The sequence below is a fragment of the Paramisgurnus dabryanus genome, chromosome 13, assembly GCF_030506205.2.
Source record: "Paramisgurnus dabryanus chromosome 13, PD_genome_1.1, whole genome shotgun sequence".
Taxonomy (NCBI): Eukaryota; Metazoa; Chordata; class Actinopteri; order Cypriniformes; family Cobitidae; genus Paramisgurnus; species Paramisgurnus dabryanus.
The window spans coordinates 36,915,166-37,059,344 of record NC_133349.1 but is presented as its reverse complement, the minus strand read 5'-3'; the positions used below and the strand labels follow the sequence as shown (position 1 = coordinate 37,059,344).

At 37.5% G+C, this 144,179-nt stretch overlaps 5 protein-coding genes, 1 long non-coding RNA gene and 1 other non-coding gene across 9 annotated transcripts; 3 read left to right on the top strand and 4 right to left on the bottom strand.

Moving 5' to 3' along the window:
• Positions 1-40,384: 40,384 nt before the first annotated feature.
• LOC141279947 (uncharacterized) lies at positions 40,385-42,703 on the bottom strand. The gene is made up of 4 exons (XR_012334756.1): positions 42,410-42,703; positions 40,910-40,966; positions 40,707-40,770; positions 40,385-40,420 (listed from the first exon to the last, which is right to left on the bottom strand). It is a non-coding gene; the product is annotated as an uncharacterized lncRNA (long non-coding RNA).
• Positions 42,704-59,935: 17,232 nt separating this feature from the next.
• prdm1a (PR domain containing 1a, with ZNF domain) lies at positions 59,936-69,536 on the top strand. 2 transcript variants are annotated; one of them, XM_065243069.1, is made up of 7 exons: positions 59,936-60,074; positions 61,503-61,754; positions 63,317-63,436; positions 64,442-64,694; positions 66,445-67,361; positions 67,451-67,579; positions 67,671-69,536. In XM_065243069.1, exons 1-7 carry the CDS (start codon positions 60,048-60,050, stop codon positions 68,247-68,249), a joined length of 2,277 nt encoding a protein of 758 aa, XP_065099141.1. In that variant the 5' UTR covers positions 59,936-60,047; the 3' UTR covers positions 68,250-69,536. The 2 variants fall into 2 exon arrangements, with proteins under 2 accessions (XP_065099141.1, XP_065099140.1); XM_065243068.1 differs by having other exon boundaries at positions 66,442-67,361.
• Positions 69,537-75,249: 5,713 nt separating this feature from the next.
• Positions 75,250-115,189, bottom strand: atg5 (ATG5 autophagy related 5 homolog (S. cerevisiae)). Of its 2 annotated transcripts, none has more exons than XM_065274297.2 (9): positions 115,118-115,189; positions 114,676-114,745; positions 114,441-114,597; positions 114,228-114,355; positions 112,699-112,777; positions 111,784-111,946; positions 109,190-109,284; positions 104,348-104,465; positions 75,250-76,556 (listed from the first exon to the last, which is right to left on the bottom strand). In XM_065274297.2, exons 3-9 carry the CDS (start codon positions 114,546-114,548, stop codon positions 76,420-76,422), a joined length of 828 nt encoding a protein of 275 aa, XP_065130369.1. In that variant the 5' UTR covers positions 114,549-114,597; positions 114,676-114,745; positions 115,118-115,189; the 3' UTR covers positions 75,250-76,419. The 2 variants fall into 2 exon arrangements, with proteins under 2 accessions (XP_065130369.1, XP_065130368.1); XM_065274296.2 differs by having other exon boundaries at positions 115,079-115,181.
• A 307-nt stretch (positions 115,190-115,496) lies between these two features.
• med18 (mediator of RNA polymerase II transcription, subunit 18 homolog (yeast)) lies at positions 115,497-116,975 on the top strand. Its single transcript, XM_065243085.2, has 2 exons — positions 115,497-115,800; positions 116,050-116,975. The coding sequence occupies exons 1-2, from the start codon at positions 115,728-115,730 to the stop codon at positions 116,601-116,603; spliced, it is 627 nt and encodes a 208-aa protein (XP_065099157.1). The 5' UTR covers positions 115,497-115,727; the 3' UTR covers positions 116,604-116,975.
• A 1,734-nt stretch (positions 116,976-118,709) lies between these two features.
• On the bottom strand, positions 118,710-128,719 carry sri (sorcin). The gene is made up of 8 exons (XM_065274299.2): positions 128,564-128,719; positions 126,544-126,615; positions 123,152-123,221; positions 122,920-122,963; positions 122,505-122,652; positions 121,552-121,665; positions 121,404-121,462; positions 118,710-120,427 (listed from the first exon to the last, which is right to left on the bottom strand). The coding sequence occupies exons 1-8, from the start codon at positions 128,600-128,602 to the stop codon at positions 120,401-120,403; spliced, it is 573 nt and encodes a 190-aa protein (XP_065130371.1). The 5' UTR covers positions 128,603-128,719; the 3' UTR covers positions 118,710-120,400.
• Positions 128,720-132,875: 4,156 nt separating this feature from the next.
• Positions 132,876-139,692, top strand: LOC135760345 (protein lin-28 homolog A-like). The gene is made up of 4 exons (XM_065274308.2): positions 132,876-132,885; positions 133,826-134,004; positions 135,234-135,418; positions 138,173-139,692. The coding sequence occupies exons 1-4, from the start codon at positions 132,876-132,878 to the stop codon at positions 138,351-138,353; spliced, it is 555 nt and encodes a 184-aa protein (XP_065130380.1). The 3' UTR covers positions 138,354-139,692.
• A 1,022-nt stretch (positions 139,693-140,714) lies between these two features.
• On the bottom strand, positions 140,715-140,786 carry trnag-ucc (transfer RNA glycine (anticodon UCC)). Its single transcript has one exon. It is a non-coding gene; the product is annotated as a tRNA-Gly (tRNA).
• Positions 140,787-144,179: the final 3,393 nt, after the last annotated feature.

The following is a 144,179-nucleotide window of genomic DNA, read 5'->3' as shown; positions in this document are numbered from 1 at the left end:
TAGCCGCTTTCAGCGTCGGTCAGCTGCAGAGATTTGAATGCTGTTCGTCTAGGCTTCTTCAACTTCATGCGGCGCTGAAAGAACCGACAGGTGGATGATATCAAAGCATCACGAGAGCAAAAGGAGAAACCATACAGAGGAGTCTGCTTATCATTCGGTCTCGCATAAAGTCGAACTTACCTTAAATCTTTATTTATAGCTGTCAGTAGTGATTGTCGGACTAGCGCACGTGGATTAAGCAGTTATGGAGGCCCCCTCCAAGCTTGAGGCCCTAGGCATTTGCCTACTCTGCCTATAGGTAGCGCCGGCCCTGACTGAGATGGGTTTCTTCTTACTTGCTCATGTCCTTGAACTCCAGTAAACTTAACAACAATGGCGAATGCAAATGCACACGCATCGGTATAATGGCTGTCCAGTTTCACTCCTGCTTCTCAGGGGTATAAGCACACACAAACAATACTTACAATTTCTGTACATCTTGGCCAGATTAAAGCACTTCTTAGAAAAACAAAATTAAATCACAAAACTGTAAACCGTGCATTATATTCAGTACCTTGACAATATGTGTACAGTATCAAAAAGCCATCTTAAATAAAGAAAAAACAAGGCAGGGAAGCTACTTCATTTCCATGATATAGGTTTAGTGACCATACTGATCTAGGTCAGTAAATACAACTAACCTCTAAACCTGTTAACCAATAGTAATAGTTATGCTTGCTTTTAAAATACAACTTATGAGACAATAATTAGAAAGAGTTATTACTGAACAGAAAATTCTACTAATTTTCCACTAGGTGGTGACAACAACTGGGTCTGACAGAGAAACTGTAAATTCTGCTTGCCAGTAAATGTGGCTCATAGGATGCAGATTTACAGTAAAACTTTGTTTTTATGTAGTAGGTCATGTTGTTTTATAGTCACTGCTCTGTCTGATAGGTATTCAGTGTGACTAATTTACATGTGTATGCATTTGCATGTTTACTTATAGATCTAAATCAGAACATAATATAGATACTGTATTTGTCAATTTTATGTAGCTAATTATATTTATGTGTCACACCCTAATCTCAACAAACATTTCACACATTTGGCTTGCTTTTGAGTAAGATCACACATTTTATCAGTAGTAGAGATACTATAACTAGAGATTACACCATGGCTCGGGTTTGGATCCCACTTCTTCCAAGACTTTATGGCGTTTTTCCATTGCATAGTACCCCACGGTTTGGGTCAGGTTGGGTCAGCTCACCTCACTTTGGCATGGTTAGTTTTTCCATCGAGTTTAGTAACTCTTCGGAGTGGGAGGGATTATAGACGTGTTGTTATATTTGCGTTGCCTTCTGCTGTGACATTATGCAAGTGAGAGTGTTGTTGTACATTCCCATATATTCATTTATTTCTCAGTCCGCCACAAAATTAAAATTGACCACCACAAATAGATGTTTGCACATCCCGTTTATCACTACCTCTGTCTCACATGACAGTTTCTGTTCAAACACCCGTGGCGTCAGTCGACACGCTCCGCTGAGCCTCATTTAAGTTGCATTTAAGCATATATGCGGACATGTCCGCCACAAATGTGCTGCCATCACTACAAGTGAGTTGGGAGACTAATGATGGTTAATGTCACTTTAAATCTAACAGACTTAATATCTTAAAGATATTTTAATATTTCTTACATTTGTTCTACTGTGTTTTCTACACTACATGTGTTTTCTGTTAAGCTGCTTTGCAACAATGTAAATGAGCACTATATAAATACATTTGAATTGAACTGAAATATGTACACACACATTTTTTGCAGTTGGAAAAAACACTGTCATTCTCCAGTTCTGCTCTTCAAAAAACAATAAGTGCTCTCCAAATGTGTGAGAAAGTGGAGCCTGGACATGTATCAACAACTCCAGCTGGAAGGAACGAATGGCAAGGAAAAGGGAGAGAGAAACAAATAGAGAGAGGAAGAGGTCATCTGTTTCCTCTCTCTGTTACACACCTGTACAGGGCAAGCACATGTGAAGCATTTTCTGTTGCCTACTTTCCGGTGCACTTGGGAAGTTTGGATTTTTCTATTGCTGAACATCTGAATTCAATTTCATCCTCTACTTACTGTCACAAAATGAACAAAGTAAAAGTTTAGTTATTTTGTGCACAGGTGTGTTATACTACTTGCAATACTTGTCTCCCCAAGAGATGGTTGTCCAAATGCCATGAGAATCAACATTTAACTTTTTCATTATGTCATGTGATTATGATTACAGTGTAAATATCAATTCCCGCAGTCACTAAATGTACTTGCCATTAAACATGTGTAATTCAGTTTCATTTACAGGAAAAACTGCAATAGACAGTCGGATCCAAACTGTATTGGATTTGTATTCTGATCTCGTATTCTTTCGTATTTACTGTGTTATCTCCACTGCTTGTTATACAATATAAAAGCGAATAGAAATAAAAAACGATTTGAGTAAAATTTAATTGAACACTGGAACCCTTTAAAGGGCCAAAGTCCCTCTCCATGCTGTGGTGAGTTCATGTCCCATACACCAGAGAATGGAGAGGCAGGAGGAAAAAAGAAGGAAGGCCGCTTCCTGATGTGTTTATATTTCTCACACACTTTTCTTCCTGTCCTAGCTGTATTTAGACTTCCTTTTACAGCCTCTATTCTGAGACTATTTTTGCCATGACAACATGCACTTCCACTTGTGTTTGTGAGTGAAAGACTCAGGAGAATTAATATAACAATCACCTGCTTTATTACATTCTTAAACACTCATTTTCACACTCGGGTTGAATTTGCTTGTATGATATCTGTATTGCCAATGGTTTTAGAAAACAGAAGTGCAATATATGTAAAAAAGCAACACAAATAACTCAGTCTGTTAGGTTTCTCTCTTCAACTTCAACAAGATGAGATGAGTTTTCTTCCTGCCCATTAGCACATCTGTGATTGTCACTCTTGATTCATGCATCTCTTTTCCTGTCTATTACATTCAGTCTGAACCATCAGCACCAATCTTTCTCATCACTGCAGTTCTGCAAAAAGACAGCACTGAATTTAAAGGTGAACAAATCTGACAGGCAGATTTGACAGAACATATGTTACATTTCTAAATGATTTACTAATAAAAAAAAAATCATTTTAAAAATTAAAAATTATTAAAAGTTAATTTTAATAGAAGCAAACCTAATGAAAATCAAATAATAACAAATCTTTATAAAATTGTTGAACAGTGGGATTGTTGGTGGAAAATTTACATATTTTATTTAATCCCAAAATGCTAAATAACACTTATTAAACAGTCTAGTTTACCCATTTTTTTCCGCTCAGTTGTAACATACTGCATATCAAAATCTAAACACTAAACTTAATCCAAACGTCAAGTTAAAGGCTTAAAACTAACATGAAGTAAAGCTCATCGGGTTTCCTGATTGAGGATCGTCTGGACAGATATTTTATGTTCATCATTTTCTGCATCGTTTAATATTCTTTATTTTAAAGACATTTGTGGCAAGCCCTAACAAATAAATGCAAGCCACATTATTTGTGACCTGCTGAAATGTATTTATCACTCGATTCTTTCAAGCTCTGTTGGAGGGGCCGTGACTGTTCAGTTTCCCCTTCCACCCAACAGCTTCTCAGCCACTAAACAGACACTAATTACTGTCCTACATGTTTGTGTGTCTGCAGGATCTTCAGACGACAAAACAAAAAACCACAACAAGCATTTTCCAGTTTTTATAAAGCTCTGGGTTTATTTATAGGCTTGTTTATTAGTCACTAAGAGAGAAAGCAGCAGAAACAGGCAGCACTTTAAAATGTTGTTTGTGTAAAAAAAAATCATGTTAGATTCTTGTTTTTGATGTAATTTGTAAAACAACAAATCTTCTGATGTTTTATGTAAATGTTTGACATGTAGCATTGCTGCAGTTTCTTAAATCTTCGCTACATCATTTTTTCACACCTTTTTTCTTATTATAACTTGGCTAATAATCCTTAGTTAAATACAACTTGAACCTCAACAACGGCCAATTTTATACTCCTCTGGGTGAAAGGATAAATAAAACATAATGGGGTGGTGTCCCAGACAGTGTGTAAATTAATCAGGGACTAGTCCGTAGTTATACTGGGGGACATTTAAGTAGTTTTTACAAACTACAAGAAATCATTACTGGTGTGCATCTTGAGAAATAACAACAGCAATAGTATATGTTAAGATATGTCAGTGCAAGCTGATGTCAGTTAGGACAACTCACATGAGCATTTTAGTCTTGGACTAGACTCAAGCTCTGTTCGGGAAACCAGCGTTATGTGTTTAGGATAAATAAAACACATGCTTTGTAATATTGCCAAGACAAAGGAGTTTACAGTTTTATGTAAAAAAATGTTTCAAACTTCATTTCCACAACAGAATAAACCATGATTTGAAATGTAATGAAATTGACATGTTCATGACTGTTAAGAAGGACTTCGGGATAGGCTATTTTTTGTAGAGAATTGTTTGTTTCTCTTTTGACTGCAAAAAGCGTGTAGTAAAAGAGAATAAAAAGTGGCCTCAGTTTGACATTCCTTAAATGTATTAATCTTGTGTTTACATGTTTTAATGTTCCCGGAAACACTGCTCATTATTACTCACGCCGGACCCTGTGTGGCTCCTTTCCCTCTAAATGAACAAACATGTGACCACAAACACGAGTGTAGACAAAACATTGATGAGCTGGACAACATCAGTGTTTATGCTGTCATTACATTAATGACATTCTGGAACTGTTTTCTGATGATGCTGAAAACAGATAATTGATCAGCCTTACATTCCTTGTGCTGCATGTTATTATTTGTTTCTGTGAGACCCAGACTACAGCCAGTCTATGACTGTAGTCATCGGTTGGGCAGCGCGAGGATGGACATGGGGCAAAATCGGTGCTGGGGTAAACTTCATAACCGAAACTGGGTCTGTCAGGCTCAGGTATTTTCAGGAACCCGAAGAGGAGGACATGGAGACAAAACAAGAACAATTTGCTGTTACATATCCAAAAGAAAAAAATCACCAATGCCAAGTTCAGTAAGACAACTGCTATATTTTTTGTTCATGTATACTCCAGTGTTTGCTGTCTTCCTTGTCTATTTTTGTTCATGTCTACCTTCTGTTGGTCAGTTTCATGTTTGTCGAGTTCGTGTCAAGTACTTTTTGGATATGTTTTAAATTAATAAAACTGCCCATGGGTCCGACAGTGGATTAGGGTGACAGTAATTAATTTAAGGTAATTTCTGTAATACTCTTATTTTCAAGAATCACATTGGAATTAGATCATTAAAAAGAGGAAAAAAACGGGAAAATATCAAAACCTGGTCACATCCTTTACATTTTGTATTCATAAATTTGTATTCAAAAAAGCAGATGCCTGCATCCAAAGCAAGAGACAAATAAAGATGAGAGGGAAAATGAAAGTTCCAGGTAGATCAAGCACGTTTGTATAATTAGTTGAGCTGTAGTCAACTAATAACCAGCATATATGCCTCTTTTGGCATGATTTTTTGTGTTTGAAATGCACAAACAATCATGTGATATGTGAACTGCTAATAATAATTGCACAATGTTAGTAGTTTTGCACAATAATGTCAGTGTTTAACCAAAATACGAATGGGAATTTCCTCAGTAAACTCGTCACAGACTATACACATGCATAAAGACACAAAGCCTTTCCCACGCTCATTGTGTAAAAATGTCACTCTATTAGTTCCTGTAAGTACATTATTATTTATTTCCTTTGCCTGCACTGGTCGGACATTGAATTTGGACGTTGAATTAACACAATCACACACAGCTGTATGAAATGGTGGATTGTACAATCATTACCCAACAAAGAATCCAAAAATGACTCTCAGACAGTTGCAACATAATCCTATAGTCCCCAATGGTCTAACATATCTTTACACCATGAATAACATTAAACTGGAAAAGGTAAAAAATGTCTTAAACCAGTTTCATGCAAACAGTGGAAATAGTTTGCCAAACATGCTGCCCATATTCACAGTTGCTGGGTGTGTATTTGCTTAAGCATTACGGAGAGACACATCATACTGCGTTTACTCTCTAAGTGTTGTAAGTACTATTTAAAAAGTTTTGAGAGAGTTTGTGAGGGTGAGTTTAAAAGACAGAGGTAAACGGGAATTTCGAAATAGTGACATTTTCACAATAATAGTAGTAAACCAGACTTTTACGTATGCACTTTTGCTTGTGTTTAATTGCTACAGGTTTTTGGAAATATAAACTAATCCTGTTAGCCTAAATTTGTTTAACCATCTTCATTGTACAGGCCCCTAGTCTTTGTAATTTTTTCTATTACACTGCACTTATTGGTCTTAGGTGTTAAATTTTTCATGATTAGGGAAGAGCGGGGTAAGTTGTCACACTTTTCACACTGTTTAACAGCTGAAGCAGCTTATCAAGGTGTGCATGGATGCTTGATAATTACAGACACCCGACCTAGGGTTTAGAAATGCACAGTGTGAAACTACAGACTATAAAAACCCAGAGTTATTGTCACAGGAGTGACGATCTTTTTAGGCGGAACCAAAAATTGGGAAAGTTTGGTTCCGCCCGGATGTTTCCGCCCGGACCGGTAAGAGAGAGAGAGAGAAAGAGCCAGCGTGAGCACTGAGATACCGAACTGTGAAGAGAGCCATACCTACCCAAAGCTGCAGTCAGCGCAGAGGTGAGAGAACCATTGGAGACCGATTCATTGTGCCTTTATGTCCCAGCAGTCATCTGTGGAGAGAGTGAGAGAAAGAGCCAGCGTGAACGCTGAGATATCGGACTGTGAAGAGAGAGCCATACTTACCCTAAGCTGTAGTCAGCGCAGAGTCCTCTGTGGAGAGAGAGACAGAGTCAGCGTGACCGCAGAGATATCAAGCCGTTCAGGAAAGCCCAACGTACCCGAAGCTGTAGTCAGCGACGAGGTGAGAGAAGCTATTGGAAACCGATTCACAGTGCCTTTGTGTCCCCAGTAGTTATCTGTGGAGGAGTAGAGAGAACCCGTGTACGTGTTAAAGGAACAGTAAGGAAGGAAAACCTATACCTACCAAGAGCCGCAGTCGGTGAAGAGGTGAGAGAATCCTCGGAGGTCGATCCACCGTGTCCTCGTGTCCCGGCGGTAGCCTGTGGAGAAAGAGAGAACAGGGAAGGAGAGTGAGTCGACAAACAAGGAGCTGTGTGAGATAGGCGGTGGACCGCCTCAAGCTAGCTACAGGTACACGGATGAGAGAAAGTCTATATCAACACTGATTTGATTTATTCTGCCTCCAGGAAGGAAGAGGAGCGCGCCACGGGCAGAGGGAACCAGAGGCGGGAGCCCGTTCCCCGACGCAACCTCCACCCCCCCTGTCACTCACTTGCTCGTGGCCCCTTGGAGGACAGATCCAGACATTAGTTTTAATTTCCCTTTCCCCAAATCCCCAGAATCTTTTAAATATTTAAACGAATAAAGAATATTTTTTATACTTACCTGTTCCTCGTTGTTGTTTGGTCATTGGGTGGGTTTTGGGGACCTCCTCGAGGTGGGAATTGAGAAGGGGCGTGGCTTAACCACTAGTAGCCAGCCCCTGGCTTGTGACATTATCTCTTTACCCCTGGTTGAAATGTGAAACAGATAACCCAGGATTCTGTTAACCCAGAGTTTAGAATAAGGGTGTACTCACACTATCCAAACCAAATCGCCCTCGGGCGTGTTTGACCCCCAAAGCCTGGTTCGTTTGACTAGTGTGATCGCTCTGTACCGCGCCCGGGCGCGGATTGGTTTGGATAGTGTGAGTTAAACCTTAATCGCGCCCTGGCCATGTTGCAGAGTTGGGCTGGAGTGCTGTTCACTTGGGCTCAGGCGTGAAAGGTTGTTGTGTGAGCGCAATCGCACCTGAGCGTGATTCAAAAGGTGAAGATGTCAATTGCGCGACCTTTTGATGCGCACAGCAGGGTTACGTGAATGTCCGAGCTGCACACGTAACACATCAATATGATGACATGTGAGAGGGCTGTCTGTAATCGCGCAGCAAACGACTCTGGATAAAAAACACAGACTAAACATTTGATGGGTTCCAGTGTTAAGAGAGCGCTTTACTTCCTGCTTTTTTAAAAACAATCGCATCTTAATGACGAAAGCGCGCCCGGGCTCGGATCGATAAAAGTACAGTATTTGGTTTGGATAATGTGACTGCGCCCTAACCTAGAGTTTAGAATACCTCAGATGTTAACTATCATGTACTAATCATAACTAATCATGTTCAAGTCAAATCTTTAGTTCTTAATTTCTTTAATTTAAACTGCATCTGGATTTTAACACTCACCCTTAGTGGACTGCACAAAAAACACCTTCACTACATTACACAATACAGTACAGAGCTCCAGCCAATGCATTTACATAAGAAAGGGTAAAGAGGGATGGGCGCATTGTCACAGTGAGTAACCGAGACCTTTAATTTACAGGTGTAATACTCACGAGAAAGAGACATTGAAGATCACCATAATGACAGGAGAGACCGGCTAACAGACTGCTACGAGAACAAGAATTCACAGATTGGTATGTGTCAGGCGAGACTCTGTGACACTACAACGTCGATATGCACTGAATCGCCATACTAATTTACACTCATAAATGTGCTTTTAGAGAAACCGCCCCAGGATGTGTTGCATTAGCCAGATAAAGCAAATTCATCGGTGCTATCTCTAGAAAATAGTTCTCATCACATTTTATTTGCCTTTGAAATTCAAGAAGCAATTTTTGACTGATGGTAGAATGTCCAGAGGGCTGTTTGAGAGTGACTGGGTGCATTTAAGAGCATTTGAATTCACTTAATTACAGGGCCAAACAAAATGTCAACATCTTCACGGAAGAATAGTTAGTCCGGCTGAACATTTGACATTTGTCTAGACATGTGATTCCCCACCGCACAGGAAGTGCACCTGATAAACAACAACATCCCTTGTTCACAGCACGTTGGCAAATGTGTGGACAATATCCGAGTGGAAAAACGTACATGTTCTGAGCAGTAGACTAGAAGGACATGTGGAACATGTGGAAAACCTGAGACTGTAGCTTTTGAAACCATTCATTCTCCTGTACTGGAAACTTGACTTTGGTCATGTGGTAGTGGAAATAAAATACAGGATATTAGATGTAGATAATATAAACATATAGACAATATTAAAGTTTATATAAATTATAGCCTCTTTTGTAAACAGATCTTAGAAAATTCATTTCTTTTTTTATTGCACAGAAAATAAGGGGAATTTTGTGTCATGACATAAGTCAGTTATAGATTCAGGAGTATATGATTACCAATATTTTTATTTAGGATTTTAGGGTTATTGTTAGTTAATGATAATTACAATAATAACTTGGCAAGGCTTTAGTATTGGGAATTTGGGAATATAACAATTTGATAATAAATGAATTAACCAAATCTCTTAATGAATACTATTGTCATCTTTATTTAAATAATACAGAATATGCTTCAAAATGAATAGCAATGATGTTGTCAGAAGCGTGAAAGAAGACATCAGGCAAACACATACTGTACACACACACACACACACACACTGCTGGCTCGCACATGATAAAACCACTATATAAGAAAAGCCTCAGATAGTGGTTTAACACTGTCATGCCCTGTTTGTGATTTCAGACTCATCATCAGTGTCTGAAGCGTGTGATTCGGCCTGTAAGATGAGGGATATAGGGTGAAGTAAATGATATTTTGTCTCAGTGCATCCTTTGATTGTGGGGTCTTTGATGTATGGACGGAAGTGTTTTGGACACAGAAGCGGGGGGACAGTGTGTGACAACACTGGCAATTTAGACTACAGGTGTGCCCAGTGCGCTCAGGAAAGACGGCAACATCAAAAACAGCGCTTCCTCCTAGGATGAAAGAGGGCTTAATTCTAATTGTACAGCCAAGAGAAGACAAAACAAAACAAAGAAAGGGCAACTTTCTAGTGGCTGTTTTATACAGCTTGTCCCAAAAACCACAACAGACGTTTACAGAAACTATGGTTCTAAGCTAAAGAGATCTGGGTCACCTGTAGTGTACATTATTTAATGTATGTATTATTGGCGAAAGTAAATGGTGTTATTTGTATTGGTAATATTTGTGCCACTATTATTGTTTATATCCTTTTAAGTGTACCCTAAAAAAATTAACTATGGTTATTTTGTAGTAAAAGTGTAGTAAACATGTTTTTTTTACTGACAGAGTGAAAAAATAAAATAATTCAACAAAGAAAAGTGAAAAGTTTTTATGGTACAAATAATTTGTAGAGTTTAAATGTTTTTTGTAGGTTCACTGTAAAAAATAATATGCTTGTTTTACTTAAAATTTTAAGCAGTTGCATAAATTGCTTAAAATTCCATTTAATAATTGCTTAAAAAATGGATGCAAAAGTGATGCACTATATTTTAAAGTAAATCCAGCCTTTATTTTCTTCAGTGTAGTATAGCATTCCCTTTCAATGAAAATTGATGAAATTTACAGTAGCATGCTTCCCCGGCCTGTCCTGGTGGGGTTGCAAAATACAGACCAATTTGACATTGTCAAACTAATACATTAGCTCATATCTGCTGTTTGATTTAATGGATCAAAATTCCTTTGATAACTTTGAGTCTGTACGTCTGCCATTTTGTAGTGATGTCCGAAACCTGAGTGACCAGCTTCATTTCCGTAATTATATTACTGCATATATTACTATAATTTCCGTATTACAGTAGATTAGTGTCTCTTCATGGCTGGATGTCAAAGTGGTGCCCTCAGCATACCGTAGGGTTTATAGACAATTGGAATCATTTCCGGGGAAGACCTGACCTGCTAAAGAGAGATGGCCTCCATCCGTCTCCGGAAGGAAGTGCTATTCTCTCTAGAAATCTGACCAATAGTCTTACTTTTGATATTGTCTGACTATCCAGGGCCCAGGTCAGGAAACAGACAGATCGGCTCACCCATCAGTCTGTTAGCTGCCTTGACATGTCAAGATCACATATATCCCAGCACATAGAGCCTTTTTTACCAGAGTACCAACACATCTCGACTGTGTCTGTTCCTCGAACAAATAAATACAGAGCACCATTTACCTCGTCTCGTACAAATCTTATTAACATTAAATTAGAACACAATACATTAACAGATGAAACTCAAATGTTAAAATTCGGCCTTCATAACATTAGATCGCTTACCAATAAAGAACCTATTATCAATGAAATAATTACTGACCAAAACTTAGATGCACTCTGTTTAACAGAAACCTGGCTTAAAGCAGACGATTACATCAGTTTAAACGAATCCACCCCACAAGACTATTATTATAAACACGTTCCTCGTCTAAAAGGGAGAGGGGGTGTTGTAGCTACAATACACAACAAAGTTTTTAAAGTAAACCATAAATCCGAACTAAAATTTATTTCGTTTGAAATAATACTGTTAAATATGGAAATAACTGATCGTAACAACAAACAGCTTTCATTCATATAAGCTACCATATATAGGCCTTCGGGCCACCACACAGATTTTCTTAAAGAAATAGCAGACTTCCTATCTGAGCTTACAGTCACTGTAGATAAAGCTCTTATCGTTGGTGATTTTAATATCCATGTGGATAACCCAAAAGATGCATTAGGACGTGCGTTTATGGATGTTCTAAATTCTCTCGGTATTAAACAAAATGTGTCAGGGCCCACGCTAGGGATGGGACGGATAGAAAATTTAAGAGAGTGTTCAACACTACAAACAGACTATAAAAACTGCCAGATCTACCTATCTCAGTACGCTAATGAAAGAAAATCATACAACCTGTTTCCTCTTTAGCACAGTTGCGAAACTGACTAGAAACAAAGAACAAACAGAAGCCAATAGTAAACTCCAACACAATAGTAACGACTTCATGAACTTCTTTACTAACAAAATTACGGTTATTAGGGAAAACATAGAAACTACGCAAGCAGCCACCACTCTACCCAATAGTACATTTACCACTAGATTACCATACAAACATCTTGAGTCATTTAAACCTAGTACAATAGACGAGCTCTCTAAATTAGTAACGTCATCCAAATCATCGTCCTGTATATTAGACCCCGTTCCCACAAAATTACTAAAAGAGGTATTTCATGCAGTGTTAGACACAGTACTAAATATCTTTAACTCATCACTAGAATTAGGATATGTCCAACAGCTTTCAAACTAGCAGTTATTACACCTCTTATTAAAAAAACAAACCTTGACCAGGGAGATCTTAATAACTTTAGACCAATCTCAAATCTCCATTTTCTTTCTAAAATATTACAAAAAGTAGTGGCAAGCCAGCTACACACATTCATAGCGAATAATAATACATATGAAAAGTTCCAATCAGGATTCAGGCCCCAGCATAGCACAGAGACAGCGCTGCTTAGAGTTACAAATTACCTCCTTTTATCATCCGATCGTGGTGAAATCTCAATCCTTATATTACTAGACCTTAGTGCAGCCTTTGACACAATAGATCACAGAATCTTACTCAGTAGACTAGAAAACTATGTTGGCATCAGTGGTCAGGTGTTAGCCTGGTTTCGATCGTATCTAACCAATCGATATCACTTTGTTTATGTAAATGAGGAAGAGTCTTATCACTCCCCAGTTAAATACGGCATACCTCAGGGATCAGTTTTAGGCCCTATCCTATTCTCGTTATATATGTTACCTCAAGGAGACATTATCAGGAAACATAACATACGTTTTCACTGCTATGTGAATGATACCAAGCTTTACATCTCGTCACATCCTAGCAAAACCCACCAGTTTGTAAGCTAATAGACTACAAGTTGCCCATAGATGGCTGCACGGTGGTGCCATCTTCCACGGTTAAGAATTTAGGCGTAATGTTCGACAGCAATCTATCTTTCGATAGTCATATCTCCAAAGTCTGCCACACAGCATTCTTCCATCTTAAAAATTTCTCAAATATGCCATATGCTGTCTGCATCAGATGCAGAAAAGCTTATCCATGCTTTTATGACCTCTAGAATAGACTATTGTAACTTGTTACTCGGGGGATGCCATCCATGCAAATCAGGTAAACAAGCTACAGCTGGTTCAAAACGCCAAATCTTTCAAATCTTCAAATCTTTACACTGGCTACCAGTTAAATATCGCATACAATTTAAAATATTACTAATCACCTACAAAGCCTTAAATGGCCTAGCGCCCTTGTATATTAAAGAATTACTATCAGAATACAATCCACCACGTAAACTGCGATCACAAAATTCTGGTCACTTAATTATCCCTAGAATATCAAAAGTGTCTAAAGGTGGTAGATCCTTTTCCTACTTAGCCCCTAAGCTCTGGAATGATTTACCAAATAGTGTTTGAGTATCAGACACAGTCGATCAATTTAAATCTAAACTTAAGACATTCCTCTTTAACAAAGCATTCACGTAAAATGTCCAGTAAATGTAATTATCCCGCAGTAGTTCGTTTTTCTAGAACAAAGCACTCACATACCTCATATGGGTAATATACTCATGCCGCAATAGGTAGCCTGTCTGGAACTGAGCAAATTTTAAACCACAATACTGTATGACACTTACATTACATGCGAACGGCTCCTATGCTAATAGAATTCTGTTTTTCTCTCCCTGTCTCGACCCCGAGGACAATGAGACAAACAGACCCAGTTCCTGTTGCTGTGAAGGTCATCACACCTCTGATCTACTGGCTGTCCTTCAATGTGATGCCCAGCCGATTCACGACCAACAACCACTGACTGAACCAGTTTAATCTGCTTCCCGCTTCCAATCCCTACCGTGTTTATATATATAAATATATATTAATTGCTCCCAAGGGTTTTTGTCCTTCCAGGAGTTTTTCCCACCGGGTTTTCTCCTAGGGGGTTTTTAAGTCCCCAGGACAGACAGCCAACTTTGGCTTAACTTAGGCACTTTACTGTACGTTACATTACTAATACGCTCGCTTGTACGGTTTAACCTTAGCCACTGTATTCTACTTCTTATATTATCTATTGATTTTCTGTGTTCTCCCCTACATCTACTCATGTAAAGCTGCTTTGCAACAATTAACACTTGTGAAAAGTGCTATATAAAAAAAATTGAATTGAATTGAATAAAGTCAACTTTAGAGTTTCACAGCACAATCCATACACAGGTGGTATAATACAGGTGGGTAAAATATGAACAAAGTCAAATGTCTGGTTATAACCCAGATAGCAGACGGACTCGGCCAGAATGTGGCCTCATGATGGCACTGCCGGCAACGGCATGCAACATGTCAGCCAAGTATGGGCCAGGTGTGGCAATGATTGCACTGGATCCATGATGGCAGATAACATTTGGGCCAGTTGTGGGTGGGAGGTATGTGGCCCAGTTCAATGTAGTGATTCTGGCCCAGATCAGTCTAGTGATTGTAACCCACATTTTAAATACTGTGATTTATAATAAATAATTATAAGAATTGAAGGATTTCTTAATCTTGATGTTAATTTAACTTTATTAAATAAAATTTTAGTTTTGTATTAAAACTAATATATTTGGACAATAATGTTTGTCTACATTTCAATCACATAAACATGCCTTCAGATCATGGATCAAGATAATTTTGTTGAAATGACCCTGAACTTCCAGAAGTTTTTGTTTCTGAATTTAAAAGTTTTGATAACGTTGCTTTGAGAAGCACCATGAATCGTTTCTATTTAAACTTGCTTTTGCGCGATTTTCATTGTAGAAGGACTTCAATGACTAAGTAAAACTATCATTGTGTACAATCAAATGTTAGATACTGCAGAAATATACAATATGTTTCACTGTGCTTTTGCCTGCCGAAGTGTTAAAAAAGATAAAAATCTTTGTATCGGTTAACCTTCGCGTTACGTTAAGGACGTGCAGTTTATTTATGAAGTGCAACAAGAACGTACACGCGGATGACATCAAAGTACTGCGAGAGCGACTCGAAAGATCATGGACAGCATTCTGATTTCAAAACACTCTCGCAGTATTTTAACGTCATCCGTTTGTCAGTTCCTGCTTTACGTCGAACACCTTGTCAAAAATGATTGAGATGGCCAATCAAATCAAATAAGGCGAGTGCCACTGGCCAATCACATAACAGAAGACGAGCTTTCCTGTTAACGCAAGCCGAGCGCCGGCCAATCAAAGTAACCAATAGGCGGGGTTACCGCAACGAGCAGCAGTTACACCGTGTCAATCAATCATAACGGACACACAGATTTCAAAGGCAGCAGGATGAAAGATAACCAGTAAGTAACTTAAATATTTAAACATTTTCAATCATAAAAATGTTTTTGTTTAAATGTCTAACAAACGTATTCACCTTATTTTCGACAACATGGGCAGCGCCATTGCGCTCATTTTGTCAACATACTTCCGGCTGCATATGATGAGCAGCTGAGGCAGTGGCTGAAGGCGATGCGTTAAACTTAATAGCTCACTCAAGCGCCTTTATGTTTGTTTTTTACCAATTTTAACGGATGGGAAGCCGACTGAGGAACATCCTAATCCCAAGTAATGGTTCGACTACGATGTTCCGGTAACTTGAAGCCACGCCGGGTGTTGAAAAGGTGGTCAGTTTCAGGTAAGCTATCTTTGCTAAATGTTCTCTTTTGCCTAACGTTAGATTTGTGATGTCCGTTCTACGAATAAACTTAAGATCAGTAACGTTAGTTTATAAAATGCAATTATTTTGAATGATTTTCATTGCCCACCTATATTTTTATATTTAAGATAAGACAACAATATATTATAGTACATTACATTCTTACAGTAGCTCACGTGATTCATACAAGTTATCGAGATTTCAGATGCTAGGAGGTCAGTTCATTTCTCATTCAGATATTGATAATGACTTATTAAACGACATATTATTTAACACTGAACTTAGAGGTTGTGTGTATAACGTTACTGTCTCTTTTTAATGCATCTCTCTCTCACACACTGTTCTTTTTAAGTATGGATGTCATTTATATATTAATTCTCATGATGCAAGTTTCTTTTAAATAATAACATAAAAATGTTTATGGTTATATTATCTTCATAGATGCATTGATACGTGTCAGTGATTTATATTGATTTGACTTAATTTTCTTGGTAAATAATAATGGGGATATTACTAATATAATATATTTTAAGTACATGCTTAGAACATATCTCATTTACACATTTGCTTTGTATCTAAATGAAAAGTACGTCTTTAAGGTCTAAGCTATGTTTCATTTTATTTAGACATTCAGCGCAGACACTTTCATCCAAAGCAACTTGAGGAAGAAAACAGAAGCAGTTCATCCTAAAAGGTTCATCTTCTAATTCTCTATCTAACTGTTTGTTTAAAAGTATATCATTATGCTTTTAATTACTTTATTATATGGCTTTTGCTTTATAGCAATTATTGATTTGCATCTGTTTTCTTTTATATAACAGTGGGCTGCTGTACTGTTTACATCTATGGAAAGAGGAGCTGAGTAGAAAAGAAACGCTGGAAAGCAGTACTTCTTGTTGAGGACAATCCTGAATAGGAACACTTTCTCATACACATAGATTATTAGTAGTGTTTGATTATCTGGAACTTGTATATTTGCGTGAAGCTGGCTGTAGAGTTGGTTTCACATACACATTAAGTTTCTAATTAACTAACTTTTAAGTTCAGTTTGGTTTAAACTTGTATTTACCCATGGTAATTCATTTACATTTCAATTCATGCTAATATATTAATTTCAATGAAAACTTCTGTATTTGTGTATAGCTGGTAATTTGGGCAAACTACGTTTCACACACAAATGTAACTGTCACAAAGTTTGTGTGATTTATTTATTAATATAATTTGGGCAAGATTAGGCTGAGTTATGGCTCAGTTTTGGAAGTTCTGGTTAAATGCTGGTTTTAATATGGTTAACCTATGGCTGAGAACTGGCACCGATGTTAGAACCTGTTCTGGCCCAGGTTTGGGTAGATTATGGGCTATTATCTGGCAGAGACATGGGCCAGTTGTGGGCCACTGTAGGGCCGTCATTTTTCGTTGTATGTGGGCCAAGAAAAAACTGGTTGTGTGGGCTGGAACAAAACTGCTATCTGGGAATCCTATTCTAGGTTGTTGTTACCCAACTATGGGTTGAAACAACCCAAGAGTTTTTAGAGTTTATGCATTAACAGCCATGATTTGCATATAAAGAGCATGCAGTGTGAAAAGTCTTGCAATTCATGCGCCAAATTCCAATTTTGCGTGCAAATGATACACCGGTCTTTCTTGTTCACTTAATATGGGGCATCTTTTCCTGTCGTTCTTTTTTTGTTATTGGTTTCTCTTTATTTCTGTGTTTTACTATTGTGGCTTGTGTTTGGGCTTATGACAACTGCTTATGACAAAATGACATCCTAACCCAAACCTCAATTCTAACCCCAAGTCCAAGCGACCATGGTTTAAAAATAGACAAAAACATGAAGAAACCTATATATTAAATGACATCCTATATTAAATCTTAAATCTAACCCCAAACCCAAGCAACAATGGTTTAAAAAATAAACAGAAAAAATGGAGAAACATGAAACACAAAAAGATGCACCATATCAAGTGAACTGAAAGGACTGGCATATCATATGCACATGAAATTGGAATTTGGCATATGTATTGCACGACTTTTAACACTGCATGCTATTTATACGCATTTCATAAGAATTGGTTGGCATTAAATACTCTGCACATGTGAGATCAGGTTGGTAAAACTGATACAATGCAGGCTGAGCAAAAAATGTAAACCCTACATCAACCAGAAATTACATAGCCCAAAAAAAACACACATTAATAGATGAGTTTTACAGTTTCCAAAAACAACACATTAAGGGACAAAAAAAAGAGTGTACTGTTGTTGACTACAATGAAGTGGGAAAAACTGCTTAAAGCAGCCCCCCACCCCCTCAAGTCAACTGACCCTTTATCAGATCCATGATGCCTCTCTGACTCACAGCTCATAGCTGGAAATAGTATTAGAGAATGGAACCAAATAGTCCAGTAACATGTTTTGGGACTATACAGCTTTTTCATATTAGAATCCTGGATAGATTGACACACCAAAGAACCGTTAAAACAAAGAAAAAGTCGTCTGAGATCCATTATGCTTTGCTTGTACTTCTTGCAAATTACAATTTTATAACTATGAGACTGTTGTGCAGCTAAGCAATACAGAAATATAGCCCACTTGACCAGTTTCATAGTTTGTTGCTGCCATGTTCAAATATTAAGAGTCCCTAGTACATTGCTAAAAACAATGTTATTTGGTGTATTTGGTGTAACGCAATATGTTCGTGTGGGTTATGCTTCAAAAAACACACAAATTATGTTTTAATCAGGCAGGATAAGGGATTTATAGAAAATGTTAGTGTATCTGCTGCATTTTGTTGTAATGACACATTTGTTAATAAAGTTTTATGACATTAGGAGCATACACGGTCAGCGTTATTGGGTGTTTTTTTATATTACTGGATCAAATGTTGGTTTACAGTTTAAAACGTTTTCTGAACTGTTTTAAAATACATTCCATTAGCATTGTTAAGGCATTACTGTACGAATAAAAACAATACAAACAGTACTGTATAACATAACATAATAGGGTTTTTTTTAATCCCCAGGAGAATCAGCCAACATTGGCTTAATTTAGCACTTTACTGTATACGTTACACTAATACTACGCTCGCTTGTACGGTTTATTCTTAGCCGCTGTATTCTGTATACAATTAACAATTGTGAAAAGCGCTATTTAAATAAAATTGAATTGAATTGAATAAAAAAGCAAATTATTTTATGCACCTAGGATACTTAAAGCCTGATTATTTATTTTATTTATTTATTTGAGAAAGCCAGCAAACTGTTATTACTGTTATGTAGGCCCATAAAACAATTATGAATTCGGCACAGAGATTCAAGAACATCACAATCACACAATCAAGATTATAACAACTTGTACACACAGATAGCCTGAGATTATTTTCTGGCAGTGTCAGAAATTCAGCATAATCCTACAATTTACGCCTACTGAGTAGGCAATGAGAAGCCAACATGAAATGACAAATTGTTTAAAGCAATGTGTTGCTTAAACTCAGAGGTGGGGACAAGTCACACATGGTCAAGTCCAAGCAAGTCTCAAGTCTTAAACCATCAAGTACATTTTTTCGATAGGTCTAAAATTAGCATTAGGCAAAGCAATCGAATCAAATGAATTATAACACTGTCTTTATTTATTATCTTTATTTATTTCTTTATTTTTTTTAGAGCTACAGAACTGATTTGATTTTGTTTGATTAACATAGTTTACCCAAAAATGAAAGCTCTGTCATGTTGTTACTCACCTTCATGTTGTTACAAACCCTCATAAATGTCATTGCTCTGATGAACACAAAGGAAGATATTTTAAGAAATGTTTGTAACCAAACCGTTCGTGGACCCCATTTACTTCCATAGTATTCTTTTTTCCTACTATGTAAGTGAATGGGGTCCACAAACAGTTTGGTTACATTTCTCAAAATATCTTCATTTGTGTTCCTCACAACAATTAAATTTTTACAGGTTTGTAACAACATAAGGGTGCAGGGCTGGACTGGTACAAAAATTCGGCCCTGGCATTTTGGCCCAAACCGGCCCACACTACATACAATGCAAAAAATGATTTTCTAGAAAAAATGTTCTTAGTATTTCTGTCTTGTTTTCAGTAAAAATATCTAAAAATTCTTAAATTAAGATGCTTTTTCTTGATGAACAAAATGACCCATGAAGTTTTAGACCAAAAATATCAAATTTAAGTCATTTTGTGCAAAAAACAAGCAAAAAAATCTGCCAATTAATAGCAGCTAGAAAAGAGTGGGAGTTGATTTTTAACATTATCTGTCAAGTGTGTTGTTATATACAATAAACATAGATTTTTCTGTAAGCAGATCTCCTGGATTGTTTGATTTTGCTTGAAGAGAAATTATATGTTTTGATACAGACAATCGACGAAAAATCTACGAATCAGATACACTCTCGTAGTCACAGAGCAAAGAGTGCAATTATTTTATTGCAGCTTTATCAACATAATTTTGTGTTTTTGACTCAGTTTTATCAAGGGGTATCTATCTACACTTGTGTTTTGAAACCAGTTCTGCTTACCGCAGGCACTACACTCTCACTTCTCTCTCGTCTCTCTCCCTCTCCTCACTGACACTTTGCATGCTGGTGCTGCCAGTGCCACCACCACCATCATCATCATCACCAGGGACACAAGATGAAGGTCTTGCTGCCGCAGAAAACATTTGTGTTATTTTAACACATTTTGCAGCGTCTGCCTGAAGCGCCTGCTTCTTTTTGTTGCGCAGTTTTTCTGCACCTCCCTTGCGTTTTTTCTCCATCTCTCTCTCTCTTTTTTGACACGTGAACTGAACGACGATGCACGCTCGCTTGCACAGAGACCAAAGCGGTTATTGGGCCAGCTTAATGTCATTCAAAATAAAATAACCAATGGGCTGCTGCTTAAATTTGAGTGGGCTGGTCTGTTTAGAAAAAAAGACGCTAACTGGGCTGCTCAGACAAAGATAGTATCGGCCCAAAAAGTACGTCGGTCCACCGGGAAACTGCCCGGTGTGCCAGATGGCCAGTCCGCCCCTGTGAGGGTGAGTAAATAATGACAGAATTTTCATTTTGGGTGAACTATCCCTTTAATGACACAGACTTGAGTAGGTTATTGAGGTTACTGTCTCTTTAAAACAGATTGGTTTCTGCCTCTAATCTATACAGTACATACATTTAAGAAATAAACAAATGTTTTTATTAGAAAAAGAATACTGTATGGATATCATTTTGTTTGTATGTGCCCTGTCAAGAACAGAAAGATTTTATGTTCGTTTGTTTTTTTTAACGTGTCTCTCTTGTGTGTGCGCACTATTGAGGGCACTTAAACGTGCACGCACACACATATGGAGGAACAAATGCATCATAACAGTCTCTCCACATAAAAACCTTGTTGTTTTTCAGTGCTCTGTTCACCAAATGTATTTTAATGGACTACATTGTGAGAGACAGTAGCGCAACTCTCACTATAGTCTACACATCAAGAGTTCTGATCTAGGGATGATGATCTGATCACGAGCTGGACCAGACACATGTGCGTCTGCGCTAAGTTAGCTACTCACTTTAGCGACTCACTGTTTAAATTTGCGTATCAATCGGCGAATCGAATTACATGCGAGCCGAACCATGGGTGGTGACCACAGATCAACTGCAAGCGCATTTTCCACACGCAGTCCACACAAACACTTGAAAATGTCCACATTTAATAAAGACATTAACCAACATGTAATATAGAGCAGGAAAGATTAACGTTAATTTATTGCGTAATCGTTATAGAGTAAACTGACTATAAAGAGATGATTTTCTTACCTTATGGTTCTTGACGTTGTGGTTGTCCTGTCGGATATTCTTGCATTGCATATTTTGCATCTGGCAAATCTTTTTTTATTGGCATGGTCCAGATCAAAGTCTTTTTAGCCAAACGAGACTATTTGTGGAGCTCGACTAACATTACTGTCTGCCATGTTTGGTGCGGATTGATTTGTGCAGCGTTAAAGGCACAGACGCTGATTAGTGGTGCTGACGTCACAATAATATTTTTTATTTTAATGAATTTTATTGCTGTTTGTTTATTATTTATAAGTTCAAGTCATTTTCGAGTCTTCCCCTTCAAGTCAAGTCAAGTCACAAGTAAGTTGTTCTCAAGTCAAAGTCAAGTCATTTTCATACTTTAATCAAGCAAGTCCTGAAAATTTACCAGAAAATTCACCTCTGCTAAAACTTAAATATGTAAACTTTATCTGAAGACCCCGCTGAGCTAAACACTGCACAGATTTTAGTGCTATTGTGATCAGGCTGGCAGATCGCAGGCAGATGATACTGAAGTAGTGCGAGAGCTATCTGAAATCATGTAGAGCAGTCCACTCTCCTAGAAGATTAATTTAATCTGCCTGTCGGTCTGTGCAATGCTGCATTAAGTCTGTTTTCACACCACTAGTCAAAAACTGGTTCCAAGGTTGTCAGATTAGTTGTCAAGTTATTTCATGCCTTGTTGTAAGACATTAGTAGTAAAAAGGATTAAGTTAACTGTGATCTAAAGTTTATTTTTATAATCGCTTGTGTTAATAAATAGCTGTCTACATCATCCATGTCTTCAGGGGACACAACTTTTACTGTTTACTGAACTTTCTCTGTGATTTACTGTACCATGATTGTGGAGGTAATTGATTATATTTAAAAGCTTGCCCAAGATTTACAAATCATTCAAAAGGTAATCAACAAATCAAATTATGTGTGTGTTTAAACTGTAGGATAAGGGATAATTCTGAGAGAAAACACAGCCCACCACAGGTCAGGATAACAGGGTTGCTACATCAGTTAAAAGGCAAGTGTGGCTTTCTCAGCTACCAACCAGCCTTTAATCAAAGGTTTTTCTTTCATTTTTGTTCCCCGCCACCCTACTAATACACCCACAAACTTTTTCAACACTATATTTCCTCTAAATTTCTTTCAGTACCTGCGCCCTACCTTCTTAAACTGTTGCTGGGTGGTCTCAGCTCAGATTTTTGCCAGCAAGTTTCTGGGGGTAGTTATAGGACTTCCTCTTCTGCCTCTTTGCTTCCTGTGGCATTAGGCTTCAAAAGGCCTCACAACACCCACACACAAGATGCACACAAGGGATGTTTCCTCGCCAATGTTTAGGGTTAACCGCTACTCTTTGGTGCAACCCTTCCCTTGCGAATCTGTGGGCAACAACTCCAACAGCAGTCAAAGGACAGTTGCTAACCAACCACACATCTGGCCTCTGTGTCTAATTCTAATATTTTTAATTCGGTGTCCCTTTCTGATGTTTAATTTCCCGACAAACACAAAACAACAATTCCTCTTACAATATTGTTGACCATCTGCAGGAAAGCCTTAATGAGACCTTATACTTTCTCCTAGACTAAATGTGTAGCAGCCTGTGACAAAGTAAGGGGAGGCAATAAGCATTTGTGTGCTGCTTATGCACGCTGAAAGCCTCACGTTTTTGCCACCTGCCGCACCACGTGCTTTTGCAGGAGCGCTCTTTGTGGCTGAAGTTGATAAAGGTCAACATTGAGCAGAAAAGCTTTTGATGTCATTCGTGTTTTTCCATTGTCCAATCAAATTAGGGGAGAGGCGGGCATTCCGTTATGGTGACAGAAGTTTACAGTGGCTTGGAATAACCAGAGACTGCACCATCTCCTGCGTGTTTGTGCACCTCTCACCCTTGATCAAGCTAATATAACAGTTAACAGCAAACTAAAGTTTCAAGAGCGCTTACGCTTCAATATTTGATTGACAGGACAGTTGCCTCGATAGTTGCCTAGCCTCTGTGTGATCGGCTCTAATACATTGGAAAGTTCCTCCAAAATCAATTATTAATTGCTACTAATATCAGCATGTTTGGAAGTGTTGTATTAAATTGTTTCTTTTTTGAATTTTCCACCCCCAAAAATGATTTAAATATCGCCTGTATTAACTAGACTCTTAAATGCAGCTCACTGAGTCATAATTTTCTAAGAAAAAACTTCTGCTTTTCTCCAAACTGAGGGAAGCATTGAGGGCCTTGTGGGAAAAATCATTTATAGAGAGAGGCTATTTGAGGACCTAAAGTGATGGTGATGTCATAAGACATGCGAATGGTTCCTTTTTTTCACACGCACAAGGCTTATTTCTTGAAGGTGAAGACGTAAATTCTCAACACTGTTATCCCAACATTCTGTGTCAAGCCTTGTGAGTCTGTAAATGTGTGTCTGACATAAGAAGTTCCCCTTCATTGCTTCATTCACACTACAATAGTCATGTCCTAGGCCTTTAAACATCGCAGAAACAGTGTCAACCCTTATTCGATTATGTAGGTTTCAATTATATGTGAAGTGAAAGTGTGAGAAAGTGGATTCTTGGCTTTGGACAGGCATTACAATCCAGAAAAGTAATTGCATTTGTGGTTTGATTTGCGGAAGTGAAAGTCATTGTTTGTCACTGGAGGTTTGACGAGGAAATGCTTTTCTGCTGATTTCAGATGTTTAGATCTGAATTAGACTTCCCACAAAAGACCTTAACTCAGCTGCATCTATCTATCTATCTATCTATCTATCTATCTATCTATCTATCTATCTATCTATCTATCTATCTATCTATCTATCTACTTAGGATAGTGTTATAGAATTACTTGTTGAGCTTTGAATTTCCTTTATTGGTTTCTCACTTCTAATTAAGCTTTGGGTCCTGAAGATGGCCAGTGAAACAGATATGGATGTGTAATAAGCTTTACACTGTCACCTTCTCAGTTTTCAAGCCACTTGTTCAATCAATGAAAACCTGCCCTCCATGTCAGCTGAGAAGACAATATGGATGTATATGGCTGAGTTCCAATAAACCCCTTTTTCTCACGTTTTGTTAGATTTATACTAATACAGACTTACAGTAAGGTTAGTCCCAGATTAAAATGAATTTTTGAGCTGTATGAAAACAACTTATCCTAAAATATGTCAGTGTCATTGTTGTCTCAAGATGCACACCAATAATGTTTTTTTTTCTAAGAAATTTGTATAAAAGTGCCTTAAATATCCTAATTTAATTAAGGCATGGTCCTGGCTTACAGTAAGTTAAGTCTTGTCTGTAAAATAAGAAATGATTGAATGAACATAATTCAAAACACGTTCTATGAACATGCTGTCTTACATAATTACCCACTAAACTAAAGCTTATCATGTTTTAGGGATATTTACGTAGTATTGCTATCAAAGAAGAAAATGCTAAGAAAATGATTTTATCTACTTGACCTGCTTTAAATTTATTCTGACTCGTAGATACAGGGCAAGTAACTAAAGATGTCCGTTTTGGCAGCCAACACCTCACACCATCACACGTACCTTACATAAAATATTTAAGCTTCTCGTTTACACATAATAATGCCTAAATCGCTTTCTCATTAATAGAGTCAAGGTGAAAACAGAGAGGGAGAGAAAAAGAGGGAGAGAGTGAGAGAGAGAGAGAGAGAGAGAGAGAGAGAGAGAGAGAGAGCTGCCCAAGCACTATTGGTAAGTTGAGGATTTAGATTGTGCCCCTGCCCCACACCTCTTATTTTTCAAATAAACTCTAATTTAGTATAAAATAAAATAAATAATGTTAAGAATTAACATAAGTATGAAGTGAACAAATTATTATTATACAGTTTTTCTCAGTTGCTTTGGAGCATTTCTCAAATCGTTCTTAAAATTTGCAAAATAATGCATGCATTTCTCAGAACAATTTGTACAAACTTCATGGATTTCCTGCAAAAGCCTGTAACTCACTCAAAATCCTAAATTTATCGGTCAAAAATAAATTTTTATGTCTGTGAACATGTAAGTCCCATTAAAAAGGCAAGTTATTGTTCATGAACAAGACAGTCAAAATGTAAATCTATGTCAGTATTTTTTGATTTGAACTTTATGGCTACAATTTTGATAATGATGATTGTAAATGAACATGGCTGCACTTGTTTAATTTCAATTGCAATAGATTAGACATAATTCACGTTACCCCTTTACTTATTTCTGTAAGAAAGTTACACACATTGTAGGATTGAATAAATCATATTTTACAGTAAAAATACTAAATATCAACTAGAAAGGTTCACTGTGTAATGTAAAAAAACGTAAATTTTTCTTATGTTGGACATCCTGATGTTCCAGGCTGTCAGGCAGATTCTCGTGCACATCACAACAAATATATTTCCTTGCGACATAGCAAATATTCACTCATGATGTCCTATATCAGCAAATTCTGCATTTATCAATAAAGTTTAATTTACAAGTCTGAAAAAAAACAGATTGTGACAAAAAAGTAAACTATTCTGCATGTCATGATTTTATACAATGAATTGATATCTTAATGTTTTGAGGTGGGGCAACTTTCCAGTCTCTCTGATAAAGCCAACATGAAAGTGACTTAAACTGCAAATCATCGACTGGCCGCAGAGGCTGGCTCCAAAAGGACAACGGAAGTCAATTCCCATAGATCCCCATGTTAAAATGCTCAACTTTACAGCAGAAAATAATATGTTTACAGCCTGGTACCAAAAGTATTTTTGGTCTAAATAGATCATTTTGCCCTTCATGACAACTGAGGGGGGGTGATTTTTTGTAACTCACCCGTTTAAATGATATTAAGCCTTAAAGTTTTGCACAGTTGAGAGTGGCCACTTAAATGACAAGTGAAATGCTGTCACTACAGTCGCGCTAGGCGGGCATGGTTTCAGCAAGCAGCCACCTTAGCTTCATCCACGGCTGCCTCTTTAACCTTTTCGGTTATCCGTAAGTGATGCGGGGTGATGAGCTGCCAAGATGTCGATGGCAGGGTCCGCCAACTATTGGCTACAAAAAACTCTTCACAAACCTATTGGTGAAGTCATGGACACTACGTCCGAATTTTTTTCAGTCTATGGAATTTGCTTATATGTTGTGACTTGAAGATGTGGAGGTTGAACAAAGTGTTTTGAAAAATTACTTTGTGATCTGAGAAATGCTCATTGACTGAGAAAAGCTGTAATAACATATCTAAAATGTTTCTATGTACGTTCTTAATGTTTGAAAAAAAATTGTTATTATAATGATTGTACACAAAGGGTTGTCTGTTAAAGAATGAGACACAGTGACTACAGTTGAGTAGTGGACTACAGTTGCTGAATTAGAGTAAAGTTTTATTGCAGATATTTTAGTGCTCCTGAATAGCTCAGTGGCAGAGCATTGCGTTAGCAGCACAAAAGCTGATATTTTGTGCCACATATAATTTGTAATTGTTTAAGAAAAGTTAATTGTGTCCATGGCTTGATGTTAGATTTTTGCAGAGACCCGGGACAGTCTCTTCTTATTTCACATATATCTTAAAGATTTTTGTTTAACTTTTTGATTCAGTTCTATATGTATGACAGCGTCATGAATATTTTTTATTCATTTTTTTTGTTTCCTCCAGGAGCTAGAGAAATAAAATTAATTATCCAAAAATAATAATAATATTTTAATGACAAGTTAAATTTGTACCACTGCAGAAAAATATTCATGACAGTGTTATAAAACTATTTGACAGAGTATATTAACACTTAAAGACTACATGATATATGTCCATAGTCAGGATAGATCATTGAGGTGGTCCAGTCGGAAGTTTCTCGATGTTCCATATGTTCAAGTTGTCATAACAAAGACATCTTTAACAATGTCATATTTGCATTAAAAATTACATAATTGAGCGAATGAAACTTAATGACAGTTGTCATAAATGTGCATAAAATCTCTTTTATGTTCATGTCATGATTATGAAGGTGTCATGTCAGTCCTATGAACACCCCTTCATGGTAAAGTGTTGCCAAAAGCACTAAATTCATCTCATAAATGAGCTTCAGTTTTTCATAAATAGCAAATATATAAATTGTTGAAAGTTGCACTTTTGGTTACTACTATAGACCCTTTTACAGCTCACGTGATCAAATAGCCTGCGCGCGCATTTGGGCAACGGAAGTGGTGTTATTCCCCATTGGTTCTAACGTGGTAGCAACTCAGAAAGTTTATTAAAACGGTTTCCCAGCATCAAATTGTCTGGTTGTTGCGTTTGGTTGCACAAATATAATATACTAATATACGTTTATATGTATCTGGCAACTTTATTTTTGGCCATCTGCTAACGTCTTCTATCCACTCCCCTATAGTACACGGATCTGGTAGCTGTGTTGAAAATGTTCATAAAGTCAACTTTTTTAAAATAACTTACTGTTTGTGTTGCTTCACTTTTGATTCTTACGATACTTCCGTTGCCTAAATGCGCGCGCATACGCTGCCACGTCATCATTGTGTACAAACAGTAAAAGGGTCTATATGTTGACAAAACATACAAGTTCAAGTACATTTTCCAGTCCATCTAATGCACAGCTGATCATGTAGACCACACTTCATTTAACATGAGCGTGTGAATGCAAACACAATAATGAATTTTACCGCCCAGGTGGTATGGTGGAGCTTCTGTATAGCATCTGCATAGCACAGATCATAAAAAACTTCTCTTCTGCATTGGCACTAATTCATTACAACACTAGGACATAGCAACTCAAATTAGACAAAAGGGAACATGGACAAGTTTCTTGATATGTGCCGGGTTCAAAAGCATAACCAGAACCTCTAAAAATCTGTGTACCCAATACTGGGTCCAATATGACGTCATTGAAATATTCCTTTAATTTTAAAGGTCTGTCATGGAGCCAGAACCACATATGTGATACTGTTTGAAAGCTTAGAATGTCTTTTTTCTTGCAGATATGCATCACTTTGACTTACAATATATTTTACAGTAAGAAAGTTATTTACACTTAATTTACACTATATCCCTCCTCCCCCCATGCAAGTCTTATATGAAAGGAAAGCTCTCACTTCCAGGAATAAGGTTCTCTAAATCATTTTTTTTGTTCTATAATCGTTACATATCCAACACAGACAACATATAAGATCATTTTTATCACTTCCAACAGTGTTTTGTGTCATTTCAAAGGGTTTCCTGTAAAATTATACCAAACTTTTGAATGTACACCTCTGTGGGAAAGGGAAGCTTTTAAATTTGGGTAGGCCAAATCCAGGCGAAAATCCCCCAAATAGCCCGCCACTTATACTATATGATATCGCAACACTTTTTGTGTGTTTTAATTATGTCCTATAGTTTCAGCAGCTATATGGAACATATTATGTTCCCTAACATGTGCATATCAATAGCTCAGTGATGATCACAAATTTTCCATCTTGCCTTGTTTTTATCCTATCTCTCCTTCCTTTCTTCTATCTTTGTCTGTGGCTTGGACAATGAGCAACGGCCCGCTGACTGTCTGAAAGTTAGTCACCTCCAAGACACCACTTCCCCTCGTTGCTGAAATAGAGAAGCATTTTCTTCCTCTCCCTGAGCTTCTCCTTTTCGCTGCCGTCTAGACCCCATAAACAATGCCTTCTCCAGAAATTCTTTATTATGAGAGTCACAGATCAAAGAGCAGTGCGTAATATGAGTCCACAGACAGCGGGTAAACCGGCATGCATGCTCAATGCCGCTCTTTATCCTGGTCGAAAAAGAGAATGTGACAGCAAGAAAGACTTCAAAGTGGCAAGCCTCAGTCTTCACTGGCCTATTAAATAAAGAGATGGGGGACGGGATGGTTGATTTCACATGAGATGTGTGAGGTGCCATCACAAAGATTCTTTTAGTATATGGAATAGGAACGGCAAAATCCATGTTGGTGGGGGGTGAGAGAGAGAGAGAGAGAGAGACAGAGAGGGAGAGAGAGAGAAAGAGAAGAGAAGAGAAAAGAGGGCGGCAAAATGATGTGTCCCTCACTTTTTCCCAATTGCATTCCATTATAGGTGTCTTCTTTCCAGTTGCTTATGTCTTGTCACCACGAGGGCTCGAGTTTCCTTTGTATTACCATGTTACAGCAGCATTCACTTGATATTTGTGGCTCACTGCTTATTCAGGCCCTGCTGCTGTCTTCTGTAAAGGATTAGGGGCCGGTTGTCAGACACACGTCTTGGCATAACACAAGAGGCAGCATGTGGGGTCACAGGAGCAGTGTGGGCCAGGTGTCACTTCACTGAGAAGCCCAGCTCTGCATCAAGGATCTGTCTGTCATGTATTCAGTTAGAGGCTGGAGCACCCATGTCCAAAATGGCAGGAAGCTAAGGGGCAAGTGTCTGGACAGTCCCCTGACCCCCACTATTACTGCCACACTCAGCTGTTACAGGACACATGCTGTTTTTCTAAGGCCATCTCTGATGTCTAAACAGGGTTTTGTTTAGTGGGTGTTCTAGCATTAACACCTAGTGCCTTAAACAATATCTTATTTTTTGTTCATTAAGGTTAAGAGGACAATTACACAAAATGATTTGATTTATCAAACCAAGAAGCAAAAAAGTACCATGTTACAGAGAGTGGCATGGTATAGATGTGCATTAAACAAAGTATTTCAAATGATTTGAAAGATTCGTGTTCATGTCTTTCAGGTCATCAAATTTAAGGATTTTCTTTTGAGAAGGGATAGATGATAGTTGACGTGTCCTTTCTGCTCATGGCTCTTTGTGATTATGCTGAGTGAAACCTCGTGAGTGAAGCACAACCTAATGCAGGGTTAATCACAACATAGACAGGTTCAAGCAATTTGGGCTTTCTTTCTTTATCTTTCATCGTCAGAAGATGATCTCATGCAAATTTGTGAAACGTTTTGAAGTGTTTTCGCAGCATGGACGTACATTTCTTCATTATGTTTTCTTAGAGTAGTGTGTAAGTCACCAAATCCAACCTTATTTTATCCTTTAATCACTGTCCTGTTGCCTGAACATAGCACGTATGTCAGCAACTCCTAACAACTAAGCCTCTGTTGTATAACGATAACGATAATGAAATGAAAAACTCATTTTGTCATGGTGTATAAAAGTGCAGTTTTAGCCTTGGGGAACATAAGTGTAACTTTGCAGCAGTTTTAGCCTGTAGGGGTTAAAGAGACAGGTGTTTTTATATGTTTCAGTGAAGAGTTCATAATGTTAAACAAGAGGGAAAGTTACATTTTAACTGTTATTGAAAACATGTAACAGAAATAATAAGATCAGATACTTTTGTACTGTACCCACAGATTAACTTTATAATTTTTTCTTTAGTTTAGTTTCTTTAGTTTATGGCTGACTTTGCTGTTAAAGAGATAGTTCACCCAAAAATGAAAATTCTGTAATCATTTTGCCTCGTGTTGTTCTAAACCTGTATGAATTGCTTTATTCTGTTGAACACAAAAGTGGATATTTTGATAAATGCAGCCCAGTCTCAGGAAATATTGTTATATAGTCACGTATTTTTTAATTCTTTTTTTCGTGATTGTATAACGAATTCCTGTTTTCGTGTGATTATCACGTATTGGTTACTCAATTGTTTTGTCCTATTTTCTTACCATTGTCGCTTCGGTTTAGGGATAGAGTTACATAAAATGACATCCATACCCAACCCAACTCTAACCCTAACGCCAGGCGACATATAAAAAAAGAAATCAGAAAAAAATTGTATAAACCAATGTATAAAGTGACATTCACCAAATCTAACCCTAAACTGAAGCGACAATGGTTTAAAAATAGGAAAAAGCAGTTGAGTAACTAATACGTGATAATCACACAAAAACAGGAAATCGTTATACGATCACGAAAAAACGCGGAAATTGTGATAATATCATGAAAAAAGAATTTAAAAAATACGTGACTATATCACGAAACTTTGTGAGGCTGGGTAGGATAACTGATGGTAAGCACACAGTAGATGGTACCCATTGACTTCGATAGTAGGAAAACAAATATTATGTAAGTCAACGGGTGCAAGTCTACAGTGTCATTTGTGACCTGTGCTGCCAAAATGAGTGGGAATGCACACTGTCTAATTATGAGCTGCAGGGAAAAGAATAAATGTTGATTTTGGTTGAAATTGAGGTACTAAGTACATTAAACACTCATTTATCGATTCCAATGCTCTAAATACTGTAGCCATTAAACATCTAAAATGATCTTTATTTGTATGTTTTCTGAGAGGTGTACCATCCTGCTAACCTATTCAAAGATGTGTGTGACATTTTGGTTTCAGTTTTAAAACATGCAGGAATGAGAAAATAACATGCATGGGTCACATTACCAAAATATCTTCTTTTATGTTTAACAGATTAAAGAAACTCATACAGGTTTAGAACAACCTGAGGATCATAAAATGATGACTGAATTTTCATTTTGGGGTGAACTATCCCTTTAACTGCCCTAAACATCTTCTAAAGCAGAATTTCCTATTAGCAGAGTTTCTGCCAATGCAGACAACAATGGATATGGGGTGGGCTGACTGCGGTTGAAGGGTCCACAAGGTGGCAACACTTTTACACATGCATCCGTGGTTTTGATCAATAAAGAATGTCTTGCAAGCTCAATTGTGCACAAGATGGAGAGGAGGGCATAGGTACACCTGGGTCTTTACAATAGGTAGCATCCTAACCTAATTGGCCATAAATGACATATTTGAAATGCTCTATGCTCTTTGGCAACTGTATTTTAATTACATTATTACTTTATTTTAATGACATGCTCTTTACGTGAAGCTCATAAGAAACACGTCTTAAGCTATAGTTGCAAGGCTAGCACTGCAATATTTAAAGAAGTGCAAATAGTTTTTTACACTGTGGATTATGTACCGTGTTAAATAAAATACATTTTTTATAGCATTAGCCAACTTAGGTTTTATTTTCATTTAAATACTGGTCAAACACAATGCAAGTGTGTTGTGTGGTGTTGTGTAACGGTGGCCTGCCAGTGTCGTATTTGCTCAGTGAAACACGAGTGCTCATAAATAAGGAGAAGTGGCCTTGCCAGATGAAAGCTGAAGTCCAGTTGTCTCTTCCTTACCAGCCTCTTATTAAAAGCCTTTTACATGTAAACATTACCGCCTGTAAAACACAAAGTATTGCCTTGCCTTTAATTTGACATGTTTCCTCCACATGCCCACTTATTTGCTTTTGTTCTTTCCTGATATTTGTAACATTTGCTTTTGAAGCCTTTGGTAGGATGTCCCAGAAATGCTTCCAGGTTCAGTTTATAAAAGAGATTACATAAATACCAGAAATAGATATAAGTGGGAAAACATAATGTACTGAGATAATGGAGTAATAGTCATTTATCTTTTAAATGATGAATTTCCTTTGTCGTTTGATTTTCATCTGACAAATTTGCTAAGGAAATCGCTGGCACTTGATGAACAGGTTTTTGAAAGTAAAAAATAAACTGTTTTGCATTTTGACATTTTCACATGGTAAATGAGGTATGGGAAGCTTCGTTTTCTCTTATGTTTATGCAAAAGAGGCTTCTGCTTCTGTTGAAAATCAAAAAGACATCATGAATACTTTTTAATAACACTCAACATAATCATTTGATAATGATCTCTCTCATTTCTTGTATGTTTAGCATCAGTTTGACAAACCAGTGTGTAAGGAAAAATTTGTTTGTTAAAAAAACTGTTGCAAGCAAATTAATCTGATGCAATATGCCATTGAGATTTCTATTTATAGTACAATATAATATTATTTTAAGACAAAGCCAGTGAGTTATCCCCATAAAAAAATATATATAATTAACCAAACATATATAGTATATACATATTATTCATCATTCTTTTTGCCAAATTCAGACATTGTGAAAGCAATTTATTAGGCCTGAACTAGAAAGGATCCATTTAAATGTCTTGAAAACTTTTGGTATAGTCATGTGGGCACACACAAAAACAACATTTTACTTAACTTACAAAACTTTATCATTTACATTGTAAAATGACCTCAGGTAAGGTTTTGTCAGTTTGAGTTCATCTCTGTAGACAATTTGGTCTCCAACACTATAGCTAAACCCCCACATATACAGGTATGCACACTGAGGCACTGGATTGTGTGTTTATGTCTGTCCGTCCTATATATGCATGAAAGGGAAAGCATCTATTCTAGCTTACCTGACCTGACCCATAACAGAAATCACCTCTTGTCATGACAGCACTCGGTTTTCAGGCCTGGGGCCGAGGGACTTGCTTTGAAGTGACACACTACCTGTGTGCATGTGAGTTACAGAGAGAGGTGGTGAGCGAGATGTAAAACGTCCTGATATTCTTTCATAAAGAACTATTTTTGACCAGGTAGATGTTTGATTACAGTGGATTGTTGTTGTATGTCTGTGTGTTGGGAGGTGTTTAGAGCCCTATTGTTACAGACTAATGAATGAAGCTTAGATGTATGTGTTTGAGTGTGAGGTGATAGTAATCTGAGTCTTTCACTCTCTCACACAGAATTGTTTTAAGGAAAATGGAGACCCTTCCTCCTGGTGACCCAAGGTTCACACATCTTCTCTGATGTGTGTGGCACAATGCATTTGTGTGTCAGTATCTTCTGTAAGGCTGCCCTATAGCGTTCCGTCAGCAGTGAAGACAGAGGAAAGACACGTCACACCTGTCCAGAGGAAAAGTGATTGGTTATATCAATAATAAAGTTCTAGACTGATATCTCTCCTCATGCCTGTCTGCTCCGGATGTGCAGATAGTGATGAATGAGATGGATGAGGGTCAGGAGAATGAAAGAAGGAGGGAAGTGTGTTTTTACTGACAGAAGAGTGATTCACCTACCGAAAGAGAGGTCAGCACCTTCTCTAGAGTGCATGCGGTCAGTGTATTAAATAAATGCCTGCATACATACATTAAAATTCACACGTAGTGAAATTGAATCATTTCCGTGATTGATTGCTTAGTTTTGCCTTTTGTATCATGTTTTTGCAAAACAGTGAAGAAAAACGCCATCTCTGATTCTCTTGGACAAAAATAAAGGGTTCATTGTGGAGCTACTTTTGCTGAAGTCTTCTGTTTCTCAGATATTTTTCCTGAGAAAAATGCCTCACTAATGTGTCTCGTGATGAGTATTTTATTGATGTCTTTATGTTGTTTAGATTTGCCAAGATGCCAAAGTCCTCAATAAATTAATTGATCATAACAAAGTTTCTCCCAAAGCCATGCAAATGATCTAAGCAAAGTTATTCCTATACCATTTAACATCTCTTAATGTATGTCTTTTCTGAGACTGAGAACTCTATATGAAGTCTCTTAAATTAGCAAGTAAACTTTTCTCTGAGAAAAATTGTTGTGCTGCTTGTATTAATATGAGTGCATGGCAATAAAGTTTTTGTATTCATCTTGCCTATAAAGGTGTGCGTTTGTGTGCAGTAGCTAAGTGTGTGTTAGTCGTCATGCAGAGATGAATGTGTGTTGTGCTCTTATCTTAATGGAATCTGAGGCTGGCTGTTTGTTTAGCTGAGGGCTGGGGTGTGGTAGACTCCATTACAGGGCCTTTGTCATGCTAACCCGTGGCTCAGCGCTCTGCTCCCCACTGGGCTGCAACTCTTTTGTGTGTGCCTTTCTCTCAGCGGGGCTGTCTACACTGCACGGCAGGAGCAGGCTGGGGGGCGTTCTGCCTCTGCGTCAAGCCCCGAGTTTTGTGTGCTCTGTGGGGTCTCTCCGATTAGCAGCCCCTTAACCTGTTTGTGTCACCCTGTCCATGTTCCCCTCCTGTACTGCTCAACCAACCCCTCATCACACCGTGTTTCCCTTTAGCTTTCTCTCTCTCTCCCGTGGACTAGGTGTGTGAGACTGTTCTGCATTGACAGCATAAACATTTCTCACTAATCTTAGGGTTTTAAGGATTGCGTTTAGCTAGATAATGTGTCATTTGGTGTGCACCAATTCCCTTTCTTAACTCCTCAGAATATCAGCATTTTAGTCCAAACACATCCAGTTTCACATCCACAACAGTCTTCAAGAAACCTGCTAATATATATTCCCATACATCTTTAATATAAAATAAAAACTATGTAAATGGATAAAAAATAATACTGTTATATTGTTATGTGTATAACATGGCACTTTATTCTGTCTTGTTTACGTAATAAAATGTTTTACAGTAATTTTATTATAGATTAAACAGTAAAAAGCTACAATCTGTAAGTTTTTTATTAAGTAATTGAGTAAGTAATGAGTAAAATCTGAGGTTAAAGCTGTATCTCTTATATTACGTCACAATTGTAAATAAACAATTTATAATTTGAGCAGTCTGGTCGAACATTGAGAAAAATGATCAGTTTGAAGTCTCTGTGATTACATCACGTTAAGAAGAGGACCTTGTGCAGAGATGGCTTTTATCCTTTGAACAGGTAAGACATCAGCAATGTGATTAATTTTGAAGTTTTGGTCAGAACAAAAGCAGCAGATACATTTTTTGTTCAGGTGACATTTCTGATATGTATGCTATCAGACTTGTAGGATGTAACATTGATGTATAATGACAGATCTGCTTTATTGCAATGATCACAGACACTTTTTTATCCTCACAGAGCAGCAATTTTAAGTTTCAAACAGGCAAACTTCATGGATTGGAGCTTTAGTGCCATGAAAATAATGTCAAAATACAATTCAAAAATTCTCTTGACCATCCTAAAATGACATAGTCATAGTGATGGGCACTCAGACAACAACTTTTATGTATTTTTCATATCTCTAAATTGGAACAGGTACGAAGTCAGATGAACAAAATGAAAATAAGTCTAGTTAATTCTGAATTTGTGCATAAACAATTGGCCAATGGGGTCAGCAAATTTCTTAAATTAAGTGTTTACAAAAAGTTTTTTTGTCTAAAAACAAGACTTATTTTCGTAGGTCATTTTTCTCATGAAGAAAATCTTGATTTAAAAAATGTAAGATATTTTTACTTAAAGCAAGACAAAAATGCTAAGTAAGAAAGTCATTTTATATGACTCCCATATTTTAACCCCTAATTTAAATAAAATGTAAAACACATTGAAACAATGATGGATGTGCATATGAGGTCTATAGTGTTTTCAACATTATCTGGCTCATCATGACATCAAAGAACCACTAGAGCGATTCAAAAGCTGTGCTTTCAAATTACTCTCGCAATATTTTGATCTGTCTGCACAGATCACGCTTAAAGCCAATCACGCCTATTGACTATGGAGTCAATTTGTTTGTGTGCATAACTGTTTGTTTTTTGCTCCATTAACTAATTGTGTTGATTTTAATGAAAGGTGTGGTCTTAAGCTGGCCATGGCTCTGAGGGGCAGATTTGCAGGGGATTTAAGTGACTGCAGACACTAAAACATATGTCTCTCTGGAGGTGGCCACAATACAGAACAGTAGTGTGTCCCTTCATCAGAGCTCTATATGATCTTCCACAGGACACAGTCAGAGAAAGAAATCGACTTAGGCCGGTTATTCTGTGTTTCTTAACTTGAATCACCTTTACATTCAATCATGGGCGTCGGAACCATTATACGTGGGTGGGACAGGACCCACCCACTTTTTAAGACCAATGATAATGGACCCACCCACTTTTTCTCTAATTTAGCGCATTTGTCTGTTCACTTATCAAAGCGCTGTTAGTCCAAATCCATTCCACTAGAGCAGGGATCCCTAACCTTTGCTTTTTTTACACCGCGGACCCGTTTCAGCTTTTAAACATAATTCGCGGGGGTGAGTGGACCCTGAGTTGCTGTTCGAATATAGTGCTGAAAAACCTCATTTGCCAAATGTATAGGCCTAACGTTTTAAACAGAAGTAAATGTCAAACAACCATGCATTAGTGAAATTAATAACTGCTTAATTTATAGTATATTTTCTATAGACGTGTAAAACCATATTATTGCGGATTATTTTATTTTCATTGTTTCACGAGTTTGCCTGCCCATTTAGTCTTAATAATTAACGGTAAACGAACTTAGCTTGGTGTTCTTAAAGGCAGCGCGAACCTTAGGTCGGACTCGAGCCCCAAGTTCAAGACACAGAAGAAAAAAGGAGGAGTTGATGAGAAGAGATGCCAGAAGAATTGCGTCTGTTGCGGAGGCACAGAGACTCCCGTTTTGCTTTTAATGATAATTAACACAGCACTAAATGTGGTTCCTTTTTAAACATTGAAAGTGTATAGGCTACTTGTTAAAATATTATTACTGCTGTAAAATAGTTTATTTTGATTATGGCACGATCGCTGGATAATTTTCAAGTTTTTTTTACAGAAGCCAATTACTTTTCATTTGCGATATGAACGTCTTCACGTATTGTTATTATTTGCGAGGTACATTTGCAGATAATTAATAAAGTCATACCTCTGTTTAATCGATTGTGTTTTAGAAGTACACATGCTCAAACTCTTATGACACCATTGTTTCCCGACGGATACCATAAAATAAAGTGATCTCATTTCCAGAATCTCACATTTATATTTCTCTAAGAGAGAGAAAGAGAGATTGGGTATAACAAATAAAAAAGGTATACAAAAGTTGTATCAGTTTACCTACATTTGTTTTTCTTACCTTTTATTTCCTCAAAATAAAAAAATAAACATTGTAGCCTACTGTCAGCAGAGTAGAGAAAAAAAATGACACACACTGTAAAAAAATTCCGTAGAAATTGCAGCTGGGTTGCCGGTAATTTACCGTAGATATAAGTTTATGTTTTTTACTGGCAACATTTTGTTCAAAGTTAAATGAACATTAAACATTTACAAGTCTTTGTCTTTACAGAGTAAAACTAAAAAAACAGCATCAAGCAAAACATTCTGGGAAACAAAATCTGAAGCAAAAAACAGAAAAAGGTTGATGATGATTTCTGGTCCCCAGAATGCTTTGCATGAGGCTGTTATTGTATAGTTTTATTCTGTAAAGATAAAGACTTGTTAATATTTAAAATGTATTTAACTTTGAACAAACTCTTGCCAGTAAATAACATAAATTTAAATCTGTCATCTAAAAATGTCATCTATTGCAGTAAATGTATTTTTCGGGGGGGGGGGGGGGGGGGGTTATGTGGGGACCCACCCACTTTTCATTTGCTTCCGACGCCCATGCATTCAATTATATTAGTTTTAAGCCATTCTTTCCAGAGAGATTTACAGTGTGATCTGGTTATCAGGTGTTTTTGAGTGATATAATATTTTGGCTCATTGAAATCGGTGAATATGTGGGCTTAGAAAGTCTTTTCTGCAAATAGATTGCAGAATTTACACTACCAGTCATGTCTGCTTTTGACTGAAATATTTAACATAATCTTTGAAACCCATTGATTGCCAGGTTTATGCTTAATAGATTGAACATTTTATAGGCCACTTTAAATGTACAAATGTATGGAAGGAAATACAGTTTGAACTTTAAAGTGAGTTGTGCTGGACAAAGTTTTGTTGTTCATATAAATGAGCCCTGCAGATGTTCATTTGAGGAGATGCTCTGAATTAAGTTTATGTGCATGATAGTTGTTGTTGATAGTTGTTGTCTGGTTGTTTATAACTTTCTTACAGGAATGTCTGCATCACTCTCAGATGTTAAACTACTACATTGCACAGCACAAAACCAGAAAGTGGAAAGTTATATGGTAACATAAGCCACATGAAATTTATGTTACAGTTAATTGCAGAGCTTTGTTGTGTATCACAGAAAGTATCAATTTCATAGCATTGCCTGATAAAGGACCTTTTTGAAATGCCAGGCATGTAAGGTTCACTTGTGTTTTCATTTAGAGAGGCGCTGTTTTCCAAAATTGCACATAGATGTGTAACTGTCTGCTTAAATGTTTTCATAAAAAAAATTTGTTTCTGAAAAGTGAGTAAAACCATTGAGTAATATACACTGTTAACGATTTCCCTGTATTTTTACAGTACGGTACTGGCAGCACGGTTGCCAGTAAGTTACTGTATTTTGGTTTTACAGTACTGTACTGTAATACCATTTTACAGTACACAAACTAGTACTGTATAGTTACAAAGCAGTACTGTACTGTAATTTTACAATATTTTATTACAGTAGTCTATTTTTACAGTAATTTACTGTAATGTCTATATTGACCCATAAATACTATTTATTACTTATTACAGTTAATACAATAATATTATATATAATAGCTAGATATTTAGGTTTAAATCTATAGTTATTAATATGGTTAAAATGCTAAATTAAAACATAATGAATTAAAAGGCAATCCAAGCAATGTTTGTATCAAAATTTTATTTAAAAAAACATTTAATTGAAACAAAACATATTTAAAACAAGATTTTAAACAATAATAAACATATAATCAAGTAACATAAAATAAAATCAACAAGTATAAACAAGTTTGGAGACCCCTGCTGTAACATATTTAACTCTGGCAAATAGAACACTGTTGCATAGTTTGAAGTTTTCAGTTTAAAGTCCATCATCGACTAAAAGAAACCATTTCACTGTGGTAAAAAGAACACTGGCCCATAGTTTTAAATATTCTACTTGAATTTCATTTAACACTAAAAATAAATGCATTAAACTGTGGCAGACAGACCACAGTGGCCTTTACTTTGAAGTCGTCCATTCGAACTCAATCAGGGACTGCATGAAGCTGTTCACATGGGGGTTAATGGCCACAGCTTTTCTCTGCACCAAGTTCCTTGTCTTTTTGCTTGCTCCTTGTCTGGATGTGCACTTTTTCCCATCTTTGGAATTAATTCTATCCAGAAACCTGTTAGAAATATCATAAACATTAAGTCAACAAATATAAGATAGAAAAAGATTCTTAAAAAAACTAAACTCAGCCTTGAATTTACTCCTATTCTGAAACCTTTTGCTCTTATTCTACTGTTCCACACCTAATTACATAAAAATACAGAAGATTCACTTACCGCTAAACAAACTCTTTCCTCAATGGACAGCATCCACATGGATCATGTCATGATTGAATGTCCTGAACAGAAAGTACAATTTTACTGATTTGGACACAACTTTTTATTCTGAAAACAAAATCTTTTGTCAATAAAGTCCAGGGACACCTCTGCTAAATAAATACAATTATTAAATTAAATTTCTTATAACCAAAGTCTGAATATTTCTGTTTGTATATTTCTACATGGCAAACTAAGACAATTGTATACATGTTGTGTATGATCGTGTTACAGTGTTGTGTGTGGGAATTGTGAATGAGTGTATACATGGGTATTTAAAGAAGCTGTAGTGGTAAAGTACAAACTTACCGAACATAATGTGCTTGGTGTGTGTCTGGTATCACCCGTTGTGCCTCCACATCTGCCTTAACTCCTGAAAAGTGCAATGACACTCAGGTAAACTACAAATAAAAAGTCAGCCACATTCCTGTGTAATTTTGCATGTGACGTGAAAGCATTTAATATTGCAGTCGAAAAAATACATGACTTGTAACTGTACATCATGTACTTGCCTGGTGCCTTTAAAGATGATCCATCTTACCCAATCCAGCTTACAAGCAATGGTAAGACTGTAAAAAAGACAAATGTTACAAAATCTGTTAGCCATAGAAATAAGTAGACATTGTGAAGGAAATGGTAAAAGAAAATTTAGTAACACTTTACTATAAGAGTTTATTCCTTAACATTTGGTAATGCCTTAGCTAATATGAACTAACAATGAACAATATATTTTACAACATTAATAATATTTGATAATGTTCATTGTGCAGAGACAAAGTGATTGATTTAAAAATGTATTAAGTGTTTAAATCTAATATCATGCTATGCTAACAAATAAATCCTTTCTGTAAGTGTTTAGTCAGTTGTAAAACAAATATATATATATTAGTTGTAATATTATATATTATATATAAATATCTAAATAAGTCTTTTTTTATTATTATTCTATAACATCTTGTCTACAGAAAATCTCTGAAAATGTCTCGTTTAGTGCAGAAAATAGCGATTTATAGTGACAAGGTAAAAAGACTGTCCCTTTAATGTTTTACCCGGACGGCTGCGGTGTAACACTATTTCACGCAAAGTTTTTTAACAAGTTAGTAGCTAGCTGCTCACTTTAAAGATAAACATGATCGCCTAAATCTGAGCAATCCTGGTGATGCCAGTTTCCTACACGATGTTATAATGGACTATTTTACATCCAGAGATGAAGGATCAGTTGACAGAGACGAGAAGACAAAGGTACGTAAATGCGGAGCCCATTCTCTTTTCGTGCATTGATTTGATGTGTTTTGGAAACTTATATACAGCGTGTAATGCATCTGAAGTGGTGGAAACAATATGCCATAAAAATGTATTGGACAACTTACTGGGCGTGTAAAACGCTTAAGAGAAGATATTCTCTGCTTTTGCTGATATAACGTTACCGTAATATAATAACAACAACAATAAGCGCGGCAATCCCTTTCATTCATCTGATATTAAGATGAGCCCAGGTCTGAATGATATTTGGTCGAAGTTAAAGCTGCGATGAGTTCGATGCATGTATCCAGTTAAATATGAGGTTTCTTGTTTTCACTTCTGTGGAGGAGTTCGGTACTACAGTATGCTGTGTACGGCGTGTCAAGTCCTGTCTGTTTACAACCACGAGTCAGCCTTACCAAACAGTCGAACTTAATACTTTTCTCTGACGCTAACTGAACGGATGAAACGCTGAGATAAACGACCGTTATGCTGGGACCGCAAGACCGCGCTGGCGTGTTGTTTTTGTCCATTTCGTTAAAAATAGTTTCATTGTCACCACACTTTCAACACAATATAAACTCACCAAACCGTCATAATTTAGTTAAAACAACCCTATATTCATTAAAAAAAGGTGTAAAGCGAGTTAAAGCAGCGGTAGACATCTGTGTGTAACGTTAGCTTACTTTCTGAGGGAGATTGAAACTTTGTTGACAACATTCTTAAACTAAAAATTAAGTTTTCATGAAACAGAAATATTTCAAACTTACCGAACTGCCAGAAATCAATCGTCCTCCTTCAGCTGCAGCCAGGAGTTGTGCTCTCTCTCCCTCTGTGTGATTTGACGTTGGCGCACTTTCTCTGATTATTGCAAGTACACCTGGCACATTACAGCAATGGCTACAGCAAGGTTACATCAAGACCAAAATATACTGTAAAATTTTCCCGCTCAAACAAATTTACCCAGAATGCATTATGAACTGCAGTACTGTACTGTAATGTACACATACAGTATAGTACTGTGGATTTTTACAGTACAGTGCTGCTAAATCTACAGCGACATCTAACAGTGTAACGTTCAGTGGTCGAATCGGTTGATTTACGTTCAAGCAAAATAAGGACTGGAATATTTGTGCATGCAAGATTTTTCCAATGGTTGTGCTACAGAAATGCATGAATTTTTAGGAATTATTTCTTTAGCCTGATCATTTCTGCTTACCGTCTACCAGAGCAGAATGTTTAAGTAAGGGTGAGTAGATTATGACAGAATTATCCTTTTTGCAAAACATCCCATCTAATGTGCATTTTTTTATATTAGATTTTTAGATGATAGAAATAAATGTAGAAGTTTTAATCTGTCTGAAGAGCCTGCAATAAATCCCCAGCTATTTGATTTCTTCATATATGTCTTTCTCGTGTGGAGTAACTTTTGTTTCATTTGCATATACTGTAAAACTTTCAAATACAATTGTGCACATGTGTATGATTTAACTTCCAAACAAGTTGTTACTTGCAACATGCATATCTATGTTCAGAACATTATTCATTTATTTTTTATATTTAGTTTTCTTTTATGTCAATTTAAGCACTCTTCATTCTTTTGCAACTGCGAACTCTTCATCATTTAATATTAAATAATTTAATATTGAAAATTTCTAAAAGTTTTGCCCAAAACAATCTAAAGAGCCACTGAGTGGAGATTGTGAAAACCACCCAGATGTGAATTTTTGAACTATGTCCAAAGCATCTTTACAGAAATATAAAAAATAATATAAAAAGAACAATATATATAAGTAAAGAATTTTTTTACACTTGTCAAATTGTCACATAGCAGTATACATAATAGCATAAGCATTAAATAAAAAAAAAATGTGTTGTAATCAACAATTCCACAGTAAGCAGGCCATCGTGTAGAAGTGGAGGAAGAAACCTTGGAAGAAACCAAAGACCATGAACGTCACAGATCATCATCGCTATCTGGTAGGTGGAGACAGCTGGTGACACACAGACAGCATGTGTACATAGCATAGCTTACATAATGTCATTTTGGAAGAATGTGATATCTGATGAAATTCATTGTTAAGACAGTTTAAAAAATCACTTAAAGGTTGGATAAAGGCCTTCATTTTCTATTTTAGCATCACATAATCTGTGTTTTGGAGAAGCAATCCAGATGTTAAAGGGCACCTTTAAATGTTCATGACATATGTGTATGTATGCCATAAGGAGCAGCGAGGAGGTCAGTGTCAGACTGGTGTCAGTGGAATATTAACTCATTCATCTGGGTTGTAATTGCAGCACCAAACATCCACTGTTGAATGAGTGGAGTTCATCGTCTTTGTTTGCCTCTCACCGGGCAGCTGCCCTCGCTGCAGCATTTTACTCTTTTACAGCTTTTGTGGTATTTACAGTGGAGCCACTCAATGCAAACACTGCGTTCACTTTGCCACTCTCACCCCTCTTATCTCCCCTTTCTTTGTTTGAGCGTTGATTTCAACATTTCTGTCTGTCTCTACCTCTCTTTTTTCTCACTGTTTCTCTCTCGAGGGCAGGCATTCAGTTTTATGGGAGCTGCTCTGCGCCCCGCTGGGGCAACAGCTTGACCCAGTCTGTGTCCACCCTGTCCCGCAGGCCTGTGATTGTCTGCCACTAATTGGGAGGAGACTTTACTGCTCTTGTCTACCATGGCCAGCATAACTCGCCTATTAGTCATGCATCAATCAATATTCATCAATGAGTAATCCAGCCTTCAGTCACTCCAGATACACACGTCCACTCACGGGACAGACAGACTGTCATTTTCTGTCATAAGTGGGATGTTTGGTGTGGGGGAATCTTGCCTTTCCAGTGCAACAAATAAGTAATTAGAGTTTTCTCTTTTCAAAAGGAGACATCCTGTCTGTGTGGACTCTAAGAGTCATGTTCACAAAGCGCTTGAACTCTTGAAAACCTGCAACTAATTCACCAACCGCCTGTAATTTAAAGTAACAAGCTAATAAATGTATGTAAAGAGGTCACGTGGTGCTATTTTTCTGATACTATTTTATTATTATTATCCTTAAAAAGAATTGCTTCTTAGTCAAGTTTATGTGAACAAAAAAGTCAGAGTTTACGAATAGTTTCATGATCTCTGAAACCTGTGCTTATATTCTCTAATCCTAAACACTGAGTTTTATGATTTGCTTCTGTAAAGACAATATGTATTAATAACCGAAACGATTAAATATCCAGAGTCTGATCCTGATTCAGATCTATAACCACAAACAAAGTTAATTACAACAACGCTTGCTGCTGTGTTTTTTTTATTTTTTTATCATAAATAATATGCTAAAAGAATAAAGATCTCAACACTTAACCTCTGATTGGAAAGAAATTGCCGGAACAAGCAACCAGTGCTAGATTGTATCACACAAGGACAAACAACAAGCGTGGGAATCAGATGCCAAAACACTGTCAAACTCGAAGAAAGTTATGGTAATTGTGGTGACTCATTCCTGGCACACCCTTTCCCAAAATGCTTCACTTTCCACTACATCTGCAGCAATGCTGCTTTAAAGCACCCCCCACATCCTCTGTCTCCCACCCTCCTTCCTCCTCCTCATCTCTGGCCCAGGGCTTTAATGTGCCCCCAAAAAGTAATAACACATTACTACACTTACATTGGTGAATAACCACACAACAGAAAAAAACAGATTTTATCAGTTTTCCTTCTTTTTTGAAAGAAAGGACTTGAGTTTGACATCAGAATCTGGTAAACAAATAATGTTTCAAAATGTTCTCTTTAAATGTATAATATAACACATATGTAGACAATAGTGAAATTCTAATAAAACTTCTTATGTTAATACATAGTGTGTAAAGGCACCTATTATAAGAGGGAGCCAAAATATTTTTTGATAATTACTTTTGATAAACGTTCACTTGTTCATTTGTGCACTACATGCAGAAATATAAAGAAATTGACTTCAGTAGACAGCCTGATTTTATTAATTTATTTGTTGAATCAATTACTTCTGCAGAAAACAGGTGCAGGTGGTATTCAGTATTTATTCTTTGACTACAAAACCAAAATAAAAAAGAAAGCACCCCGAGAATAAAGGATTCTTAAGCCCAATTTATACTACTAAGTCGATTGTATGCATAGCCTACGCTTAGACGCAAACTCCTGATGCGCACCTCTACAAAAATTTAACAATGCACCAGTTCTACGCAGACCACAAGACATTATGTTTGGTCTGCTAGAACCCCTCCCGTCAGGTCAAAAAAATCTGTGAGGCATTTCCTCGCATAGCTACACATTTCCGCTGGTGACAGTAAAAACAAAGATGGACCAAGTTGAGCAGGTATATTAAACAACTCAAACTAAAACAAAGGCGCTGTATATTTACCTCCATCAGTGCTGATGCTTCCCTTCTGCTTTTGCCTTGATACCCTTGGACATTGTGTAATAGCATGTCAACACAAACAACGATGCAAAAGTATAAATGAATTATACCACAATAATAATACAAGAGCAGGGGTCTTATATTCAAACTGACTTGGGGCCATTTCTGAGATTGCCACAATATTTCAGTAAATGTGTTTAAATATGTTATCTTAAATAACTTTTTCTATTAAAACCTTGCACTAAACTAACAAATTAAATTCCTGAATACATTTATGAACTTATTGTACATTTTTAGCCACCATGTAGTGTTTCTGTTTTCTGTTCAGTCACAGTATTGACTTATTATTAGTATTTATTATATTTCATTAATTCCATGGTTTTATTGAATTTGCTTTTATAGTAATATGTGGAAAAATATTAATAATAAGTTAAAGTGACCCTAAAACGTTTGTATGGGTAGTCAAAACAATGTATATTGCTGCTCTATGTGTAACTGCAAAGCAAGCTACAAAGTGATATATTAAATGATACTTCATTTTATACATATTATACTCATATCGAGATAAGTGACAGCTGCAAAAATACTTCTCCTCATTTTTTCTCTTTTCCTAAAGTTGGCACTCCTTGACATTAAACATTCGCATTAACACATGTTATTAGATGTGACCGCTGCCTTAAAGGTTTAAATTGATAATCAAATGAATAAGAAACTGAGTATTAAACTTTTTTTTTGCGAGCTGGATTATGTTATATTTTTGACAGGAGACGCGAGCCGCAGAGAGGGGCATGGCGGGCTGCAAATGGCCCGCAGGCCAAAAGTTTGAGACGATTGGCGAATAGGCTATATGTCGTAAGTCCTACGCAGAAGTATAAATAGCAATTTTTAAATTCCTACATGTCATTTTTTTACAAAATATTTTTGGTCAGTTTAATGTAATAGTTGTAAGTACATGAGTAATGTTATAAAAAGTCATTTTTTTTTAATATCAAGCATTTAAACTGTAACAAAAATTGCGCTTGGGTTCGAGGGGTGCGAGTCATTCAAAATGTCTCGACTCTCTCATTCCCAAATCTGTCACAGATCTGATGTTTACTTGTACAATATCTTTGCTTCTCCAACACTAATCTACATGCGCTACTCATGTCCCGAGATTCAAATATGGTGACCGTCTCATACATTTCTTTCTCCTTTGTAACAGACACACACAAATTCACATATGTGTTGAGTGGAGACAGATTGGCTGGGGTGTTTCGAAGGTGAAGTTACTCAGATGAGTTTTAATCAGGAAAGGCCTTGTCCTGGACAAATTTGTGGCCCCTCGTCCTAATTCATCTCTTGGACTCCATCCTTGAGTTGTCTCTCGCACTAATGAAAAGGATTCAGTCCACCTGAAGGTCAACTAGATTCTCCTCATCACTCTCTCCTCTCCTCTGCTCCGCTCTCCTTCTTTCTTACGCTGAATTTTTTCTGTATCCTTACTTTGTTTTAATCACTCAATTCTATATTTAAGGATAATTATATAACATATATAATATATATATATATATATATATATATATATATATATATATATATATATATATATATATATATATATATATATATATATATATATATATATATATATATTTCTTATGTATTTATTTTTATGTCCAAACCTGTAAGACCATTTTTGTAAAACACACACATAATGTTTAGAAGAATGTTTAAGATTATGCATACAGAGAGAGCCAAAGGTAACAAACAAAGAACCTTAAATTAAACATATTTACGGGATAATAATGTTAATTTAAAGAATATGTTTTAGAAGCTATGGTAAAGATTATCAGAAGAAAATAACTTAAATGTAAACTTTAAACTTTATTCATTCTCATCATCATCATTATTGTTATGTATTTATTTGAATTGTTGTTATTATTAATTTACTGTAATGTATATGTAACTTTCTGTTCTCTCTTCCAGACATTTTCTTGTACACATGCTTTTATTGTACATAAACAAGCATTATAGTCATGAAAGATTGAGTAAATGATGACAGTACTGTTTTATGTTTGATTAAACTATTTCACACATTGAGTATGATCACAGTCCCTCTTTGGTGGTGGCTAGTATGATTGAGATGAAAATAGAAGGGTACAGATTTCCCCAGGGTGTAATATTTACCCTGATAAACTCCTTGGGGGAGCAATACAGCATCAGTGTGAGGTTACACCAGCACACCCAGAGCGGTCAATACTGGCATGATAACTGCAACCCCATCTGTTGCAGGCTAATCAGTATTGTGAGGTTACTTTATCAATTAAAGGTAATTAGCGACTGTCAGGTTGCATGTAAAGATTGCCGTCCCAGCAGTGCAACAAAAATCCTGAACTTTGTGTCTGAGTACTGGTTTATTTGACACTGCCTAGCTGTGAGTAAATGATATTACAGATTATATTAGTTGTGTCAGACCCTCTCCACCTCAAATTCTTTACTGCCTGTGTGTGCCTGTACAGTATGTGTTTGTGTGACCTCCTCTTGACAGCTGTGATACAGATGAAACATTTATCATGTGTCCAGAATGTCTTCTAATGGCTTCAGAGTTTCTGTATGAAACGAAGAGAGGGACAGCAAATCACACATCAAAGCAGAATGATAAATTCATGAAACACACACTCACACATGCTGCCAACACAGTTGTTGAATCGCTTTAGATTTTGCAGCTTATATTAGGAACAAAATGGACGCAACACACATACATATATGTTTCAGCTATAAGTTTATATATGCCAACAAGGTACTAGTTTGTTGGTATGTGCATACTGTATATATATATATGTCTGTGTGTGTGTGACTGATTCCCACAGCAGTTGTTGCAAGCACAGGTGTGAGCGATTCACACCATAAAAGAAAACAGAACTTGAATGTCCACAGCACACTGTCTACATTTATCTCTGTCACTTCACATCTTGCCTCACATTTTTCAAGTTTCACCTTGAGCTTTGGGTTTGGTGTCAACTTTTATTGCCTCTAAAAGTGGTGTGAAGGGTTGATGACCTTTGACTCATGAGGTAGGAATAGAGTGTCTGTCAGGGGTCAGGTACCGTGGCTCTATTGTCCATGTAGGTTTCCAGAGAGCAGAGCATTCGTGCTATGCCAATCCTGAAATGTTTTTTGACAGAGCATTTATATGATCCTTAGTTGTTGTCCCTTACAAAAACAAACAAAAATGAAGACGATTTGATCAAGTAGGACATGCTCCTGGATCAACATAGTTGTTGTATCTGAACATCTTCTTCTTTAACCAATCAGACTGTAGGATTAGGATTGAGCTTTATTATATTCCTCTGGTTTTGAGGGGTTTATGTTTCTTTGACAGGAATGGCAAAATTACCTGGCCCGTTATCAGATTCTGGAATGAAAAGGCTAATTATCCAAAATTCCATTTTGCTAGATTAATAAATGATCCATTACCACTTATGGTAAAATAAATTTTCTGAAAAAAAAAAACTTAAAGTCATTTGGAAATGCACAATGTACTTTTTTACTAAATTTCCGACCACCTGTTTATGTTCTTGCCGAATGGTCTAGTTAAGTAACAGTATTTCATATTTTGGTGTCATATGTATATTTATGTCAAATGGTTCTCTGTAAGAAGTATGTGTGATTTCACAAAACCCCACTTTTTACCCGGGATTTGTCTCAGAATTATTTGATTCACATTGCTAGGGGTTTTCTGAAATCTGTGTCTGTGTTCACACGCATCCTGTAAACATCCTGTACACGTGACGTGTAATGTATCTATAATCATGCACTTGGTGGAATATTCTGCAGTGACTTAATTTTACTTAGGATCTAATATTTATCTTTTGAGAAACCATCGTATACATTTTTTTTTTATCATAAACTAGCGCAATACTTACCATTCTGTTAAGTTGCCGAACAGTCTCAGTGTCATCATTGATAGTGAGGTGCTCTCTAATCTTCCAATGTTACAAGGTCCCCATCCCGGGATTTATCCTGGAATAGTGAGGAACATTGTTCCTGCCTTTTGTGCACACAGGGCGTGTTCCGGGACTGATCCCAGCAACCTTACTAGGTCCTCATCCTGGGATCATTACTGGGATGTCTTTTCATTCACACAGAAAACACTCTAGCATACAGATTACCTCTCGGTGTGGAAGGGGTTTAAATAGTAATACCAGTCATTTATTACTACAAGGGAACCATCTTATTAATGATACTAACTGATGTTATTTAAACATGAAAGGTTTAGGGGTTGGCTTAGGGGAAGGGGATAGGTTTAATGGTTACACTTTATTTCGATAGTCCATGTCAACTAACTTTCAATAATTTGCAACTTTACATCAACTAACTGTCATTAGCATTAGTAGACTGTAAGGGTTAGGGAAAAGGTTTGGGTTAGTGGAATAAGTTGAAATGCACCTGCAAAGATAGACAGTTGAATGTCTGTTGAGATATCATCACAATAAAGTGTTAGTAGATATTAAGCAGACAGTTTATTAATTCTTTAAAGATTGGTAGTTGATAAGTAGTTGCAAAGTTATTTATAATGAGTAAAATGTCTAAAGTAGACTATCAAAATAAAGTGTTACCGGTTTATCCATTTGTGCTCTATAAAAGACATTACATCTATATAAAGTCTCTATAAATAATGGAGAAACAACACGGCTGTTTGTGTGTGGGTGTGTAAAAACCGTATGTGTTTTAATGTGGGCTTTAATGATAAATGCTAAACTGACAGTCCAGTAGAAAGAGTGTATGCAGCAAAAAGATCGGTAAGAAAAATGAAAATTTGAGAGCCGTCATGGATTTCAGTTACAGAACAAAAGGAAAGAAAAACAAAGGTGGTCGTTAAAAGGGAATGTGGCAAGTGTGTGGCAGACGGCCACTGATCCTGTGACCCTCAGCTGCAGTGGAGCTGCCCGTCTGCGTGCTGCAGGGCGACAGGTGACGCCGCTACCGTTTGCCTATTTGGGATAACTGAAGTGACTCATGTTTCACAGAATTCATGCGCAAGGACGGAGCCACGGCTCACACACATGCTGACACTTTCTACAGCACTCTCACAAGAACGGCAATGTGTGCTAAATACAAATGTTCACATTGGAGGATGCATTCTGTGTTAATGCTGCACTGGTATGTGTACAGGAAAGCACTCACTTTCAACACACACATGCTATGCTAGCGTTTGGCAGACGTCCAGTAAATACTACAGCATCTAGTGATAACATTATCATAGCATACGACTCAGCCGGGAAGATTTAATTATGACTTGAAAAGGGCTGAATTGACAGAGACTACATACTGTATACAGATATATGATATCACCTCAAATATTACATTAAAATATAAGCATATATGTGAGTGTGTTTATAGAATGAAACCCTAATTCTAATCAAATTATTTGCCAAGGAAGTTCCCACTAAATACTGACTTTTCTAGAAGAACCCATTTTCTTCTGTATATTATGTGATATATGTTTATGGTCTTGGGCCACTGATCATTGTGTGTGTCCTCTGTAACCATTTGCTTCAACCTGTGTGTTCCAATTTGTTTTGTGTCTCTGTGTTTGTCAATTAGAATCAATTTGCAAATTCAGCTGCTGGTGACATTTTGCCCCGTAACACCAACACCCTCCGTCGGGCTGCATGTCAGCGTGTGTGTGTGTGTGTGTGTGTGTCAGGGGACTGTTATTCAAAGATGTAACGACTGTGTTCACTGTGTGAGACAGTTGTCTCTCTATGTGTGTGTGTGTGTGTGGCTCTGAATGTTTTCCTTTTACATTATTGTCATGTAAACTCATTTTTAGATTTTTTTGTTTTTAATAATACATTAATTGAAAATGTGTATACCTGTAAACAAAGGTCTCAGTTAATGAATAATGTAAGAGAAGATTCTTTAATGAAATTTACAAAAAATGTACTTTGTGTCAACGTCAGACACATTTAAAAGCATGCTATTTTACTTTGATTCATTCAACAACACTATAAGGTCTTCAGCTATCTAATAATAAAGGAGCTACATGACCTTAGCGTTTTCTTTTGTTTTCCTGCTTTAATAAAAGATTCAGTCCTTAAATTCCCAAATTATCTACGTCTATTTTAAATATTAAGCATATGAAGAGCTCACATTCAAGAACCGCTAAAATTAGATAATATTATTGATTGAATGCTCTTTGCACGTATTATTTGTTCATTTAATACCTTCAAAACACTTCAAATTTGCTTAATTCTTACCTCAAGCCATTCAGAAATACCAGCTTGTTGACAGAATCCATTAAACTATGATTTTCAGCAAAGTCCTCTAAGTGCACAAAAGAAGATTTAAGCTTTGCAGCGAAAGACAATCAAATTTGTTAAAAAACAAGGAAATTACTAATGTGGCATTTGTGAAAACAAGGTATTACAATTACTGACTAATAACCTTTTCATTGCCATTAAAGTGAAATTAATGAATCTAAATTGATTAAAAGATCCTAATTTTTGAGAAAAATATCATGTACATATTAAGATCTTATATATATATATATATATAAAAAATAATGTTATCAGGTAAAGACATCAAACAATGTAGTTCAGTTGATGTTTATTATATATATATATATATATATATATATATATATATATATATATATATATATATATATATATATATATATATATATATATATATATATATATATATATATATATTCAACACATAAAGATAGAGAGAGGGGAGCAAATCCTTCCTGTTGCTTGTCACACTGGTTGCTCCTTTAAAATGACAACATACCTTTACACACCTCTCTGAATCTGCCCTGTTCACACTGTGTTATCAGAGCAAGCAAGAATTTTATCTGAACAGAACGAGCAATAATGCACAATCAATGCACGACTAGTTCAGCTGTCAGGTCAAAGGTGTTTCTCTTATCACCGATCTTTTCTGTTTCCACAGAAAGTATGTGTGTTTTTTGGATGCGAATGTGACCACCAGCTCCACTCAGGCTGTCATTACTCATGTTGCTGTAGGTTTGAGCTCCTGACTCACAACCGATAAAGATGGGTGTGTTTTTGTTTTTGACTGCACACAGATTCAAACTGTGTTTGTGTTATGGTCTCAGAGGTCACTGTTTCTTCAGTTCTTTGTTGTAAGGAGTCGTGTTAATAATTACAGGTTTTGCTCCTATGTCTTCCTGTGTAATTAGCTTGCGGCAAGAGCGCTGCCAACCGTCGACATGTTTGTCTATAAGTCGTCATTTTGTCTCAGATGAGTGCCGTTACTCGGCCATTTAGGTGAGGTGTGACTCATTCCAGCAGAGGGATCTGTTAAATACAGGGGAGTTTAGAGTGGCCAGTCAAACAGTCTCCATGTGTTTGTCAAAGGCTGTCCTTCAACAATACAATCAACACATACGCATATTTACACTGATTTCACTCGTAGCTGTGAGTTCATTAACAGTGTTGGGCGTGTGTTTGCCGTGTGCGCTCGAGATTTTGTTAACTGTCGTTTGTCGGATAAATCAAGGTATTAAAGGGGCAGCAAGAGAAACATCCACGTCCTCGTGTAGGGCTTGAGCTTTGTTGTTTAGTGCCGCTGTAATTACAGGTCTAATGTCAATCATCAACACATTACGTGGATTGTAGTCTCTTACACTTATAGTCACGCACACATACAAACACACGCATACACACAACACAGATATTTTTAGCTACAGAGCTGTTAATGTAATCTACACTCTTGATGACCCTGATTTTAAAACGTTTTCATATAGGAAGTGTCCACTCAGCAGTTCTTTAAAAATGTCAAATAATTGAACGTTAATAGTCCTCAAATGCTCACATAAAGTATTTTTTTTTATTAAATAGTGAAACACATTTCTATATTAAGGGAGTTGCTATATTGTTTATTTTAAACATACAATACATTGCAATAAATCCATTATTACTGTATGTGTTGATGGCTTTTATTTCCTGCAAACTGTCAGTTATTTAAGGCAAATTAGTGGCAATGTGTGCCAGACGTTTGCCATGGGAATTACAAGAGAGTTGTAAAGACAAAGTAATCCATCCCTCAGTTCATACAAGCAGGTTTTTTAAGAGTCTGTATGTTGTTTGTGAGAATCTTCTGCCTATAGAGCTCCTGCGATTGACGTCACGCAGCCTAAACTCCGCCCTCTTAGCAGACAATCTGTAGCATTGGTATCAATAGGGTTGAACAATAATTTTAAACCAGACTGTTTATACCTTACAAACCATAAAAGAGTTTAAAATGTAGAAAACACTGGGCTGATACACATTAAAAGACATTATAGGGATCTGTTATGTTTCATCTATTAAGTCTTGGGTGTACATATCTATATCTTTTGAATTAAAGTGCGCAGAAACTCCTGCTAGCGCCATTCATTTCATATTTGCTCACGGCTGTCCTTGCCTGCCAGTATGGTGGCATAAACAGAATGGGTCACGTGACGTCCGGACCTCTATATATGTCTGAATGGGTGATGTAAACTGCATGTTCATTGCAAAAGTTTGTAAACCTGTTCTTGTTAAAATGAATGAAACTAAATAAGTCTAACTTTAATAGCCTAACTCACTTAAAAATGGTTGACATACAAATGAAATAAACAGTGCTGTTCAGGTATTCAGGTTCATTTAACAGTAGCCTACACTGTAAAAAGTGAAAAGTTGGATCAACTTAAAAAAAATTTAGATGTTACCAAACTGAAGTGAGTTTTTAAGTTGATTAACTTTTCACTTTTACAGTGTAGTTTCACTTTATTAACTGCACGCTGTCTGAGATCCGGGTTTCTGGGCTCGCTTTCAATGTAAGTGCGTGTCTGTGTGTGTGCGTGCGTGCGTACGTGTGTGTGTGTGTGTGTGCGCGCGCGCGCGCGTGTGATCAGTGAACTCTTTTCTTCTGTTGCCTGCATGATGCTCATGATTGCATTTGACCTGTCAGGTCAGAAAGAGGGCACCCAGAGGTGGACTGGGGGTAAATCAACATCTTGACACTCTACACTGCATTTAGGGAGACCCTCACTGACCACCAGACAGCATCCGCCTCTGATTGATAACAGCTATCGGTCACTTATGGTGACATGAGAGCTCCTTTCCATGCCTTCTAAACATTTACTACATGTGCTTTAATCAAACGACAATGTCACAAGACTTCCACTGTATGCCCAGATAAGCATATGGCATTTGATTGTGGGATGAAAGCTTAGCAATATCATGCTAATTTTACTCATGTCACTTTGTTCCTTTTTATGCAATTGATAAACTACAGAAGGTATATACAAAACAAAAAACAAAGTGTCCAAGTGGCCTATGCAAATCTTTAATCAGTTATATATATTAAGCAGTAGGTCACACACACCTACACATTTAGTTTGTTTTAGTAGCGTTTTGAATTGAATTGTGGGGACAGACCAGTGCAATGGCTTACAAGTATGTAAGGTCAGAGTTTAGAAAACAGCGGTTAAATTCGACATGACATTTTTTAAAGATCTGGATTGTACTACTTTTCGATGACTTATACAAGGCTCATTCGTTATCTGCCCAAAAAGGGTGGGTCTTGTGGCGGATGGTTCTTGTGGCACATGGGGCCTCATTTATAAAGTATGTGTACAGTACGCACAGATTTGATCATAAAGTGTGTGTAGTCTGAGCAGATGTATGCACTTTTGCTTGTCCGATTGCTGAAGGTTTTTGGAAATATAAGCCATTCTTGCTGCTTGAAAAAGATTTAAACATTGACAGGTGCTCTTTTATTTGTCCGGTGACATTAATAAGGCATCGTTTAAAGGCGGAAATCTGCAATTGTTCAGCTGCACACAGTTTTAAGCTCATTTGCCATTTATAGATCTCACATCTGAAAGTGAGGCATACGCGTACATTCGTTTTATGAATCAGACCCGTGTGCTTTTGAACATGCACGCAAGTTCATCAATTTAGGACGTTTTCTACACAGCATTTCATAAATGAGGCCCATGGTGCTTTAATAGTTAACAACAGCCCTTATTCATAGGTTTTTTTTGGAGTTCTCTATGCATTGGTCCAGGGTCCACTTTTACAAATAAAATCTGTGTTGCCTGAATTACTTTTAATAAACTGATTAATTGAGCTCATGTAAACTTGATATTTTACATTTAACATTTTAGTTAAGTGAATTAGAAAAATATAAGCAGAGATAGCTAAAACATCAAATCCTTTAGAAGGATTGAATCCTTTTTTTTGTCATGTTTAACATTTTGTTTCAAACAATGTTGAATTATGGGGATGTCCTCATAGCCCATGTTTACATCATAATATAACTTGGTTTGTAACCTAAAATTGTGTTCCTGAATATCACATAAACAACACACCGGTCACATCCATCCCTCATTTGATTTATTTCACTGACACACACACAGACATTCATAGAGTATGTCATTTTATAATTTGACACGTCTGAATTAGATTCCAATTTTGTGGCATGTATGTTACATAGAATAAATAACAACAAATATATTTAGATCCTATATCACATAATCAAATTAGTTTTGCAATTAAACAATAAATCTAACCTAAATATTGTGTACTTTTTTAACATAAAATTATATGGATATAGGTAATGATACAAAAAAATGATTTAAAAAAATATGTTCTCATGAAAATTCACTTGCCTAACCAGATCCTTTAAATAAACAGGAAGTTATTAATTCTACCCCTTTATGACATCTTGCCAAATCATTTTCAACCACACACTCGTACTGTATAACTCGCCCTATAAAACAAATGCAGTTCTGTATGTCTATTTTAATCAATGTTTTCATTTAAAAATTGTATTATTGTTGTTGTTGTTATTTTTTGCTTAGAAACACTACACTTGAAGAGTCTTTTTGTTATTTTTCTTTCTCAAACACACTGCACATGGGTTTTATGGTAGAGATCCAAACTAAATGCTTCCTCTAGTTTAAAACCTTAACACACTCTTCACAAAGTGCTGATAGACCAAAAGGGTTCCTGCTTATTATTTTCATTGTATTGAGCTAAATGTTTATTATTATTATTACTATTATTAAAAATAATAGTTTATTTTCTGTGTGCATTTTGTCCTGGTGAGAGGTGCTGAAGGCTAAGGGTACTTACAGTGGATGCTTACAGTGTATTTCTCGCTTTGTTCTTCCCACACACTTTTCTCTTCCACTTTGATGAAGAGATGTGTGTGTAAGAGAGAGGGTGGGGCGGGGGGTCAGGAACACTATTATGTCTGTTTCGTGTAAAGATCAGAGAGACACAGAGAGCAGGGAAAGTGTGCCACTGGGGTAAACTCACTAAACATCGACTCTATTATCAGTTCTGCTGTACTGTAACTCTATATATCAGCACTGAGACTGAATTGATCAGAGATGAAGTTATGAATGAAAGGTCTAATATGAAACTTTCAAGGTTTTCTTCCCTGCTGACCTGTTTGCTTTCTTAATGAAGTCATTAATCCTAATGAGGCTGATTTTTGCCTGCATTACTATCATTGACAGACATTTATCATGGCAACATTTATGTAGACGTCCACTAAATTAACTATAAATAAAATAATATAGATAAAGATATAGAATAAAGATCTGGTGTAAAAGAGCTAATTGATCTGTTAGCATGTAATTGTTAATTATAGCATCTATTTGTAATGCCATTGGTGTAAAGATAAACTCGGTCTGTTGGCCAGATTTTGTACTCTTAGTTTAGAATTTTTTTCTATCTGATACCTGTGGAATTTTTTTAGACTATAGCTTACATTAAATCACAGATTTTCACTTGTATATCTCTTTTAAAAAAAACATTTACTTAAATTTAATAAATGCTGTTGAACTAGCAGAATTGCTGCTTGCACTTTATATGGTGTGTGTAATTTAATCTGGATTTATATAAATGAATTTAAACAGTTTACTAATAACTATCCCAAATTTAGCATGGTCCTCGCCTAGTACAGATAGCATCTGTCTGGTCACAGTATTAATCACCATGCCACCCCCGCTGATGTCATAAGAAGACAAACATACCTCTAGATTGCTGCTTTGAGGAAGTAGAGGGATTAGAAACTCTGTTTCCATGTTACACCACATGAAAAGCGCTGAGCAGGGTATCATCAACAGAACGTGCTGAACACGTGCAGAACTGTGCTCTCTCTCTCTCTCTCTCTCTCTCCTTTGCAGCACATATTGTTTTCATACAATAAAAATGACTTTGCAACAACCATAAGCCGAATGTTGCATTTCCGTAAGGTATATTATTAAACGAGTAAACAACCAAGTCATTCTAATGTATTTATTTATTTACTTTTCAAATGGGGATATTACCAAATCGACCAGAATAAAGGTGTTCACCTATTTTCTGGCAACACTTCCACTTGTCCACTTGTCACATGTTCTGTTTTCTTCCCTGCGGTGTGGGCATGTAATGAGCTCTCTGTAAAACTTACACTGCTGTTGCCCGCTATTGTTTTGCTGCTTTTCTTTCAGGCCACATTAAACCCTTTATATGGATAGTAAAAAGGTCCATTTGAATTTGACTTCAGAGTCGAGAGAACCCTCCCTGCCCCCTGGCCTCACCTTTTTCAGAGAAAGAGAAGGTGAGTGGTCAAGCCTGGAGGGTTATAGACCTTTTATAGGCTTTTACTCCCTCAAGGTGGATGTTCGCAAGTGATGGCCTTGGCCGAAACGTACCATCTCTCCATTCCAACTATCAGTATTTCTATTTTTTTTTAAATAAAGTGTTTTGGTGCTGGTCCTTCCTGGATGTCTTATTAAGATGATTTCAGTGTGAGCAGCTGTGGACCAGATTGGGGTGGGATGTGGGCTGAGTGGGTTCTGGGCAGCCCTTGGGGCTTGAACAATCTTCCGTATAGTCTGCTGCCAGGAAATAGTAGGCTGTGACTGATGTGGTCAGCTCTTTGTCACCAGCTTAACTTTGGATTGGGGAGAGTGTTCCTGTGTGTGCGTGTGTGTGTGTGTGTGTGTGTCTGTGTGTGTGAGAGATTAGAAAAATGGCATGCATTTAAAAAAATAATAAAATGAAACTAAAAGCATTTTCCATCTTGTTTTGTATTACACTAGGTTCATTAAAGAGAGCTCTTTTAAGATTGTTGCACATTGTAGTAACACTCTTAAGACTCAACAATGCAATAGAGAGGGCAGGTGGGAAGGGAAGTGGCGTGAGACTGGGGGTAAGAAGAGGAACAAGCACGTCAGTCAGCTCCCAGTAAACAGCGCTAGTCACCGTCAAAGGACGTCCTTCCTTCACAGGAAGAGAGTGAGAGGAAGACATGTTCACTTTTCTCTTCAAACAAGATTTTACTTCTAGGCTCTTGTTTCAAAACTGCCCTGTGTGTCTGTCTCCATAATTCTGGGACTCTTTCTAATATTTGAAATAAACATAATCATTTCACATTCATCCTGCAGATTGAATTTTCTCAAATGAGAAGCTGTGGCAAGTTCACATCTAGTCTGTATTTGTAATGTATTAGTAAATAGAATTCATTGTTTGTTTTGTTTTCTGGCTTTTTGTGGCTGGGGTGTAGAATGAAAATATCTAATTGAATATATTTTTATTATTTTTATTGTTTAAAAACACGTGTTTTTAAAATTTTCCTTGCTATTGTCTCTTAAAAGTTGTCTATTTTAAAGATTATGAATCATCTTGGGAATGATGGAGGTTAGTTTACAATGAAGATTCTGTTGAATAAAATTTTTTTCAACTTTTCAATTTATGCCTATTGAAAAATCAAGTGTGTGTGTGTGTGTGTGTGTGTGTGTGGGTGAGAGAGAGATTTGAGTGTAGCAGTGTAGTAATTGTTAGATCATTGTCCTCTGTGGGTGGAGTCATGGGCGGAGCCAGGCTGTCTTCAACAAGTCAGACAAACATGCTCATGCAGTCAGTCAATCTCAGGCACTTGCAGGAGAAGTCAGTTACTATCTGGACTAGCAGTGGGACAGGACAGAACCGTGAGCTGCACCTGTCCCATACATACACACTCAGGGGAGAGATCACACACAGTCTCTATGTGTGGCTGGGACCAGAACCTCCTGGTAAGCAATCTTTTTCAGTTTTTTTGTACTGAGAGATGTTTTACTTGATTTATTTCTGTGTGCTTAATTTCGTGTGATGAGGAAAAGCTGTGAAGACATTTTCGATATTAAATTAAAACGGTTCTTTCTTCATATATGGTGTGGTAGTTTGCTCTTGTGAGGTAAATTAACAGTTTCATTGGGGCATAATTTAATATAGAGTTAAGATAATTCTAAGCTGTCAAAGTGTTGTCATTTGTATAAATGTAATTTTTATAAAAAAGTTTTCACGTTTCTGCAGTTATATGTGTTTCATGGGACTGAAGAATTTACATTGGAAGTTTAAAATGTTGATTTTCTATAAAAATATGCATATTTTATCTGGACAGACAGAAACTTTTTTATTTAAAATAAACACATTTAAAAAATGATAGTTCCTCTGTATACTTGTTTATTTTATTTCCATATTTAAGTTTTTCAGTTTCATTATGAGTTTTGGTTCTACAGCTGTCCTACACACAAAATTATTTTTCAACAAAGACATATTTGAATGATCACATAATGAAAACCCTTTTTACACTTTTATACTTTTTATTGAGTTGTACATTTAGTAAATGATAGTTGGATTTTTAATAGTAAGATCATTTGTAGTTATAAGGACCAAAAGAAGAACAGTATATATGTTTCCTCATTTATCTTGAAACCTTTTTTTAATTAAATGTGATTTTTAATAGTAAGATCATTGTAGTTATAAGGATCAAAAGAAGATACATGTTTCCTTCATTTATATTGAAACTTTAAAAAAAATTAAATTAGTTTAACAGGTTTAATTCAGGTTAGTTTTGACTTTCAACAAGAGATGTTATTTTATTTTTTTTCCTTGTGAATGTTTGAAGGTTTTGTTGATGTGCTTCTCAGTAAAAAAACATATTTTTCCTTTTCCTCTCTCTCTCTCTTTCGTTCTCTCTCTGTCTGTCTCACAATCTTTGGGATGGCTTAGTAGTTCTGTTAGTCTGCCACTCAGACTCCAATTTTAGCGACATTCAGATGCAGACAGGACTTCCTTCCAATGTTTTCCTCTGTTTGAGGCTATTTTTCTACCCAGGGGAGAAAACAGGGCGAGGGGAAGAAGAGCAAGTGATAGATAAAAAAAGACTTTTGAATTAGAGAGGAGTAGATAGAGAGAAAGAGAGCTTGTGATCTGTCCTGTCCTTATGACAGGGTTAGTACATCTGTTGGCTTTGATTTAAGTTTTTGTATAGAAATAATAGAATTGTAAATAATAGAAATAATTTGTCATTTTATTTATGGAGTCTAAAGTGTGGAGTATAAATATACAAAACAAAAATGTATGTCATTTAACCTGTACCATTGGCCCAAATAATGTTTTGGTTCTTAGTTCTCATAGACTTTCTATCATCAACTTTCATTTCCTTTTTATATTCTAAGGCTGCCTCTCATCACAGCTCGGCAATGTTGACTACTGAGGGAGCACCCTACACCGGTGACAATGAAGAGCTCAAGATGGATGTAGAGGATGTAGACATGACAAAATGGACGGAGACAGAGTTTGAGGAGAAATGCACCTACACAGTGAAGGACCACATCTGGGAAGGTCCACTGGAGTCTGCAGACCTCACCCGTGCTGAGGCGTCCTTACCTCGAAACTTAGCCTTCAAACACCCAAGAGACTCCAAAGAGGTAGGGAAAAATACAGCCTCATGTTTGACACTTGTAGCATATTTCTCTTTTTTTTTTAATAAACCACCAGATTAATCAGGTTACAGCTGCATGCCGTCTGCCCATAAATCTGCATGTATGATGAGTGTAATTACAGTAAATCTATATAAATTCGAAATATCATTACATATAAACTAAAAGACACTTGATCAAGCACAGCTTAGGGAAGCGAGAAAGAAGGTTGAAAGATTGTGTTTAAACAGTGTATCCGTAAAGCCACACCTACTCATCACACAATTGGTATTAATCTTCTTTATCTGCACTTGTCAGCTGAGTTTTGTTTTACTTGTTTTGCAAAAAAAATTGTTCCTGATTTGTCCGTCGTGCATGTCTGTATGTCTGGATGTGTTTAATAAGGTCTAGCTCACATTGTTACTCGGCTAACACAAACATCCATACATCAGAGCACCATGTGACAAGCTCTTCAAGCACAAGAGTGCAAAAGTTGAGAGGCGAATCCTTTACCATCTATCAAAGCTGTTTTATCTGCAGCAGACTGCTGTGTCTGTGTCCATGACATTTCACAAACACACTACTTTCCACCTTTCCGCAGCTAATGATTGTTGATGTTTTGATTAATATTAACCTCTCTTATTTTAAAAGTGTTTATAGATTAATGGAAACAAGGTTATAGATTTTCTCATCAGTGCCTCTGTCTGTCTTATCTCTTCCTGTGAGAAAAAACTGAGCCCCTTTTATGAGCACATATTTATGAGGTGATAAAGAGTTAACCCTCTTTCTTCAGAAAAATCTGGGGTTCAAACAGGAAGAAAGTGAGTGAAGTTGTGGTCGCAGGGGAAGATTAAGATGATGGGAGAGTATCGGTGGGAAGAGCTTATGTGAAGTGTGCTAAATGAGTTGTAATAGCTCTTTGTGGAAGTTTGTGGTAAGGGATGTGTGGTAAATCCAGCGAGAAGAGATTGGCTTGTGATAACCCCTAGATCCAGTCCAAATGGAAAACTTGCCTACAGATTCCTGCACATGTCCACAGAACCGGAAAACACAGTTTACAAAGCTCTACAAATTCCTCACATGCGTGGACGACTTTAGCAAATACTTTTGTGCTTAAAATAAAAATGTCATATTGACGAACAACATTATTGCTTAGCTTTTTAGATGTCCATTCAAAGAAAGCACCTGTAGGATTTGATGCTGTTAGGAGAGGCACTTTGAAAACTGTGTCTGTGTGGTTAATGAGAGGTGAGACAGGACAAACGAGTAGTCTCTCTCGGTCTTAAGACGTAACCTTGATGACCTTTGGTTTCCTGTGGCTGTAAAGAGAGGTGACGGATGAAGAGAGGCATGGCTCCATGTCTTTCGAGTGTGCACATCTGGCTAACAATTAATTGTCCTTAGATACACACACATCTGTCTTTTTACTAAGCATGCTAAGTGTTGTGATGGTTTTAAATAGTTGACAATATGACACAATACCCATATAATTGTGAACTAAAGATGAATAATTGGAAATGTCTCCATTGTAAAAAATGTTAACCACCTATTTTCCTTCTTTTTTAAACCAGGTTATTGGTGTAGTAAGTCGAGAATACATCCCCAAAGGCACCCGCTTTGGCCCCCTAGTGGGAGAAAGTTACACTGCAGAAAACGTCCCCAAAGATGCTAACAGAAAGTACTTCTGGCGGGTGAGTTCTTTTGTTTCAGAAACTGAATAAAGTGGGAATGAACAGGAAAAAACAACCTTTTCTGTTCCATTGACTGACTTCCTGTCTGACATCATTGAGAAGATGGTTATAATCAGTGAGTTTACATTCTCTGAGCGTTTAGAAACTGCTGAGTAAAGATCTGCTGTTTTGGGAACTGCGTTGCTGCATCGGTGCTGAATGACTTAAAACAGAGCAATTCGTTCCATGTAGCGTAATCTTTATTTGACTGTGCAGTGTTCAGCTTGTGGGACAGGAAGTGCCGAATGACTCTGCAGTTCTTCTGCTGTATTATATGTGTGTCTGAAGAATATGTCAGCCGGATCTACACGTATGCTGTTACTCAGAGAAAGAGTATCGCATGCCGCTGTCGTTCAAAAGACACCTTTCTTTAACTCGTATCCCGCTGTGACTTTCAGGTGTTGTTTACAGCTAAAGATTGTCCAAAGTCAACACACTCTGCTTTTGTGTTGACTTTGTGTTCACTTCCACGTTGCTCCCAAAGCAAAGATCCCCAAGTGGAACATCTCTGGTATTTACAGTGATTACATCATTCTTTCCTGTTTTACTATCAGAGCTTTACCGCGTGGACAGATGATTGCAGAGTCATTCGTGAGAGTTTAGAGCTAGAGGAAACATAGTGACGTTTATGTTTTAGAGGAAACTCTTGCAGAGAAATAATGATGTCTTAAGAGTGTTCCTGGAACTAGCAAGCTTAGTGTAAACAACTCAGCGAGACATCAACCCCCTACCAAACTTGAGACACAAGACCTAATAAGATTGCATTAGTGAACCAGATGGAAAGACACTGTGAATACCGGTGTGGGATAGCTGGGTTCGGGGTCAAAGTTTGACTTTTGAAGAGCACATCCCACTCATTTTATTTAAAGACATGAAAACTACATTGAAGATAGAACATTTTAATGAGAATGACACCCTAAAGACTGTTTCTTTTTTATTAAACATTTTGTCTTGTTATATTTGTAGATATACTCGAACGGAAAGTTCCATCATTTTGTGGATGGTCTAGACGAGGAGAAGAGTAACTGGATGCGTTATGTGAACCCAGCTCATTCCCAGCAGGAACAGAACCTCGCTGCTTGTCAAAATGGCATGAACATTTTTTTCTACACGGTGAAGGCTATCCCTGCAGACCAAGAGCTTCTGGTGTGGTACTGCCCTGAGTTTGCCCACCGTCTGAACTACCCAGCCTCTGGAGAGCTTATGATGCAAAAACTCAGTAAGTTCAGAAAAAATATTTTATCTTTCTCTATGTGCCATAGACCTGCATATATTTCTGTTTCTTGTCGTTTTAGTTTAAGTCAAGTCCCTGTTGTAGAGATTATACTTTAACTGTAAGTTTTGCAGCCTCTTCTCTTTCTTCTCTGCTAAGATCAGAATTATTTCAACTACCCAAATGATTCGTTTTTTACTCTACAATGTTTTTATTATGAATAACATTGTAACGTTGTATCTTACAGTCATAATTAGGTTTGTTTTGCCCGACAAACTGAGCGGGCAATAAAACTCTCAAAGCTAAAATGATGGGACAGTAGAAAGACACTTACTTGGGTGGATGGGTGGTAGGGTTTATAGGTAGGTGAACAGGCCAGCCAGTGTGACTCCTCTCCCTAGAGTCATGCGCATACCCTGGAGCCACTGTATGCAGTAGACTCTAACAGACACACACAGTCATACATAGAAGTCTGTAATTACATTTATTTACTCATGGCATCTGCCCATTTACCTGAGAAAAAGAGAGCGGCATCTGTATGTCACAGCAATAGGGCTGACAATTCTGACACAAACCTCCCACATGAATCTAATTTAGAAAACCTTAGGCATGGACTTTCTATTTCACTGACCCTGTTTGGAGTAAAATAACCACACACTTCAGCCAGAATATATCCTAAGTCACTTTGTCTTCCTGAATCAAAAGGTGTGTGGCACTTCCTTATTTATCTGCCACTTGAAAAGAGTGAAGAGGCTAAAAAGAGCCAGAGAGAGAGAGAGAGAGAGAAAGAAAGAGAGAAAATAATAACATATCCATTGACTAGTTGAACTTCCTGGCAGTAGGGCTGTGCTGATAGATTGATATCTCTGTGATCACTAGCTGTTTGTTTTTGGCAAGCTCTCAGGGGAGGAACAGAACTGGTTTTGTCTCTAGAAGAAAAGTGGGAGGAAAGAACTGATAACCTCTTGGTATGTTTACACGTAGCTGCTAGGACAGAAGGATAGGGGAGTAGAGTCTACGGTAGATCTTTTGAGGGATACTTATTATCTGCACAGTCACATTCATACTTCAGTTCCACATAATTATCCCAGTGAACAGGAAGCAGGAAGTTGTTTAATTGTTTACATCCTTTAAGGAGATTAACAGTGAACTATGCAAGATATATGAGAAAGTAATTTTAATTAACGTCCACCTTTAATCAACTGTGGGTGGGTGGAAGAGTCAGGTAGTGTTGAAAAATGGTTGTATTTAGTCTTGAGACCCAAACATAATTCTCTATGTACTTTGGCATAAATAACCTAATTGCCTCTAATAACAGAGTAAACGTGAAGGCTTTAAGACGGTTCAGAGGTTGTGAAATGCCTTTGATTCCTTTAGGGTCTTTGTGGACACTAAGGGGAAAAGATTTAGGCGTGTAGATTTCTATTAGCAGGATACCATCAGTCCCCCCACACCCTCTTGGTGAACCCCATTAGATAGTATCAGTGAATCCATCCCACCCTGACTGGCGCAGCTGTCAGGCCTCACATCCTGTCTGTAGACCCTAAAACAAGGTAATTTGTCAAACTGTCGCACTAAATGAACCACTTGGGCGCTTTGTTGAAATTCAGTTTAACTAGAGCAATGTGCTCCGAGGCAAAGGAACTACTGTGTCTTCAAAATAAGAATCACTGTAATTAGATGCATTTCTTTCTTTCTTTTGGTCACCTGTAGCAGTCAGTGTAAAAAATAACTGATGTGTGTTGTGTGTCAGCAGAGCAGAGTCTGATTGAAGTCACTCAGCAAACTGATGTCAAGAACCCAGTGAAAAGGGAACACAGTGTTTCAGAGATTTTGAAGGACGTACTGCAAGAACCTAGCAGACCACTCTCCACCCGTCCCCACTGCCTCAACAGCCCAGACCGACCTCTTTACTCCAGAGCTCTCTACCCACTCCGTCCCTCCCTGAATGAAGAGTTCTTAAAGAGCAGCACAGCATTTGTGCCAGCCCATTCTCACAGACAGTATTCGGTTACACCAAGCCCTTCAGCACACAGCAGTCCTATGAGCAGTCCAGAAGGCAGTCCCACACCAGCATCCCTTGAGCCAAGGGACACCCTGCTGTCCTTTTCTCCAGCACTCTACAGTTGCGGCCTGGGCCACTACCCAGGGTACACACCAGCAGGCCCAATGTCTTTCTATCCTAACCCACACTATTCACGCTACCTCATGCCCCACTATCCAGTTAGCGGTTTGAGTGGGCCACCTATATTCCCACACATGTACCCCTTTTACAGTGGCTTGGTACCTCCTCATGTGCCCTTTCCATCTGCAATGCTTCCATCTGAAGGAGGAGGGCAATCAAACATCCTGCGCCCAGCTGCCACCAGTGCCTTTTCTGCAGCCATTTCTTTGAAAGACAAACCGCTCCATGTACATAGACATCCCTACGCTCCCACTGGTGGCTCCCCAACAGCTGGTTCTGCAGCCTCTACAGGTCATCTGCCTACTAAGCCTACCTCAGCTCTTTTGGCTACCAGCCGCTCAGAGGACGAGGCCATCAACCTCAGCAAGCTGAAACGAGGCTCTGCAGGCTACAAAAGTCTAGATTACCCATTAAAGAAGCAAAATGGGAAGATCAAATATGAGTGCAATGTCTGCAGCAAGACTTTTGGTCAACTGTCTAATCTGAAGGTGAGCAAGTGAAACATGATTCCTCTGTTGTCCCTTAAATTCTGCAAATGTATTGAAAGTACTCTTAGCTTACCTGTCCTTGTTTCCAGGTGCACCTGCGTGTCCATAGTGGCGAACGACCATTTAAGTGTCAGACCTGTAATAAAGGTTTCACGCAACTGGCCCACCTGCAGAAACACTACTTGGTACACACTGGAGAGAAGCCACATGAATGCCAAGTAAGCAACAGTAATAACTAACAAACAACATGTGCACATTTTCATTAATAATGTAAGAATGAGATCCTAAAGTTCTGCTTTATTTTCACAGGTGTGTCACAAACGCTTCAGCAGCACAAGCAACCTAAAAACCCACTTGCGACTGCACTCTGGTGAAAAGCCCTACCAGTGCAAGATCTGCCCAGCCAAGTTTACACAGTATGTTCACCTTAAACTGCACAAACGTCTGCACACACGAGAACGTCCACACCAGTGTCCACACTGTCACCGAAACTACATCCACCTTAGCAGCCTGCGGCTCCACCTTAAAGGCTACTGCTTGGCGGCCACCCCTTCACCCAGCTGCAACTTGGATGAGCTCAACCGCGTCAATGAGGAGATCGAACGCTTTGACATTAGTGATAATGCCGACAGGCTGGAGGAAATGGAAGGATTTGACATTGAGAGTATGGTGGAGAAGCAGATCTTTGGGATGCTCTGGCATGAAATGGATTTTAATGCCTCTTACCACAAAGGTACCACTGTAGGAGACCTTCATCCCCCAACACCTCCGTATTGTCTAAATGAGCCTGGCTGTGAGGCCTCAGTCATCAAGGTTCATTGCAGCAGCCCTCTCCCGCTCCTCCCTATCACGGTTAAAAAGGAGTCCGAGGAGGTCATGGAAGACTAGTCTTGCTTACCTTTGGCTGCCTGCCTAGTTCTGTAAGCTAGGTTGTGGACAGCTACAAGTGTACATAATTCTTCTCACAGGAAACAGGCTTTGGCCTTTATGTTCAGGGACTTGAAGTACTCAGGGCTAACAGACATTGATCAAGTCTATCAGTGGTCTCGTATGTCCTTCACAAAAGACAATCACATTACCGTTTAATTAATATTATTTGCTTTTCGTGGTGTTTATTTCGGTTTGTTTCTTAATCTATTTAATTTATGTTATTGTATTGAAATTATGTTTACGATGACTGGTTAATTCATTTTTATTTACTGTTTTATGTTTATGTTTCCTACATATTTCCTAATATTATGTCATTCTTTTGTGAATATTTTCTAACTAGTAAATAGTGATGACTGTGATTTTATGTCTGCTTAAAGATGAGCACATTCAGGTTTATTTTTATTGTGGGGGGAGGTTTAAACATAGACCTTTTTGTTGAAGGCTTTTTTTACTCTAGGAGAGGTCAATGGTATCTATGTTTTGTGTAACATTTTTTCTCTTTACGTTGAGCTATACACAATTGAATAATTTAAAAAAGGGCATATTATATATTACCAACAACTGTTACCTCAGACTGTGGGAATGTAAGTGTGTGTGTTTGTGTGTGTGTACGCGTGTGTGGTGTCCTTGTATGTTAAGAGAGATGTCAATGTTCGTTTTTGCTACTTGAAGAGGAAAGTAATCCTAAATGTCCCAAATGTGCAGGTGTACATGTGGACCAAAGAGTAGCAGTCTTGCCTGTCACACACTGGCTGTGAACCAGAGACTGACTTTGCATTTTTTTTAAGTGTGTAGCACATTACTGATACCAAAATTAAGATATGTGTAGCTGGTTACCAAAGTTTTTTTTTATTGTTTTCAGAATGTTTAAATTACAGATAAAGATGTGTGCATATTCAGTGTAAGCTGTTGCTGCCCTCTTTTCTGCAGGTTTTTGATGATGTTTGTGGATACTACGACATCACCCCGGCCTTTGTATGCACTGGTTTTATTTTCTTTTGTCTTATGTTTGTAGTGTATTTAAGATTTTGTCCAGCAAAATTAGTAGGACAGTAACATCAGCAACATGTGCTGTGATGTAGTAGCATCTCATGCACTTTTTGTCTTAAAGTATGACCAAAGTCTACAGTAGCCCTCATCTTCAGCTTTAAATTAAAGAAAAACATGTTGTTTACATATTGGTTTACATAGTTACAGTACCGCTTGACAAAATGTAAATTATAATATAAATCTTCACTGATCAAATGCATTTGTGTGTTGTCTTCTGTTACATACATTTGGTTTCAGTTCAATTAGTACATATAGGTTTTAGGACTATTTCAGTCTTAATCAGCTGTAATCTTTAGGTTATTCAAATAAAGATATTTCTATTGACATCATCAGGACATTTGTCCACAGTATATTCAGCCTGCAACATGAGATGAGCTCCAGTCCTCCTTAAACCCACCACAGGACAAGTAGATTTGGAGAATGATTGGACATCCCCATTAGATCTCAGTTAATAAACAAATAATTAAACAGAAATATTTTATCTCCATAATTTTGCCGTCTTTCTGGGATCAGTAGAGCGTATGGATCATAGAATATTTACAGCTGATAAATACAAGGTACAGAACACTGAGAAAACAAAGCAAGCAGTAGAGGAATTTTAAAAAGAACAAAGGAAAGATAAAAGAATAAAGGGAAACAAAATAAACTACAAGTGCAAGTGTGTGGGTCATCATCGTCGTCCCCCAAATGATCAGAGCACCTTAGGGAATTTCAGCACCTGTCCATTAGAAGCCAACATTAATGACAGGTTGACTCTATAGAGAGAAGGCCACAAAGAGGGGAAGGTCAGAGGAAAATTAGAAGGGACCTCCTGTAGGAGAGTTTAGTTGTTTGTTCTTTTAAGTGATCCTTCCCCCATCCAAAGCTTAGTTCCAGGTGTACTCGGGAATGAGAGGGCTGTACTGATCGGACAGAGGGGAAAGTTGTCTTCAGACACCTCATATAATTTAAAAGGGCTCGGCTAAGTTATAGCTTTCAAGTTATACTTTTATATCCCAATCAGCAAGTGTAGGGGAGTGAATGACACAAAATGAATGTGGGTAAAGTCTGTAAAACTGAGCTGAAGAAGATGTAAACCTTGTCCTCTTCCTCATTAAATCAACTTCAAAGAGTGTTTGCTGCTTTACACAGACACAACTTCACTTACGGTTATTTCCCATTGGAGAAAAAAGAAACAAGGAAATATGTAAAAAAAAATACAAAACCTTCGATACTGCTCTTCGAAAAGGCATTTATCAGAACAAATGCTTAAAGGAGAGACAATAGAGGAAGATGGCTCTGATGTTTTAGTGACTAGTTTACTGGAATGAGCACATTAAAAGTGCTCACTTCACTTTGATGTCCACTCCACCACACCGCAGAGCACCCAGCACAAGTACAGAAGACCTCTAAACTCAGTGCCAGACATTTTAAACAGTTAGGGAAGACAAATAATTAATTCAAGACATGTTTTATGTACGCCAGATGCACAAGATCAATGTTTTTAAGCTTGAGGACAAAGATTGTTTGTTAACTTTGTCAAAGTTTGGCATTAATATTGCAAAAATGTTATATAAGGAATCTTAAAATTGTATTGCAGGGTTTCCCGCAGCACTTTTCAGTTCGGGCGGCCCACCTATGCTGGGATACCCTACCACCTTAACCAGGTCGTCCAAAAAAAAATTTTGATGCACAAAAGGCCGTCAAGTGCATCTCGGGGAATAGCGTGGATGCGCATCACACTGCGAGCGGGCACGCGCCACATGGCCGAAATGAGAGAAAGACATGGTTCGTCAATGTCTGGAGGATAACTAGCCTGTTGATAAAACATTTAATTCATTAATAATCTAGTATGTGTTCATTTTCTGTCATAGTTTCTTCAAAATTGAGTTTTATTTGAGTGTTTTAAATAAAAATATTTTTATCATGACGCCCCTTTGATTGCCACGCCCCCGGCCCACCCACCTGCACAACCCTACCATCTTAACTAACAAATTTTCTTCGGGAAACCCTGTATTGTGTGTGCTTGAATACCCAGATGGTCTATTACATTTGCCAAATGTGCTGTTCACTGTGTCGTAAGGTGCCTCATATAGCAATTTACTATTGGATCATAAAACCATCACTTCAATGCCGCCAAGGAGATCCACGGTTTCTGGAGAGAGATACTGTATCGATTAGCAGTCCTTTTCATCTCAGTGGTATTTACTTTACACATTTACACATGACCTCTCAAAAGTTTGCAAACTGCATGCTCATTGTTTATTAAGAAAGTCATCTGAACTTGTGTCTGACCACTTTGAAGCAGCAGAAAAATTTGGCCTCAAAGGATCAAAGGCAGCAGACAAGAGTAACGGTATACACTTCAAAAGCTTTCATGAATGAATTTAATGCTTCTAAGAACCTACTACAATAATACATATATAGGGCTGTTCATTTTATGAGATTAATTTGTTTTGGGGGAAAATAACATGTTAAAATTTATAACAAATTTTACAAACCCCGATCAAGCCAGTGCTACTACATAGTTACAAAAGTTGATCATTAAACGTGCTTTCAGGCCTTACCAATAAAAAAAATAAAAAAAGATCTCAATGCAGTGCTCACACGCTGTTGAAGAAGTTTTGTTTGTGTGCGTGAGACTGCGTGTATTTAAAGTAATTTGCATATTAAGGCCTCAGTCAGCTCACAAATGCTAACCGAGCATTCGTGTTGAAAATGTGGGTGGGTTTGGTTCCCAGAAAAAAGAAAATGAAAAGTGAGTGGGTCCAATATGACGAGTCTTAAAAAGTGTGTTTCTTTGGGCCAGTTGATTTGATTCTGCACACTTCTTGCAAACATCTTCAATCAGACATATTCTGACTGTCACAGTGCTTACAGATAATTTTAGATCATCTTTGATCTTTCTAGAGGTGATGAAAGTCTAAATCTTTGCCATCATGACTATTCTTCAATCTGTTTTAACTAAAGTTGCTTGTTATGTGCTTTGTTTTTTTTTTTACATTTTAAAGCATTTGAGATAATTTTAGCTGAGCATCATCAATTTTGCTTCATTTCTTTATAAACATTTTCCCCTCTTAAATCATTTTTTTATCCAGTTACTTAGAAATCCAGCAGAGGATATTTATAATAATAACAATGGGCAAACATTTGCTTCCCCTCTTTTTTACAGTTTTTCTCAATTGCTAAAACACTTTTGAACTAAAATTTCAAAACCATAACGCCATATTTCAAGTACAATAAACACTATTCTCCTGCTTTAACACATCAGTCAGATTTGGTGAACTGTTACTTCACAACTCTACACACAAATCCATACATTTCTGTGCTTACACAATCTGGTCACATGTAAAGCACTAGCATTCAATACTGTTCACTCAAGTCAGCAGAGCTTAGGCTCGATTAGCAAACAATTACCAAGGTGGAAACACTAAGAGTCAAAATTGAACACACATCAATCAGATCCTTCAATAGATAGATAAAAGGGCCTGAATCAGTTCACTGAGCTTTGGAACAATGGATCCACAGAGAAATTAAGGAATAGGTTGAGGAGAAGGATCTCCTTCTGGATCTCCTGGAAGAGGAGGAGGGAGAGGAGGAGAGAAAGAAGGAGGACGTGGTGAAAGAGGAGGAAGAGGAGGACGTGGTGAAAGATGAGGAGGGAGACGAAGGGCAAGGTGACAAGCAATCTCAGATGAAATTCGTGCCACTCTAGCTGACCATGTCCTTGATGGAGGCTGAACAATGAGTTAAGCCTGATTTGAGTCGTTTCACCGTCGCATCATCTTCAGGGCATTCAGGGAGGGAAACAGATAGATGTACTCAGAGTAAGACTGCTCTGTACAATAACTTTAGTGTGCATACACTGTTAGACTATGCTACTGGAATGAAGAAATGCACCAACTTGCCTCTCATACAGATTGACATATTAGTAGATGAATGCCAGGGGTGGATCATGCAAGAGGTTTTTATCCTCGCTGTTTGGCTAGGACCAATAAAGCCTGTGATGTGGTTGAGATTCCCTGGCCTGACCCAGAACAAAGACGGGATGTTGAGGGGGAATAATAAAAAGATTACAGTTGTGCTGTGTAGCACATGAATGAATAAAAATGTGCTAATGCATACATTGATTGTGTCTTTTTTTGTAGTGTGTGTGCTTTTAAAGCTTGTGTGTGATGTCTGAGGGAAAAGTTTGGTTTTTCAGTAAAAACAGGGACAGACTGGGGCTAAAAAACAGCCCTGGACTTTTTCCCAAATCGGCCCATCATCCAGCCATTCGCCCCTAGCCGTGTGCAACAGACACAAGGATGTCCTGATACTATGCCACAATACTGTTAGACTATCAGACAAGGTTATTTAATATTTTGTCAATGTCATATTAAACTTTGATGTATAATAAGGCTGTGAAATAATGAAAATGGCTAGTCCCTATTAATTTTGTCTGTAATCTTTCACAAACAACACCAGGTCTTTGCCAATTCCACAATACTAAACACAAATATGAAAGACAAGGAAAAACTGCACTCTGATGGAAGACAGACAGAAAGTGCAAGCTAGGATTTTTTGGTTAAACTAATATTTGGTCAATTATTTAGCCCCCTTTCTTGTATATTAGCACGTTTAGAGTGGTAGCAATGCATGCCTGATATTTAATTCAATCTTCATTGTAGCAGAAAATGTGAGCTCACTACAACCTCTCATATACAATAAAGTCAATGAAAGAAATGAAAACCAATGCAATATGATGAATGTCCACCCACAGACTGTTTTTAAACGGGGTTGGATAAATATTTTTTGCTTTGATGTGTGTGATTTTGGTTAGATGACAGTTGTAGGTTACAGTTTGACAAGAGTTTACAGTTTGACAAAAGCACAATGTTTTGTTTTATTGCGACTGCACACAAATATAAGCAAACACTTTGCAGTTTGAATGATGTCCCATATGAACAAAATGACGGAGTATGTATTGTTGTTACGTTTCCATTGTTCAATCGCGCACGTGCCACTCTCTCTCTCTCTCTCTCTCTCTCTCTCCCACACGCCCGCGCACTCACATCACGTCTCTCTCTCTAACAGTAGTTGTGCATTACGTTCATTTTCACGCGAGTTTTATTTATTTTTATATCATGTATATTATATTATAATGTCACGTGTCCTGCTACTACTTGCACTTAGCTCTTGCTTGATGTGAAGTTAACTCGGTCTGTCCCTCATCATGACCAGGCTGTGGATGCTCAGGCTCGTGAACATAGACGCTCGCGAATTCCGGGAATCCATGGACCATTCACGGCTAGTAGGCCGACTCTTCTTCCTTGTTTTTTTTTACATGTAGCAGCATATAAGTGATCAGTATTAGTGCCTCTGCTATTGGCTGTTCATATTGCATTATTAAACTTTTTTGCCATCGGCCGGGCGACGGCCCTCCGTTGAACGGCACAGATTGCCAATCCGTCCTTGAGTAAGAGTGAATGGTTTTAAGTGTTTGACCTGAAAATAGGATGTTTGGAGAATTGTTTGAGATGTTATGGATTTGTGTTTACTGTTTTGAAAATATGAGGCATAGTTTCAAGAAATGTGTTTAAGCAACCGAGAAAAACTGTAATAACGGAGCTGTTTCATAAAGGAATGAACTAATTTTCAAAATTTCTTAAACTTCACACTGCTATTATTTTGATCGCATCACTATCAGTAAATGAGTCAAAATAATACTCAGAACAAGTAGTGTGGATATCATTACCAGTGGGTCTGTTATTTTTCTATTACACTACTACATCTGTAAGTAAATACATTTCAGTGCAGAAATATTACCACTATTAATAGCAGTGGTTACTGACTAAATAACCTGGTTACTGATGTTGCACTGCTATTTTTTTAACACAATTTTATGTAGCTTGCAAAAAATAGAAAACAATTATGAAAACACACAGCATAATGGAAAGACAAGGCAGCTATAAATGTTGTTTTAATTAAATGCTTTCAAATTAATCGAACACAGACAAAAAAGCAATCATGGCATGGAAATAAAAGAAAATGTACAGCTGAAACATGCTGTTATCCTTTAACCTGTCATTAGAAGTGAAGAGTTATCAAGTCATTTAATACAAAATACAATGCTATTTGAGCTCTCAGATGTTTGTTTCGAGAAGAGTCTGCCCTGAAGTCGCCTGTTAGTGGCGTAAGCTCTGTGGTTTTACCCCCCATTCGGTCTGTCTGGGATAAAACACTCACTGATTCCTCTAAACGAATAATCACTCTCAGCTGTGTTTCGTCTGGAGTCCCCACATCCCCCTTAACACAGACAGCCAGTCAGCCTACAGGTTGTAAATATATGGTTAAAACATACTCTAAGCTTCATTTGTCTGCACCAGTGTGATGTGTAACATGAGATAATTCAAAGATCATTTTTGGAGCTCTAAATAAAGAAAAAACTTCTCTTTACGCAAATAGACAATAATTCCCAAAAATGAGCTAATTGAAACCTCTTCTGAAGGTAAATCCTGACCTTAATGCTGACTGGAAAAGAGACATTTACTCCCTCAATGACTAATCAGACTGTGGCAATTTCCCCCCCATGTATGTCAGAATCGGACACACTGATACATCAGATCCAGAGTGCCGTCATGTATGTGATGTCATACTCGCTTCAGCTAAAATCCCATTACTGGGTTTAGTTTTATGACAGAATTTCTTCTTACTTTTGACACGACATCTAACTCTTTGACAGCTTCCATAAGCCTTGTTTATAATCAAACACCATCACAGTTGTTAAGCATCAACCGTAACTGCTAATAATGAACAGAGTCCGAGTGTACAGTACTCAAAATTACAGGCTAAAGAAAGAGTGAAGGGAGTACAGTCACGTTAGACTTGTGCAAACGTATCCATGGAAGAATTTCAAGGCAGCAAACACACAAGACGCCCAAATCATATATAATATACTAGTTTGGATCTGTGATTCTGATGTTAAAATGACCACTGCTCCATAAGGCCACTGCAGGGGTGAGGATGAGAATACAGGAAGGCCAGGAACGCCATCAGACCGGCTCTGAAGATCTTACATCCAGAATTCTCAATCACTGTTCAAACGAATTGTCTGGAATCAGTCACTTGGTACTGGGATGACACTGATATGGAGAAAGTTGTCCGGATGGCTCAAATGTTCGCTCAGCCACTGAATGGGCGTCTCCAGCAAGGGTTCAATGCCATGAATCATAACCTGGTATCTCTTTGGCTCATCTAGAGTGGGTTTGAGAAAAAAAGACGTGGTTGGTGATCACAAATTGTAATTTACAGTTCAAGTGCATTCTGCTTCAATGTTGTATAGTTAATTGTTTCATTGAAGGTTATTGCTGGGGTAAATGCCATATCAATAATGAAAAACAGTCATAATGAGGTGCATTTTTTGTAGTGGCACACAAATGATATATGCCATTTTATGCAACCATTTATGAGAAAATGCTAAACAAATTATAACAATTTACAATGGCATGCAGAAAAAAACTCTGGACACAACAGGCTTATCAATATTATTTAGGTTAAGTGAGTGGACAGCTCAGTAAAATAAGGGAATGTTAAGATGACCAAAACCCCTGTTTTGCTATTTTGCTATTGTAGGATTCCTAACATCATCACTTGTTTATGTCAACTATATAGCACATCTATGTGCAGAAAATGACAGAAGCCCAATCTTATTTAATTATTATTAAGTCATAATGACATAAATATCATCTCATAATCTGACACATAGCGTAATGTTTGTTTTTGTACAAAGATAAAGTAGGATTCCACAAAAAAAATTCTTATTAGCATATTTGTGAAGTTGTACCATGGGGCTAATCTAAGGGTGTGCATTATTTTTTTATTAATAAGCTGTCGACCATGTTAAGTTTCCTCATCACTATGCAAGTTTACCTGAAATAATGGATTTATTTAATAGTCACACATTTTTATATATGTTTTATAAAATGAATACAAATTATTGTTTCATTCTTCTCATTTCATATAATTGCATTTACATCAGGCTCAGTTGTTCAGCAAACTGAGATGCGATGCGCACAGAGGCTGTATGGGCAGCAAAATATTCATTTGAAAACACAGAACTCAATCATCTTAAATTGATCTCAAATCTAAACTGTTAACTTGTAAATGTGTTTAATATTTTTTAACAAATATATTAATATTAAGTTGTGGGTGAAATGAAACTATGTTGGGAAATTTAGGGCACGGCTCAGTTGGCTACTGAATGTAATGATCGAGCTGAGAGGGGCAGAGGCTGTCTTTGCTTTCCCGAGCTCAACAGCACCCCACTTTTTGCCCCATGTAAATTTGTTGTGAAAAATTCAAATGCAGTAATCCTTAACTGAGAGCCATATGGGCAGATTTGAGCCTGCCTCTCTAGTCTTTACCTTACGTGAATGTAGTTCTGTACATTTGATATCATTCAGCGTCAGTAAAGTGCATATCAGTCTGTGTGACAGGGCTCAGCGTTAGTACGTCTTCAGGTTGTGAATATTGCAAGTGGTACAAATCAACCCATTTATAATAGTTGTAGTTAGTTACAAATAGTTACAGAATTTGTTTGAAAGATCGTTAGTTAATGAGAAAATGGACATCAAACAACTTTGCACTGTCAAGCCAGATATAAAAATTGGGAAACAGAGAAACGACCAATGGTAAGTAATTTGAGAAAGGTCTGGTTGTACCAAACGCCCATGTGAGCCCATATCTGCCCGTGTATGGAGGAAACAACACACAGCTTGAAACTCGAACTAGCCATTAAACTATTTTAAGGTATCTGATTGAATATATATATATATATTTAATAGGGGTGTGCATTGGCACTGTCCTCACAATTCGATTCAATTACGATTCATCAGGTAACGATTCAATTCAATTCGATTCTACGATGCATTGCGATGCATCAGAATTCTACTGTACACAACAAGGCAAGTGCAACTATTCTCAACAAAAACGGAAGCTTAGCAGCTTTAAGACAATGACAATTATATACCTGAGATGAGAATTTACACACAGCGTAAGTCTTGTCTAGTTGCCCATTAACTTCATAGAATCCGAAATGTGCCCATATGTTCACTTTCCATGGAAAAGGGTGCGTTTTTATTTACCCGTCTATCACTGTCATCTCTCTCCGCCTCAGCCATCTTGATTGTTGTTGTTATGCCCCCGGAAGTAATTGAAACAACTTTATTGTCCACTCGAGGCCAGAAAATAAACAGTGACATACATAATCGATTATGGGACTTTGCTGCATCGATGCTGAATCGTGCATGCCCGCATTGCGATGCATTGCCGAATCGATTATTGTTGACACCCCTAATATTTATATTTATATATATATATATATATATATATATATATAGATGCATTCTGGGATAGTTTTTAAACAGTAGCGAAAGTGTTTTCATGTATGCAGATAACCTGTTCGCTACTCAGCCACGTTTGTTAGCATAAGCCAATAGAATAAAACATAGTTAAAATCATGACTTTGACTGGTTTTAGTAATCACACCGTATTTTGACAGTTGTTAAATAGAAATTTCTACAAGGCACGCACAGCTCTTTGTTTCTTATTAAAATGTTTAAAGTTATTAACTATTATTTGCATATATTATATTTATTTGGCAATTTGAAAATAAATGCAATAAAAGACATTATATTTAGACATTTACATTTAACAGACGCTTTTGCCCAAAGCGACTTTCAAAGATAAGGAAAGAATCAAAGCATTGGGTCTCAATTCACTAAGCATGTGTACGCACAAATTTGTTCATAAAATGTGTAATTGTATGCAAAAACTAAAAACAACCAAACGTGCTCAATTATCATGAACAAGAAAAAATAACCTATAGTATAATATATATCTGTGTTATATATTTTATTAAAAAAATTGTCTTGTTTATGATTATTGCGTACGTGTGGTCTAAGTTGTTCTTACGTTTTTGCATACATTTAAAATACATTTTAGTATGAAAGTTTTTGCTGAATCATGATTTCCCAATGTGTCATAGAGACAATAGTACAAAAGGTGCTTATAACAAAATACAAGTTTTCACTATTTCAAATCAATACCTGTTACAACGTCTCCCCTGTGACAGACTCTGCACAGTATGGTTTAGGGAGAACAAGGATAAGGCGCATGAAAAAAATCCTTTAAACAATCAGATCCCATAAAACATTTCATGAGAGGCTCTATTGTTGGAGAAAATGCAGTACAATTAACGCTATTATTAAGCACTTTGTCATCTGCTAACAACAAATTGAGCAAGTTCACACTCCGTAGCTAGTTACACATGATTGAAAATTAAAGGAAACGCTAAAGGCAGTGACATTACCCTGCTGACCCATGGAGGTTAAATGGTTAATGCAGTTGAAGGGAATGAGCTTCGGTTTGACAGCAAGTGATGATACAAACATCAGCATGTGCTCTGGCTAACCTTCTTATACTCCTAAAGTACATCACAACCTACTGGATCATAAAAAAAAGAAACAACCTGTATGTTTTCACTTCTTCAAGTATTTCCCAATTTTTATGAACGTCAAAAAAATTCCCAGTAAAGCATATAAACATCACTGCACGCGCACACACACGCACACACAATTAATCACGTCCATTCAACTTACTCCATTTATCATGACTGAGCAGTTGTAGCTCAGGGCTGAAGAAGTTGAGGAAAAAGATAATGTGGGCGCAGGAAGGAATTTCTCATAATAATGCATTCTTTTGTTTATTAAAGGAGTGGTTAAAAAGGCATGACCTCAGTTTTCCCTCTGCACTCTGTCAGCTCAATTATCTTCAAATTCAACTACATGTATTATTCATGCTTTCGTAAAATGAAGTTAGTAATGGCAAAAAACCCTTCGTTTTTGAAACAAGCACCTTTTAATATGGTTATGAAACCACTTATACCGAGCCTTAAACATTTTCTTGAAACCCTTTTCTTGCATAAGACTTGGGTAGATATTGAGTAATATTAAAATAAGAGAAGTGATCAACGTTGTATCTGTTGTTGCATCTTCTATCTGGCCACTGTATGGTTGTCTGCATGTGCTTTGTTTATGTTGCTGTTAAAGGATTTCTTCATTACGTTTTTTAAATTGGCTATAAAATATTACACTCTAAAAAAGCTGAATTATTTTCAAAACAATAAGGGACAAACCCAAATGCGGGATTAAATTAACCCAGAAAATGTTTATATTTGACTACAACCATGTGTTGAAGCATTTTGGGTTGTGACAGCATTAGTGAATTTATAACCCAATTGTTGGGTTTGTCCCGTTTGGACCCATCACTAGATTGAAAAACTTACAAATAACAGAGGAAAATCAAATCCAACTGAAAACATTTTTACAAGAAACAAAACCTGTGCATGCCCTTTAGAAATTTCTATTTCATTTAAAAAAGTCTGATTAGTGTTTGATTCATACAACTAAAAAGTAAAACCCACTCCTACTCATCACCTCCCACAAATACCAAGAAAAACATAGAACTGGTGAATGCACTGGAAGGGGGCTAATATGACTAAACACACTATTTCAATCTGAACACAAGTACGCACACTGTTAACTCTCATTTTGTTTTAACCCAAATAAGTACACTTAACCTAAACGCAGAAAAAATTTCCACCATTACTCAAGTGTTTTAGTTTCATGCATGAATACATGATTTCGCTCATTCAACAAGAAATGTTGAGTTGAATTCAATTGTTTTAGCTTATTTAAATCTCGAGATTTGAACATTTTACCCATCACGCATTGCAGTATGCATAAATTAACTACTACTTTTATATGAGTGTTTTTTTTTTGGTCTTTATTTATACTACTGCAGTTGTTTTTGTTAACATTGTCATAAAGTCATAAAACTATGTCAAATAAGACGTGTGAAATAAAGTTTCTCATATTGTTAACTGACCATTTGTAGAACAGAAAATGTTTGAGTAATCTAACAAGAATATATTGCTGGAACAAGACATTTTACGTTTAGTGAACAAAACATTTAAATTGTTTGTTCAGCATTTTTAAAGTTGACAATTTTAGGGCAACGAGTTACCCTATGTTTTTAAGTTGAATCAGCTTACAGTGCACACTTACATAAAAAATACGGTAACACTTTATTTCGATAGTCCACTTTAGACATTTTACTAATTATAAGTAACTTTGCAACTACATATCAACTACCAATCTTTAGAGAATTAGTAGACTGTCTGCTTAATATCTACTAACACTTTATTGTGATGATATCTCAACAGACATTCAACTGACTATAAGCATCTTTTCAGGTGCATGTCAACTTATTCCACTAACCCAAACCTCTTCCCTAACCCCAACCCTTACAGTCTACTAATACACTAATGACAGTTAGTTGACGTATAGTTGCAAATTATTGAAAGGTAGTTGGCATGTAGTTGCAAAGTTATTTATAGTTAGTAAAATGTCTAAAGTGGACTATCAAAATAAAGTGTAACCCAAAATACATCAACAATATAAAAAGAAATCTGTTTAAAAAGCCTTTTAACTACTTTCTGCATGACACAGATAGAAAGATGAATGTAACAACAGCTGAGTTGAACAAAAAGTCTAAGACAGGACTTTGCAGTTACACTACTACACATTTGACACCAGCACTCAGGAATAATGTGCCGAACAGGAGGAGAAAAATTTCCTTGATGGTGTGTGTGCGCGCGCGTGTGTGTGTGTGTGTGTGTGTGTGTGTGTGTGTGTGTGTGTGTGTGTGTGTGTGTGTGTGTGTGTGTGTGTGTGTGTGTGTGTGTGTGTGTATAGAGTTGGTTAGGGTGTACGGTGGGTGACTCCCCAGCATCACTCTCAGAATTATGCAAGGGAAATTCAATCAACAAACTTGTACAGTAGTTGTACAGAACTCTCCTTATGACAGATGCCCACAGAAAAGCCATAATATGGGTGGGTCAAAAGTTAGTCTATGCATTTAATAATTTATTTTAGACGATTATCAATATGCCCAAGAAAAGCTTATTACTACAACTCACAAACACTAAAACTCTATTTACTCTTACTTAAAAGCATTTAAATTTGACTTTAACTGTTAACCAAAACATATTCGAGTTATAGTTTAACAGAAAAAGGCCTGATAAAAAACACTGAGGCCCGGTTTTACAGACAAGGCCTAGCTAAAGCCAGGACTAAGGCCGTTGTTAAGACATTTTTTTTAAGTTGAGACAGCTCAAGACTTGCTTAAGCCTCGTCTGTGAAACCGTAGGTGAATGATTGCAGAATCCTCAGACATAGACCAAACTGCAATCCATTTTTGGTTAAAAGAGGGGTTTAATGGTATTTAATGCATTCTGACTTATTAACACAGTTTAAGAGTAGGTTTCCGTGTGCTTAACATAGGCAAAGTGTCAAAAAAGCAGTTGGACGTGTGACAGAGTATTTCTGTGCCGCGTACACTTCGCCAGGGTTTATACGTTTCGGAAAGTTTTTTTTGAACATGGGTACATCTTTTATGGGCACTTCCTACGGAAAAGCATGCCCACACATTAATCAGCAGAAATGCGAGAAACAAGGATGCTAGAAGTCACAGGCATCACTTCACCCGATAGCTTTGTTTTAAATCAAGACTCAACAATGGCACAAAAGAAGAAGTGTGTTTGTGGATGTAAGGAGAAGTAAGCCAGTATTATGGAAACATTGTATATAGTTTGTTTATCCAGGGTAGCAGCAGAGTTTTGTGTGTGTGTGTGTTTGTTTAACGCACGATTTAAGTCAAAAGTCCCAACAAGGTCATAAATTGCAAATGACAGGAATATGTAGTGAATCATAAGTTATCTAGTGTTGTATCCTGTATTGCTTGGCTCGTGACTGGCTCCTCCCGCAGCTCGTGGCTCCTTTTACCGAATGTTTTTGTGCATTTCCAGACACAATCGCTAGATCTTTTATAAATCTGATCACATTAAAGACTCTTCGGGGATTGAATGTAATACTACTCTATAGGCATTCAAGATTAACATCAGATATGCAGAAACAGCATGTGTTACACAAGCTTTACAAAATCAGTTATAAATCAAATATAGACGGTTTCAACAGACGCACGTGCACTTTACGCGTCTGGTCGGAACTTTACTTCTAGTTTCTGTTTGTTTAATGGTCTGACTAGTTGCTAAATTGAAGTCTGGAACAAATTCCTCGTCAAAAATAACAAATGTTTTGGTTTCCTAGGTAATCTATGTGTTGTTAATTTTGCTTGTTATGCAAATAAACTACTTTAAAAGGACTTTGTATTTAATTATTCTCAGCAGAGTTTACCGAAAAAGTTTTGAAAATCGTTTTATATTGAAGAGAAAAGCAGAGTTCACACCACAATAAACAAATACCAATAAAGATACAAGAAATGATATAATTGGGATCACTTTCTGAGCGTTTTTTACCACGTGATGAATGATAAACCACTGACAGCCAATCAAATCTATTTGCACTTGAAACAACAGTGGAGAAGCTAATTGGTGAGGTCTATAACATAAAATTACCACAGGTATCCAGCGCTGTTGCTGTGAAATTCATTACTTAAAGGAATATTCTATTTTCTTAAAAGAAAAATCCAGATAATTTACTCACCACCATGTCATCCAAAATGTTGATGTTTTTCTTTGTTCAGTCGAGAAGAAATTATGTTTTTTGAGGAAAACATTGGAGGATTTTTCTCATTTTAATGGACTTTAATAGAGCCCAACAATTAACACTTAACTCAACACGTAACAGTTTTTTTCTACGGAGTTTCAAAAGACTATAAACGATCCCAAACGAGGCATAAGGGTCTTATCTAGCAAAACGATTGTCATTTTTGACAATAAAAATAACAAATATACACTTTTAAACCACAACTTCTCGTCTAGATCCGGTCCAGCGCGACCTAACGTAAATGTGTAGTGACGTAGGGAGGTCACGTGTTACATATAGAAAACGCACATTTGCGGACCATTGTAAACAATAAACTGACACAAAGACATTAATTAGTATCAGTTGACATACAACAACGTAGGAACGGTCCTCTTTCAACACACTTGTAAACACTGGGGCGGAGTTTCGCGTTCGTCTTCTCTGACCTCTTGACGTCATGACGTATTGTGTGGGGCCACATCACGCATCACGACCGGATCTGGACGAGAAGTTGTGGTTTAAAAGTGTATATTTGTTATTTTTATTGTCAAAAATGACAATTGTTTTGCTAGATAAGACCCTTATGCCTCGTTTGGGAACGTTTATAGTCCTTTGAAACTCCATTGAAAAAAACTGTTACGTGTTGATTTAAGTGCTAATTGTTGGGGTCTATTAAAGTCCATTAAAAAGAGAAAAATCCTGCAATGTTTTCCTCAAAAAACATAATTTCTTCTCGACTGAACAAAGAAAGACATCAACATTTTGGATGACATGGTTGTGAGCAGTGGTGTAGTCTAGATTTTTGTAGTGAGTATACTGTGATTTTTCCCTCTCATCCTTATGCTCACTCGTCCCAGCGCGACACCTCATAAGCACCACCACACTCACAGATGCATACAGTATAGATATTCATGTAACTAAGAGCATTCTGAAAGTGTACTCATAACACATAAACTGAATGTGTTATCAACATGTCAGTTTATTATAAGAAAAAAAAAGACTTTAGAGCCAATGGGTTTACAGCTGGGGAAACTGGACTGATTTTTAGACTGGTTTAGTGTTAATCAACATCTAACTCAGGAACAAAAGTTACTTAACTGTTAATTAAAATTAAATAAACTGTTTACAATCTTCAATCCGTGGCAAACACATGCATTGAATGAGAAAAAATATTCACTCTTTCAATAGATATTATCTGACAACTATTGATAACATTACCATGTGTAATTTAATGGTGTAAATGTTTTTAATTATCAACATTTAAGATGACCATGAATTAACTATAATTTGCATAGTCATTGATATTAAAGCTTATTTTTTTGCATATAATATAACCATTGTCTAAAAATGAAAATAGGCTTATACTTAATTATTATTACAAGACCATCCTGTAGCCTAAAATTTGCAAGTCTAAACTGAACATCAACGCAGACATGAATTTCCTCACAGAAGTTTAAGATCACATACATCTTGTCAAGATGATCTTGAACGTAGATATATAAATGAACACAGAGAAGGAAAGTTTAACACTGTGAAGCACAAGCAAACATGCAGAGGAACTGAAGGCAGCTAAAAACCATCAGGATATTATCACGGGCTTATTTTATTGCATTTGGAGCCTTACCTCCAGATAAAGTAATAAACTGGACTGATGATTTAAATGTTGTACTCACATGTGCGTTGTAAACTATATGGAGTTTATGTTGCAGCACTGCTTCACTCGTTCACTTCTCAGTGTCGCGTGAGCAGTTACACTGCAGGTTCGACTTCATTTGGCGCTAAGCAGACCTCTTGGTGATATCAAAGTACCGCGAGAGCGAGTCAAAGCAGATTTCTCCATGTGATAACTGGAGTCACTCTCGCGGTGCTTTACTGTCACTCGCATGTGGCGCCACACCAGTCTGCTCCCCAGTCACTTTCGCGTCACTATAGTAATTTGATTTCATAGAAATTCATACGCCGATCGGATCGCGCAGTTCGGCAGGAAGTATATAGCCTTATATGTATTTCAACCCGCTAAAGTGGCAAGTGTAGCATGCTAATGGTCAGTGCTTCACATCTATATTATGACTAAAAGTTTTAAAATGTCACAAAACCATGCTGTTACGCATCCTCGCGCTATTTTTAGTGGGTATACGGAAATCCTTGACCATTTCCAGTGGGTATACGGCGTATACCTGCGTATCACGTAGACTACACCACTGGTTGTGAGTAAATTATCGGGATTTTTCTTTTAAGAAAATGGAATATTCCTTTAATGCTTTTTCCCTACCACACTGACTACCACTTCAAAAATGGTCCGGAGAAATGTCGCTTTTATAGAGTTGTGAGAATTTGCCCAGAAAATATGAGACTGTGTATAAAAATGCCTGCAATAACTAAACAGTGCAAATGAAGGTGTAAGCTAGGTTCTTAATTACATTACACTTAAGCATTTAGCAGACGCTTTTATCCAAAGTGACTTACAAAGATTAGGAAACAATAAAGCGATATGCCATAGAGAGGCAATAGTACAAAAGGTGCTTATACCAAGATACAAGTTTTCACTATTCCAAAACAATACATTCTATCTAAAAAGATAAAAGAAACAGAAATTCGGTCAATATCAGGGTTTCCTGCAGCACTTTGCAGTTCGGGCGGCCCGCCTATGCTGGGAAACACAACCGCCTTAACTAGGTAGGCCAAAAAAAATTGGACGAAAACACGGCCGAAATGGTCTGTCAACTGTCTGGAGGATAGCCATGCGTGTCCGTAAAAGCTGTAAGTGGACTTATGTTTTGGGGTTATTTAAGCCTGTTATTGTATTCGTCTATAGTTCTTGCAAATTTAAAGTAAGTTAGCTGGTGATCTTTGTTGTTTGAGCAACCTGCTTGCTAGGTTGCACGTGCCTGTTGATTGGATGTAATTGTTGAGCGCTTTTGCTCACAGTATTTATGTGCATTATTTACATGCTACAGTAGTTACACTCCTTTAAGATAATGTAATTAATAGTGGGAAATAATCAGTTTTTACAATCTTCGCGTTATCTATCATCGTTCGCCAGATGTTCTACAAATCTGCTTCAGTGTTTCAAATAAATGGAATGTATGAAGGTGTGAAACAATTACACTTAAATGCAATACATGACAACCCAAAACGGTAACATCCAATAAAAGCCCTGCAATTGTAATAACACAAGATAACATCCCTATTTAATGGTTTAATGCATTCAAATGACTATATTGATCAATTAATCTGTCAATTATTTTTCTAATTATTATTGAATAAGAGTTTTACTGAATTTCTATGAATTATTATAAGCGGTACTGCACAATTACATTTATTTATTACAGCTTCCTGGAACACTTTTTATTAACAAAAAAAATTTAATTTAAATATGTAAAATATATACTGAGTGTTAAAGTGTGCACATACAGTCAGTCATTTTCAAACAGCAAACAACTTCATGTTATTTACATCAGTTTCAGCAACGGCCTTACACTAACTGGGGATGAGGGCTGAGTTCCAGATCTTCTTTTCGAGAAAGATCAGAGAAAAAACAAAAAATATTGAAAAAAGTAAATAAAACTTCAAGGTTTTATCTTTAAAATCAGATGATATTTGAGTCACGGAGCCCCTTTTCTTACGGTCACAACGCAGTTTTTTCTAACTTTCACAGTCACCTGAAAGTCAACCCACAACGAGATCAGTAGTGCTGGTGGGTGGGCCAGCTGAAGGTTTCCCCCTTTGTAGCGTAGGTGGAAATGAAGGGCTGATGGGCGGGGGTTTTCTGTGCAATACATTTATTTGAAATAATACCACCACACAGTCTCTTATTTACTATAAAATTTCCCCATGCTAAGCTTAAGATGCCGTGCAGAATAGTGAGAGGTCTTAAATATGGTTTATTGGTGTTTCGATATATATAAGATCTTGAACTTATCGTGAAAAGCGTAGGAAAGACATGAACATTTTAAGATGAATCTAGCAGAGAGATGCAATCCATTGATCTTTAACTTATCGTGATAAGCGTAGGAAAGACATGAACGTTTTAAGACAAATCTAGCCGAGAGATGCACTCCATATTTTTTGGGAATCCCCACTTCATTTCAACTATAGCATTACTGGAAGTCATCTGTGATTTTACACTACAATCAAACCTTTTCCATAACATTCATTAGACGCGGAGTGAATAACATAAAATGGGTTAAAATTCATGGGTCAAAAGTCATAAACTGCTGATTTTACACATTTAAATGATTGATTAAGCAAAAAATTGAAAAGTAACATATCTTTTCAGGCCAGTCTGTGACAAAAAAAAACTTTATTCTTCTTTCTCAGTCTGGGAAATGAGATCAGAGAACTTATTTCCCCGTAATCTCAGACTGTCCTCCGTTATCAAAGCACATCTCACACATATGGAAGAGAGGAGGAACAAACACACAGAAGAAAGACAAAATGCCACTTTCTCTTTAAGCATACCACCAGGCCTTCAGACAAAGCAAGCAGTTATTGAGTCTTGTTGGAAGCCGCACAGATGTGCTTTGCCATGCAGGCAGGTGCTTTGTTTGTCACTGCTATTGTCTGCTTATCTACTTCCTCTCAGGAGAAACCCTGATCGCCCCCGTTTTGGCTGTGAATTTCATTCACACCACCCTGATATTTTTGTTCCTTGATTCCCTTTTTCCTCATCCTTTATGGGAATCTGAAAGATGTGTTTTCCTCTTATGTCTTATGCTCTAATCTTGATTCCTTACTTCAGTAAGAGTTAAGTCCACACTACTAATGCTTTTTTTAGGATTAAAGCACAAAGTGCTGGAACCCTGCTGTATTTTTTAAGGATTTACAGGGCTCTAGACTAACAGTTGAACTGGGTGACACTGGGATTTCATTTGGTAGCAGCAGAGTCACAAGTTGGGGCAAGAAAACAAAAGAAACACTGGAACTACATCCAAATGTGTTTATGCATAAATGTTTATTACAAATTAATACAAGCTAAATTCTTGTTTACAGATAAACATCTCTATTAGTATCTTTACCATAGTCCTAGTTAGCACTCCTAGTTTTGTGAACAGTAAAACTTACTGTATGCTTTTTTTCACTAAATATTTTTATTTTTACATTTTTTAACCAACTTCACTGATATAAACAAAACTACTGTGTTAAAAAATGTTGGTAACACTTCACTTAAAGGGGTGTTTATAAGATTGACATGACACCCTCATAATCATGACATGACACGTGTAATGAACATGAAGCAGATTTTATGCACATTTATGGCAACTTTCATTAAGTGTCATTCGCTCAATTATGTCATTTCTAATGCAAAAATTACATTATTTGAGATGTCTTCATGACAACTTGACATTACCAAGACAACATTACTTGTCATAAATCTTTTGGGCATCATAATTTAGGCGCTGCCACTGGTCCTTTGTTTATACGTCAAGACCGTGGAACACCGAGAAGCATCTGATTGGACGACATCAATGATCTAGCCTGAGTATGGACATGTAGCATGTAGTCATTAAGTTTTAATACTAATTGTTAATAAACAGATACGTCAAAAGATTATATTTAACTTTATGTACGTGCGCAATACATAAAAAACTGACATATAACAGAACTTGTTCTTCCTCACACAGAGAAAAAAAATAACAAAATATTTAATTAATTTAATTAATTAACATTAAATTAACGTTTTTGCAGTGATATGGACCAAACACTGCATGGTATAACCCACCATTGCACTGTTTTCATTTAATTTTAGGTGAATCTGTCTCCAACTGCAATAAAATAAAATAACATTTTATAAATTTTTATTATTACTATTATTATTGTTATTAGTGGTGCTTGCATTTATGCAAAGCATCACTATTATTATTGCTCAGGGATATTATTATTATTATTAGTGGTGCTTGCATTTATGCAAAGCATCACTATTACTATTGCTCAGGGATATTATTATTAGTGGTGCTTGCATTTATGCAAAGCATCACTATTACTATTCCTCAAAGATATTATTAGTGGTGCTTGCATTTATGCAAAGCATCACTATTACTATCTTGCATACTTATTATTATTAGTGGTGCTTGCATTTATGCAAGGCATCACTATTACTATTGCTCATACTTATTATTAGTGGTGCTTGCATTTATGCAAAGCATCACTATTATTATTGCTCAAAGATATTATTAGTGGTGCTTGCATTTATGCAAGGCATCACTATTATTATTGCTCATACTTATTATTTATTTATTTATTATTCTTATATCTGGACACTTTTTCGGCGCGTAACTCGTCCCACACGGTTTGTCGTAGACCAATGAAACAGTGCTCAAAACGACCGGCTAATTGAGGACACGTCTGCTATGACTTTTATAAGTGATCGGGTGCAAGGTTTTCGAAAGGGGGGCGAAAAACCACCCAAAAAATCCCATTGACTTAACATTACGCCCAACTTTGATGGGTCATAGCTCCGCTCAAGGATTTTGTAGAAACATGTGGGTTACAACATTTGAAGAGGGTGGTAGACTCTGTAAGAACATGGATCACAATGGGGTGTAAGTTGTACCCCTGGGGTGTAAGCGACACCCGAAAATTCCCATTGACTTATAATGGGGCAGGAAACATGCCCATATAAGGGAATAAAACAGTTCCAGATGAGATATCTTTGCTTTACAGTGTCGTAGAGATAAGTGGGTGGGCTCATTTTACTCGGGCATCCAATCAGTCTCTTAGGATCATCCCAGAGCTATTAAGCCACGCCCCTAGCAACAATTTTGGGCACCCTAGCAACATCTCCCATAGACTGCCATTATAAAATGCCCAGATGGATATCTTTGCGCCACAGTGTCATAGAGACATGGGGGTGGGCTCATTTTACTCAGACATCCAATCAGTCTTTCAGGATCCTTACATAGGTATTAAGCCACGCCCCTAGCAACCACTTTTGAGCACCCTAGCAACATAAAATTCAAACAGTTATATCTCGGCATCAGAACATCGTAGAGACACGGGGGTTGGACCGTTTAACTTGTGACTAGGGGTGTAACAATTGGGCACATCATTGGCCACTCCCAAGCCACGCCCCTAGCAACCAAATTTGAGCACCCTAGCAACCGAATAAACAAAGCCTTATATCTCCGCATCAGAACATCGTAGAGACACGGGGTTTGGACCGTTTTACTTGTGACTAGGGGTGTAACAATTGGGCACATCATTGGCCACTCCCAAGCCACGACCCTAGCAACCAAATTTGAGCACCCTAGCAACCGAATAAACAAAGCCTTATATCTCCGCATCAGAACATCGTAGAGACACGGGGTTTGGACCGTTTTACTTGTGACTCGGAGTGTAATCACTGAGCACATCATTGGCCACTCCCAAGCCACGCCCCTAGCAACCAAATACAGTACCCTAGCAACAGAGTAAACAAAGCCTTATATCTCCGCATCAGAACATCGTAGAGACACGGGGGTTGGACCGTTTTACTTGTGACTCGGAGTGTAATCACTGGGCACATCATTGGCCACTCCCAAGCCACGCCCCTAGCAACCAAATACAGTGCCCTAGCAACAGAGTAAACAAAGCCTTATATCTCCGCATCAGAACATCGTAGAGACACGGGGGTTGGACCGTTTTACTTGTGACTCAGAGTGTAATCACTGGGCTCATCATTGGCCACTCCCAAGCCACGCCCCTAGCAACCAAATACAGTACCCTAGCAACAGAGTAAACAAAGCCTTATATCTCCGCATCAGAACATCGTAGAGACATGGGGGTTGGACCGTTTGACTCATGACTCGGAGGGTAATCACTAGTGGATGCCATTTTTTTCCCTAGCAACCAAATACAGTACCCTAGCAACAGAGTAAACAAAGCCTTATATCTCCGCATCAGAACATCGTAGAGACATGGGGTTTGGACCGTTTGACTCGTGACTCGGAGGGTAATCACTAGTGGATCCCATTTTTTTCCCTAGCAACCAAATACAGTACCCTAGCAACAGAGTAAACAAAGCCTTATATCTCCGCATCAGAACATCGTAGAGACACGGGGGTTGGACCGTTTGACTCATGACTCGGAGGGTAATCACTAGTGGATGCCATTTTTTTCCCTAGCAACCAAATACAGTACCCTAGCAACAGAGTAAACAAAGCCTTATATCTCCGCATCAGAACATCGTAGAGACACGGGGGTTGGACCGTTTGACTCGTGACTCGGAGGGTAATCACTAGTGGATGCCATTTTTTTCCCTAGCAACCAAATACAGTACCCTAGCAACAGAGTAAACAAAGCCTTATATCTCCGCATCAGAACATCGTAGAGACATGGGGTTTGGACCGTTTGACTCGTGACTCGGAGGGTAATCACTAGTGGATCCCATTTTTTTCCCTAGCAACCAAATACAGTACCCTAGCAACAGAGTAAACAAAGCCTTATATCTCCGCATCAGAACATCGTAGAGACACGGGGGTTGGACCGTTTGACTCATGACTCGGAGGGTAATCACTAGTGGATGCCATTTTTTTCCCTAGCAACCAAATACAGTACCCTAGCAACAGAGTAAACAAAGCCTTATATCTCCGCATCAGAACATCGTAGAGACACGGGGGTTGGACCGTTTGACTCATGACTCGGAGGGTAATCACTAGTGGATGCCATTTTTTCCCTAGCAACCAAATACAGTACCCTAGCAACAGAGTAAACAAAGCCTTATATCTCCGCATCAGAACATCGTAGAGACATGGGGTTTGGACAGTTTGACTCGTGACTCGGAGTGTAATCACTAGTGGATGCCAATTTTTTCCCTAGCAACCAAATACAGTACCCTAGCAACAGAGTAAACAAAGCCTTATATCTCTGCATCAGAACATCGTAGAGACACAGGGGTTGGACCGTTTTACTTTTGGCTTGGAGTATAATCATAAATTATCCCCCGAAATTTGCCACGGCAAGCACCACTCACATTTTCTTCAGGAAATGTACCTATCTAGTTATTATTCTTCTTTTTCTGGACACTTTTTCGGCGCGTAACTCGTCCCGCACGCTTTGTCGTAGACCCATAAATTAGGGCTCAAATCGACCGGCTTATTGAGGAGAGGTGTGCTATGACTTTTATAAGCGATCGGGTGCAGGATTTCCGAAAGGGGGGCGAAAAACCACCCAAAAAATCCCATTGACTTAACATTGCGCCCAACTTTGACGAGTCATAGCTCCGCTCGAGGATTTTGTAGAAACATGTGGGTTACAACATTTGAAGAGGGTGGTAGGCTCTGTAAGAACATGGATCACAATGGGGTGTAAGTTGTACCCCTGGGGTGTAAGAGGTGCCCAAAAGTGCCCCAATGAAAAGTCAATGGGGCAAAATCCCATAGACTTACATTGCAAAAATTTTGACGGGTCATAGGTCCGAGCCAGGATTTCATAGAAACATGTGGGTTACTAAATTTGAAGAGGGTGCTAGACTCTGTCAGGACGTCCCCCACAATGGGGTGTAAGGTTACCATAGCAACCATTTTGGGCACCCTAGCAACCTATACCATAGACTGCCATTATAAAATGCCCGGATGGATATCTTTGCACCACAGTGTCATAGAGACATGGGGGTGGGCTCATTTTACTCAGGCATCCAATCAGTCTCTCAGGATCCTTACAGACTTACTAAGCCACGCCCCTAGCAACCACTTTTGAGCACCCTAGCAACATAAAATACAAACAGTTATATCTCGGCATCAGAACATCGTAGAGACACGGGGGTTGGACCGTTTTACTTGTGACTAGGGGTGTAACAATTGGGCACATCATTGGCCACTCCCAAGCCACGCCCCTAGCAACCAAATTTGAGCACCCTAGCAACCGAATAAACAAAGCCTTATATCTCCGCATCAGAACATCGTAGAGACACGGGGTTTGGACCGTTTTACTTGTGACTCGGAGTGTAATCACTGGGCACATAATTGGCCACTCCCAAGCCACGCCCCTAGCAACCAAATACAGTACCCTAGCAACAGAGTAAACAAAGCCTTATATCTCCGCATCAGAACATCGTAGAGACACGGGGGTTGGACCGTTTTACTTGTGACTCGGAGTGTAATCACTGGGCACATCATTGGCCACTCCCAAGCCACGCCCCTAGCAACCAAATACAGTACCTTAGCAACAGAGTAAACAAAGCCTTATATCTCCACATCAGAACATCGTAGAGACACGGGGGTTGGACCGTTTGACTCATGACTCGGAGGGTAATCACTAGTGGATGCAATTTTTTTCCCTAGCAACCAAATACAGTACCCTAGCAACAGAGTAAACAAAGCCTTATATCTCCGCATCAGAACATCGTAGAGACACGGGGGTTGGACCGTTTGACTCGTGACTCGGAGGGTAATCACTAGTGGATGCCATTTTTTTCCCTAGCAACCAAATACAGTACCCTAGCAACAGAGTAAACAAAGCCTTATATCTCCGCATCAGAACATCGTAGAGACACGGGGTTTGGACCGTTTGACTCGTGACTCGGAGGGTAATCACTAGTGGATGCCATTTTTTTCCCTAGCAACCAAATACAGTACCCTAGCAACAGAGTAAACAAAGCCTTATATCTCCGCATCAGAACATCGTAGAGACACGGGGTTTGGACCGTTTGACTCGTGACTCGGAGGGTAATCACTAGTGGATGCCATTGTTTCCCCTAGCAACCAAATACAGTACCCTAGCAACAGAGTAAACAAAGCCTTATATCTCCGCATCAGAACATCGTAGAGACACGGGGTTTGGACCGTTTGACTCGTGACTCAAAGGGTAATCACTAGTGGATGCCATTTTTTTCCCTAGCAACCAAATACAGTACCCTAGCAACAGAGTAAACAAAGCCTTATATCTCTGCATCAGAACATCGTAGAGACATGGGGGTTGGACCGTTTGACTCGTGACTGGAAGTGTAATCACTAGTGGATGCCAATTTTTTCCCTAGCAACCATATACAGTACCCTAGCAACAGAGTAAACAAAGCCTTATATCTCCGCATCAGAACATCGTAGAGACACGGGGGTTGGATCGTTTGACTTTTGGCTTGGAGTATAATCATAAATTGTCCCTTGAAACATGCCACGGCAAGCACCACTCACATTTTCTTCAGGAAATGTACCTATCTAGTTTATAATTATTATTCTTCTTTTTCTGGACACTTTTTCGGCGCGTAACTCGTCCCGCACGGTTTAACGTAGTCCCACGAAAGAGGGCTCAAATCGACCGGATTATTGAGGAGAGGTGTGCTATGACTTTTATAAGGGATCGGGTGCAGGATTTCTGAAAGGGGGGCAAAAAACCACCCGAAAAATCCCATTGACTTAACATTGCGCCCAACTTTGACAGGTCATAGCTCCGCTAGAGGATTTTATAGAAACATGTAGGTTACAACATTTGAAGAGGGGGGTAGGCTCTGTAAGAACATGGATCACAATGGGGTGTAAGTTGTACCCCTGGGGTGTAAGAGGCACCCAAAAATTCCCATTGACTTATAATGGGGCAGGAAACATGCCCATATAAGGAAATAAAAAAGTTCCAGCTGCGATATCTTCGCTTTACAATGTCCTACAGACAAGTGGGTGGGCTCATTTCACTCCGGCATCCAATCAGTCTCTCAGGATCATCTCAGAGCTATTAAGCCACGCCCCTAGCAACAATTTTGGCCACCCTAGCAACATCTCCCATAGACTGCCATTATAAAATGCCCAGATGGATATCTTTGCACCTGAGTGTCATAGAGACATGGGGGTGGGCTCATTTTACTCAGGCATCCAATCAGTTTCTCAGGATCCTTAAAGACTTACTAAGCCACGCCCCTAGCAACCACTTTTCAGCACCCTAGCAACATAAAATTCAAACAGTTATATCTCAGCATCCGAACATCGTAGAGACACGGGGGTTGGACCGTTTGACTCGTGACTCAGAGTGTAATCATTATGGGATGCCAATTTTTTCCCTAGCAACCAAATACAGTACCCTAGCAACAGAGTAAACAAAGCCTTATATCTCTGCATCAGAACATCGGAAAGACATGGGGGTTGGACCGTTTGACTCGTGACTCAGAGTGTAATCATTACGGGATGCCAATTTTTTCCCTAGCAACCAAATACAGTACCCTAGCAACAGAGTAAACAAAGCCTTATATCTCCGCATCAGAACATCGTAGAGACATGGGGGTTGGACCGTTTGACTCGTGACTCAGAGTGTAATCATTATGGGATGCCAATTTTTTCCCTAGCAACCAAATACAGTACCCTAGCAACAGAGTAAACAAAGCCTTATATCTCCGCATCAGAACATCGTAGAGACATGGGGGTTGGACCGTTTGACTCGTGACTCAGAGTGTAATCATTATGGGATGCCAATTTTTTCCCTAGCAACCAAATACAGTACCCTAGCAACAGAGTAAACAAAGCCTTATATCTCCGCATCAGAACATCGTAGAGACACGGGGGTTGGACCGTTTGACTCGTGACTCGGCGGGTAATCACTATGGGATGCCAATTTTTTCCCTAGCAACCAAATACAGTACCCTAGCAACAGAGTAAACAAAGCCTTATATCTCCGCATCAGAACATCGTAGAGACACGGGGGTTGGACCGTTTGACTCATGACTCGGAGGGTAATCACTATGGGATGTCAAAATTTTCCCTAGCAACCAAATACAGTACCCTAGCAACCGAATAAACAAATCCTTATATCTCTGCATCAGAACATCATTGAGACACGGAGGTTGGACCGTATGCCTCAGGACTCAGAGTGTAATCATTATGGGATGTCAAAATTTTCCCTAGCAACCAAATACAGTACCCTAGCAACCGGATAAACACAGCCTTATATCTCCACATCAGAACATCGTACAGACACGGGAGTTGGATCGTTTAACTTTTGGCTTGGAGTATAATCATATATGGTCCCCAGAATTTTGCCACGGCAAGCACCACTCACATTTTCTTCAGGAAATGTACCTATCTAGTTATTATTATTATTCTTCTTTTTCTGGACACTTTTTCGGCGCGTAACTCGTCCCGCACGCTTTGTCGTAGACCCATAAATTAGGGCTCAAATCGACCGGCTTATTGAGGAGAGGTGTGCTATGACTTTTATAAGCGATCGGGTGCAGGATTTCCGAAAGGGGGGCGAAAAACCACCCAAAAAATCCCATTGACTTAACATTGCGCCCAACTTTGACGAGTCATAGCTCCGCTCGAGGATTTTGTAGAAACATGTGGGTTACAACATTTGAAGAGGGTGGTAGGCTCTGTAAGAACATGGATCACAATGGGGTGTAAGTTGTACCCCTGGGGTGTAAGAGGTGCCCAAAAGTGCCCCAATGAAAAGTCAATGGGGCAAAATCCCATAGACTTACTATTGCAAAAATTTTGACGGGTCATAGGTCCGAGCCAGGATTTCATAGAAACATGTGGGTTACTAAATTTGAAGAGGGTGCTAGACTCTGTCAGGACGTCCCCCACAATGGGGTGTAAGGTTACCATAGCAACCATTTTGGGGTCCCTAGCAACCTATACCATAGACTGCCATTATAAAATGCCCGGATGGATATCTTTGCACCACAGTGTCATAGAGACATGGGGGTGGGCTCATTTTACTCAGGCATCCAATCAGTCTCTCAGGATCCTTACAGACTTACTAAGCCACGCCCCTAGCAACCACTTTTGAGCACCCTAGCAACATAAAATACAAACAGTTATATCTCCGCATCAGAACATCGTAGAGACACGGGGTTTGGACCGTTTTACTTGTGACTCGGAGTGTAATCACTGGGCACATCATTGGCCACTCCCAAGCCACGCCCCTAGCAACCAAATACAGTACCCTAGCAACAGAGTAAACAAAGCCTTATATCTCCGCATCAGAACATCGTAGAGACACGGGGGTTGGACCGTTTTACTTGTGACTCGGAGTTTAATCACTGGGCACATAATTGGCCACTCCCAAGCCACGCCCCTAGCAACCAAATACAGTACCCTAGCAACAGAGTAAACAAAGCCTTATATCTCCGCATCAGAACATCGTAGAGACACGGGGGTTGGACCGTTTTACTTGTGACTCGGAGTGTAATCACTAGGCACATCATTGGCCACTCCCAAGCCACGCCCCTAGCAACCAAATACAGTACCCTAGCAACAGAGTAAACAAAGCCTTATATCTCCACATCAGAACATCGTAGAGACACGGGGGTTGGACCGTTTTACTTGTGACTCGGAGTGTAATCACTAGGCACATCATTGGCCACTCCCAAGCCACGCCCCTAGCAACCAAATACAGTACCCTAGCAACAGAGTAAACAAAGCCTTATAACTCCGCATCAGAACATCGTAAAGACATGGGGGTTGGACCGTTTGACTCGTGACTCGGAGGGTAATCACTAGTGGATGCCATTTTTTCCCCTAGCAACCAAATACAGTACCCTAGCAACAGAGTAAACAAAGCCTTATATCTCTGCTTCAGAACATCGTAGAGACACGGGGGTTGGACCGTTTTACTTTTGGCTTGGAGTATAATCATAAATTGTCCCCTGAAATTTGCCACGGCAAGCACCACTCACATTTTCTTCAGGAAATGTACCTATCTAGTTATTATTATTATTATTATTCTTATGTCTGCACACTTTTTCGGCGCGTAACTCGTCCCGCACGGTTTGCCGTAGTCCCATGAAAGAGGGCTCAAATCGACCGGTTTTTTGAGGAGATGGTGGCTATGACTTTTATAAGCGGTCGGGTGCAGAATTTCCGAAAGGGGGGCGAAAAACCACCCGAAAAATCCCATTGACTTAACATTACGCCAAACTTTGACAAGTCATAGCTCCGCTCTAGGATTTTGTAGAAACATGTGGGTTACAACATTTGAAGAGGGTGGTAGACTCTGTAAGAACATACATCACAATGGGGTGTAAGTTGTACCCCTGGGGTGTAAGAGGTGCCCAAAAATGCCCAATGAAAAGTCAATGGGGGAAAATACCATAGACTTAACATTGCAAAAACTTTGACGGGTCATAGGTCCGAGCGAGGATTTCGTAGAAGCATGTGGGTTACTAAATTTGAAGAGGGTGCTAGACTCTGTCAGGACGTCCCCCGCAATGGGGTGTAAGGTTACCCTAGCAACCATTTTGGGCACCCTAGCAACCAATCCCATAGACTGCCATTACAAAATGCCCAGAGGGATATCTTTGCACCACAGTGTCACAGAGACATGGGGGTGGGCTCATTTTACTCAGGCATCCAATCAGCCTCTCAGGACCCTTGCAGAGTTACTAAGCCACGCCCCTAGCAACCACTTTTGAACACCCTAGCAACATAAAATTCAAACAGTTATATCTCGGCATCAGAACATCGTAGCGACACGGGGGTTGGACCGTTTTACTTGTGACTCGGAGTGTAATCACTTGCCACATCATTGGCCACTCCCAAGCCACGCCCCTAGCAACCAAATATGAGCACCCTAGCAACGGAATAAACAAATCGTTATATCTCCGCATCAGAAAATCGTAGAGACACGGGGGTTGGACCGTATTACTCATGACTCAGAGGGTAATCATTAGTGGATGCCAAGAGGTATTAAGCCACGCCCCTAGCAACCAAATATGAGCGCCCTAGCAACCGAATAAACAAAGCCTTATATCTCCGCATCAGAAAATCGTAGAGACACGGGGGTTGGACCGTTTTACTCGTGACTCAGAGGGTAATCATTAGTGGATGCCAAGAGGTATTAAGCCACGCCCCTAGCAACCAAATATGAGCACCCTAGCAACTGAATAAACAAAGCCTTATATCTCCGCATCAGAAAATCGTAGAGACACGGGGGTTGGACCGTTTTACTCATGACTCAGAGGGTAATCACTAGTGGATGCCATTTTTTTCCCTAGCAACCAAATAAAGTACCCTAGCAACAGAGTAAACAAAACTTATATCTCCGCATTAGAACATTGTAGAGACACGGGGTTTGGACCGTTTGACTCGTGACTCGGAGGGTAATCACTAGTGGATGCCATTTTTTTCCTAGCAACCAAATACAGTACCCTAGCAACAGAGTAAACAAAGCCTTATATCTCCGCATCAGAACATCGTAGAGACACGGGGTTTGGACCGTTTGACTCATGACTCGGAGGGTAACCACTAAAGGATGCCATTTTTTCCCTAGCAACCAAATACAGTACCCTAGCAACAGAGTAAACAAAGCCTTATATCTCCGCATCAGAACATCGTAGAGACACGGGGGTTGGACCGTTTGACTCGTGACTCGGAGTGAAATCATTATGGGATGCCAATTTTTGCCTAGCAACCAAATACAGTACCCTAGCAACAGAGTAAACAAAGCCTTATATCTCAACGTCAGAACATCGTAGAGACACGGGGGTTGGACCATTTTACTTTTGGGTTGGAGTATAATCATATATTGTCCCGGGAATTTTGCCACGGCAAGCACCACTTCACATTTTCTTCAGGAAATGTACCTATCTAGTTATTATTATTATTGGATGATTGATTTTATTTCTCTAACACCTAAAGGAAACAAAAAAAAAAAACATTATGAAATGAAGAATATTCATGATGCTGTTATAAAACTACTTGACAGAGTATTAACACTAAAAAGTGGTCAAACGCAGTTAAAACCAACCACATGACAGTTTAATGTAATGTTAACCCATAAAGCTAGGTAGTTTCCAAATTGTAATAATTTATCTACTATGTCACATTTATGACAGATTTATGACAAGTTATGTTGTCTTGGTAATGTCAAGTTGTCATGACAAGTTATGATGTATTGGTATGTCAGATTGTCATAACAAAGACATCTTTGCATTCAAAATGATATAATTTAGCAAATGACACTTAATGACAGTTGTCATATACATGCATAAAGTCACCTTCATGTTCATGAAATGTGTCATGTCATGATTATGAAGATGTCATGTCAGTCTTATGAACACCCCTTTACGTAAAGTTTTGCCCTACTTTTAAATAGATGTGTTTCATTAATGACCTACATTAAGCACTGCTGGACCTCAGTATGCCACATTACAATAATGCGTCACCCCTTCATAGAAGCATCCGACTCTCCATCAATCTTAAAAGAGTGTCGAATCAGGTTCGTGGGCATTTTTGCTTTCATTGTGACAATAAACCCAATAAATTAAGCTCACGTGTTGAGTACCCTGGTATGAAAAGTCGTTTATTTTTAAGTATTTGGGGGCAGTTGAAGCCTAGTGGTTAGAGCATCGGGCTTTTAACCAGAAAGTTGGTGGGTTGCCACTGTGGTGCCCTTGAGCAAAGCACCTTACCCTAATTGCTCCCTGGGCGCTGAGATAGCTGACCACGGCTCCTTGTGTGTGTGTGTGTGTGTGTGTGTGTGTGTGTGTGTGTGTGTGTGTGTGTGTTCACAACTGTGTGTGTGTGTGTGTGTGTGTTCACTATTCACTAGGATGGGTTAAATGCAGAGGTCATATTTTGAGTATGCGTTGCATGCTTGTCACTTTCACTTTTCACTTTCACTTGAACTTGTGAACAACATCTGGCTTCCTCGCAGCATCTTATTTACATCAAGAGGGGCTGTTTCTCATGTCATCTTAAACTTATATGCTTATAAACTTATAAGTTGAACAATGTACACGGTACTGCCCTGACCACATAAATTCTTGCCACCATTCTGTTGAAATGTTATTTCAAATAAGAAGTACATTTCAAATAACCCTGTGATCAATGAAGTGGATCATGCATTGCCAAAATATATTTCCATGTCACGTAATTGACTTCACCTTTTGCTTGTGACTGTTTTGTTTGTAAGTCACTGTATATTTACTATTTATAGGGTATTCATTTAAAGGGACAATTCACCCAAAAAGGATAATTCTTTCATCATTTACTCACTCTCCATAAAGAAATATAATATTATAGAATATTATTTGAGGAATGTTTGAAACCAAACCAATCATGAGCCCCACTGACCAGGCCCGGATTAACACAGTGTAGTGCCCCCCTCAAAATTTTTTTTTTAAAAGTCTAGTCATTTAGGGCTCCAGACTTAATTTTTTGTTATTAGGAGCACTGTAGCCCCTCACTAAAAATTTTAGGCGCGCCAGCAAAAATTTAGGGCACACCTTAAATCAGCCTGCAATGAAATTATTAACATTACAGATACATACATATACAATAAGTTATATCCAGATATCACATTGAATGAGAGGAGTGGCATGGCAATATAAAACTTGTATCCTTTACACGTCTCATCTTCTATCCAGTTTTCCATAACTGGGCACCGATGTAGACCTTTATTCCCATCTATAATGTTTTTGGTGTTAATGCAGGCTAAACGTTCTCCCACCATCTTTATCTCTCATCTTTGCAATGTCTTATTTTAAACCCACACGGGCTGCGTAGACCCATCGGTAGATTCAAGTGAGTGCATGGTGACATTAAACAATTGATGTGTCATGCAAAGGAGCAGTTAAAACCCGATCGCTTATTCTGTATTTATGTCACGGGTTCCTGAACATGCACTTGTAAAAAAACATTTTGGGTCGCAGTCTGGAGCCCTTGGTGCCCACCATTGCCTGGTGCCCCAGGAAACTCGCCCAATCCGGTATATGGATAATCAGGCCCTGTCACTGACTTCCATAAAAGTGAGTGTGAGTGAGTAAATTATGACAGTTTTAATTTTTGGGTGAACTATCCCTTAATAATATACATTGCTGTGCATAATAGCTGTAATCTGTGTGAATAACTATAATTATTTTGTCATATTTTGAGTGCTCAGTGGACATGAAGTCCACTAGATTGGACACTTTCTAAAAAAAAGCATATTTTTGGAAGAAAAATAGGATTTTTTTCATGCACTTAAAACAATACAGACACTTAAGAAAAAAATCTTAACCCAAGCTTTCATAATTCATGCATCAGAGGGTTAAAAATAAAAAAAATATGTACTTATCAGTTTTACAAGTGGCACCAGCAAAAAATATGGTCACAGGCTAGAGCCCTGATTTACTTCTTATTTTTTTCTGTCATAAACTGTCTGGGCGTCAGAGCCCATCAAACGTAGAGAAACCAAACTTGATGGGATAGCAAATCCCTCTGCTAGTCAAGCAAGCACAATGAGATCGGTCTGACTGTAGGTGGCACCATAATAGGCTAATTTACGTTTTAGTCAGGTCAGGTGGGCTAGAATGAAAATATTTTTTTCTATGAATCCTTATCTCATTCCCTGCTAAATGTATAAGTCAGATTTTCTGGAAAAAAAACCTTTTCAAACTCCTCCTAGACTGTTTGTCTTATTTGCATAAAATTTTGCATATAGCATCTAGAGACATTCACAACAAGGTCGCCAAAATTGTGTTGAGGCTGGATCTTGGCATACTGACACAAAAGTTGGCACATGTCATTAAAACCATAACCTCAATGGCACACACACAGTTTCGGCACAGCGCCACCTACTGATGCTTAGCAATTAAAAAAATTTAAACACCTTAATCGATCTAACTGAGGTTGATCAAATGAAATTTAGTTTGGATTAAAAGGGGTGGTGTAGACTGACAATCCAAAAATGCCTTGTGTATATGTGCAGTGGAATTGTGCTTATGTTTAGGTCTTTTATACGTATCACACGATACTCGCCACAAAAACATGCAGTGGCAACATGCATTATTAAGGGAAACGAGGCATGCGCTGTACATTCTTCAGGGTTTGTGTGTATTTGCATAACATTAAATAAAACAATAAAATGTCATAGTGCCATTGGAACTTGACAATAGACCCTGTGCATAGCGTTGCCAATGCACAGGGTCTATTGGGCTACTTTTAAACTATTTACACGGGTAGTTGCTTCTGTGGGCTAAAGATGAAAGGATTTTTTAATTAGTTGTTGGTATATGTGCATGGTCATTAGGATGATTTTGGGATAGTTTTGAAGGGGGATTGGGTTGGTTTTAGTACACAGATCTGGCAACCCTCGCTGTGCGTTTTGTTCGGATTAGAATGTACATGCAGGCAAACATTTAAATCAGAATGCAATGTTAAAAAGGAAAACATAAACTGTACTTTCTTAACCTGCAATCTGATTGAAAAAAATGGTGCATATAAACATAACCATTGACACCAGGACAGGCTAGAGAAGCACACTTAATCTCATAAATTTGCCTTGATACGTGGCACAATACCTTTAGAGAACTCTACAACTGATTTATTATTTAACACCATTAAAACTATCAAATTTATTTACAGTATATGCTATTTAAAATGTTCCTAATTGGGACCTTTTCCCTATTTTCCTGAACTAGCTTTGACCCCGATAAATGCTGCTATATTTTTAAATAATTTAGTAAGATGACTATTTATTTGAGAGAACATGGCTTACCCTCCACACATATGGCAGCAGGCAACAGATCCTTCAGCAGGTCTCCCAGTGTAAGCGGGTGGCCCTCAGGGGACACGGGGCGAAAAAGCTTTTGAATAAACGGTCTCTCACTCATGGTCTAAAATGATAGATATGAAAGTGTTTAGAAAGTAGTGTTTAGATACACTTTCTGTTTTTACAGTATGTTTATCCAGTTTTTTCCTATAACCCTGTTCCTATTGTCATTTCACAGTAGCTTTAACATTTTTGTACAAAAAATAACACACCAATATATTTATCTGTGAGGAAACTATATGCAAATATGGCACTAGAGGCTTTGTGAGTTCTAAAAAATATATATTTGTATTTCAAATATGATATCTTGTATTTCCAAATTTTCACATGCATCACGGATAGCTAAAAAAATTACATTCTTTATGTCATCATTTTGCAGCTGTTTTAAACCCACACTGTAATGTTGGGAATTACTGAATGAGATACTGAGTGGATTAACAGCTGGTAGTTATAACGTTGTCTTTCCTTTGACCTTGAATGAGCAGGTGAGGTGTCGAATGCTGGACAGGATCCAGTTTTCAACTTGCATGCGGTCAGTGACACAAGGTATCATTCTTTAAGATCTAGGTCCATGGTGCCTAACAACAGCCTGACAAACAATAGGAGTCAATCTAGGCACTGCGAAAACAATGGCTCAGGTAGAGCAGCTGACACCGGCACTGTCAGGTCTCAGGAAAAGAAGGTGTATCAGGACGACGCGATCACATTACCAGAAAAACTGACTCACTGATCACTAGTACCAGGATGATCTCTAGAGTCAGAGAGGAGAGAGTGTGACAAGTAACAGCAACTTACATTTTTAAACGCCAACATTAATTATTGACCCTGGCATTATCCAAAAGGCCTCTGATACTGATGAGAAGTGTGATATGCTGGGTGCCGACACTTTCTTTTCAACTCCCCTGACACCCTAGCTGGCAAAGTAGCACATGAACCACAGAACAGACATCATTAGCCTTTCTCCAAAAGCAAGAGGCCAGAGAGAAGATGCTGTCATGTCTACGCCCATTAAACGAGGCTACTCTGTAGAGTATGGAGATAATTGTAGGTTCTTTCATTTTGTTTCATGACATAATTATTGCTAAGTCATTCAGGGCAGACCGTATTACTGTGCTTTAAACCAGGTATTAGAAGTCATTTTAAACATTTAAATTAAATTAATTAACACTAAATGCAAAATGATTAAACGTTGCGGTAGGCAATGATTGTGAATGAAGTTTACTCTTACTTTTGCACACTTGCTGGAACAATGCACATTTCAAATGATTAACCCTGCGACTTACCAGAGATAGTCAGAAACATGTAAAACGTGAAGCAAACTTAATTGAACTACAGAAAAAAATAAGAACCTCATATGTATTCTCTTTTAGTTGAAGATCATAATAATCAATAATTATAATAAGGGTTGTAAATTGGACATCTATTTATGATTCAACATAATATTGATTCTGATCCAGGAGAAAATCTTGGGGCGCTTCCTGCTTAAAGGACTTCCATTTAAGAGTCCCACAAGGTGCTCTTTGATTAGGTCCAACTTTGTATCTAATAAATAATGATCCAAGGCACTTCTTCCGGTTACAAAATAAAAAAGCCTTTTTCAAACATGGCTTATTTTAGAAATATTAAAAATACGACTAAAACACAGCACACTGAGGCATTTCAGCCATCCAGCCTTCCTCAGAGGCCCTGTCCCAAATGGCGCACTTCATGTAGACTTTCATTCTCGAGGCCTTAAAGGAGCATTTCACCCGTAGAAACATTAATCTTTATTGAAAGTGTGTCATATTTGTAGTCAAAATGTAACATACATTTAGAATTTGGTGCCTATTTGACCGGGAAAAAGGGGTGTTTGTAGTCTCACTCCCTCAACAAAGATATTGGACTTTCAATGATGCAAAATGATGATTTTTACATCATTGAAAGAAGGAAGTGCAACACTGAAATCTGTATTTTTTCCTGTCTCAGCGGCAACTGAGAAAATTATGCATGACCATTCAAAAACATGACTGGGGTTCTAACTACACAAAGCTTAATGCAAATGGGTGAAGTGTCCCTTTAAATTGCGCATGCTTGTTTGTGTACGAGTCTGTAGGGGGTCCCTTCTGTCATTATTAAGCTCATCAGTGCCCCCTTGGCACCCTTGATGTGGTCTCCGGCAAAGCCCGAACTGCTGCAGGCTTCACGCACTTTACCAATCCAAAAGTCCTTGCGAAACAGCAATCAGGCGACGGATCGGAGAAGTTTACACTGATGGACAACTTCTCTTCCTATTTCTGGTGTGACGCCGGAGTCTGTCCCAATATGCGACTCCGGTGCGCCCGCGTGTACTCGCGTCAAGGGTCCCTAAGTTCTGCACTGCATGATGTCATCAAAGTGTGGACTGTGAGGAAGTCCATAAGTCCAGAGTGGGCCATTTGGGACAGGGCCAGAGTGTGTCAGGTATAGTCACAGGTGTAGGTGTAATTAATTGCTCAGTAGAAATGGGAGAAACCAAACAGACCATTATAGGGGGACCAATAATTTCATAGACTACTACAAACTATGTTTTATGATGTATGTGATTATTGACTATGCTTTGTAATAGTTTATGATATTATTGGTCCCCCGTGTCTTTTTGGTTTCTCCCATTTCTACTGAGCAATTGATTACACCGACACCTGTAACTAAATTTATACCTGACACACTGAGGAAGACTGGGGCCATTTCTCAATACCAAGTACACCAAGTTCGGACTTTTGTCCTTCATAGTTCAGACTTGCAAGTTCAGACTCGGAAGAATGAACTCCAGAGGATGGGAGGACACGAGGACGCGAGTCCGCTTATATTGCAAATGGAACAGCAGAGTACTTGAGGTCGTCATTCAGTCTAACCAATACATGCAGTCCTGGCTATTCTATAACAAAATATATCAAATGCAAAAACCCTAATATGTTTAAGGCAACATGTGAATACACTGATTAGCTTTAATGTATTTATTACAAAATGAAGTAGGACATAAAACACATTTATTTATTTTATTATAAAACCATTTATTTTAATACTACTAAATGATTACTAAATGATGTACAACATGAAATAAACACAAGAAAAAAATCCAGTTAAAGTAAAGCGCAGTAATTTACTACAGTGTTAAGATTATATAAAAATATGTGTGATTTAAGTTATGAAACTTTACCATCAGTTCAAAGGATAACAAATAACAGACTCCATATGAATAATAAAGAGAAATAAATTGATGAGACAAAAAATGCCAGTTTGATATATCCAAAGAGAATATTTTATGTTTGATCATCAGACACCGGAGGACCGAGCAGCTGCACTGAGATTGCGGCAAATTTCAGAAGGACTTGCCGAGATGAGGCTGCCTTCGTCGGAGTATACACCACTGATTCAACAGAACTCCGGTATCCAAAAGGAAATTTCAATATAGGCGCTATCTTTACTAGCTGACCACATATTTGAAGTTTATTCATCTAATACTGTGGACTGAACAGCTCTTAAAACTACATTTTATGACACAGAAAAAGTAAAATTTCGAATATTGTGAAAGCTTTAAGCGTCATTGCCGTTGATGCGAAATGCATTCTGGGAAACTTGGCTGTCAGAAGTCCGCACAAGTCACCTCTGGATGCATCCTCAATAAAATGGGCGGATCAAGAACACATCCGTGGATGTTATGTGAACTTGGCTTGATGCAAACTTTGATTTGGAACAGTACTTGGGCCGCGACTGATGACGTTTTACAAGTCCACAAGAGCACAAGTACAGACAAGTATTGAGAAACGGCCTGGATGGCCGTAATGCATCAGTGTGCAGTGTTTTAGTAATTTTTTATGTTTCTGAAGTAAGCTATGTTTGAAAAAAGGCTTTTTATATTTTGGAACCAGAAGTGCCTTGGATCCTTAAGCTAGCATCATTTCGCTGCTACCAGTGCTTTGTTGTTGCATAACATCTGACGCACAGGCAGACACAATTTTCCATATTTTTTATTGATCATCAATCTGCATCAATATATTGTTATACACCTAAATTATAAAGACCTAAATTTAAAAATGCTAATTATCAGTTACACAAAGTATTATTTAATATGTCATTAACAACTAGTTGTTCAGTTCAGTTTTGATCACACTTCATATAATTTCTATAAATGTGGTTTTCACTACCTAAATTTTGCAGGAGTTAATTTGGTAGTAGAATGCGGTTGTCACTCGCATAAATTAGTGAGCTGTGTGTACATAACAGGATTAGGCACTGAAGCGTAGGGATCCGATCGGTCTCTGTCGATCATCACACTCGATCGGTACTCGCTAAATTTGTCAATCTCATAAACTGATCTTTTTATTTACTTTTGTCATCATAGGGCTCCTGAATTTTTATGCAGTGCGAGCATTTTTACAAACTATTGCATCATGTGCAACCTGCAACCTCTCTCTCTCTTTACCTTTACAGAGATGTGTATTTTCCAGTCCTAACATGCAGCGCGACGCGTCTTAACACCACCATCAAACAACACATATCAATCGCAGACATTGCATCTTGATGCCAAAAGTTTGTTATTTGCATGCGTTTTAAAGTTTTGACAGTTTAAACTTTCATTTTACCTTGCAGCTGCTAATCCGACACATACACACAGACAGGATTTCATTCAGCACGAGCACAGAGCAAAGATCTCTCTCTTGTCTTAAAGCTTAAATCCAAATTATTTACGGTTTGACAAACTATATATGAACTACAGTTAATTCAATATTGAGTGAAATGTTGTTAAAAGAAGAATGAACAATGAATTACCTGATATATTCTGAAGGGAATATAGCGGAAGCCACCCTCTTCAGTGGGATACTCCATAAGTTTACGATTCATGGCCCAGAACTGGTCAAATTTATCTTGTAAAAAAAACAATACATGTCATCAATGACAATAACCCACAATTTATGTTCTCTTGGAAACTTTAAGCATAGCAGTCGTCACTTAAGACAGCTTCTCCAACAAAGCACACAATGGGGTAAGTTACAGAAGACACGTGAACCAGATTAATGCTAAATTTATAAAATTACTATAATATACATGTTTACTAAATAAGAATTTCTTTTAGATTAGCTAAGTTGTGAACAATATCAAGGTGAAACTTATAAAATTAGCATATTTTTCTCTGCCATTTCATAAACAACATGTTAATGTTATCATTAAGTTAGGAAGTGTGCAAAATTTCAGGCATGAGAGTTTTGCCACCAGTATCATGAAATCCAATAGGTGGGAGAGTTCACCCCATAATGTGTTCAATAGAAGAAAGAAACACATACAAGTTTAAAACCCTTTGGGGTCGAGTAAATTATGACAAAATGTTCACCTTCAAATGAACTACTAATAACAACTTTTAACGGCTGTAACTTGCAGCTATATAAACTATGAAATTTATGAAATCGATGGGATAGAGGGTAAAGTATATAAATGAACACAGGGCATACATGAACATGCATATAAAGAGTGTTGTTAAAGCCCACATACGTAGGGCCCTATAATTTCCGCGATCACGGAATCGTGGACTTGGCAAATTAACACGGAATCTAGTGTTAACGCGGAATTTTACATTCTGTTTTTGTGTGGGAGAAGAATGTATGTCTGGGGGAATTAAATCTGGGCGACACACCCCCTTCAAAAAACTGAAACCATGGCGAAGCGGCTCTCCACTACTCTGCTTTTCGTTAAAAATTCAACGCTAAGCACTTAATGCTGCGTTCCAGGAAGGTTTTTGAGCCTGTAAATTACGACTCTCACTTACACGCGCTCTTGCATCTGTCCGAAGTCCAAATACAAATCCTCATGTATTTGTTCAGTTTTATGCGTTTCATGCAAGTTGAGGCAAACTATCCCTCGCATTTAAAAGTATAATCATCTGCATCGTGGCACCGCTCTATGTCTCTCTTTCGCTCGCACGTGCAAAGAGCTGCACGCTCATGCTGTCTGAAGTCAGATCACTAATCCTGTGTATGTTTGTAAAGTTATGTATGTGTGTATGTAAATGCATGTTTTTACAGTCATTAAGTAATCGTGTTTTCCAGCTTTTCCCATAATCATTTACATTTCAATCATTAGCATTAAAGGCACACTCTTTTTATGATAAGGTGCTGAGATTTTTAAAATGAAAACCGGGGACATTTAATACTTAAATGGTCAAAATATCATTAAAATCTCATTTGTTGTTATCTATGAATTATAAAATGGGGACAATAGTTTTTTGAAAGTTTTCTTCTTTTTATTGTTGTGGGTTCAGTGCAAAAAACTTACTTCTTACTTAATAGTATTTTTGTCTTGTCTTCAGTACAAATATCTAAACATTCTTGAATCAGCAAAATACCCTAAGAAAAATCTAGTTTTAAGACAAAAAAATTTTTATCGATGTGAATTTGTGCTTAAAACATGCAAAAAATATTTTTCTTAAATTTTTTCTTGAATTAAGTGTTGCCAGATTTTTTTTTTTTTGCTTGTTTTAAGCACAAATTTGATATTTTGGTCTAAAAACTAGACTTATTTTCCTAGGTTATTTTGCCTATCAAGAACATGCATATTGATGTAAGACTTTTTTGATATTTGTACTTAAAACAATAGAAAAATACTAATACAGAGGTCGTTCTTGCAGTGTTTCTAATTTAATTAATTGAACAATTTCTGTAGTCTAAATCAATTTTTTTCCCTTTTTTATACAATGGACAGAGACATTCCTCATCAAAATTGACTTCTAAGATATTACTTCAGCTGACTTCATAACACTGTAAACGTGAAGAACAGAAGCAATAATGCAAAAGTAAACATATTTAGCTTACACAAAACAAATGCTCAGTACCATACTGTGATTAGTTTACTTCACTGGTTTATTACTTTAATTTAACATAAGTAGTTAGTACCTTAACTCCCAATAACTTTAACTGTTTTCATATCTTATGATAACTTGATTGATGATAATGACGCTTTCTCACGTGTCTCCTAGTTAATTCTTAATCGCTAAATCAGTGGCGTGTGCAAGTAATCAGTAGATCGCGCTCCCCTCTGCTGGTGAAAATAATCATTACATGCTTTTTTTCCGGTCTGGTACTACAAATGCTATGTTGATTGTGTTTTTCAGTGTATTTGCTGGTTGTTTTGGACGTGCTGTAAAACGGGGACATTTCCGGGGACAGCTCCAGTCGGGGACAGAACACCAAAAACGGGACTGTCACCGGAAAATGGGGACATCTGGTCACCTTATTTTATGACTAAAATAACAGTAAAGGATAAAAAATTGCCAAAAATTAAAACGGACAAAACGGAATTTGGGATAAAAAATTTTTACAGGACCCTACATACAGGGGTCATAAACACAGTTCCAGTCCAGCAGCGGTACTTACCATTCTGTAGACCCATCCACAGCTGTTTATGGTCCTTTTTCTGCATGTCATTAATAACCTGACTCTTGTGTTTGAGTGCATCCGCCTCTTTAATGCAAGACATGAAATGTGCTTCTATAACAGAGTTTGATGGGCAGTGAAGCAATTCATGTTCTGGGAAGTTCTACAAAACAAAGAAATTACAACTGTAGCATACACTGCAAAAAACTCATACAAACTTTAAAAAAAGTTTGGTAACAATATTACACATAACATGATTAAGTACTCTTTAAGGGTTATTTTTTGGTAACACTTTACAGTAAGGTTGTATTAGTAAACATTAGTAAAAGCGTTAACTAACATGAACAAAAGCATGTATTCATTCTTATTAGTGTTAGTTAATGTCAATACAGTTATTCATGTTAGTTCATGTTGCATAAATTAATGTCAACAGTTACGATTGCGTGATTTTATAAATGTATAAGTAAATGCCAAAACTAACATGAACTAAGATTTATAAATGCTGTAGAAGTATTGCTCATTGAAAGTTCATGATAGCTAATACATTAACTTATTGTTAACAACTACAACCGTATTGTAAAGTGTTACTTATGTTTTTTAAAGAAATCTAATTTAATCATGTAAAATTAATTAAATGTAAAAATACTATGCTATATCTACTCAATAAAATTATTATATACCACAATATGATGAGCAAGTAAAAAGAGACTGGTCTCAGTACTGACATTAGCACAGTTATTGCTCATTGAGTGAATTACCACACATCATGTGAACTCTTCTGAACAATAACCACAAAACTAAAAAAAAAACATAAGCTCTTCTAAATCTCGAAGATAAATTAACATTAAACACTATCAAATCTTTCTTTATTTAATTCCAAACATTTTTGATAAATAAATTAGGCAGTCCACACACCTTAAAGTGCACTGTCACATTCCAAGGGAGAGCGGTGTTTGAAGCATGAAGGTCAAACAACAGTCCAATGGGGTAATGCCTTAAAAAAAATATTGCATGATATTTACAGAACATAAAATAAAACATTACAGTGTAGAGAGAATTAAAAGTTTATGCTTTTTGTGACTGACAGGGCTTTACACAGAGCATGATAAAGCAGAAACAAAACAATCCAGGCAAGAATCCCAAAGCTTTGATCTCTTCTGCCATCTAGTGAAACAGGGCAACAATATGACAAACACTTGCACCCTACCTCCAAACAAAAGAATGAATTAATTAGATCTAATTAGAGTTACTATGAGTGAAAACACACAAATGTTGCTTCTACCTATCTATGAGTAGACACTTTTATCCAAACTTGTGCCCCACAGTAGCTTTAAGGTATGTGTTCCTTAGGAATGTTAATGGTGTTGTGAGAAATCACTTGTCTCTATAACAGACCTTGACAGAGTAAAACCTATAAACCTTTCAAAGAAAAGTTCACACTAAAATGAAAATCACCCTCAAGCCATCCTAGGTGTATATGACTTTCTTCTTTCAGTCTCTCTGAGTTATATTAAATAATATCCTGGCTCTTTTCAGCTTTATAATGATTGGTATCAAATGTAAAAGCTCCAAAAACACATCCATCAATCGAAAAACGAATCCATATTGTTATTAAAGTCTTCTGAGTTAAAGCTTTTAACCTAATCTCAACTCTCGTGATTTTAACCTGACCTCAAACACATATTATGGCCATAGTTTGAAATATGTTTCCTTATACAACCCAATCACTTCACTTCAAAAGACTTTTAATAACTGTATGAATTAAAGTCATATACACATACACAGATGGATTTGCGGGGAGTGGGCTTATTTTAAGGGATGCACCGATATGGAAATTTTGGCCGATACCGATAACCGATAACTCTTTATATTTGGGGGCCGATAACTGATATATATATAGGCCGATAAATATTCATATTAATTTCACAATGAAAAACTCCCAGACCGCGGACATCTTGTCTTTGCGCTAGCATACTCTTCTTGAGCCCGCAACACGTGTCATCTTCGTGCTATGTCACAGAAAACACCAATCAAAACTCCACATGGCCAGCAATGAGCAAGTGAAGTGGTTCAACAAACCGAAATAATCCATAATTTATCGGCTTTCATTTATCGGCCTAATTTTGCTATCAGACCGATAACAAGCAGTTATCGGCCGATAACGATATGTCGGCCGATATATCGTGCATCCCTATTTATTTTCATTTTTGTGTAAACTATTCCTTTAATAGAAGGGTGATGAATTGCATAGGCTGTAGCATATAACTTTAAACATATTACTTATATACATTTTAAAAATTAAAATGAATGCATTTAGCCAGAAAAGCTGAAACAGGAAACCATTTAGCACAGTTGGTAAGGATCATACTTTAATTTTCACACACCCAAGACCAAATTTTTTAAAAGTGTCTGTAGTAGTTTCATCAAGCAGTTATCAAACATACCATTTAAGAGGCGTTCCCTCATACTCGAACCACATCTCCTCTACTTCCTCTGCCTTCATGGCTTTGTGAAAGTGTTTCTTGACTTTATCAGTGACCAGTGTCATGTAGCTGACCCGCGGGAGAAGAAGCTGAAAGATGATTAGGGGTCCGCTTAGATGAAATTAAACAAGCAATTATAAAGCTGAAGAAAAAACGTTTGTTGTCATAACTCACATAGTAAGGTTCTGCTTCTCTCTCTGTAGTCTCATCAGGAGAAAGTGTGAAACAGGCCGGTATCCTTCCAAACCAAACATCTCTCAACACATCCTTGTCATCTGCCATGATCTTCTCTCCCCAAGTGACACATACAATGTCTTACAGTGTTATTGAGCTGTTTAAAACAAGAGACTAAGTAGTGTATCTGGAAATATTGCGCGAACTGCTATTGTTTTTAATAAAATGAACTTACCTAAATAATCTGCCCGTCGACACAACAGACAGTTCCGCCGGACACATCAACGTAATACACAGGAAATTAACTAACAAGTGAATAGAGAACTTGTTCTTTACTCAAGACGTCAACATTCAGCAACATACACTGTGTTTACAAAGAAAATATCTGATTTTCATGACCAACATTATTTCAGTTTTTTAATTAACAGAAAATGTTGGTAGACGGAAATTGAAGATACTATAATTGTTTAAAGTTATTTTTCAATTTGTGGTATTTATTCGTCTTTCTGAAGCTGTAAATATAACGATGTTTTTAAATTAGGCTAGCCCTGATAGCACAGCATTAGACACGAAGACGCGCCTTTGTAGCTATCACAAGAGTCCTGTGATAATAAATACAATAACCAGTGCTTACTAACATTAATGATGGATAAAAAAAAAAGGAAAAAATAATGTACATTAATTCAACGTCGACAGCGGACAGATTATTTTCGAAATCTAACAATGACGTGCAGTCTTTTGACGATAACACCCTTCACAATAAAAGTCCCAACAAGTTTTCAAAATAAAACTTGGTATGTCATTTGACCAATGGTTTGAAAAAAACTGCTCCATATCAACTGTGTCTATACTGTTTATGTGGTATTACATATTTAAATATACATAACGTCAATTACTTATTTATTTATTTGATGCTTCATGCTGGATACAAAGGGACGCAACGCCAGCTGATACGCTGAGTCTTGATGGATGTAAACAAACATGAAACGAAACAGAAGGTGGCGGTATGTGTTCTTGGACCTTCCCGCAATTTAGACTAAAGAAGAAGAAGAAAGCAATGCTGCGCGTGCGCGGTCTGTCGGGTGTATAAATTTCGGTGAGAGAAATTTCTTACGGGTATTATCTGGCATACTTTGATAACTTGAACCGTCTCCGGCAGTTTTATTTTCGGACACGTTGATGTTGACCTACAGTTAGTTCATTTTGTCCTCTAGTTTGACAACCGATAACTGTACACCAGGTGCTGAATGTAAGACTTGAGTTGAAAGTTGGATCAGACGTAAAGTGATGGAGGCTCCACCGGTCACTGTGATGCCCGTCACGGGTGGCACCATCAATATGATGGAGTATCTGTTGCAAGGTAACGTAAACTCAAGCAGTATAAGATTACAACCTCACTATGTTTACAGAATATCCACATAATTATAAGGTTTAGTTCGTAATATTTGGATAGTAGATAAAGAGTACACCCAACACTGTTTATTGAATATCTGATTTTACCACCATGGTAAAACCAATGCACGTTGCAATTATATTTTTCTTTATCTAAACGGAAATAACATGAAAACACGTTCGTTTTGTAAGAGTTTGTTTCTGCTCTTGGGTACAGGCAGTGTATTGGATCAGTCCCTGGAGAGTCTTCTACATCGGCTCAGAGGTCTGTGTGATAACATGAACCCTGAGAGCTTTGCTGACCATGAGCTAGTCTATCTGCTAAAGGGTCAGCAGGGCAACCCGTTTATCCTGCGTGCCCGTCGTTCTCTTCTTCACCCCACCTCCCCCTGGCACCTGCGCTACCTGGGCCAGCCTGAGGTTGGCGACAAGAGTCGTCATGCCTTGGTGCGGAACTGTGTGGATGTGGCTGCCTCGCACAGTTTACCAGACTTTCTCAATGAGATGGGTTTCCGCATGGACCATGAGTTTGTGGCCAAAGGCCAGGTGTTTCGCAAGGGGCCGATGAAAGTCGTGGTAAGCAAACTCTCCCGCGTACTGGTGCCGGGTAACACAGAGAACACAGAGCTGCTGTCTTTGTCGTACCTTGTTGAGTTAAGTATGTTGGCACCAGCGGGACAGGACACTGTGTCTGAAGATATGAGAAGCTTTGCAGAGCAGCTGAAACCTCTGGTGCACCTGGAAAAGATCGACCCCAAACGACTCATGTAGTGTTTATGATGACTGATGAGTTTAATAGATACTTGTGTCTTATTTTCTTAGAGCTCTCTCATTTGAATCCTGCAAAAGATGGATAAGATCATTTTTAAAATGCCTGATTTAGTTTGTGAAATCTAGATTCTTTTCTACCCAGATAATCTGTATCCTTCAGGATTTTAAATGTCCATGGGCTTTATGTTTAAGATATGTCCTTTTACTTTTGCACTGATGTGCATAACTGCAAAGATCAAATTCTCAAAAAAATAAAATGCATATCAACATGTCATTTGTATACATATGAATGCAAGCTTATTCACTTTCTTAAAACAAAACATCACACTCATCTCTTTGTCATGCAGACGAAAATAAATTGAATTCATCAAAGCACTGTCTGGAAGGGTATTTACTACTGCGAATGCTTTTCCTCTGACAAACCCCGATTTACACTGGCAGCTAGCTATAGTAAAACACGCACTGCTGGCTCTAATAACAGATTCACAGGTTTTGTCATAATGTGATTCGTGTTTGGTTGTAGGACCGATCTGCACCTGGATGCAAATGTTTTACTGTATTTAGCCTAAGCTTTCTTTTTATCAAACTGTTACAGATCGCCAGTGTAACTGCTTACTGGGGCAGTTGTGGCCCATTGGTTAGAGCAGTGTTCTTCACATCCTACCCTGGAGAGACGGTGCCCTCCAGAGTTTATCTTCAACCTTAATCAAACACACCTGAGCAAGCTGATCAGTGTCTTCATGATCACTTAAAAATCACAGGTAGGTGTGTTCGATCAGGGTTGATGGTAAACACTGCAGGGCACCGGCTCTCCAGGGTTGGATGTGAGGAAGCCTGGGTTACAGAGTCTGGATTGTAAACAGAAGGTTGCTGGTTTGAGTCTCATGGCCGGCGGGTAACGACTGAGGTGCCCTTGAGCAAGGCATGTTTCCCCTAATTGTTCCCAGGGCACCGCAGTGTGCTCCAGATGTGTGTTCATTACTTGCAGTGCGTGTGTTCGCTACTCATGGGATGGGTTAAATGCAGAGGTCACATTTTGATGTGCTATCATAATTGACAAATTGTAACTTTCGTTAGCTTAGCATATAGGGGTTTATGAATTTTGCATTTCATAGTGTTGCTAAAGTCTATGCATTTTACTCTCCTGCTCATGGTAATATTGCCAATACCCTATATGTTATACTTCTCATATAATTTTTTTTAGAGTCATTTACATGCAAGCTGGAAAGGCATGCCTAGTTTCATGTGACATATAATTAATAGACCAAATGCACTTAAGAAACATGCAAATCTTTGTAGCGATTAGGCAATAGGTGGTATTATAACAATTGAGGAGCTCCGATAGAAAATCCGCTAAAAGCCACCTCAGTAAAAATTGAGATAATGATATTGACTGAATGCTCTCTGCATGTATAATACATTCATCAATTACTTTTAAATGTGTTTTCCCCTGGCCTCAGGCCATTCAGAAATACCATTTGTTGGCAGAATCCATTAAGAGTCTGATATATATTGTCTTGTAAAAAAGCATTTTAAAGTCGCACTTATTTTGCATCTGAGCTCTTCAATTATAAATACTGACATTATATTGTCATATTTATTTCTGATGTATAACTTAATTTGAAAATTACAATACTGTTTAATACTGTGCTTGAAACTATGATAACTGCATGTTAAACATGTTAAAAATGAAAAATTACTAGGTTGTTTTCATCCCTACTGCTGGGGTATTTTCAATCAACAATGAGTTGAAACAACCCAGCATTTAGGTTTAAAAACAGCAATTGGGTCATTTTAACCAAGCAGTGTGTTCTGTCCAGTAGTGACTCAACCCTGGGTTAAAGCCCTATTCCTCAACTGAATTTGACTGACATTTGAATACAGTTTGTGTAAAGTGAATAACATCTCAAACCCCCCATTTTTTTCTAATTCTTGCTTTAACCTTGGTCAGAATTGTGGAGAGACATGGCTGATGTAAAATTGGGAAAGGCTTTGTGATATTTTGAATACTCCTGCTATGGTAAGGCATCAAACTTTAATACAATACTTAGTTGGCACACATTACACGGTTGTAAAAATTCATAAATTCAGTCAGTGAGCACACGCTACATTTTGATTGATTTATTTACAGGGACAATGCACATTAATGAACATTACTGTAAATGAGATAGACTTATGGAGACCCTGAACATAATGCCAAACCATTTTTCCTAAAAAAAAAAAGGGAAAAACACACCCAATAACTACATTACCAAGATATTAAAAGATATAAATACATATTGTGCTACATTAGAAATAATGGTAACGCTAACAATGAGGTTTTATTTATTAACATCAGTAAATGCAGCTAACATTAACTAACAATGAGCAAATATGTATACATTATTTAATAATCTTAGTTCATCATTTACTGATACATTTTTAAATGAAAAGTTGTAACTGCTAACATTAGCCATTGTCAATTGTTCATTGTTTGTTCATGTTATGTATTTACTAATGTTAACAAACAGAACTTTATTGTAAAGTGTTACAGAAATAAGAAACAAGAGTTAGACAAAATAATAGCGCAAACACCCATTGTTATAGTGGTTAATATGAATTATTTGGGTAGCTGCTATGAAAAAAACATTGTGGTTGGCGCATACCAAAAAAAGTGCTTCAAGATCTCCAATCTGTTATGAGGAGTGAGAAGCAGGTTCCCTATTCCCTCTTCTTTGAAAAAACTAGAAGATGATCCGATGACTGGACTCTATTCAAAAGTTATATGAATCTATTGTAAGGTCTGCAGCTGCATTAAAGGCAAACAGTGGTCTAACACCTTATTAAATATAGAAATCTCAGCTATTTTCATGGTGTTCACATTTTTGGTCAAACTAGCAACAGAGAAATCACAGAGAATCACAGGAAGTCTAAAATGTAACAAACTTAAATTCTGATGTTGACAGTGCTAAATAACCACATTGAAGCGTAATCATATGAAATGAGATGGAGCTCTGTCCCGTCTTGACATACTGTTTAACAATGAAGTCGGGCCATGTGTAGTCTTAAACATAAGACAAAAATTAGAGTAATTGTACTAGCTTGTGGTGAAATTGTAAGACCAAAGTGATATAAGGAATGATGACCATATAACATACATACATCAAAGCTGCCTCTGTTGACTTTGTGTTAGGTAAATTGTGAGCACATTTAATGTCTTTGTCCCTTGTTTTGGTAAATGGAAATGTAACTGATTTTGAATAGACTAATATTCTAATTTGTCTAGTACAATTTCAGAATTTATAATAATTATATTGTCTTTTTTTAATTATTTGAGAATGTCTCTAAAAAACCCACATATTTTATTCATTAAAGAATCACGTTCTTGCTTCGGTGGGCCAAAATGTGTTCACCCAAATTATAATTCAAATGGAATACCAATTTTGTTATGCAATAACACTTCACTTAAGTTAAAACAATTAATGCATTTATTTCTTGTATTTTACCTACATTGTTTACCTCTAAAATTACTCAATTACCCATTTTTTAATTATTTGTTTTAAATTGGTCAAATAAGCAGTGTATAAACAGCATAAAGCCATTTGTATAAAACATAGATTATAGATTTGCCCACATTTGGCCCGAACCGAGGATTAGGGTTTACGTTTCCATGTCCATAACAGCAGCTGTGGATGAAATTTCTTAACCTACAGTAATAAAATGTGCTCACAGATTCCACAAAATGAGGAAACAAATTAGTAAAAAATTTTTTTGCAGTGTTATGGGTTATTGTGGAAAGCAGGAACCCAGAGTCTTCATTAAATGCTCATGGTGCACTGGATAAACTGTGTGAAAGAAATGCAAATAAATTAATAATAAATAATGCATCGCTGTGAAGTATGCAAGTATTTTTAAGTCATCTGCATTTGTGATAGCATTAATTACATCAGATTTCCCAAAACCATTAGCTATGACATCATCTTTTTCTGCAAGTAGCATTTATTCAGTTTGTCTGTTTGAATTTAATTTCTCTTTTAATGAAGACACAGAAAATGTTCAAATATGCTTTATCGACAGCATGCTATAAATCCCTTTTAAGATACAGTGTGATTGAACAGCTCTGTAGCTCCCTCCTTCATAAATCAGTTTAATGCATCCACTGGTTCAGGCACTATTAAAAACCCTGGCTCACTACACATTAGGAAACCACTTTCCAGTGACATTTATTATAACCACTCATAACCACTGGAATTACCAAAAACAGCAGAACCAAGAGTTTCTGACTATATTTTTAAATGCTGTGTAAAGTGCATTATGAAAAATAATTATAAATAATACTTTTTATTCAATCACATATTTTTTGTATTATATTGTATTTCCTACCCGTTTAGGCATGTATGTTTATGATTATGTTGATCAATGAAAGTCTTTTTCAAAGTTCAGTCGCGTATCATGATGTTCATTAGTTTGGCTTGTGCGCTTTTGATCCAAGAGGCTTCAGGAAATGTAATGCGACTTCCAGGTAAAGTAGTATAGGATGGACACCATTGCTCCCTGTTTTTTGCGGTGCATTGTAGAATGTTTACGGTAAAAACATTTTAGAGCACTGTAAGGATTTTGTAATTGAGAAAGCCCTTAATTGCTCCTGACTCCCTGATCAGTGACCTAACTGCTGAACTAAAGAGACGCACCTGTACCCTAAATAAAAAAAAAGGAATTATATATCTAAATGTATAATTGAAAAATACTAAACTAAATATTTTATTAGAACAAAATCCTTTTACTCCATTATATTTAGGATATTATCTTCTGAATACTTACATCATCATACTGAAATGTTGCCATTCCCTGCTGAGCCTGGTCTCTCTTCCTGAACAGATCTGAACACAAGACCAATGCAAATGATTTGCCCCATTTACATTCAGAATGTTATCAAGAATATACTGAAAAAGTAGAGAAAACTACTCACCAGTCAAGCTCCTCAGTTTGACACAGCATGCAACATAATCATCAAATGAGATCTTTCCATGAGAGCTGAAACGCTTAATTATGCAGTTCATGGCCTGAGGACTCAACCTGTAGCCTGCACACACATCACAAGGTTTCTATCAGAACCATTATCCTCAAAGGAAACAATTAACAATAGCAATAATCAAAGCTGGCAGTGTGGTCTCTTCTGGGGAAAACATGCAGGTTTGCCTAGACAAAGTGCTAAAGATATCAAAATTCCTTTTGTGTGTGTGTGTGTGTGTGTGTGTGCGTGCGTGCGTGCGTGCGTGCGTGTGTGTGTTTAACAGAATAAAGAAACTCAGATACAGGTTTAGAACAACATGAGGATGAGAAAATGAAGACAGAATTTTCATTTTGGGTCAACTGACTAGTCTCAGTCTAAAGACAAGTAAGAAAAATTCACAGATATCACAGATGATTGTAACGAATGATCTAACAAGAGATGCTTGCTAAAACCTTTTTTATTTACACATTATTTTTCATTTACTTCAATATTAAAGGAACAGTATGTAAGAAATTTATATCAATTAATCATAAAATAGCCCTGGTATGTCACTAGACATTAGGAAATCATTTTCATTTCAAATACTTATATCACTGACAACAGTGGTCTGGCCAGGATATTGTCATTTAAAAAGTGGAGTTGCAGCCCTCAACTGATGTTTATGTTGTCATTTTGTGTATTGGCCATCAGTTGTGTGATTGCAGTACCAGTTTTAGCCACAAGTTTTGTGATGCAATACCAGTTTTGGCCACAATCCTACATACTGTTTCTTTAAGGCTCATGAAGTGTAAACCTAATTTTTAAATGACCCAATTTGAAGAATTTTTTTACAAATATATATAAAAAAGAAAAAAACACTGTGTATGCAGACATTTAAGTGAATATAATTATTAAAATAAGTATTTTACCCATAGAGGAGACAGCCTGATTCATTTCTTGCGCGTCAACTGTGCCGCTCATGTCTCTGTCAATGCTCATAAAGTGTTGCCTCCATCCACTCAGCACCATCCACAACTCCTTAAACTCACTAAAACCCATTGAGCAAGACATGTCTTTCTATTGAACAACTAAATTATGGAAAATAAAAGCTTCAATTCCATAGAAATTTTGCACTACATTCAACAATCAGGACACAGTAGTATGATGCCTTTAAAACATTAAGGAGGTCACACACCAGGCGTCGGGGAGAATCGTCGGGTCGCGCCATGTATCTAAAATTCGAACACTTTGAATGTACCGGCGGTGTTTGACGGCTGTGTATTGTTTCTCGCCCAGTATGCAACCTCCTGTTTATAATTTGTCTCAGTGTGACATCAAGGATACATCAAGCATGCTGATCATCAGTCTGCATGTCTCAAGGTTGAAAGCTGCAAAAAAAATTGAAATCAGTGTTAAAAGTAGCCTATTATGAAGCTCATTAATTTAACTAGAACTCGATTCTTATTTCCTCTAAATCTAACAATCTTAATGAACAAAATTCTTTCAGTATATAACTATGACAAACTTGTATCTATAAAAAACTTTGACATTAAGACACGGATATAAACTTTCTTACGTCTGTAGCCACCAGAAAAGTTGGCCTGAGTCAGACAAGCCTGAAGTTCTTCAGCAGATATCTGACCATCCTTAATAACAAAATGATACATTTTATAATTTACCCACAAGCAGCAATTATCAGAGTTTAAGCACTTTATATTTAAGTGCATAAAAACATATGTATTTTTTAACAATTCTGTAAGCACAAAAATTTTTAGGTGAAGATGATAATTATCATTAATATCAGGTAATGTAATCTAAAATTATAGATAAGGTGTGCCTAGAATATGTCTGTGAAACTTCAGCTCAAACTACCCAACAGATCATTTGTTATAACATGTCAAAAATGCCCCTATTTGGGTTTAAGCGAAACAACTGATTTCCGGCATGTGGAAACTCTGTAAGTTTGCCACCTAGCGGTGACTGATTTTCTTAGAGACAGCTGTGCATGTGGATCATCCAATGCAAACCTAGATTTCTTACTAATCTAGTCTCAAAATCCGAATAAACAGAACAGGATAAATGCACGCGCGTCACCTGATCCACAAATGCATATCCTCTTTTTTGCGTGCACAAATTATGAAATGTGATTTTTTTGAATACAAAATAAAACCTTTTTATTCACATATATGTCTCCATTTGTACAAATCGATACACATTCAAATTCTGAATTTCACATATTCAAATCTCATGTAAAATAGATTGGTAACGTGCATGAAGTTCACAGATAAATGTGTATGTATTTGTTCATTATTTTGAGTATGATTTCAACCCATAACTGAATGGGTTAAATGCAGAAGTCACATTCCAAGTATGGGTTACCATACATTGGCAAAAACATCACTTTTACTGTTAAATTTCACCAAAACGCCATGAGAAAGATACATTTTACACTTAGTCGGTGCAACACAACACAACACAAAGGGTTATAGCTGAAGAGTTTGGTTCCAAAACAAACTTTTTTTTTTTGATTGTGCATTCCAATTAATGTCAATCAAACTGCAGTTGGTTTGTTTTGATTTAAGCCTTCATAAATAAAAAAACAGCTAAGTAGAACAATAAAAACATGATAGGATAATACAACCCCAAATCAGAAAAAGTTGGGACACTGTAGAAATTGTGAATAAAAAAGGAATGGAATAATTTACTTATCTCATAAACTTATATTTTATTTACCATTGAATATAAATAACATATCAAATGTTGAGACATTTTGAAATGTTATCCCAAATATTGGCTCATTTTGGAATTCATGAGAGCTACACATTCCAAAAAAAGTTGGGACAAGTAGCAATTAGAGGCCAGAAAATTTAAATGTACACATAAGGAAAAGTTTAAGGAGTAATTTGCAACTTATAAGGTTAATTGGCAACATGATTGGGTATAAAAAATACAGAATCACCAATTCCACCAATGCTGCGGCGGAAAATAGTTTTCTGAGTTTCTCAGAGAAAAATTGCAAAGAGTTTGGAGTTATCATCATCTACAGTGCATAATTTCATCCAAAGATTCAGAGAATCTGGAACAATCTCTGTGCATAAGGGTCAAGGCTGGAAAACCATACTTGATGCCCGTGATCTTCGGGCCCTTAGACGGCACTGCATCACATACAGAAATGCTATTGTAATGGAAATCATAACATGGGCTCTGGAATACTCCCAGAAAACATTGTCGGTGAACACAATCCACAGTGTCATTCACCGCTGCCAGCTAAAACTCTATAGGTCAAACAAGAAGCCATATCTAAACATGATCCAGAAGCACAGGCGTTTTCTCTGGGCCAAGGCTCATTTAAAATGGACTTTGGAAAAGTGGAAAACTGTTCTGTGGTCAGACAAATCAAAATTTGAAGTTCTTTTTGGAAAACTGAGACGCCATTTCATCCGGACTAAAGTGGACAAGGACATCCCAAGTTGTTATTAGCGCTCATTTCAGAAACCTGCATCTCTGATGGTTTGGGGTTGCATGAGTGTGTGTGGTATGGAAAGCTTACACATCTGGAAAGGCACCATCAATGCTGAAAGGTTTATCCAAGTTTTAGAGCAACATATGCTCCCATTCAGATGTCGTCTCTTTCAGGGAAGACCTTGCATTTTCCAACATGACAATGCCAGACCACATACTGCATCATTTACAACTAGGTAGAAGAAGGATCTGAGTACTGAAATGGCCAGCCTACAGTCCAGATCTTTTACCCATAGAAAACATTTGGTGCATCATAAAGAGGAAGATGCGACAAAGAAGACCTAAGACAGTTGAGCAACTAGAAGCCTGTTTTAGACAAGAATGGGACAACATTCCCATTCCTAAACATTGGTCCTCCTCCAGCTGTTCCTTTATATGTACATTTAAATTTTCCGGCCTCTTATTGCTACCTGTCCCAACTTTTTTTGGAATGTGTAGCTCTCATGAAATCCAAAATAAGCCAATATTTGGCATGACATTTCAAAATGTCTCACTTTCTACATTTGATATGTTATTTATATTCTATTGTGAATAAAATATAAGTTTATGAGATTTGTAAATTATTCCATTCCTTTTTTACTCACCATTTCTACAGTGTACCAACTTTTTCTGATTTGGGGTTGTAATAAACATATTTTATAAAAAGAAAAAATGATTTATCTGGTTTTGGAACCAATCTCTTCATTTGTTAACTTGAATAAATGCATTCTCTAACATCAAAATGAGATTAATATAGTTTTCCATCATTTATTAATCTTTGTTAATGTTGGTTCATGCTTATAAAGTTAATCATGTTAGTTCATGGTGCATAAACTAATGTTGTTAACAAATACAACGTTATTGTAAAGTCTTTTACAAAATTTAATCTGACTATGTAAGGTCACACACTGTCCAGGACCGTGAATGCTATTTGGTTAGGTTATGTTTAATAGACAGAACCAGACTGGCTGACCCATACACGCTGACTCAATGGAGGGACGATGTGACAGGATTATCTCCAGTTAAGTGCCCTCACATCTACACCCATCTCGTAGAGAAACTGAGCATGTAGTAAAGAGGAACTAAGGGAGTATAAATTAACAGATGTTTATAAATACATGCTGAATTGTTCAAGTTTTTTTGATGATCGTTTCTGTCCAGACTGCTTGTTTTTACTGCATTTCACCTGTCTTCGGATTTTTTGCCTGGTAGTGGCAGCAGGTATGGGATAATATTTGAAATTGAAGCCCATACTAACACAACAAAACGATATAGCATTCATTGTGTAGCCTGCAAGTCTATGCCTATTTTTATAGACTGCCTTCAGTTTCCTTTTTGTTTTTGCCTCCAGTTAGCGCCATGACATAACATGACGTAAGCTCTAAAAGGGTCTATGCATAATAACTTTATTAAACAAATTAACTAGTACATATAATATCTTTGGCAGAGTACATAAGACCATCTTACTTGACCAGCAACTGCAGCAAAGTATCCATAAAGAGGGTCCTGCTGCTGTTGTCCTGGGAATCCACCTCCAAACTACAGGGAAAATGTGGAAGAGGCTGGCTTTAGTCCCATACAAGGTCAAATTATTCAAAATGGTTGTCACATCCGTCAGAGTTATATATTTGTAAAAACATAACACTTTGTTAGCTAAAAAACATGCAGAGAAATTACAATAAAATGTAATCTGTTGTATTCTGATGTAGTCTCATCTCTCATTGCCTTCTTAAATCCACTGTGCTTACATCTGCACATTATGCAAATAAGACCAGTGACATTCTCTTCTAACAATCTTTTACATAATTCAAATCATGGATACAGATTTAACACAAATGAACTGTAGTTCTCCAATGTAGGTTTTTTCAGATTTCAAAAAAATTTCAAAGAATTTCAAAAAATCATCAACAAAATCCTAATCTAATCCTAGTCAGTGTGTAATCTCCTTCCTTAAGATAGGAGAGTAATCACAAACAGAGCTCAAAGTGTCAAACCAAGCAAACTTTAAAAATAAAATACTGCTATCCAGTTCTCTGTTGTCAGGAAAGATATCAAATAACTCCTGTAATTCACTGGCCATCAAAATTAAGTTTTTAAATACAATGACATAGTGGTTAAACGGGCAGCACGTAGCCTACCTACTGACTTTATTACTGAACTTATATTTTCAGTAAATTTGAAACATCAGTTTGATCATATTTTCTAAGGATAACTTGTAACATCAGTGATTAGTTTGTTACACTTGGAAGCAAACAAATGTTATTTTATGGTTTTCATTAAAATATAAATTTATTTGCAATAAGACTAAACATCATGCCAAAACTGGATACAACTAAACTTTTCTGCTGATTAAATATCAGTCACAAACTTTTAAAGTCAGGTTAATTTAAACATGCAGATTACCCACCAGTGGCGGATGCAGAACGTGACATATGGGTGGGCATGGATTATAACAAGTCTATAAAATTCGTCAAAAGTTCACGAATCACAAGCGTATTGGTGAGAACACTAATTTAAACAGCATACACACACCCGAACTGCACGTCACATTTTTGACATTATTGATACTTTAAAACGTAATGCAACTTGACATCAAATAACCCTTTTTGGTAAAAAAAAAAAAAGTTATTGGGCTGTCATTAGCATACAAAAAAAAAACCTGCACACAGTGACAAGAAATATAATTTCTTGTCAAAATTTCTAAATGAACACAAAAAACCTAATACTTTTTTAAATAGCCTATTAAAGTGTTTAGGCTACTAAATGCTTAAAATGAAGCTTCTAACATCATATTCTCTTCATGCAAATCACTAAAAATATATTTTCGTTCTCACATATTTAAGTTAACTTACAAAATAAAGAAAGAAAAGGGGAATTGCTAGAATAATGTTAGACTCTGGGGTTAAACGAAATGACAAATAAATAAACATTTAATTCACTTTTTGCTGAGCACAAGAGCAAGCGGGTAGCCTACTCGTAGCTTCTTACTACACATTTACTCAATGTATGTGTGTTATGTGTGTGTGTCACTGACACACCCAGCTCAAGTTACATCAGTAAATGAGTCTGTAAAAGACCTCCTTAGTAACCTGTAAATGACAGGTGTGTTTAATAAAGTTGCATTTAATATTCAGAAACTTAAGGAGGAGTAAATCTTATGGGGCTGGTTTACCGGACAGGGATTAACTAAACGCCCTTATCAGAGGTTGAATAGCTGATAAATACAAGTAAATGTAAAATCTATTTCAGAAACCTCTTACAACTGCTCCGGTCTTAACACATTAGTTACATAACATAACGAACACCTCTCTGATGTGGACATACCGACCGTAAAATAATATAATGATATATCTTTACTCTACATCCGACTGGTCAGAGGTGAAGTCTTGATTTACATTGAACAGCTCCGACTAGACTTTAGACTACATGATCTCGATAAGTGCGTCTGATGTTTCTTATATTACACTAAAAAAGACACAAATCTTACCCCTCCAGCAGCTGGTGCACCGTATCCCTGATAATTCATGTTTGATGCGCGATTTTCTTTCGATTTTACACAATACCGGACAGGCTGATGCTTTTAGTGTGTTAAGCTCCGCCCTCTTCCGTAATGGGAGTGCCACGAGATAGGACCAACCTCAGAAGCGCAGACCCATAAACTTACATACATAAAGGGCCGGGTATACTTTTTTTCCGCGTCCGCGTCCGGCTCGCGCGCGAACGCGTCCGCGCAGCTTTTCGAGTATACTCCCCGCGGCTACACGCGGATGGCCGCGTTCCACACTATACGCATTACAAATGATTTCTTATTCAAATTATTAGTCTAACAGGCTGTCAGGGCAGCACTGATTTTGCGACATTTACAGTACATTAAAACATTAGGATAGGTGAAGAAAAGTAACTCATCCACCATTGCAAACACAGTTTAGAACAAACAACAAGAAAACAAAGAACAGGAATCAAACAAACATGCTCCACAGCTTTCTGTTCTTGGAAGAAGTAAAAGTTAAAGAAGAAAAACCATAGTGTGTGTGCAAATGCTGTCTATTTCCTTTGTTTAATTGTTTATAGTGGAGTGCACTGTCTAAATATTTTCACGCGCATGCGCTGTTGTACGCGGACTGGACCCTCTTGATGACGAAAATGACGTCATGCGGACGGCGCGCATACGCGGACGTCCCTAGTATACTTTCGGCTTAAGTAGTGAAATGCCTTATTAGACCCACTTCTGGCCTCAGACTGTCATGACGTATGGTTCTGCGCTTCTGCAGTTGGTTAGTGTGCCACTAGTAGATCATATAAAACCATGTATAAAACGATGACATGACATCATGATTTTTTTTATTCTTTTAATTAATGTGATTTTGTTATTTTCTCTACTTCATTAATAAACTGGCCTTTGAAGCTTAAAAATCGATTAAAACAAACGCTTTGGATATTGATGGACTGTGCGGAAACACCTCAGCACAATGGCGACATCTTCTGTAGATGTGTGTAAATGCACCAAGAAATAGAGAACCGTACTGTATAAAGTACTCTGTAATGTATCATGTATAGGCTTACATGTTTCTATAAAATGTATAATGTGTGTGTACATTAAATGTAAGTCACTAAGTGTATTTATATCTACTTTAAACCATGCAATTGACCCTCCCGCAAACTGACAAGCAATAGTTGTGGTAAAAAATGTCCACCTTGGTAGATAATAAAGACAGACAATACAATACAATACAATACAATACAATACAATAGCCTACAATTAAAAACAAATTAACTTTCAGATAATAAATAATATTTGTTTATTCAGGTTGAAAAAGACATGCTTTGGCTTGGTCAGATTTAAATACAATATTGTCATGCATTAATCTCAGTTATGCATTAATCTCAGTCTAAGTGCGAAATGTTTATCAGCCACTCATTTGAAACCATCAATATCTAGTGGAACAACATCTGACCACTGTCCACAGGTTTATCCACAAGGTTTAAAGAAATTGAAAAAAAAACTACACTCATTAAATTGCTGTATTTATTGAACAATGGTTGTGGTTAGGGCCAGCTTAATGTTTTGCCATTTTGTATCTGGTTGTTTTTCCTCAGGCATGTATACTGAACTGCGGCTCAGTAGAAACCATGATTGTGAAACGAGGAAAGGAAACGATAATGCGCTTTAAGAAAGCTCATTATGACTGCCACTAGAGGGCGAGCGGATTTGTCCGAATCCCTCTGTGCAATTAGACATTCAATTTAATGTTAAAAGACAATTTAAAATATGTTTTTGTAAGTAAAACGTATGAATTTCCATAAATTTTACTGTGAAATCTGTTTAATATTGAATCTAAAGCTATGTACTTTTACAGTAAAATATTGTTACATTTATTTATTTAAGCAAAAAATGCAACTACCTAAAAATAAGATATTTTTTTTAATAATTATGTTTCTTCGTAGGCTATAGGCTATTCACCAGTATTGTGTTTTCCATACAGAGATCGCACTGTGATTGTTTGGGAATATTCACAGATAATCTGTATACATAAAAATAATAACAGAGTTTAAAAAAACATCATGGATGTGTAAACCATTGAACATTAAAAACAATGTCGTCAGCAAATCACCCATTGTGCTTAGCGTCTTTTAAATTGTTTATCATCCTTAGGAAGTTTTTCGCCCTTTTGATTTCAAAAGGGTAAATTATGAAAAAATTGAATTATTTGGCAAAATGTATAGTAATTGGTCATTATACATCTTGGATGAATTGTCTTGTCTCTTTGTATAATGATATTTTTGTGTTGCCCCAGAATAAACAATCCCTGCAGACAGGTGTACTTCGTGATAGTAATAAGCTTTCTGGCAACAGCTGTCATTTGTTGCACATTATTATAATTTTATTATTATTATTTACTTGGAATAGGTAAATGTGTTTATTTATATTTGTATCATTTCAATTTACAGTTAAAGTATCAGGTTCTATTTTATTTAATGCTCTATGCATTTTTCTTCATTGTACAGACTGTACAATTTTTAAACAGCAATTTAAACATGCTGTGGTAAATAGAGGAAAGACTTTTCTCATGTTGCAGTTTGCAGTTGGTACCCTGTGGTGTCATGCATGCTTTTTGCAGTATATGAGAGTGAAAGTTATCTGTGAGAGATAAATGTTAACCAACAAAAATCATAAAATTGCACACATAGAGGGTTTCAAGATTCTTGCATTTTAAAGAGAAATGCCATATGTCCTTTTGGCTCACTGATTATCCTGCTCATTGTCTATAGACAAATATAATTGCAATTAGGGGTTATTGATTGGTGGGTTACTTGTTGCATCTCCATAGCAACAATGATTTGATCAATTGACATGCTTGTTTGATTATTGATTGTTTGGACGGGGGTGTAGCTTTCCTTTTCTTTTACCTCTGTTCTAAAAAGTGATATTACAGAAATGAAATGCAAACAACATAATGTTGCACTTAAGGGTAAATGTATTAAGAAAGGACTGTCCGGAAAGATTTGAAAGCTACTCTAAACCATTACATCAAGCGTAGAAATATTGCGGTGTAAATAGAATGAGAATCAGCAATAATAACATAAATCAGTTAAATTATATATAGCCTATTGTAATTTCTAACCCGCTGTTTGCAAATAGAAAGTTAATTTTCACAGCACAAATGTTTATCTTGCTTCATATGTACCTTTAAATGTAGGCTACATTTATGAATTAGCCTAATGTCACAGTCACCGCCTTCAACCAAATGGTCACATTTTTGTCACGTCGATTTAAACCAAAATTAGATAAAAATTGGTGGTTACGCATATTCAATGCACAATAATTACGAATGTAAATAGGCCGTGGCTGTAAATGTTCATGATTTATATATTTGTTGTGCACATAGGCCTATATGATGACTGACATATATGCATTTAATCTCTTTTAAATTGGACAATTAAATAAATTGTAGTCTTTTTACAGTATAAGCTATTCGTTTATTTCCGAGTAAAGCGATATTTAAAGTGATTTATTTTTTTGTTTTTACTTTGACAGAAATATTGGATATAAAATGCTTTCGTGCCATAGCTATTTCTAATTCAATTTACCTGCAAAATCAGGAGCCACTATACTAATAGTTGCATGTCTTGTTTTACCTCATACCATTTCGTTTGAAGCATCTAAAAATGTAAGTTTATTGGAGACATTTATTTTATACGCAACCAGAAATTAGGTTTTGGGATGCAACCAAATAGCCTACTGTCAACAACAAATGCGCCTTCTGTCTCTTACAAAAAACCTGGTTTAACAAAATAGTTTTAAATAATTTTATTTAAAGAAATGCAAATAGTAGCATACATGTATAATGGTGAAACAAAGAAAAAACGACTTAATTGTAATGGCTACCTTTAAAAATTAGTCTCTTATGTTTTTGCATTATCAGTTATAATCCTGTTATTGTGGCATGGTGACGTATTTGTCTTAAAAATTTACATTTAATGTTGGTAAGAAAGAGGCTTTTGTCACCTATGTGTGAGAGAGTTTGGGGGTGGACTTTTGCTCAGTGGTCTCCATATGTGATTGGTCTCCTTTGGAGGCCATTGAGGAATGTGCTGGACATCGTGGAGGAAAGAGTCATTTGGAATCACGTGGACTTGACCGATACAGTAGGAGAGGGGGTCCACAATGAGTAGCATCAGTAAGGAGCCATCAACGATTCAATCGAAAATCACCTGGAAAACCGAGTTTTAAAACAAACACACAGGTGACATACAAAGGACAGCAGAAGAAGAGGTCAGGAAGGCCAATAGCGAAATTCATGGCAGAAGGTATGACATTTATTTTAAACGTTGTGGCTCGTTTGATAAAGGAACACCTTGTTGCTTGTTTAGGGACACGCAAGTGGGGGGCTGGGGTTGTCTGCATTGTCTTTAAAGTTGGGGCTTTTTTACTGTCTCCTGATGCCGGATGCCCCCACTTCCTCGTGCATGTCAGTGAGGGTCGCGTCCAACTTGGTTTTACGTTATTTCGTTTTCTCGTTTTCGTAAAGAAAGTTTTTAAATGTTTTATATGAAAGACCAACGTTGTCGCAAAAGAAAAGGAAAAGAAAGAAAAGAAAGTCCGCCGACTCATTGCTATCCGGGTAAGCGAGTGATTGGACTTAATTCAGCTCACCATGGGTTCAGTTAGCCTACACCAGAACTGTACAGGTGATGTTGTTAAAGAGTAGCCTACAATTTTCTGCGTCGACCACGCTAACGACTTTTTAAACTGAGCGCCGCCACAGTGGAGAAAATCACATCAAGCAAATACAACAGAGCGCATCAATGAAGTTGATTTCTGCGCAAAACACCACCGTTTTCTATTGAGCTTTTATATATATATATATATATATATATATATATATATATATATATATATATATATATATATATATGCGCTATACAAATTGATAGTTTTTTATATTATTATATATCAAATAATAGTATACTACTTATTTCTCCTCCGTATAAAATATCGTGCTGCTGTGCAATTAGATTATAGCAAAAGTAGGATTTCAAAAATTTTATTACCGCTTTGTTATGCAAACAAAAAATAGATTATTGATTAAATATTTGATGTATGTCATTTTAAATGTTTAGATTTATGAAAACGTAAACAAATAAACAAACAAACCTTTAGGTAAACCTACATATAAACAACCACTACTGTCACCACGCTTGTGTAATTTATTTTAGCCTCCTAAATATAATCTAAATGGTTTTGCAGGAGGCTGTACAAAAACAGAGGAGGAGGAGGAGGGGCAGACCACTGAGGAAGACCCTCAGTCGTACTTTGGTGTGGGCGTGTGTAAGTGGTTTAATGTCCGGATGGGTTTTGGATTCCTGTCCATGACCACGCGGGATGGTGTGCCTTTAGAAACACCAGTCGACGTGTTTGTTCACCAGGTAATTGTTCTGTGACAAACAATGAATAACAGATAATTGAATTAGAAAGAATTGCCCACTGTCTACGAAATAATTGTTTTGGAAACCTGGATCTGTAACAGGTTATAAAGTTACATTTAAGTGAAACATAAAGTTGCTCAGCCAGCCTATAAATGGCCAAAATCTGGTAAAAGGCTGTGTGAGTGTTTTAACTTCTGAATTATTTTAGGTTCAAGTGAACATTGTGCTTTTGTTACTTTAAGGAGATATTTCTATCTGATTTGAACTACAAAAAATTATTTTGCTGTTGTAATGTTGTGTAATGCAAGTCATAATAGTGGAATGTTGTTTCAACTTTCATCAAACCAATATACAAATTCCAACAGATCTTTGGATGTTAGTTTGAGCGAAATGATTTATCTCAGATAAAAAGATTCGGATAAACGTCCAGTTGACTTCAGTGGCTATAATCATTCTGTATTAAATGTAATTCATGTGTTCTATATACATTAGGCTGTGGTAGTGGTCTGGAGCCTTGCAACACGAACTCCTGAGGTCCTCTGATCTTTGTGACAAAAGCAGACAAAGGAAACATGTCCTATGATAAAGAGCTCTCCTCGTCTGTGACCTGTTTTTTTTAAATCATCCTTCTTGTTTTGTCCTTGTACTTTAATCTTTATGATTTTTTTTACTTAACCTGAGATACAGTTCATAATGCGTCATCTACGTTTTAACGTAGTACTGGACACACTATATATTAAGGCTTATGGTAGCAGCAGTTTTTGGTCATCCATTAGGTGTCTATTGAGTGTCAATGGGACATCAGGGTCATGTCCGAGGGAGGAAGGGAAATTGGGCATTGGAGGGTCACATGTGTCTAGAGAAATAGTTTATTGGTTATTGGTATGACTGACATACAATAGAAGCACACTAAACAAGGAGGCATTTGCATCTGGCTAACAGAGCTGTAACAGCTGTACATAGACAACTAGACCTTTGTAAGGGGCCATTTAATCACAGCAGAAATGTTTAAGATATTTATATAATGAATGAGCAAGCATTTAGATCTAAGATGAATTCTGTACCTTTGGTTGAGTGGTGGTAAAGCTTGTTTTCACCTTTCACCCTTTTAATATGTATGACTGTGATGATAGAAAATGTTTTGCATTTCCAATCTAATAGTAAGTTGCTGAACCAGATATGGGTCAAACAGTTTCCCTCAATATTTCTGTCTTGTTCACTGCATTCAGAGTAAACTGTACATGGATGGATTTCGGAGTCTGAGGGAGGGTGAAGCCATTGAATTTACATTTAAAAAGTCCTCCAAAGGTCTTGAGTCTTTGCGAGTGACCGGACCTGGAGGAGCTCACTGTATGGGCAGTGAGAGGAGACCTAAAGGCAAGAGTGTCCAGAAACGCCGGCCCAAAGGAGACAGGTGAGTACATATACATAAATAAACATCTCAGCACAATTTTATACTCCAACATTTTAAATATTTTTTAAATAGTTAAAATTCTAGGAAAATGGTGGCAACATCAAATCCATGTTTACCTATGATGTACCTTGTTGTTGTTACATATTTTTACCTTATGACCTTAAACTTTTGACAGGTATTTTCTACACAATATAATTATTAAGAATCTGTTAAAGTAATGTCAATTTTTTATTTACTTTAAACATAAAGAAGTATTTTTAGGTCTCCAATATTTCATTGCTTAGCATATTAATTTTTGTTAATGCACATTTTTGTTTCTTTTTAATAATTCATGTAAATACTATTTTTTTTTAAGGTGTCACAATGCAATTTATTAAGACCTAAAACATTCTTGTGAGGTTTCCTGGACAAGTCTTATCCTAGTTCCAGACTAAAATGCGTGTTTGAGCTGCCTAATTTTAAAAACACCTTGCACTGACATTTCTTAACATATCAGTGACATTGTTTTGTCTCAAGATGCACACCAGTATTGTTTTTTTTGTAAGGTTTGTTACTAAAAACTAGTTAAATGCCCTAATATAACCAAGGCCTGGTCGTGGATTAATCTAAACCCTGTCTAGGAAACCGGCCATCTAATGTTTTTTTAAAAACTTTTCAAATTGGAAACGACTCAATTTACAGAATGAGATGCTTTTTTATTTCATAAGTCATTTGTAGAAGTTCAACAGCCCTTAACTTAAATCTCTCCAGAAATGTGGTTTGGTTATCTTACCCCTTTCACAAGTTCCTCTCCTTCCCCCACCTCTGGAACGTCAATGTGACCTGAATCAATAACTGTTTAAAACGGCCAGTCAGCAATGCATTTATGCTTGATTGATGTCCTTAAATTCAGAGGTTTTCTCTCTAAATCTGGTGTTTAAAATTGTGTTATCAGCCTTAAATTTCTTTAAGCACTAACTTGGAGTGTGACAGCACGTGTGTGCTTGGTTTTGCTTTAAGGTCACGCCTACATAATCATAATAATGGAGAGATGAATTGATTATTCGGAAAAAAAAGAATTGTTAGTTGCGGCCTCATTCTGCTGCTCTGTTAGATCATTTCATTAGCAGTACAAAGGTTCTGAATGCTATGGGAACACAGATAAAAATGTATTTAAGATGCAATGTAAGTAGCTTTATTTAATAGCGTCTTTCAAATGCAGAAGTTTAAATGAATGCATGTTCATGTATTATAACTGATGGAAGTTAGAGGAATGTCATTAGGTCTACTTACCCATTCTAGTTGTAGGTAAAGACACTGTGTTAACAAGAGGTTTTTATATCCTTAAAGGGTCTTTGGTTGCCTGCGTTCAATACATCCCTAAAGCATGTTGGCCCTTAAAGTGAAGCACATCTGTCTATTACAGTTATTTATTTTTGCTAAGTCAGATAAATGTATTTTGCAGTATTTTTTCATGATAAGAAGCAAATACATGCAGAATTACAGTGAAGAATATCCTTATTCACTTATTATGGTATGGCTATAGGTCTAGTCTCAGGACGTAGAGGGGAAAACACTGCAGTTCATTTAATTGATAACAGATGAAGGTGCTCGAGAGGGGTCAAGGGTCATTATTGCCATGGCAACTGCATATGTTTAGGGGCTGGGTGGGGTGTTTGTGGGTTAAGAGCAGCACGAGGTCATAGGTTGCTGCTGCAGCTTTTTTCAAACCGGCTGTCGATTCATGCACCACGCTTTGTTGATAAAGGCCACAGGTCAGCATCTATAAACCACCAAAAAAGCTGCAGTGTCCCTCAAAACTTCCCTGTGAACTGCAGTCACCCACATAACCTCAGCTGAGCAGACATCAATGCAGCGGTGACTGCCCCATACCAAGCACCCATATGCCACTGGGACCTCCACACATAGGCTTCTTTGAAAGTCATTGAGCAAACTCTGACACTTTGGACATAAATGCACAAAAGCAATCTTCATTCCAGGAACTATGGATTTCATTTGACTTTAAAACAGTATAAAAGCTAACACCAAAAAGATTTTTGGTTGTGTTTTGCTGAATTTGAATATTTGTTCACCTTGCATTTAGTTATTTACAACAGTGGGTACATATACAACAAGCACTAGAAGTTGTAGAAAGATTGGACATCTAGAACCTAGGAACTGTCATTATTTTACTTTTATACTGCCCTCTGAACTATAAACACTGGCATGACTGAACTGAATTTGTAAACAGATCTCAAGCAAACTGTGTTCTTTTATCAGGAAAAAGACTCACAATAAAAATGTCTCTAGAACACTTTAAACTGTTTTTATTGAACATGCCTGATCAAGTTTGCCTGATCATGTGATATATGATGGATAAATACACCCAGTGGTGTAGTGTAGGGTATACCCACTTCTAAATTCTAAACATTGATTAATAATATTAATTTCATAATGATCCTTATGCTAAGAAGTAGAAGTTAAGTGACAATTCTGGGGCCATTTTGGAAATATGCAAGACAAGTCTTACATGTCACTGTTTTAAACACATGGCATTAAACCTTAGTTGGGCCACTCTAATTAAAAAAAATGGGGGCGTAAATTAAGAGTATTCCCATTTCTGCCTCCACCACTACACCACTGGCCGTACCTGTTTATATTTCTAAAATCATTCTATACATCTACAATTTAGTGGTATTATTTCCATAGTAGGCTACTCCTACTTTATTTGTTTTATTTTAGTAACTAAATCTATACACTATCAATGTTTTGCAGGTGTTACAATTGTGGTGGTCTGGACCATCATGCCAAAGAGTGCAAGTTACCTCCTCAACCCAAAAGGTGCCATTTCTGCCAAAGTGTTTCCCATATGGTCGCCAGCTGCCCTGCAAAAGCTCAGGGAAAGCCTGTTTCTGTGAAGGGGGACCCACTACTACATGCAGGGAGTACCGACTGAGGCGGTGCAAAATCAAAGCTTAAAGGCCAAACATATCACTTCACTGTAAAAGGCTGATGCAACTTAAAAGGTTACTTCAAATGGTAACACCTAAAGTAATTTTTTAAGTTAATCCAATGTTTCACATTTTACAGTGTATACTGAAAAAAAATGTTGCCTTTGGAACTTAAGTTTATAAAAGCAACAGAAGAGAATTACTGAATGTCATTTTTATTACGGTATAATACTCAGGAATAGGTTTGCTCTCAGGAATTTCATAGAAACATTTTTGCAATAGAAGTAACTACTAAATCAACAGAATCGTGTAGTTCTTATTCATTGTTCTTCACTGAATTATTATACAAATAGTTGCTCCTTTAATGTCTTTTTCAGAGGTTTGTCTATTGAATGTATTATGTGATTTTATGATAATGTTTTGATGAGAATTTGGGGTCAAGTTGAACTGGGGCTTTGGCCAGTTTTTGCAATAGACTGTCATGATCACTAGGGGACAAATGAATGTAAAACCGCTGCAGTGAATCTCTTGACCAGCAACGTCTTTTAAACAAACTCAGATCGGTTGTTTATGTAGATGCTAGATCTTTGATTATTTTATTTTTATAGCAGTTTTCACAATGTGCAATGTTGCATTGTTAAAAAGTTTGCACAGAAAAAGGATAAAGATAATGAAACAGGAAAATCTTAAAAATAATATATGGGAAAATATACAAAACTTGATTTTAGACATGAAAGTTATTAATCATTCAACTTTTATCTCTAAACTGCAGCCTACAGTGAAAATCTTGGCTTGATATTTGTTAAATATCAGCCTTAATAATCTGCTGATCTGTATTTTCTAGTAATATATTTTGTTATTTGTCTTTGAGAATTGGCCTCAATGTTGTTGTTTTGTTTTCTGTTTTTGGAAAGAATGAGATAAAAATAAGTTCTTTATTTGATCAAATGTTGTCCATTGAATCTGTCCTCCAGCTGCCTGTATATTCAATTTAACAGCCCATTTAACAAAAAGAGCTGGACGACTTTAAAAACATATTAGTCTTAGTATTTATTTATAGCAACATCTAACATTATCTGAATTAATTCCAGAGTATTTCAAGCATCTTTTTTGTGCCATAAATCAGGTGATATTGAGAATTTTGATTTGTTTCTACTCTTTGTTTGTTTTTCTTAACTTTATTTGCAGTTCTGTGGATGAATACCTAATGGTTCATATTATCTTTTTAAAGGGTACTGCACCCAGTAAAAGATGGGGTACATATTTAAAAAAAATAATAATAATAATTGTGTACCTGAACTACTATTATATGCAATCATATTAAATTTCATGTTTTTGTGTTGATAAAAGAAAGGTTTGCTACAATTAGATAAGCTGTTATTGACTATCCTATTGAACTTTGTAATCACTTATTGAACATTTGAATGTACTGTGAATGTATTGTTTTTCATACAATAAATTTGGTGGAATGTAAGAAATTGACTGATTGTGGCCATCATTACCATGGTATCCACAGTTCCATCCTTTTTCTAGAATAAAACAATAAACGTACAATAACTATAGAGCAGTCACAAGGCCACATATGGGACAGGGTGGCACTGACCTACTCAGATTGACGACTGGCCCACCCAGTCAGACACAAAATATTTTTTTGGAAAGCAGAATGAATCACACATGCATTATATTATTCTCTTTAATAATAATTGTTAAAATATGCATTTTTCAAAAATAAAAAAACTATTTATATAAAAAGGGTATCATTTTTGTATGTGTTTCCAAACCATGTTACGTGCAAGCCATTTTAAAGTGAGCTGTTTTCTGTGTGCACAGATAAAGGTGCAGACGCACACACACAAACTTAAATGGACACACACATAGCGCACGCACAGAGAAGGGCGTTTCAAAAAGCACGAAAACACCGAATATATGCACTAGACAGGACACATACTATTTCTGAAGGATAACATTGCGTTATTTAAAAACAGCAGTCACCATTGGTAAAATCTTTCTGAAGATAGTTTAGACAATAAATATTTGTTGTAAAAAACAAAACAAGTTTTTTTGATCTGATAATTCTGTACAAATACCTCTCCGATCGTAAAACGGGTATACCCCTTTTTACGGTCTACCCTCCTCCACTGCGAATCAGATGACACTGGCCTTCTTAAATTCCCCGCCACAGAAAAGACGAAACAGCGCCATGATGTCTACGTGTGGCCAAACGTATATTGCATCCGTAGTGTTAAGCTGTACGATAGATAATGGATTGGAAAAGTTAAGGGAAGTTTCTCCGCGAATGCACAGATATGCATCCAATCGGCTGCATTGCTCTCGTTCTCTCGTTCGTAAGATTGAGCAAAAATCAATGCGTTGGCCGGGAATCGAACCCGGGTCAACTGCTTGGAAGGCAGCTATGCTCACCACTATACCACCAACGCAACACATGTTAGATGCTCCCCAGGACTTGTGAATATTCTGAACCCATATTCTGAACCCACTGTTAGTTTAGGGCAATTTCTCAAAGATTCAGTTGATCCCCTTTCATGCCTCTTGCTAGTGCCTGGAACTTGATAGCCACAGAAGTTTAAGGGTATTTCGGCGAGGAAGCTGGGAAAAGAGTATTCTAGCGGGTATACCTGTAGAACTATAACTAGCCAATCAGAAGTAAGAAAAATTTGAGGGCGCATCCCAGGTTTCCCGCACTGAAACATCGGTTAATCACAGTTAAGGTGAAAATGACGATGTTATTTATACCTTTTGACACATTCACTCATTCATATATTTAATTATTTTGAATCAGTTATCACTTTACTTTTGTTTTGTAGACTGAAACTTGTTTCTGAAGGATACTTTTTATGTGTTTGTTGAAACTTGTGTTTTTCCAAAATACTTTTCAGGACATTTTCAGTTAAATAATTTTTAAATAAAAACTAAACATTCAAAAAAAAGACCGAAAACTGCAGGTCCTCTTAGAATATGATGCTGAAGATGCCTATAAGTTTTGTAGTGATACGGAAGTGCACTCATAAAAATAATGCATTTTATGATGATATTCAAAATGTGTGATGCCAAAAAATGGCTGATGGAGGAACATTGGGTATTTTTTGACTAAACATGCCTCAAGAAATTTAATGAGTTTGGGAGTTTACAGTAGTTAAGCAAAAACAGACATTTTCCACATTTTTTGACCAGTAGGTGGCGAAATTGTGCATGCAAGCTCAGGTGCTTTGATGACACATGGCAAGATTCATGTCAATAAAATTCAGTTCTGCGGATACACAGCTGTATGACTATTCGACTAGCTCGCATCGCAATTTGAAGGCCAACAAGTGGCCCAGTCCCACAACCTTTTTTGTGTCCTCAGACTGTAACCATACATCAGCATGTCAAATCTGGCCTAAATATCTAATTCGAAGAATGAACATATATGCATGAAAAGACAAACAACATTAGTCTTTTTTTCAACCACTTACTGTACAATGAACATTTTGATATTTCGGCATTTGTGTACAGCAAAGTAGCTTGGATTTGATGTTTCCGAATCCTACCGTGGTTTCGAGTTGATCAGAGTAATGCTCACAAAGACATTTGTGAATGTATTTTAAGTGCTAAATCGCAACACTGTTAGGGGCTGGACACACCAAAACTTTTAAACGCGGCTGAAAACGCCTTCAGGACGCCGAATGCCAGCTGTTTTTCAGCTGAGTGCCAGCTTTCTTCAGCTGAGCGCTTTGGTAGCTGTGATACTTCAGCTGCGAGCCGGTTGGTTGCTGTGGTAATGTCCCGCCGCTCCTCCACTGTGATTGGGCGGCCGTGTGAGAACTGACATTAACGAGCGGAGCTTTTCTCCCAAAGTTGAATCTCTTTCAACTCTCGACGCTCAGCGCCGAGCGCAGAAAATCCGCCGAGCGCCGGTTTTCAGCGCGGAAAAAACCCGCTAGCTGCTGGCTTATTTGAAAAACGCCGAGCTTCCATTGGAAACAATTGAAAACATGCGCCGGCCGCGGGCGTAAAAGTTTTGGTGTACACAACCCCTTAGGGGCTGGACACACCAAAACTTTTAAACGCGGCTGAAAACGCCTTGAGGACGCCGAATGCCAGCTGTTTTTCAGCTGAGTGCCAGCTTTCTTCAGCTGAGCACTTTGGTAGCTGTGATACTTCAGCTGCGAGCCGGTTGGTTGCTGTGGTAATGTCCCGCCCCTGCTCCACTGTGATTGGGCGGCCGTGTGAGAACTGACATTGACGAGCGGAGCTTTTCTCCCAAAGTTGAATCTCTTTCAACTCTAGACTCTCAGCGCCGAGCGCGTGAAAACCGCAGAGCGCCGGTTTTCAGCGCGGAAAAAACCCGCTAGCGGCTGGCTTATTTGAAAAACGCCGAGCTTCCATTGGAAACAATTGAAAACATGCGCCGGCCGCGGGCATAAAAGTTTTGGTGTACACAACTTCTTAGGTTAGCCAGCACTGTAAAACCTGGCATGTTTCTGCAACGATTCAGGGCTCCAATGAAACAACTCCCATGAAAATAAGTCAACCACAGCCAAAGTTATTGGAATGTAAAACATTTGTCTGATCACTAGGTGGCACTGTGACAAAACTGTGCATGCACCCTAAGTTTAGCCTGGTTAGCCATCTACATCAAGATGTAAGGTCTGGCAACTCATCACACACCCTAATTTCCAGTTTGTTTTTTTATGACCTTCCTAACTTCCCTCAGTCTTGTTCACTCAGATGTACGTCATTGCTTACGCTGTACGAGTGCCTACTACTGCTGAAACACTTGAAGTGGGATCGCCCTAAGCCCTTGATCACATGACAGTTGGAGACCGCCCCTCCATCATTTGAACTGTGCAAAGCACGAGTTGCTGAAGTGATGTCACAATCGTGTTGCATTTTAGGATATGGAGCTGCATGAAGTGTACATATGAAGTAGACTCGCGTTTAGATTTCTAGGCTACCCTAAGTTCCTAACTGACAGCCCCCGCACCAAGTGCTGTGTCTATAGCTGTGTCCCAAATGGCAGACTCTGGACTTATGGACTTCCTCAGAGTCCACACTTTGATGACATCAGTACAGGCCTTAGGGACCCTTGAAGCAAGTCCACCAGGGCGCATCAGAGTCATCTTTTGGGACAGACTTGAGCATCACTCCGGAAATAGGAAGAGAAGTCGCCAATCAGTGTGAACTCCGCCCATCCGCCATCTGATTGCTCTTCGCAAAGAACTTCTGGGTTGGTAAAGTGCGCGAAGCCTGCTGCAGTGCAGGCTTTGCCGAAGACCACATCAAGGGTGCAAAGGGGGTGCTGTCACCCACAGATTAGGGTTGAAGCTAAACTTTGCCAGACAGTGGCCCTCCAGGACCAGGAACGCCCACCCGTCATACACAGTAAAAAATATGGACGTCGTGTTCATGATGTCACCAATAGGTTTGTGAAGAGCTTTTTTTAAGCGAATAGTTGGCGGAGCCTGTTGTCGCCATCTTGTCACTGTGCATAACCCACAGATAACTGGAAATGTCCAAAGAGGCGGGACGTGGATGAAGCTGAGGTGGCTGCTTGCTGAAACCACACCCACCTCGCTCAACAGTAGTGACAGGAGAGGCAGTTTATCCTTCCCTCAAGTGGCCATGCCCTTAATTATGCAGAACTTTAAGGCTTAATATAATTTAAACAGCTAAGTTATAAAAAATTCACCCCCCCACAGTTACGGAAAGTTTTTAACAAGTTAAATCCCCCTAAGTCAGTGGGACCTGATGGAGTATCGCCAAAAGTTCTGAAGGTCTGTGGCAAACAACTGGCAGGTGTGTACACAGACATTTTTAATCTGTCTCTTACA

Excerpts from the sequence above, each read along its gene's own strand:
- prdm1a (XM_065243068.1), top strand. The coding sequence starts at position 60,048 with ATGTGTGGCTGGGACCAGAACCTCCTG. Across the intron at positions 63,437-64,441 it reads ACAGAAAGTACTTCTGGCGG|ATATACTCGAACGGAAAGTT; the intron begins GTGAGTTCTTTT and ends TTATATTTGTAG. Across the intron at positions 67,580-67,670 it reads AGAAGCCACATGAATGCCAA|GTGTGTCACAAACGCTTCAG; the intron begins GTAAGCAACAGT and ends TTATTTTCACAG.
- atg5 (XM_065274297.2), bottom strand. The coding sequence starts at position 114,548 with ATGGCAGATGACAAGGATGTGTTGAGAGATGTTTGGTTTGGAAGGATA. Across the intron at positions 109,285-111,783 it reads GTGGATGGGTCTACAGAATG|ATAAATTTGACCAGTTCTGG; the intron begins GTAAGTACCGCT and ends TTTTTTTACAAG. Across the intron at positions 104,466-109,189 it reads TTCCCTTCAGAATATATCAG|ACCATGAGTGAGAGACCGTT; the intron begins GTAATTCATTGT and ends CTATCATTTTAG.
- med18 (XM_065243085.2), top strand. The coding sequence starts at position 115,728 with ATGGAGGCTCCACCGGTCACTGTGATGCCCGTCACGGGTGGCACCATC. Across the intron at positions 115,801-116,049 it reads GATGGAGTATCTGTTGCAAG|GCAGTGTATTGGATCAGTCC; the intron begins GTAACGTAAACT and ends TCTTGGGTACAG.
- sri (XM_065274299.2), bottom strand. The coding sequence starts at position 128,602 with ATGAATTATCAGGGATACGGTGCACCAGCTGCTGGAGGG. Across the intron at positions 121,666-122,504 it reads TCAGGCTGTCTCCTCTATGG|GCTACAGGTTGAGTCCTCAG; the intron begins GTAAAATACTTA and ends ATGTGTGTGCAG. Across the intron at positions 121,463-121,551 it reads CAAACTGAGGAGCTTGACTG|ATCTGTTCAGGAAGAGAGAC; the intron begins GTGAGTAGTTTT and ends TCTTGTGTTCAG.
- LOC135760345 (XM_065274308.2), top strand. Across the intron at positions 134,005-135,233 it reads TCGACGTGTTTGTTCACCAG|AGTAAACTGTACATGGATGG; the intron begins GTAATTGTTCTG and ends CACTGCATTCAG. Across the intron at positions 135,419-138,172 it reads CGCCGGCCCAAAGGAGACAG|GTGTTACAATTGTGGTGGTC; the intron begins GTGAGTACATAT and ends AATGTTTTGCAG.